The sequence below is a fragment of the Acomys minous genome, assembly GCF_964271855.1.
Source record: "Acomys minous genome assembly, chromosome: 14".
NCBI lineage: Eukaryota > Metazoa > Chordata > Mammalia > Rodentia > Muridae > Acomys > Acomys minous.
In genome coordinates, this window is record NC_140496.1 from 44,136,922 (window position 1) to 44,281,100 (window position 144,179).

A 144,179-nucleotide genomic window follows, 5' to 3' on the forward strand; every position below is an offset into this window, starting at 1 on the left:
CCCACGTGATAAGAGGGTGTGATGTCACATGCTTGTGATCTCAGTTTGGGAGAGCAGAGACAGGCTGAGTCCTAGGGTTCATGGCCGGGCAGTCTAGCCTACTCAGTGAGCTCCAGGCCAATGAAAGACCCTGTCTCAAAAAAAAAAAAACAAAAAACAAAACAAAACAAAAAAACAAGGAGGGTACCTTCTGGGGAATAACACCTAAGGTTGAGCTATTGCCTGCATATGCATGTGCGTGCAAAGTCACATACATCCATATATGAGCACTTGGACAGACACATGAGGTGGGGGGAGGGACGGAGGGAGGGAGGGAGGGAGAGAGAGAGAGACAGACAGACAGACAGACAGACAGACAGACAGAGACAGAGACAGAGACAGAGACAGAGACAGAGACAGAGACAGACTGTGGAAGGGCGTTGGTATCCTTTTCTCCTCCCAATGTTTCTGACATTTAGTTCACTGTTCTGTGCTGGGCTCATCTATATTTCTTCTCATATATATTGTCTCTATATTTCCAGATGAAAATGGCATCATTTTGCCTGCATTGGCATCATTTGTGAGCTTTCTGAGTGGAAGGCCCATCCTACCTGCCTTCTTTGAAAAGGATTAGGCTGCGTTTTGTTCAGAGTCATGCTCTTGAATTATTCTATGGCTTAAAAAAAATTTTTTTTAATTAGTCATCTCCCTCAGTTTCCCTTAGTCCTTAAGTATGTGTGTGTGTGTAAACCTGTGAAGGCACACATGACAGATACATATGAATACACGTGTACATGTGTGCTTGAGTGTGGAGGCCAAAGGACAACCTTGGTGTCTTTTCTCATAAGTTATTCAACTCTTTATTTTAAGACAGGGTCACTCATTGGCCTTTAACTGGCCAAGTAGGCTAGACTGGCTGGCTGGTGTGCCCCAGGGATGTGTGTGTGTGTGTGTGTGTGTGTGTGTGTGTGTGTGTGTGTGTGTGTCACTCCCCAGCACTGAAATTAAAAGCCCTCACTCACCTAGCTTTTTTTTTTTTTTTTAATTTAGGATCCAAATTCAGATCCCACACTGTCTAGCCAGCACTTTGCCAGGTGAATTGTCTACCGAGTTCTCCCCCTTAAGTTTTCAAAGAGCAGCAGTTGCCCACCTTTGAAGAGTAAACAAAGCGGGTCCTCAAACTTGGAGAGAGGTGCAAGATCCGTCAAAGGTCAAAGCGTGGCCTTCCTGGGTGATGCTTTTTTTTTTTTGCGCACGATTTCTGAACGTGTAGAGGAAAATTTGCCACAGCCTGCCACTGTGCTTCTCAGGGACCCAGCGGTTGTCAGGGAGGCCACCAGGGAATTGTCCTACTGAGTCCTGGCCAGGACATGGATGGGATAGGGTCAAATGTGCTGGCTGCAGAGGAGGACTCGGTGACCAACGTGGCTTGTTCTGGCAAGGTTGTGGCCTTGGCAGCATCCTGGGAGGAGGGTTGCCAGCTTAGAGGCATGAAGCTAAGCAGAAATAAAATCCTGTACCAAGAAGAGAAGGTCATCTGAGTTAATAGAGACATCTATTTCGATGACTCTTTGATTCTTGGTGGGTCCCAAACTGAAACAAAACAAAGCAAAAACAATCAAAAGCTTGTGGTACCCGTGGAGTCCGGCCTGGAGCAGAAACTGTGCCGAGCATCTTCCTAGCCATAGTCCCATCACTCTTGATTCAAAGCTCTGTCTGTCTCTCCTTCTGCCTAGGGGTCTGCAGCCTGAAGGGGTGGGGCACTCTTCAGTTAATTTTGACCCAAGAAGTAAAACTTCAGCTAGGATGTATTAAATGTGGGCTTCCAATCTATCTGCAGGGAACTGCCCTTAGCTCAACATTACATGTGCACAATGGAATTTTATTCAGTGTAATAAAGAAATGAAATTATGTAATTTTCAGGACGATGAATAGAACTGAAAAATATTAAATTAGGTAGTCCCAGCTCAGCAACATCACTTTTGGATCTTCTAGTTATGTGTTTGTATGTTTTATGTGGTGGCAAGCATGTCCTGGGCCGGAAACCAGCTAGGGACCATGAGAGGGAGGGGAGAGGCTTTGAGAGAGGGAGGGTGGGGACACATGTTGTAAAATGGAAGGCAAATGCTGGGGGTGGAAGGGTACAAGCCAGGCAGGGAACTAGGTTAAAAAAGAAAAATGGCGCGGGTCAACAAAAACTATGTATGAAAATGACATAAGAAAACCTGTTACTTTACACGCTGACTGAAAATAAAATGGAAACAACCCCTCAAGTACAATGGCAGATGGCTTATTGAGTAAAGGCACTTGCAGCACAGGCCTGGCAACCCGGATATGATCCCCAAAACCCACCATGGGAGGAGAGGGTTCACTCCCAAACATTTTCCTTCAACCTTCATACAGTCTACATGGCATTTGTGCACCCAGACTTAAACATACGCATCATATGCACACACACACACACACACACACACACACACACACACACACATGAATGATTGCGCACACATACGAATAGTAAAAAATAAGATAAGGTTGAAAGTTTGACTTATAAATATGTACACATGGGAGTAAAGGGGAGGTGTTTAATGTTATGAGTGTACTGACAACTGCTTGGGGCCATCAACAGGTGTGTAGATGACACTAAAGGGACAGTGGTTCTGGGGAAGATGAGAAGAAATAGACACTGGGCTCAGTAACTAGAGGTGGGCATCCTAGTTTCATTTCTGTCACTTTCATAAAAATATCCTGACCCAAAAACAACTTAGCGGGGAAAGGGTTTGTTTCAGCTCTATGGGGAAGCCAAGGTAGGAATGTGACGTGGTTAGTTACATCACATCCACAGTCATGAAGAGAGAGAAATGAACGCATGCTTGCTTACTAATCAATCCACATTCTCCATTCTCACGTAGTCCAGAACCCAGCCCAGGGAATGGTGCTGCCCACAGTGGGCTGTGTCTTCCCATATCAGTTAAAATAATAAAGACAAATTCCCAGGTCCACCTGATGTAGGCAGTCCCTCCCTGAGACTCTCTTCTCAGGTGATTCTAGATTTCACCAAGCTGATAAAACTACCATGGTGGGCCATGAGCCATCAAGAGGTATTAAGAATGGTGCCTGAAGCCGGGCATGGTGGCACACGCCTTTAATCCCAGCACTTGGGAGGCAGAGGCAGGCAGATCGCTGTGGGTTTGAGGCCAGCCTGGTGTACAAAGTGAGTCCAGGACAGCCAAGACTACATAGAGAAACCCTGTCTTGAAAAACCAAAAAAAAACCAAAACAAACAAAACAAAACAAAAAGAAGGGTGCCTGGCTTCAGATGCTAAATGGAGATTGTTGCTATTAATTAAGCAAAGAAGTAACTGGGAGAAACACTTTGTGGAGAGAAAGCAGTGAGAGCCTTGGGAGTACGTGTGATACAATTCAGACAACGAGAAGCAGATACTTTGTGTCTTTCGGTATTGTCACAGTGGTTAACAGTGACCGGGACAACCCAATGTCTCTGTCCCACTATTGAGAAGGGAGCCATTTTAGGAAGGGGGCGTGGCCTGAGAGTCATCGGAAGTCAGTGGTAGACAGATGGAGTTGTAAACATCAGAGTGGGTGAGCTCAGGGCCCAAGAGGAGAGATCAAGAAGATCACATGACACCATCCCAGGAGGGCAGGCGGAGAGACACAGCCTGTAGGGAGCACGCAGGTCTTTGCACTCACAGATAAGCACTAGGGGAGCCTAGTGTGTTAAGCACACGATTGTTCCTTCAAGAGAAGGACTGCAATGCCCATTAACTGCGCAGAAGGCTGACATCGAATTGGTTCCTAGCCTGGTGACCTTTTCACTGTGTGATCAGATCCGCCCCAGGACCCTTACTGTAAGCTTGCATCTCTCAGCCAGCCCACAAAACCTCATCTTCGTGGTCTTTACAAGACTTTTCAGTGCAGTCACACCTGATCTGCACCTAGCTTACTCTGGTCCTCAAGCAGATCTACGTGTGCTTTGTTGTGCACGTGGGACTGAGTCTGTCATCACCAGAACCGTGTCACCAAATTGTGCTGTGCTTAAACATGCCTAAAACCAACTATTTGGAGACAGACTTGCCAAGTTTGAACCAACACCAGTTACCGAGTCGTGTCGAGCCCAGCAGCCTTCTTGTTTCCCGTTAAGGTTCCCGAGACGCCTGGCAACAGCTCTCTGAAATGACCAAGCCATTCAGAGGCCAGCAGGGAAAGGGATCTCTCGGGTTGTTCTGACACACTGCATGTTCTGCTGAGATGGAGCCAGCTGCAGGGTCAGGGGATCCTGCAAGGGTAGCTTTTAGGACAAAATGTAACGACTATTACACAGCACAGTGCTGATGGGAGGAAAAACACCCTGATGTGTTGGAGATCAAATCCAGCCACACAGCAGAGCGTTCAGTCAGCAGAGGTGGGGCCCTCAGTGTCCAGCCACCTTGCTTTAGTCACCTCGCTCATACAGCTGCAGAGTCACTTAAATGCATCTGGAGTCCCTCCCCAAGCCCCTCAGCTGTGTTTGTCACGTGGGGGATCAGATCTGAGATGCTTTCCTGAGCTGTATTTAAAATGAGCTAGACATGTGAAAACACATGGGATAATGGGACAAGAACCTTTGAGTCAAGTCAAATACGGACTCAAAGTGATTCAAATAAATGTGTATCAAACACATGCTTCTCAGAGTGCACGGACAAGGACCAGACACAGGGATCTATTCAGTCTATATCATGTTACTTAGTGTGTGTATAGTTTCACGGCTGGCCACTTGGCGTTGATAACCAATCTGTGTGCTCCTCACAGAGGGAGAATATTTCTCTCACTCATCATTCCTTCCTTTGTCTTACAGGCCACTTCAGGCTGCCCGACATAGGTGCTGGGGACAGAATTCTGGTCCTCTGAAGGTGCAGAAGATGTTCTTAACTGCCAAACCATCTCTCCAGCTCCAAGCACTTCAAATTAGATAACTGATAACAATTATGTGGTGGCTTAAATAGCTTTGGTGTGGCCCCAAAGGCTCTTGTGTTTGAATGCTTGGCCCAAAGGGAGAGGGGCTAATAGGGGGTGTGGCCTTGTTAGAGGAAGTGTGTCACTGTGGAGGCGGGGCTTTGTGGTCTTAAATGCTCAAGCTATGCCCAGTGTGAAACACAGCCAGTCTCCTCCTGGCTGCCTTTGGACCAAGATGTAGAACTCTTGGCTCCTCCTCTGCCTGCATGCTGCCATGTTTCCTGCCATGCTGGTAGTAGACTAAACCTCTGAAACTGTAAGCCAGCCCCAGGTAAATGATTCCTTTATAAGGGTTGCTGTGGTCATGGTGTCTCTTCACGGCAGTGAAAAGCCTAAGACAAATTATCTTTTTTCATTTAAAACATTCTTGGAATGGTACATCGTATTTCATTTTTACAAACTCCCCCCACCCCCCACCTCTCTACCTCTGTACCTCTCTCCCTCTCTACCTCTCTCCCTCTCTCTCTGTGTATGTGTGTGTATTTTGATGTCTATGTGTAGATGTTTCCTGGGCGTGTTTCTTTGCATGAGCCCACATTCGCCACAGCTTGAACGTCAGAAATGGGGTCTCTTTGTTTTTTGCTGCTTATGGCTTAGATGATCCATGAATCTGGTGATTCCCCCATCTTCACCTCCCATCTCACTGTAGAGCACTGAGGTCCGAACACGCAAGTGCGACAAGCATTTCCCCACTCAGTCATCTTCTCAGTTCTACATAGCTTCTTACCTCCAAGTACTTGCCCATAAGAGTTCACTACTTAGTCAAAATGATTGACCGCTGCTAGCATCCCTACAAAATTGTGAGATAAACAGCATATGGCTTCAGGCAGAAACTCAAGCACAAAGACACAAGGCAATAATATCTGAAGGATTTTTTATTTGTTCACATTTATCCTAGTTGAGGGTCATACTATTTCATTGGACAGTTTAAAAATCATTCTGTAAACAAAATTAAAAAAAAATTACAGCTACAATAGCTAAACGAAGGCCGTGGTATGTAATAAAAGAAGAGGATGAGCAGAAAATGACATTGGAAGAAGCAATGGAAACGCGGCCCTGAATGTGAGGCCGAGGGAGGAGCGGAAAGTCTCCCGGTGTCTGTAACAAACAAAAGCAGAACGGATTTAAACAGAAAAAAGCATTCAAAGTGCAGGTGTGCCAGCTTTGCTCTCCACATCCCTTCAGGAGATAGAACATTCTAGTCTGTTATATAAAGTGACAAACTCTGTTTTAAACATCTAGTTACATTATTTTGAAGAATCCCTTTGCCGCGTAAATAACATCTACACCAACTTAACGGGAAGCTGGAGATACACGAACCATAATACAGCTTCTTGACTCTACAGAAAGTACGGAAATGGGAAGGATCATTGTCTTATGATTATTTTTTTTTATTTTGCTGTATTTTCCATGAGTAACAAGGATCTAAAAACCCAGTATGAGAAACATCAGGACTTCTAGTCCTTCAAAAACAAAAATTAAACCAAAAAGTCAGTCCAGTGTCCTGGGTCTTCTTTGCTGTCACATTCAGATGCTCGGATGGATCATGGATCATATATTTATTTATTTATTTTTTCTGGCCAGCTGACATAAGTAACTGGAGCAAGTTGTTGACATCCAAACTGATCAAATATGTCGCTCTCGCATCACGTAAACACCACTTACATTTTCATAACTGCCTGGAACCCAGATGTGTCCCCCTTGGAGGGGGACCAGTGTAGAATATGATTTTTGAATAGAGGGTTTTTTAGGAAATATATTTCAAATCTTAAAAAATATTAAGTCTCACTAAATTAGTTCAAGATTCACCCCAGCTGACAAGGCCTTTTCCTTCTAAAAATAGTCTTGTGTTTGCAACACTCCATTTTCCTCCTAAATCTAAATTTATTTCAGAGCCCAAATGCACAGAGCGTGGCTGTCTTAGCATCAAACAGAACTATTTTTCACAACGTGGAGACAGCTGAACAGCAAGAGCATTAAGTTATAATACACACATCACTGACAGTTCCGTCTTTTTGAGGGGATTCACTGAATAAACTAGATTCTGGTAGCCATGCCCCATAGGCAGGCTGTTAGTGCCTTGCTTTGGGGCTTTTATCTATTTCCCACCAGTTTTCATTGTATTACATTATGAAAACACTAGGCTTCAAGCCAGTACTAATAAATATTTAATTTAAAAGAAAAGAACACCCCTCCCCCCAACACAGAAGAACATTTAAACAAAACAAAACGAAACAAAAGAAACAAACCCTCCCTTCCCTTCCTGTATCAGCCCGAGAGGGCAGAGATTTCATAGTCACTGGCTGAGGTGAGGGGCTTGCCCATCATACGGATGTTCTTTGCACTGGTGACCCTGGCCATCATGCACACCGGCTTGTCAAAGTACTTCACTAGAGCAGGCTCCGTCAAGAGTGAGGCAAGGAACTGTTCAAAGGTGATGGCCCAGTCACGGTCCAGGCTGCTGCTCCTGGGCAGGGTGGCTCTGCCCTGGCTGCTACGCACCAGGACTGTGTCCTCCCCAATGTCCTCACAGTGCAGTTTGTCCTCCTCATGGGAGCCCGCGCTCAGCACTGAGTAGGACGACATGGAGCTGTCGTCCTTGGTCTCGTCGTCGGAGATCAGCATGGAGGAGCAAGCCCCGTTGTCCCTGGGTGAGGAGTCCTCCAGTTTAATGTCCTCCATCTGCCCTCCCAGGGAGTGCTCCTCACTGTCACCCACCAGGCTGGCTGGGAGCGGTTCTGCAGATTCTACCACATAGGGCTGGCCGGGTCCCTTCTTTGGGAAGAGCATGCCTGGGATGGCCTGGCCGCAGGGTGGTCCTGGAACCAAGTCCTCCTTGCCAGGCTGAGAGATGAAGAACTTGCCCACCTCTCCGATCTCCAGCAGGAGGCTGGTCACCGCAGCCGTGGCGTGGTATAGCTCTTGCTCATTGGGGTCTTCGCTGAACATGTTGTACATGGTCTTACAGAGTTCGATAAACTGCCCCTGGACAACGAGTGGGGAAGGTGAGGAGATACGAGCGAGGACTAAACAGGCATTTAAACCATGACTCTTAAAGATGCCGGGAAAGATGCTCTATGGAGAAGGGTGGACCTACTGTTATGGCCTCTTTATTGGCCTCTCTTTTTTTTAATTTGAGAGTTTGAGCCATTCACAAAAATAGCAAGAATGAAATGATAAAAAGCCTTTATAGCCTTGGCACCAAGAGTCAAGAATGACTGTGGCAGAGGCTGGGCATGTAGTCAGTAAAGTACTTCGCTTTCTGCCTCCCGAGGACCCATGTTTTAAGGGGGGAGGGAAAGCATGATGGCATGCACTTGCTTTCCCAGCATTGGGGGAGACAGAAACAGACAGGTCCTTGGGGTTCACTAGCCAGCCAACTTTGCCTTTTTGGTGAGCTCCAGGTCAATGAGAGACTATGTCTCAAAACACAAGGTGGGTGGCTCCTGAGCCGTGCTAGCTGAGGCTGTCCTTTGGCATCCATACATGCACCCACATGGTTGTACTTACGCACTTAAAAAACCTCCCTCACACACAATGAATGAGCTATATTTTGATCAATTTCTTTCTCCTTTTCTGCTGCCTCCCAACCCCCATTTTGCTGTTGTTGTTGTTGTTGTTGTTGTTTTTGTTTTTGAGACAGGATTTCACTATATAGCTCAGGCTGGCTTCAAACTCATTGTCCCCTTTCTTGTGCCTCCTCAGGGCCGGGACTACTGGCATGCACCACCATGTCTGTCGCCTTGGTGCTCGTACTACTGGTGTGGACCTCCATGCTAGACACTACATCCTCCCCTTTTTTAATTATCTTTTTCTCCTTGATGAAGGATCTTAGGGAAGCAGCAAACTCATCCCTTCTCACATCTCTGCAGTTTTGAAGACTTTCCCCTGAGGTTAGCTATGACGTGTCTCCCATGGCACAACACCTCACCTCCCTGAATAGATCAATGCCTTCACTTCTAACCTGGCCGCTTAGCTGGAAACTCAGCATTTCACTTATATAACTACTTATAACTCTTTATATTGCGTCCCTAACTATGCTTTAGCCTTTTGAGACATTTCCATTGTTGAGCACAGAGACATGAAAACAGCAGAACTTAACTTCAGGGTTCCTGAAGGTAATTCTGCCGACTGAGGTGGAGTGTCCATCACTCTCAAAGTTAAGTCCTTCATTGTCCAAATGCTCTTTTTCACAATTGAGCATAATTTTGATGCAAAAGAAATAAAACCAAACAGGACCAGATATGTAGCTCAATTGGTAGAGTGCTCGCCTGGCATGCACGAAGTCCTGGGTTCAACTCCCAGCACTACTTAAACTGGATGGGGTAGGAACATGCCTGCAAAATTAGCACTTGGGAGATAGGGGTCAAGAGGACCAGAGACTCAAGGTTATCTCAGCCACAGTGAGTTCGAGGCCAGTCTGGACCACAGGACTTAAAAAAATAAATCCACCACATAGTGGTGGCGGTGGCACACATCTTTAAACCCAGCACGTGGGAGGCAGAGGCAGGTGGATCTCTGTGAGTGTGAGGTCAGCCTGGTCTACAGAGCGAGTAGCAGGACAGCCAGGGCTACACAGAGAAATCCTGTCTAAGGAAACAAAAAAGCAAAACAAATCAAATCCAGTCAAGTAGCCCCACGTTGCCACTGTCTTCAGGGGTTATTTATTTTACATTTATACATGACAAGAAAGAATGGTCTCTCACCTGATTCAACTTGGGCAACTCCTTGGCATTTTTGGATTTAGACTTATTTTCCGCCGACCAGAGTTTCAGATAATTACGGTTTTCTTGAGAATTTGCTCTTTTCCCTACAACCCAAATGCCAAGAGATGAGAGGTCAAGAAACAAGAGCTCAGGCAGCAAACAGGTAAGCGGAGGGGGAAGAGAGCTGTACCTTTGTCCTGTTTCAGACTCACTGTGACGAAGCCATCTTCTGCGCTCTGCTTGTCTCTACTGTCCAAACCAACAACTACCGGAGAACAACCGGAAGGAAGAGAGAAAGATGATGCAGAGTAAATCACAGGCTTGGCGTATAGAAAATGGAGATTCTGCAGGCAGGGTAGCCTGATTCAGCAAAAGAAAGTTAAGCACTGGCTGGAGAGGCACAGTATGGAGCGCTTGCAGAGGCCCAGAGTTTGAGCCCATATCAGATGACTGAAAAACTGCCTGTCACTCCAACTCCAGGGGATCTGATGCCTTCTTCTAGCTTCTACACTCATGAGGCACACACGCACATACCATTAAAAATAAATCTTTAAACGTACATACATATACACATACATGCACACACACATACATAAAATACCAGTGTGTCAGATAACCTGTTGGTCTAAGCATATTTCTAACACCATATGATGTATGCTTATACTAAACAAGCTATTTTTTTTAGAAACTTGAATTTCACTGGACATATTTTATCTGATAACTCTACCTCTTGGTGAAGGATGGCCCCAGATTTATTTCTCACAGCTGGCGTTTATTGTACCATGAAAAATTAAAAGGTTGATGCCATGCAATCTTTAGAAGCTACTGGGAACGGTGGTCCTTCCTAGCACATCACTCTCGAGTCCTCCATCCTGTCTGTGATCTTAGACCCTCTCAAGTATCTATTGTGACTTGAAACAGGACCAAGAACTTATTCTTTTAGGGAAATGGAAATGCTAATAGAAGCGAGAATGCATCCTCCCCAAAATTTGGCAACTCTAAAATATGATTTTTTTTTTCCGAGACAGCGTTTCTCTGTGTAGCCTTGGCTGTCCTGGACTCACTTTGTCGACCAGGCTGGCCTCAGAACTCACAGAGATCCGCCTGCCTCTGCCTCCGAGTGCTGGGATTAAAGGTGTGGGCCACCATGTCCAACTTAAAATATGATTTTTGAAGAACCCTGTTACAACTTTGTTTTCCTCTTGAAATTGGACATCACAGGACACACAGAGACCTGGAGGATAAGAGGTGCAACACCCTCGACTCCGGGGAAATGGGATGGCTGTGAGAGTGTGCTCCTGTATCTCCTTGGGTAACCTAGAGGCTGCTGGGTTTCCAACTTGCCTTGGCAGCTTTTTAGCTGGAGGGACAGGGAAACCCTCCCCAACTTTATGAAAAAGCAATAGGAAACAAATATACACCTCAGTGCATGATAGGACCATGATGTGGTTACTGTGCAACCATTTATAAACTACATTTTCTATGAATGTGTTTTCCAGACTAGGTATGAGATCTTTTACTGAGCATGACATGAGGGGTATAGGACTTGGGATGGCACAGGCCCTCAGGAGCGCAGGAGACCACCACTGGTGATATGTTTGACCCCATAGCTATTAGGGATGGACCACTCCTTGGCTACCACATCATCAGATTCATCATTAAGCTTGGTGAAGCCTCACTCTTTGGAGATGTGGATCTTCTGGCAACCGGGAAACTTGATCTCAGTTCTGTGAAGGGCTGTCTCCTTTTGCTCCTAACTCTGCAGCTGGGTGCGGATGGACATGATAACCTGGCTATGTGAACCCTGGCCACTGTGCCCCGGGGCTTCTCAGTGGCACTCTGCTTGCCCTGTGGGGCCAGCACGTGCTGATGACGTGGAAAGGGTGGAGCCGCTCTTGAGTGCAGAAGCCATCTTTGCCACAGCTCTTCATCATGACTTTGTTGGCACAGTGGGCTTAGGGGAGAGTTACTCTCACTCGTTGACTTTTTCCTTCTTCCGGTCCAAAGTCAAAGACTCAGATTTTGGTATCGGTGACACCGGGACAGAGGAAGGACGTTGGGTACAGCTTAATTCTGTAACACTGTAACAACAGGTGGCAGGCAGGGCAGGGTAGCTCATAATAACAAGAGGGGTTTTTGGTGGGCGTCAGAGGAAATGAGATTATTTTCAGAGAAAATCCTAATGGCATCAACACTGTCACTGGGTTTTAAGGAAAAAGATAATTAATGAAGCACATACTTACACACATTTTTCAGAGACTGCCATTTAAAAGAGCAATAAAGATGGAGGCTGGCAATTTGAGCTCATGCCTGATGCTAACCGAATGACCTGACTTTACTCTCTGAGACCTACATGGCGCAAGGAGAGAAGAGACTCCTGCAAGTTGCCCTCTGACCTCCAAACATGCTCTGTGACGTACACACACACACACACACACACACACACACACACACACACACACACACACAAGAAGTGTAATAAAACTAAAAAGAAAATAGCAAGGGCTGGCAACAATGCACAGTGGAAGAGCCCTTCGGTGCGCAAGACCCTGACTTCTGTCCCCAGCATTTAAAACAAACAAACAAACAAACAAAAAACAAAACCAAAAACAAAAAAGCAAAACCCAAAACTGTAAGTAGCTTGATCCCAGTTTAGACAGGTATGTTGTGTGTGTGCATAGTCCCACATACACTATAGGAATGTATGGAAGAGCAAATTTTCAAGATACAAACAATTATTGTGTGAGAAAGATTTTTCAGCTTAATTTTTGTACTTTAATCTATATTTTGAAACAACTGAGCTTCTGGAATTAGAAAAGCACCCCCAGAAAGGCACCGTCTCAGGGCATTCCATGGTGTGGCACGTGACCCTTGCAGAAGCATTTGCACAGGAGTTGAATCCTTTCTGAAATGAGCATCTAAGAAGGTAAGGCCAATGTTTCACAGACCCGAGGCTGCCCACAGGAAGAGCAAATGGTGGGTGTGATCAGGACCATGTGAAAGGCCAATCTACAGGCTACAGGAGCCCACTGGGTCCCCAACACCCACACCTTGGCAGCTGTCATTCCCATGTAGTCACCTAGGTAACAGCAGGCAGAGTTAGCCCTCTGTCTATAGTATTTAAAAAAGATTATTATTATTATTATTATTATTATTATTATTATTATTATTATTATTATTAATTATTATATTCTGGCTTGCATGTACACCTGCATGCCAGAAGAGGACATCAAATCACATTATAGATGGTTGTGAGCTACCATGTGGTTTCTGGGAATTGAACTCAGGACCTCTGGAAGAGCAGGCAGTGCTCTTAACCCCTGAGCCACCTCTCCAGCCCCTGCCTACAGTCTTATCCTAAATTGTACTGCAAATCACATGATGACAGAACCTGTTCCCTTTGCTCCCTCTGACTCCTTTGTAGCCAAGGGTTAAAAGCAGGCCTGTATTACACTTATTCAGATAGCGGAGAGAATTAAGAGGCCCAAACTAACAAACCAGCCCAGAGGCAGCTTGTGTTTCTTGCTGGACTTGGGGGAGGTGCTGAGGCTAACACATGAGACAGAAGGGATCTCAGCAGCCGCCACCATGTTGCTTAGACTCCCAAGGCAAAAACTTCATGGCTTAACCCATGCATTTGGAGACAGGTGCAGTGAGCTACACTGCATGTTGAAGTCAAACAGCATCCCTGTAGGCCAAATTATTGCACGGATGAGGGCTTGGCAGACTTCTGAAATGGGCCAGCTGCTTAACACTCACCCCTGGGACTCTTTGGAGGATTGCTTCCGGACCCCCCATGTGGATACTCAACCCACCATCACTCAGATCTGCGGTGTACTTGCGCACAATCTACACACACCCTCCGCCATATTTTAAACCGTCTATCTCTAGGTTACAACGAATGTGATGTAAATGCTACGTAAATGGTTGCAGTGCTTCAATGTTTAATAAATATTGACAAGAAAAAAGGGGGGGCTTGCATACGTCCAATCTAGATGCCCTGCTTTTGTTGGAATATTTTTTCAACACACAACTGGCTGAATCGGTGATGGCGTGAATACAGAGGCTCGCCTGCGTTTCAGCCTTTGCAGGCCGGGTGGTTCCTGCTTTACATGTTTGCCACTGTTACCGATGCATGAAATAAATCAGGAAGCATGGCTGGGTGCTCCTTCAGCTTTATTTACCAGCCCTGGAGTTTACATTTTATATGTTCCTTGCATGGCAAGAAATAGGCTTACATTTTAAAATGTGAGCAGCTTTCTAAGTTCATGGGTTCGGAACAGGCAGTGGGTTCAGTCGATCCCATGAGCTGGCCCATGCCTTGGAGCTGCTACGTAGGGCACAGACAGATTATGACAATGTCTCTTTCAATTGTTTCAAGCCACCCCTCCTCCTGTGTGTGTGTGTTTGTGTGAATGTGGGCACACATGCTCGTGAAAGTCAAAGGACAAACTCAGGTGTTGTCCCTCAGGATCACCATTTCCTTGGTGTTCGCCTGGTGCTTGTCCATTAGGTCAGACTAGCTGGCCTTCTCAGAGCTCAGATTCCGAGTGCACGGCTACACACATCTCACTTGCTTTTAAACGTGGGCTTGGGGGTTAGAACTCAGGTCTTTGTGCTTGCATGGGAGGCACTTTGTAGGCTAAGTCATCCCCCGAGCCTGAGGATGCCATTGGTGACTGTGGGTAGCCATGTGGCAACTGGACAATGTTGTAGATAGAGTGACACCAGCTGGGGAAGGGGAGAAAAGTGTGTTGTGCTACAGGCCATGGCTCTGCGGACCCAGCAGGACGCAGTGGGTGTGGTACCCTGTGGGCGTGGTGAGCTGCCCAAGGTTGCTTACCCTAAGGTTTGTATTAGGCAACCTTTCTCATATATTTCTTTGACTAGCTTTGGAGGTTAAGTTCTCCTTCCCCCTCCCCCAATAACAAAACAGCAGCCCCTACAGAAGACAAACACTGTCCCCTGTGAGGAGAAATGTCACCTACCGTGTGTGCATTCTGGGGTGATGTCTTCAAAGAAGTACTGAGTCGCTTCAAAGGCGGAGTCCGGCTCATCTTGGTCGGAGGATGGTTCTGTGGGAGAGGGAACACATTCCGTGAGGTGTTGGGGGCTGTGGTGCAGCAGGAAGTTCCCTCAGTCAGGAAAATGACAGGGGAAGATGAAAATCTCAAGTCATCGAAGTGAGACGGAGGGCAGAGGTGCCTCGGTGGCCTCTGTGGGGCTCGCTGTTTCTAACTGCGTCTTCTTCCTAACCCCACGCCAGTGTCCCTTCACATGTCCTCTCTATTGGGACAATCTCCCAAAGACATTGAAACAATACTTTATGTGTCAATTGTAGGACACCATCTGCCCTTCATCTATCTGGGACGTGAGTGATGCTCTGCCTTTGGTTGGTTTTGTTTTTTAGTATTTGCTAGATCTGGCCCAGCGGAGCCCAGCCTTATTTAAAACTGAACTCTAAGCCTCAGCAGCATGCTCACTTGTTCCTTCCGATTGAGGGAGCCAGAGAGGTCAAGAACTCCACAAGAAAACCTACAGAATCAATTGTCCTGGGCCCACAGGGGCTCACAGAGACTGAACCGCCTACCAGAGCGCATGCATGGGATGGAACTAGTCTCTCTGCATATAGGTAGCAGATGCGCAGCTTGGTCCTTCTGTGGGACCTCTGACGGCAGGAGCAGGGGCCGTCTCTGACTCTGTTGCCTGCCTTTGGATCCCTGTCCCCTAACTGGGCTGCCTTGCCTACCCACAATAGGAGAAGATGCTCCCAGCCCTACTGCAACTTGATATAGCAAGGCTGGTCCGCTATCCATGGGAGGCCTCCCCATTTCTGAGGAAAAGGGGGGAGGCAGATGGGGGAGGGGAGGAGAGGAGGAAGGAGAAGCTTCCTTAGGGATGTAAAGTACATAAATACATCCCTTGGGTGTTGCTCTGGTGCTGCACGTATATAGATGCTAAATCTGTGCCTCAAGACCTGGTGGCAGGCAAATGCGTTCTCACACACACCAAGCGATGTCATGTACACTTTGCTCCCTAATTATCCCTGATTGGTTAATAAGGGATGAGCGGCCTGTAACTGAGCAGGTGGGTGGAGCTTTGGTTCCCAAGCTTGCGACCATAAGGAAAGAGGAGGAGCAGAAGGAAGTGGATGGGGGGCAGCATGCATCATGGGCAAGTGGCCATGAGCAGGAGCAGCCCAGAGAGCAAGAATATGGCCACTAATACTGGGGAACATGGCTGGAAAATAGCAAAAGAGCTTAGAGGGCGGATATATGCCCGGCTCTAGTGCTGTCAAGCTTATTAAAGATCTAATAAGTCTCTGGTTTTTTTTTTTTACTCGGGAGCTAAAGGGTCTTAAGTAGATAATTAAAAGTGAAAGGGGGTTGCAGCAGTTCCCTCACCCCAAAGAATTACACTTCATAAATTAATGAAAAACACAACAAAACCCTGCTGCTCAAGGCACAAGCCCTCGGCATCTCGTTTTCCCCATGCCGTGCTTGTGTCCCATATGCCACCAAAGGCTCTGTACCCTTTGTGGAGATGGCATGATGCTTCCTGTGAGCTCACTTCATTTCTGAGACAGGCAAGTGACAATCAAATCAAGGACAACATTTGGGGACTCGTGTGAAGATGAATAACAACTCGGCCTGGACTTTGGGGAAGGACGAATGATCTTACATCAAAATAGACAGACAGACAGAGAGACAGAGAGACAGACAGACCGATGTCACCAAAGGAAGAGATGTGGAGCCATGGCCAGTATAGCAGCGCGCATGCAGCTCTGTAGGACCCACTTACCAGGCAAGACATGCATTTTGTACAGGAGTTTAAGCTTCTCCGTGAGGTCCCCATGGCACGCGGCGCCTAGAAACCATGAAAGAACCAGTGTGTGAAATGTGTCCTGTGGGTTAGTGATGGCCCCCCAGGCTTAGCGGGCTCTTGAAAAGTTTACTTTTATGTGGTCAAACCAAGACATTGTGTGACAAAGGTCGGCCTGGGACCTACTCGAGAGTTAAGACTCTAGAAGCAGGAGGTTTGGCTTCAAATGCGTTGTACTCAGCTGTGCACTACAGAAGGGCCAACCTCTCTTTACCCTCAGTTTCCCCAATGTGAGGTGAGATAATGACAGAAAAATCTACCAGTGATCTCACCACTGGGACCCCATGACACCTTCAAGAACTACATATATTAGTACACAATGATTTTAAATAGATTAATAACTATATAACTGAATTATTTATTTATCTATTTATTTAATTTCTGAAACAGGGTTTCTCTGTGTAGCCTTGGCTATTCTGGACTCACTTTGTAGACCAGGCTGGCCTTGAACTCACAATGATCCACCCGCCTCTGCCTCCCCAAGTGCTGGCATTACAGGTGTGTGCTACTGTACCCAGCTTATAAGTGAATTATTAATAGGAAAGATCGTCAAACTGGGTCTTGACATTCTAAACAACTGTGAATCCAGAAATTAAAGAAGATCACATTTAAGGTTAACCCTAAACTCCTTATCTGACAAATTCTTTCTCAATGTTTTTTCAGTTCCCTGAAATATTTATTTAATTTGCTCTAACATTCACTTTAATTTATTCTGCCTTTATAAGGGTCAATCAAAAGAATTCCTGCTAATTTGACTTTAAACTCCGAGTTACTCCTGGAACCAGAAAATCTTCTGGAAATATTGCCTGAAGATGAGCCAGTTCAGGAAGAGCAAAGAGAGGACTCAGAACCCAGGTGGGACAGGACGCTATGGCTATTCTGTCCAACCTATCAGTGCCCCTTGCATTCTTACCTACAGCCATTGTCTATGCTGAGCCAGTGTCTCTGGGGATTGTTCTAGAAAAAAAAATGTCCTCTGCATGGGAAATGAAGGACAGGCTCTTGGGCCAGATAACCCTCATTGACACCCTGGCTCTGACCCGTGTAAGCTCCATTCACCTCGAAGGTTCTCGGCAAGTCACCTCACATCGCCTGGCTTTTGTTTCTTCAACAGCAGTGTTAACAGTAGACACGCAGATAATGCTGTGACCCGAAATGTGGGTGTCACTCCACACGTCCTACAGTGAACCCTAACCTCTAATGTGATGGTCCCACCGGCTTTTGAGGGGTGAGTGGCAATGCTGACAATGGAACGGTGTCCTTACTGAAGAGACTTAAGGGGGGCTGCTTGCTTTTCCACCACGCGTCAATGCACAGGAAGAACTGTTGCCCTCTAGGACTGGGGTTGGGGTGGGGGAATCCGTCACCTTCATGTAAAAATTACTCAGACTAAAAAGCATCTTGTTAGAACAGCCAGGACCGACTGAGACAGGCGGCCATTGTCCTTACTCAGAGTGACAGTAAGGGCACAAACTATGCCCAAAGGCTGCCGGAATTCAAACCTGAGCTTTGTAACTTCTGCCTTAGAGCAAATTAAATACATGCATAGAATCTGCTGGATCGGTGCCTGGCATGAAAAACACTGTAGGGATGTTAGCTGCCACCATTAGTTCAAAGGGCTGTTTGCATTCTGCATATGCTTCAAGATCCTCCATATAAGGCTACCCTAAGTATGTGCACAAGGCTTTGTGTAGTTATGATGACAGACTTAACAAGAAGATGTTCCCCAGGTGACACAGCTGCCTCTGGCCTTCTAGATACTGTTCCTATGGAGGGAGCGTGTTTTCTGGAGCCATCCTTAGCTTTGTGCCTGGTCTTTCATTTTGCCTGGGTATATCATTTAAACCCTATGGTGCAAAGCACAACTGGTTACTACAGATTGTCAGGCATCTATGAGGGAGTTTCCAGATTGAGCTCATGGAGGTTGGTGACAAATCCTAGACAGGAGTGTCACCATGACACGGGTTGGGGTCCCAGACTGGACAGAGATGAGCCTGGGAGCTGAGGCCCAGAATTTAGGACCCTGCTCCTGACTACAGGTGCAGTGTGACCACAGGTGCAGTGTGACCACAGGTGCAGTGTGACCACAGGTGCAGTGTGGCCACAGGTGCTGTGTGACCACAGGTGCAGTGTGACCACAGGTGTAGTGTGAACACAGGTATAGTGTGACCACAGGTGTAGTGTGAACACAGGTCTAGTGTGACCACGGGTGCAGTGTGAACACAGGTGCAGTGTGGCCACAGGTGCAGTGTGACCACGGGTGCAGTGTGATCACAGGTGCAGTGTGGCCACAGGTGCAATGTGAACACAGGTGCAGTGTGGCCACAGGTGCAGTGTGAACACAGGTGCAGTGTGGCTACAGGTATAGTGTGACCACAGGTGCAGTGTGGCTACAGGTATAGTGTGACCACAGGTACAGTGTAACCAGGCAGGTACCTCATGCTCACGCTGCTGTGCTTCCTCCGCTGTGATGGACTGAGCACTCAAACTGTGAGCCCAAAACAAACCCTCCCTTCTCAAGTTGCTTAAGTTGTTAGATGTTATGTGATGGGGGTGAGGTAACAGACTGGCACCGTCTGTTTTCCTCATAAAAATTCATTCTGACAGCAGCTAGACCCAAAGCTTGCCACACCCCCGACGTCACATCAAGTCTGCCAAGGTCTCTTACCACGCAACACTTTCTTCATCCGATTATGAATGGGGTAAGAGTCCAATAACAATATGGAGAAGTGAACAAGGCTGATAGGTAACACCCGGTGTCTTGCTGGTCAGGTGCATGGTGTGTGTGTGTGTGTGTGTGCATGCGTGCCTATATCCTAGCTATGGCAGTCTTTCAGCCAGGGGATGGACAGGAAAGACTTCCATTCAGACAGGGAGAGGCTACGGTTTTCCAGTCTCTTATTGAAATAGATTTAATATTACTTAGAAATATTATGGAATCACATATTAGAAAGGCTTACCTATATGTAGTTATTTTACATAAAATATGGTTTTAATTATTATATTCATTTTCTAGAACAGAAGCAATCCAATCTACCATCTAGATTATTCCTTTTTCTCTGGGAAATCTATCAGGGTTGCAAGCTTATGTTAGCATTTTTCCGGCATATGTATCATCCATATCTATGATATAAATATATTTATATAAGTATATATATTTAAAAGCCTACCTGTTAGCTACTTATGTCTGTGTGTGTGTGTGTGTGTGTGTGTGTGTGTGTGTGTGTGTGTAGGAGGTCAGAGGACACTCTGGGAGGTGGCCCTCCCCCTCCACCATGGGGGTTCAGGGACTGAACTCAGATCATCAGAGTTGGCACCTGCCAAGCCATCTTCCAGGCCATGTGATAACGTTTGGATCTCATGCTGATGTCTGTCTCATGCGGAAGGCTGTAGATTAACCACATAACACAGCTACTAACCAAACACAATCTTGCAGCTGGCGCGCAAACCTTGCATGTGTTCCTCCTTCCTCTAGGCCCAGTGTGGGGGCCCTGAGAGCAGTAGAGAGAACCCAGGTTTCTGCCCCACTGTCCCTCCCCAACTCATACAAGAACATCACATCCTTACTGAGCCCGGAGACGAACTCTCGGAAGTTAATCAGGGAGTCCCCGTTCTCATCTAATAGTTGGAACAGGCGGGAGGCCAGCACGTCAGAGTGGGTGCCACACGCCCAGGGAAAGAGGAGTACGAACATGCCCTTGAACTGCTCAAAGTCGATGCGGTACTGCTCCAGGTAAGGCAGGCTGGGGTCGTGCCGGTCCAGGGCGTTGCTGCTCCCGCCCCAGTAGCAGCTGGTTAGATGTTCAGCCTGGAAAAAACAAAACAAAACAAAACCGATACAGGGTGGTTACTGTCACTTATACAGCTCCAAATCACATGGTACTATTCTAGGCACGGTGTTCAGTCTGCAAGTATGTGGTCTTCCTACGACACGCAGGTGCACCTAGCTTGAGAAATTGCCAAGTCTAGGATATTAACCACGGTGACATTGAAGAGCTAGGCTCAGCGGTAGCTTCCTCGTGCTCTGTACAGAGTCGGGCTTCTCATTAGAAGAATGCAGGACCCACTACATTGACCAATTATTTATCAAGTCAACACACATTTGGGTTACCTTACTGGGGAAAGAGGAGGAAAAAAAGATATTGGCGCCATCTAGTGGCAAGAGTGAGCATTACAGACATCCCTACTTACCAAGCTCTGTTCCTTTAAAAGCTGTTTATAGGTAGTTGGTGGTGTTCTCTGTGTTTTTCTCTATGTTCTCTATGTCCTTGCATTGCCCAAAAGAACCACATTTTTATCTGTTGGTGGATTTTGCTTTTGAGATAGGTTTTTGTGCAAGCTGTGCAGGCCTCAGATTTGCGTCCTTGCGTGCAAGTTCCAAGGACTGGGATAAGAGGTCAGAGCCACCACATGTGGCTGAAGATTTAGTTCAGATTGTGGTACAATCTTTTCTTGCATGATGGGAGTCTTTTAAACCTTAAGACAAAACCTTCTAATAAATCTAATAAAGTATTAGATTTATATTTTTCTTATTAAGGATCAATACCAACAGTGGCTTAGTGAAAACATGAAGACCATAGAAACTGAACCCCCTGATGTTCTTCATTAGACACAGAGACACTTTTTGCTAGGGTCTGAGTATGAGCCATCCCCACGACAATGCCACATGTTGAAAACGTGGTCCCCAGAAGATGAATGCCATCTCTGAGCGGTGACTGAGTTGGTAGCGCCTGGCCTTTATCAATAGATTAATACTTGTTGGCTTCATTGGGGCATGATGGAAACTTCTGGAAGTGGGGCTCATTCGAGGAAGCGGCTCCTAGTCCAGAGGGCTACATCTTGTCTTGGACCCTCTCACTGTATTTCTGTTCCCTGGCTGCCATGATGTGCCGACTTTGCTCCCCCACTCCCCATGATGCTGACAGAGCTGGCCAACCAAGGGTCAGAAGACTTTAATATTCATATTTTGTTATTAATCAAATTAATAATTATCAATATATTTAATAATTTTATATATATAATTTTTCCCTAAGGGTGATTTGAAGCTTAGTAGGAGAAATTATTAGTTATTAAAATTTCAGGCAGAATTTGAACTTGACCACCACTGTTTTATGGAGGTTGAGAAATCAAGATCCGATCTTCTAAGATCCAAGAAAACTAACCTTATCATATGGCGAGGACGTGAACTAAAACATCAACTTAAATTAATGCTAATAATTGATTTACTTTTCTCGCTAAGTGTGGCGGCTCTGTCTTCCTTCTCACGCATGTTTGGAAGCCATGGAACCCTAAATCACCTTCCAGAAAGACCAAGAACTCACAGGCGGGGGCGGGGGGATTAAGGCAGGCGTCTGCCATCCCTTTGAGTGGGTACGAGCCTCCTTCGACACCCACCTTGAAGAGCGCGTACAGCTCTTCCAGCTCCTCGATGGTAAAGGAGGTCTCCGTCACAATTGTTCGCACCTGTGGAAGAGCGAGGACAATGAATCCCACAGACTTCACAATCTTGAAATATGCCGCACTAAGAAAACCTCTAAGCCTTTTTTTTTTCAAGTTCTGCCAAAGTGAAAGGCAGGAGACAGCAGGAGTGCGAGCAGGGAGGGGGGAGGTGAGGTAGCTGCGCCCCACCCCCACCCGAGGTAACCGCCCCGCCCCCACCACAAGCCCCTGCTGCCCTTCAAGGGGCATACCACGTTGCGTTTGGTGGTGTCCTCCAAGGTCTGGATGACCTTCAGCCTCTGCTTAAATCTCATCTGCTCAATCAGATCTGCTCGGATAGTCCCAAATTTCTGGAAAGGAAGGAACAATACTGGCATTTGGGGGGGGGGGGGGGATGTGCTGAAACACCCAGGGTGACACATGCAGACTGGCGGAAACTCTCACAGCATAGAACAAATGGCTCCCTCTGTGACAGTGGCCTTAGACTAGACTGTATGCTGGGAAGGCATTTAGGGACTGTAAACTAATAATAATCCAGAGAGCCTCCCAGAGGCAGAATTAAATTTCAGTCACGTGTGTCTTCTTTGAGTCAGTAGCCCATCACGGAGAAAGCTTGGGTCTGAGGCTGTGTGTGATTACACAGGCGGCATGGGACACTCTATGGCCGCAGGAGTGCCCATTGACCTCTGCGTTCCTAGAACAGCATGTCCTGTGGTGAGAAACCCACACAGGCACTCCGTGAGCTGGCCACCTCTTCAAACTGTAACGTGCCTAGCCCTGCCTTCATAGTTTCCAAACTCAGACAAGAAAGGAAGACTTAATATTTATTTCCACTAAACAGCCCAATTCAGGAGTTGGTAGGAACTGCCCCTGACGATGGACCGAGTCACTCTGGGGTTCACTGTGGCTGAGAGAGGAGAGCTTCCAGGCATGAAAGTCTCTGATCTGAACAGCAGCTCAGTGACTGTGGGGCTGGGCGACGGCTCAGCAAGTAAAGGGCTTGCTGCTCAGGGTTGAGGACCCGAGTTCTAGGCCCCAGAAGCCTTACCAAAATAAAATAAAATAAAATAAAATAAAATAAAATAAAAAAATTAAAAAAATGTAATATGAGTACTGGGAAGGCAGAGACTGGAAGATTTATAAGCTTTTCTGGAAAGGCAGCCAGACTGTGGGGCTCCATGTTCAGTAAGAAAAGCCTGTCTTAGAAAAGTAAGATGGAAAGCAACTGAGGAAGAAAACCGATGTGAGCCTCTCTCTGGCCTATACGTACATGATTGAGCAGGTGCACACGCACACACACTAATCACTGGGGCAGAAACTAGTGGCACAGGCTTTGCTAAGATTTTCTAGCTCTCAAGAGGCTGAGGTACGAGGGTTGACTTCTGGGACAAGGGCAAGGCAACGGTTCCTCCATCTTGTATTCTTGCTGAGGCCACTGCGCATTTGACTGGGATTTGCTCTCCTTGATGGAGGAGAAGCTCATGGAAAATTGCCTACCTCTATTCTAGGAAGCCAATGTCATGATGCCCCAGCTGATTTATCTAACTTTTCTTAGCCTGTTTGTGCTGAAATCTCCGCAGCTGTTTACCTTAGCTGCTTCTGCCGAAACTGCCAAGCGAGATACCCAATACTCTAGGCACTTGGGGCCACATCTAGCTCCCTGAATACCTGGGTGTGGTCCCAGTCAGCTGGAATAAAGACTTTCAGTTAGCTATAAACTGTACCTGAGAGGTCATCTCTAGTGGGATAACTGTCACACTTTAAGGACAGCCTAAGATGCATAACAGGACTTTCTCAGTAAAAAGGAAACAATATTAAACATAAGTAAATAATCATCACATTCAGGGGAGCTCTTACTGGTCAGTGTGAGGAATGACCGTTTATGAGGGGTTCCCATGGCTGTTCCTCAGTCCTGAGAGTCAAATCTGATGTGCTTCTAGATCGGGTGTCAGAGGGCCGCAGCAGCCCATGCCATTTACAACAAAAGTTAAGACCAGCGAGAAATCCCAGCATCCACTGAGCATCCATCTCTGAGACCAAAACTGTCAACTTACAGGCACTCACCTGCCTCAGACAACCAATCCTCAGAGTGTGAAAGGGGACAGGGTTTCTGTCCTTCCCCAAAGTCATATTGATACTTAACACCCAGTTGCTGCAGCGTGGGCAGGCAGCGGCCTTATTTGCCAGCGTTTAGGTTAGGAGAGCTGTCCCCTTGTGGACAGATGTTATCTATGGACAGGCCTTGCAGAAGCAGGCACTTTTTTCCCCTGAGTTTCTGTCCCATAAAGACATGGTTCCTCCCACTTGATGGTGTCCAAGGAAACAGAAAGGTGGGGCTCTAACTGGTAGCTGTCTGCCTTAGGCTTCCAAGACTCTATCTAGAACAGCAGTTTTCAGCCTGTGACTCATGACCCCTGCTGGGGGTCAAACAACCCTTTCCCAGCGGTCCAGGGTCAGGCATCCTGCATACCAGATATTATGAATCATATTTACATCATGATTCATAACTGGGGCACAATTACGTTATGAAGTAGCAACAAAATGGTTGGGGGTCACCAAGACATGAGGAACTGTGTTAAAGGGCCCCAGCATTAGGAAGGTTGAGAGCCACCGCTCCAGACCTCTGAGAAATCCATCTCTAATCTTTACATAACAGCCGGACTATCGCATTCTATGATGACAGCACACGTTGGTACGAAGCGGTGGGAAACTGGGCCACTGCGGCCACATGGCTGAGAGGCAAAGCTTACCTCGTAGGATGTTCGTATGAGCCGGAAGATGTCCACTGCAGGGTGGGGCCCCACATCGTCACTGAGCAGGGAGTGGAGATGAGGGATGGGAGGCAGGGTGCTGTCTTTGTTGGTCACGCTGTCTAAGTACCTACGACAAGATATGAACCAGTTGTCACTGGAAATGCACTGGACCGCCCCAGGCATAGATCTCAAATTGTGTGTGTGTGTGTGTGTGTGTGTGTGTGTGTGTGTGTGTGTATGTGTGTGTGTGTGTGTGTGTGTATGTGTGTGTGTGTATGTGTGTGTGTGTATGTGTGTGTGTATGTGTGTGTATGTGTGTGTGTGTATGTGTGTGTATGTGTGTGTATGTGTGTGTGTATGTGTGTGTATATGTGTGTGTGTGTGTGTGTGTGTGTGTGTGTGTGTGTGTGTATAGTTTGTTTAGTTTTTTTTTTTAGACAGTTTTTCTGTGTATCCCTGCCTGTCCTGGACTCACTTTGTAGACCAGGCTGGCCTCGAACTCACAATGATCCGCCTGCCTCAGCCTCCCAAGTGCTGGGATTAAAGGTGTGCGCCACCACGCCTGGTTCAAATTGTAGATATTAAGACAGAAATCTAAGATTTTTCTTGTTCCTTTTGTTTGTTTCTCTCTTTTTCCTCTTTGAAGTCCTGGGGATTGAACCTCGGACCTTGGGCATACTAAACAACTCTACAGCCCCAGCCCCCTTTTCACTATTTATTTTGAGGTGGGTTATCATTAAGTTGGCCAGGTTGGCTTGGAATATATGATTCTCCCACCTCAGCCTTCTGAGCAGCTGGGAGTGTGCAACACCAGGGCTCACTAAGATTTTCTTAAAAAAACAAACAAACAAACAAAAAAAAAAAACAAAGAAAACAACAGAAAGAAACTCTCTTTACTTTTAAAGAAAGGGAGTACTGGTCTGGAGAGCCGGTTAAAGGGTTACGGGCACTTGCTGTACAACCCTGAGGACAGGAGTTTGGATCCCAGCACACACACACACACACACACACACACACACACACACACACACACACACACGTCAGATGCCCAGCACACTCTAACTCCAGCTTCGAGGAGGCAAAGACAAGACAGGAGGAACTCTGGGGTTCACTGGCTTCCAACCTAGCCAAGGAAACGTGTGTCCCAGGTTTAGTGAGAGACTCGGCCTCAAAATACTAGACGGAGAGTGATGGACGAAGATGCCCAGTGACCTCTGCATTGTGCACAGGTGCATCTACCCGCACACGTATGCACATAAATATAGTATACATACAGATAATAAGTAATCATTAAAAGTGAAAATGAGGGCTGGAGAGATAGCTCAGAGGTTAAGAGCACTGCCTGCTCATCCAGCAGTCCTGAGTTCAATTCCCAGCAACCACATGGTGGCTCCCAACCATCTGTAATGAGACCTGATGTCCTCTTCTGGCCTGCAGCTGTACATGCAAGCAGAGCACTGTATACATAATAAATATATAAATAAATCTTTTTTTTTTAAAGTGAAAAAGAATATGGAAACAAGCCCTTGGCCACAGAGAGCAATAGGCCCTTTGGTCAGTTAAGTCAGACTCACGAGGTGGCCCCCAGGCCAGCCACAGTGCTGTACCTTCCCAAAACAGTCATGGCCTCTCCATCATCCTTGCAGGTTAGCAGTTTATCCACGTTGGCATCCAGCACGGCGAGTGCCAGCTGGAATATCACTTTGATTCCTTCGTAGAAGAAGCAGTCCACGACCACCACCGCACTCTCGAAGGGCATCACGCTGAGAAAGAGGGTTAGGAACCACGACAAGGAGATGGTAGAGATCACCCCCAGGTCCTGCATGCAGTCATACAACTGCGGGACGTAGTCCCGTGCCAGCTCCTCGAAGACTCCCTGGTCCACCAGGGCACCTGAGTGGGCGACACAAAGTGGCCAGTTGCTTGACACCTTCCTGGAGAGTCCAATCAAACAGATAGACCGCATTCTACTTTCATTTCTCTTGCCGCGGGGGGGGGGGGGGGGAATACCTTGAGAAAAAGCAACTTAGGCGAGAAAGGGTTTAATGTGGCTCACAGTCCCTGGGTACCGACCATCACTGCAGGGAAGTCAAGGCAGCGTGAGCCTGGAGCAGCTGTCGGTATCCACAGGCAAGAGTGGAGAGAGATGAACACAGTCATGCTCAGTGCTCAGCGAGCTTTCTCTAAGCTTATACAACCCGGGGGGCTCCCAAACAGGGGATGGTGCTGGGGCTCCTCACATCAGCCAAGGCAGTTAAGACAGTCCCCTACAGACAATTCCCACAGTCCCCTACAGACAATTCCCACAGGCCCACCTGACAATCTAGACAATAGAGACGCTCTTCCTAGGTGATTCTGGCTTGTAACAAGTTGACAATAAGAATTGACCATCACACTTGTTAAGCCCTTATTTATATAAATACTCCATAGTTATGGAGGTCCTAAGATATGAACTGTTTTTTTAAGCCTCCCCCCCCCCCCCTTTTTTTTAATTTAAAGAAATTCTAGCTGTACACACTCAGCACATTTTAAGCTGGTTTCACGCATGCGATGGCCAGTGTTCCTGGATTTAGAGTCACCTAGGAGACACACTTGACTATTCCCGTGGAGCTGTTACTGGAGCAGTTTAACTATGGTGGTAAGGACCACCTGGAATGTGAGCATCACTCTCCCAAGGGCTGAGGTCCCGGACTAAGTCAAAGAAATGGAAAAGCAGACTGAGCAAAAACCATCCACTTCTCTGTTTCTTGACCGGGACCCGATGTGACCAGTGGCCTCACGTTCCCGCTGCTGTGACTCGTGCTGTGTGGGCGAATTCCGAGCCATGATAAGCCCCTTCCTGCCCAACGTTGATTTTTGTCACAGCAACAATGCTAGTATCTGTCTCCTATTGAAGCAGGCCAAGGTGCTTAACCACAATCCCACGTACCCACAACTCTGGTGTTGTAGTAGTCGGGAAGCATGCGCTCGCACAAGGCCACCAGGAGCCAGAAGGCCTCCTCCTCTTTGGCATAAAGAAGCAGCACCGAAGTGACAATGTTCATTGCCTGGAGGGAGGAGAGACGTCGTGGTCGTCAAACACAATCTGAACACAGCAAAGGCATTTTTACCTAGAACAATCTTATAAGCTGTTTGAGGGAGGGGCCGTGCCCGCTCAGTGTTGACTAGCAGCTTCTACCTCCGTTTTGAGGATGAAGGGTGCACCCACAAGCAACAGCACCTGTTTGGTACCATCCACGCGGCACCAGGCTGGAAAGGAAAGAAAGAAAAAGCTATTCCTGCAAGAGTATGGGTGCCTCCCTGTGAGTTAGCTGGGCTGAATCGAGACTGTAGGGGCATAGGGCGGCATTAAAATTCTATCAGGAAATTCAGGCCCAAGAACTTATTGGACACAGCAGACAGAGGAAAGGGTTTAACATCTCACCTGGACCCCATAAAGAAAGGGCACCCAGGGACCACAACGGGGACAGGTGCCACAAGCTTGTCTTCTGACAATGACTGGGTGTAGGCAGGACCTACAGGCACAGAACCGCTGACTGTCACAGGGTTATCCCAGTGGCTGTGGGTTCCCACTGCTGACAAAGCGGAGCTACCTTGGCCTCCACCCATCCGCCCATCTTTGGCTTTCTTCTGCTCATGCGGGCCTGCCTGTTTGCCTCTGCAGCCAGGCTGAACAGTGTAGCTCTGTCAAGCCTGCGACCCCCTCAGCAACTGATGCTACTGCCTGCAGCTTCCTCCTGGGTCCCTCATAGTTGCAGCTCTATTGACATTTATGTCAGCCTGTGTCTGAATCCCGAGACTCTCCCACAGCCTCTTTAATCCTATCTATCCATTCTATATGACAGACAGATGACAGACAGACAGACTGTATCATGTTTGACACAAGAGTTAAGAGTAGTAATCAAGATTGGACTTAAAAACCTGTATTCAGCTGAGCAACATTGCCAAGGAAGTGGAAGCATCTGGCAAATTGCTGCCACTGAATCCCTGACATCTTGTGCACTTATTGCTGCTCAGAAGATTCTGGCATTATGAAAGGATATAAATGTGTTTCTCTATGTTTCTGACATAGTTCACTCACAACATAGACCAAAAAAAAAAAAAAAAAAAAAAAAAAAAAAAAAGAAAGAAAGAAAGAAAGAAAGACAAATAACAGTCATTCTTGTAAGTGCCAATACACTCCCAAGGAAAGCCAGATAAAAACAAGTTTAGGATTTCCAGGCCACAAAAGCTTGGTGAGTATTTTCTGAGTTCTGTTTGCTTATGACCTTTTAGAGTGGAGAAGCTGTTAGTCCCTTCAGCAGCTGCTAAGGGTCTTTCCTCACTGGCATCACTGCTCATCTGACTCAGGCGTGCACAGGCAAGCCCTTACTGCAGAGCCTCTGCCTGAGTCTGTTTGATGAAGCTTTCAGTCTGCTAATCCCCTTCATTATTCTTAATCTGTAACTCAGCGGAGGAAAATATTTCCCTTTATCCTCCTGTAAATAGCCCCTATCATCACGTACATAGGGCCCAGGCTGCCCTCAGAGAACAAGGAAGCCTTTCAGAGTCAGAGCCCTCCCCCCCCCCCCCCCCCCCCCCGTGCTCCTCCAGGAAAAGATGCTCAAGGTAAATACAGGTGATTTAAATTCTAAAGTCATTTCGTTTTATTAAAAAGATATTATCAGAAAGCTTATAACCGCTAAGCGGCTCAACGTGAACTGTCCCTTAATTAAAATATGAAGATCAAAAGATAAAAATGAGCCCTATTCTTCAGAGGCCAAGTAGCTCGTAGGTTCCTTTTGATCTAGAAAGCAGAGCCAGTTCACTGTGCAATATAAATCTCCTAAAAGGTGTCTGACTGAAAAGGTTCTTTCTTGTAAGCCTTGATACTCCAAGGGAAGTAGTTATTAAAATTCCACAGGAGAATAAGCCTGCCAGTCAGTTCTAGTCTAAGGTCACGGCCCAGGTCAGTTCCTCAGCCATTCTGGCGAGACAGGGTTCTAAGCGCGAGGTTCTACTTCATAACGGACTCTGGATGAAACAAGAGACCAGCAGGAAGCTGGGGTGACAAGCTTACCAGCTTTGCTGCTACCAGAGAGAAAAAACAAACTGTACAGTCAGGGAAGCAGTTTGGGGGAAATATTTAAATTAGGTGCTATCAAAAAGATAAATAGGGAAACAGTTGTGTGTGTGTGTGTGTGTGTGTGTGTGTGAGAGAGAGAGAGAGAGAGAGAGAGAGAGAGAGAGACAGAGACAGAGACAGAGACAGAGAGACAGAGATAGAGACAGAGAGAGAGAGAGAGAGAGACAGAGAGAGAGAGAGAGAGAGAGAGAGAGAGAGAGAGAGAGACTTGTGTTTGAGGAACTAGTACAAGACATTTTATTTATATGTGGGCAATATTTACTTTGGCATGTGTTAAAATACAACCCTAGGGTGTGAAAGCTCTGTGTTCGGTAACACGACTTGCTTGAAAAGAGCAGAGAAAATCCCAGCAGATGCCCTGGAGCTGGGGGCTCCAACCACAGGATAGAAGGACAGGCGGGTGGGGGACTGATCAGAAGACCTTTCCCGCCTGCCACTCAGCTAGATGAGAACTGGCACAGAGAAGCCGCTGTTGCCTTTGGCTCCCTTCTCAGGGCAGGAGTTAATCAGGGCAAGAAGCTCTCTCTGGAGACCTTGCAACATCTGGAGGGGATTTTACTCTTCAGTATGGGGGTTCCTGCTGTTACCTAGCGGCTAGGGGGACAGAGACATTGTTGAGCATGCAACACAGTACTGTGTAGCATCCCGGACAAAGTGTTCTCCTGCTATAGAAATAATATGCTCCTTCCACTTAAAGATGGAGGGAAAGAACTTTACTAAAGCATGTGCATGGCTGACTGGAGGCAACACCCAAAACCTCCAATAGGAGATTTTGCTAGTAGTGCACATGTCAGGGTTAGGCATTTCACACATATTGCCTTCCTTAAGTCGTCTTCTGGTCCTGGCTCCAGTTACCCTGTGAACAATTTAAACAGACCCAGGAGACTTGCAAGTGTGGCCGTTGGGTGGACAGGGACAGCGTCAGTTATTTATTTATTTATTTATTTATTTATTTATTTAAGTACACTGGTGTTGTCTTTAAATAGTTTTAACCCGGGGTATTCCGCCCATTTGGCTTTTCTCAAGAAGAGAGCTGGGGAGTTTTATGGCAGCTGAGGATTTAGCATCGGTGGTGACTCTCTGCTGCCCCCTGGAGCTGCCTGTTGGAAGCGTGTTCTTTGAGGGTGGGCCTTGATGGCTGCTCAATCCTGCTGAACAAACATTTTCATCCCAGCATGGTACATTTTGCTGGTCTCTAACAGGCCTGGTTCACACACTACTTATGTTTGGAGTGCCCGGGGGACAGACTTCCCTTAGCTGTGTGTGATTTAATGTCTCCCCAGCAAAACCTTCACAGCATTAGTTCCATCACTTTGCGTTTCTCCCGCATCACTCTAACCCACAACGCGGAGAGTGACCAGGTTGAGACACCCCGCCACAGCGGCTCCCATTAGCCATAGAGATTTCCTGTCCGTTCATTATCTGCCGGCAAACAGCACACAAAAAGAAAGCGTTTTTGTTGGTCTCAGCGTTAGCCTGGAGGTTTGCTCTGCAGAGGAATTGACCAGTTAGACCTCAAAGACTAGACGTGGTAAACAATGGGTGGGTGGGTGAGCTCACAGTGCCCCACACAGATGTAAGGGTCGACGGCTGACAGTGGTGCAGCCCAGCCAGGTGGGACTCCTTCAGGAGAGGAGGTGTTGCCATTTTCCTAGGTAAATGTTTCAACTTTGGGGGTACTGAAACCCGTATACACATTCTGCCTTCTTACGTGTCTACTCACAACAGACTGTGTAAAACGGTGTTTTTGAGAAAAGCAGCCCCTTTCCTCTAAGTGTGCACACTGAGGGCGCCATGATGGAGGGGCCAACTGGCACAAGTGAATTGTGAACCCGCCGCCTTCTGTGTGGCTTGCAGCCGTTGCTGCTTGGCTGGGCCAGGCCCTGGCTTCTCAGATTAAGCTCCCGGCTGGTTGGTCTGATGCTGAGTCTCATCTGAATTCTCCTCTTTTGGGATCATAAGAACTGAGGCTGCAGGCTGGGTTGAGATCAGAGGACACTTGGGGCCCTCCCCCAAACACAGACGCGTGGCAATTACCTGGCAGTACCCTATGTTGGGATTGCGAAAGGCGTAAGCCGTTAAGACCCTCCTCAGAGCCGCGATGCCCATTTCGTTCTGGAAAGCTGGGTGTTCTGGAAGGGAGCGGTGCAAGTCTCTCTCGATCTCCTCCGTGGCCAGATTGTACTTCCCCATAGACTTTTCGACGAGGTCCTCATAGTAGCCGGGGTGTGTGGCCTTTTCGTTGATGGCCCCTGGGAAGCACACAACAGATAGGGCGTCAAGAAAGCTGAAGTCCTGCCGGTCCAGCTATAGGTCGCGCTGATTGGCTGAAACCCCCTGCTTTCCCACCAATCAAAGGCCACCTTGCTGGGGCGTTTTCATTTACAACTAGACTGGAAGTGGACCCTTCCTCTTGCAGTGTCATGGCAAAGTGGCTACCCCAGCTCCCCGCACCGGGCTACAGGTTTACAAAACTGTGCTCCGAGCTTACACAGACGGTGCTGAGGGATGCTTAGGAACAGAAGAGGGAGGCCGGACAGAGTGAGCCAGCCATGCTTAATTCTTACTCTTGGCTTTTTGTTTGTTTTTGTTTTTGAGAGGATTTGTTAAAATTTCACTTGAGAAAGAGGAATGCCTCTCAAAATTACTCTTGGCCCTGGTATTTTTTTTAAAAAACGTTTGGTTGTTTGTTTGAGACAGGGTTTCTCTGTGGCTGTCCTGGACTTGCTTTGTAGACCAGGCTGGCCTTGAACTCACAGTGATCCGCCTGCCTTTGCCTCCCGAGTGCTGGAATTAAAGACGTGCGCCACCACGCCCCAGATCGTGGCTCTGTTTCTTAAAGATCAGCTGCAAACACAACAGTGGCGACGGGAGAGCACAAGTAACCCGCTGAAGAGCTGAGGGCGTCCTAAAGCTGCAGGCAGTGGTGAGGGTCCTACTAGTAACGAATCCCTGCTACGGATGGGGGGTGCGGGGGTTTGGGGTTACAGAAAGGGACCAGGGATTGCTGATTTGAGATATTTATGTTAAGATTATCAAGGACAGAAAACCCCTGTGTATGCCAATACCTAAAGCTGAATCTCACTGACTTTAGCCTGCCACTGGGAGATGGCATGCCATCCAGAAATGGAACTGGACCCTCACCACACACACATCCCCAATCAACACATGCATCAAGGACTAGAATGTAAGCCATAAAGCTGATAGGCTACCAGAGAAGAGCAGGGAGGACATTTCTTGTCAGAACAATTAGGTTTTGCATATGACACTAACCATATCCACAGGACCCAGGCAGGATAAGTAGAAACAGGTAAGATCATGTGAGTTCCAAGGCTTGGCTCAAGAAAGAGAGAGACCAACAGAGTCTAAAAGAAACTTGCAGGCTAGAAGAGGACATAAGTGAGCCCTCTAGTTGGTAAAGAGTAGTTATCCAAAATACAAAACTATACAAGGAACCTGGGTGTCTCAGTGAAGGCGCCTGCCACGCAAGACGGATCACCTGAGTTTGATCCTTGAGACCCAGAGTGGGAAGAGAGAATCAGTGCTAAATATATTGTTCTCTGACAGCCACATGTGCACTGTGGCACACACACATATACAACATATGCACATATTAATAATAAAATAAATTTAAAAGTTAGGGGCTAGAGAGATGGCCCAGCAGCTAAGCACACTTGCTGCTCTTACAAGGGACCACAATTCAGCCCCTGAAAATCAAGACAGACAGCTCTCAGTTGTCTAACTCCTGCTGCAGAGGACTTGATGACCGCAAGACTGGAACATATACACACAGACATAGGCAAAACCATAAATAATTAGTAATAATTTTTTAAAAATATAAGAAAGTAATATAAAACATTAGCAAAAAAAAAAGCACAAAACAATAACAAAGCAAGAAAATCCCAATTAAAAGTAGGCAAAGAAACATACATTATTCAAAAAGAGACATACCATGGGGCGACAAGTACATGAATCACTAGACGAATGTAAATAAAAACCAGAGTAGAGAAAAAAAATATTAAAGATGCAAATACAGAATAAATATACAAAAACAAACTACATGTGAACATGCCACCAACGAACAATTGCCAAAAGAAAACAATTCCATTTATAATAGGATTAAAAAAAATCAAAATATTTAGGAGTATAATGAAATAACTTCCAGACTTAATATACTACAAGCTTAAAAACATAGCTCAAAGAAATGAACAAAGGTTCCTCCCCCCCCCCAATCCTCTGTCTGCCACACATGGTAGTGTATACCTTTAATCTCAGCACTCGGGAGGCAGAGGCAGGTGGATTGCTGTGAGTTCGAGGCTGGCATGGTCTACAAAGCAAATCTAGGACAGTCAAGGCTACACAGAGAGACCCTGTCTCGAAAAAAAAAAATCCTCTGTCCATAGACTAGAAGCAGTACTGCTAAGACAGAAGAACCCCCTCCCGAACTGATCTACAGAGTTAACACAATGCCTGTCAAGGCCACAGGAGCCCTTTCTGCAGAGATTGATCAGCTGATCCTAAATTCTCTGGAAATATCAGTGACTCTGAAAGGCCAAAACAATCTTGAAAGAAAAAACAAACAAACAAACAAACAAACACAACAACAACAGCTATAAGAGGGCTCACATTCCTTCATCTCACATCTTACTACAAAGCTGCAGTAACCGAGGCTGTGTTAGCCAGATGCTGCCATAGACAGATATAGACATCAGTGGATTAAAACATGAAGTCGAGACATAAATCCCCATTATTTATGGTCTTCTCTGTTCCCGTTTGAAGACAAGTCAAGGCAGAGAAGCAGCGTCTTTTCAAGAAATGGTCCCAGGACAATGGGACATGCCTATGGAAAGACGTGAGGTTAGGCCATCCCTTCTACCACACAGAAAATTAACTCGAAAGGGACCAGTGAGTTACGTCTCAAGCACTGACTGCTAGAAAACACAGGTCTGAGCCTGTGGTTCTCTACTTTCCTGATGCTGCGACCCTTGAATACAGCTCCTCAAGCTGTGCTGACCCCCAGCCATACAGTTATCTCATTGCTACGTCATAACTGTAATTGTTACCATTATGAATCACACTGTAAGCGGCGGCGTCTTTCCAATGGCGTTCGATGACCTCTGTGAAAGGGTTGTTCAACCTCCCAAAGGGGTCTCGACCCACAGGTTGAGAATCGCTAGTCTAAGGTTTCATGTCTTAAAAGCAGAGTGGCAAGGAGAGAGAAGGCGGGGGAGGAGAAGAAGGTGGAGATGAAGCAGCCATGAGGAGGTCGCCATGAGGACAAAGATGGGGCAGGAGTAGCCAGGGCTGAGACTAGAGGGCAGGGCAGGCACCCTGAGGCTGCTGCAGACATGGAGAAACCCAGAAAGAGGACAAAATAGAACAAAAGGACCAGACACCAAAGAAGCCAAGACAGGCAGCCCAGCGAGATGTGTCCATTAGCCTGGCAGCGCCCCCACAGTGAGATGTGTCCATTAGCCTGGCAGCGCCCCCACAGTGAGATGTGTCCATTAGCCTGGCAGCGCCCCCACAGTGAGATGTGTCCATTAGCCTGGCAGCGCCCCCACTCTACTTGAGAGAAGATGACGGGGATGGAAGAACCTGCATTTGTAGTTTGCTTCAAGGGTGGCAAGAAACTGTCCTTGCTTCAACTGCAGACAGCATGTCGTTCAAACGGGGCGAACTGGCCCAGGGAAGTCGTCGACTGCCGAGCTTTGCCAAGACAAGGCAGTTCTTCATTGTCCGTGCTTCACAAAAAAACAAAAAAACAAAAACAAAAACAAAAACAAAAAAGTCTGCCATATACTGGGCCAGAAGGCCAAAGATGAGACCTCAGTGCCCCTGAGGAGTATTTGGTGACTGTCCAAGCAGCCCGTTGTCTCTGTCATTTCTGTAGTTTTGGAAGCTGCTTGCTTTTCACGCCGGGTCTACTCAGGTAACATTTATCCTTCTCAGGTCTCTGATGGGGTGGGAGACCAGACAGCTCTAGTCTCACCTAAAAGTTTAAGTTGTGAAGGATCTAAGAAAGTGTTTTAGGGTCCTAGGAGATGTTTAGGGATGATGGTAAATGCAAGTTATGAAGGTTGAAGGACGTGAAAGTTTAAGCTGCAAGGTGTTCCGAGGCTGGTAGATGCGGGTTGGAGGGTCTACGAAGGTGTTTTGTGAAGGCTGGAGGAAGTTGTAAACAGGTGTTTGAAGCTTGGTAATTGCAAGCCGTGGGAGCTAAGGAGATAAAGGTTTAGATGGTGATAGAAAATGACGTAGGTACAGAAGTTTGGACTCCGCCAAGATAGATGGTGGAATACTTCCTCCAAGATTGCCAAGTACAAATGGGCTGGACATTGTGAATGTAACTCTTACCTGGTCATTTTCGTAATTGTTCTTATTGTATACAGTTTATTGCTGTAAGAGAAAGAGCCTTTTATTGCACTAGCAAGGAGAGATGTTAAGGGACGGTCTTGAGCACCATGAATTCAGGTGCCCAGAGATCTGGTTGCAGTCCAGACATGGACATTATCACTTCTGTGAAGAATCTCCTGACTCAATGCCGTGTAAAAATTGTCCTCCATCATCTCTGATTGGTTAATAAAGAAGCTGATAGTATTGTTTTTAAATTATCTGTAGGCCAAGTTAGCAATCAATTAAGACACAGACACTTGTTATATTTTAAAATAGTCTTAGTTAACGTGGGGCAGGGCAGATATCAACCCTCTAAACTACCTCTCATAGTGGGGCAGGCATGGGATCCCTGTCTCAATCCCATGCCATCTGCTTCCAATAACTTCTATCAAGCTACCTCCCATCCATAATCCCAAATACTTGTTAATGTTCTTCATCTGGGCCGGATTCTCCATCCATGCCGGCCATGTGCTTCTCCTCCGTCTAACCCATGACAGCCTTCCTCTCCTCCCTCTCAGGACCCTCTCCTCTGGTCTCTCCTCCTCCCTCCCCGTGGTGATCTTTTTTTCTTCTTTCCAGGATTCCTCTCTAAACCCCACCTATCTCCTCTGCCCTGCCCAGGTGAGATGGCTTTTTATTAAGCAAAAGGGTCACAGACAGCAAGTAGTAATTAGCATCAAAACACATCAGACCATCCCCCAACAGATCAGCCTATAGCCTGGCAGAGAGGACGGGAGGCGGGACTTCCAGTCCCATGGAGGGGGTTCTAAGTGAGCGAGGAGGTGAAGGAGGAGAAGAAGATCAAGATGAAGGGGCCACGAGGATGCTACCATGAAGAAGTCTCCATGAGGACAACGATGGAGCAGGAGCAGCCAGGGCGAGACCAGATCGCAGGTGAAAGGGCATGTGGCTAAGAAGTAGCGAGGCTAGTATACACTGGTCAGAATAAATGAGTATCTGCCCAGCTTAATGCTTCAAAAGCTTATTAATAAACTTTTTTTTTAAGTACAGTGACAAAAGAAAAATCATACTCCTTCAAAATCTTAAAAACGGTGCTTCAAAGGTCAGCATTTAGTCCTAGGCAACAGAATGGAACAGTTTGAAAAATCTCGGAAGAACTTAGTATCCAAAACCAATTTTAAAACTCTTACAACCCAGTGATTGCAACGTCGCCTGATTAAACATGGGCAAAGGACCTCAGCAGATATTTCTACAGCAAGATCATACAAACAGCCAGTAATAAATGATTGAGGAAATTAATCAAAACTACGATTAGAGAACTCAGTGGAACTGCAGAGAACAAGTGGCTGCGGAATGCTCAGCTCTAAGCCTGTACCTGACGGACACCTTCACCCTCCGAGGCTCAGGGAACAACGCGGAACAAGGGGAGGAGAGACTGCACGGGCTTGGGGAGGCCGTGATGGGGGGGGCAGTGCACAGGCGCTCACCAAGCTGCTGCCCTAGCTGAGGATCCACAGTGGGTGGGGAAGGAGGAGTCAGCTTTCTTCAGGGGTGTGGCCTCTGGTAAGCTAACCACACTACGATGGCCAAACCATATGCATACAGCAACATCTATTGGTTTAAGTTGGTTATAGGAAGGAAGCAAGCAAGCAAGGAAGCAAGCAAGCAAGGAAGAAAGCAAGGAAAAGGAAGACATGAAGTTAAGAGTTGGGAGCATGCCGGTGGTGATAGGTCCAGAAGAGTAGGAGGGGAGTGTATAATAATATATATAATAATAAAGGTGAATATAATCAAAATGCAATATATACATGTATGAAATATTCAAAGAATAAATTCAAAATATTATATTCAGTTTAAAAAATAGCCAAACCAACGAAAACCACTTCCCTAAGCCCAAGCCACAACTCAGAAAGTACCTCACACCCACGGGAGCGTGATCACACACAGCAGTAAGTGCCCCTGGGGATGTGGAGAAATGGGAACCCTTGCTCACTAGTGGGGCTGTGAAAGGATGCAGTCGCTCTGGCTGACCTCCCAGGTGTTGCTTAAAAGATAAAGCATGGACTCACTAGAAGGGTCAGAAATCCCACTCTCATGTACACACAAAAAGTATCCAAAAGTCACATGTCAACACTCCCAGCAAGAGTACCCAGGGTAAGTAAGGGAACAGCTTAAACTATCCATCAAGGGATAAATGTATGAAGTGCAGACCTGGGCTCTGAAAAGGAGTGAAATGCTGATACAGGCTGCAGCATGCTTAAAACCCTGCAAATGTTATCCTATGTAGAAGTCAGCCATGAAATTCGGAATGCTGACTTCATCCACAGGAGATGTCCAGATAAAGGTGGACAATCTGTAGTAACAGAAGGTAGGTCACCTGCTGCCCACGGCTGGGAGGAGTCTTGAGGGGAAATGAAGAGTAACTGGCAGAAGTTATGAAACACTTGTTTGAGAATGGTGAGAGTGTTCTAACACTAACTGTGCTGACCACATTATGGTTCTGTGGATACTCTAGATCACTACGCTGCGTTTGATAAGTCCTGAGTTATAGCTCAAAAAAAGTGAGTGGTAAAATTTATAGAGGATGACAAAGTAAACATTTACACATCATTTTGGAAAACAGTGTCGCCAAAAATTAATGGCTGGCCCTGTCCTTGTGCCTGATATCCCAGGCAGACTGGTTGACAACATCGTGACGCTGGCTTCTGCTTTGCTGTCCCTGGGGACGGACTGAACTTGACTTTAGTGGGTCCACGGTCCGTCCCTGCAGCAGCTCTTAGGGTCATGCCAAGCAGAGAGATTTCAACAGGGCCTTCCCAGCCAGAAGCTGGACTACCTTTACGGGCAGGCTGGCTCCTACATCAACCCCACCGCGGGTATGTGGACATACACCCAACAAAGGGTAGTGTGTGGACATGCCTCCTTTTGGTCCGCCGAATAGAACCCTCTGCCTCTGTCTCTCTCTGCAGGCAGGCTAGGGGCTGCCGCCCTGTTACTGGCTTCATGGTGAACTCCTGTGAGTCTAAAATGTGGCTACAAATACATTCTAATTTGAAGAAAGGGTGAAACAAAGTTTTCCTGTACTCTGTGGATGCTTTGGGTCTGGTTGCCAAGGTGACCAGTTCACCCTATACAGGGAAGAGTAAGAGAAAGCTGTGTAAGGGAACCCTGCATAATAAAGATCTGCTCTGATGTCATTAGAGTATCAGGCTCAAATTTGAGCTTCTTTTTGCTTTTTCTGAAATCGCATCTTGGTAAGTAGCCCAGTGGTGTTACACTGGTGTTACATTCACTATGTAGCCCAGGCTGGCCTCACCCTAGTAGAGACTGTCCTGCTTCAACCTCCCCAGTCTTAGGAACATAAGTTTCCACCACTGTTGTCCAGCTTATATTTAACTTCTAAATGAGGATCCAATGAAATAGAGCAAAAAAATCAAACAAACCAACATTACACAAAATAGATAAAAACCATTTTTAATCTTTTTTATTTTTATTTTTTAGGATTTGATCCTCTTATTGTTAAGATATACCCCATAATAGACAATTTCACCACTTATATCTACTTTTAGGAAGATCTATAAGCATTTGTAAGGCTTTGTTGTAAGCCCAGTAACTTTATTTTTAAGTCTCAATATTTTTTTAAAAGTAAAAAAGATGGTATTTGGATCGTCCAAATAAAAAATATTCCCACCGGGCACAGGGGCTCCCATCCATAATCCCAGCACTCAGGGAGGCAGAGGTGGGTGGATCTCTGTGAGTTGGAGGCCAGCCTGGTCTACAAAGGAAGTCCAGAACAGCCAAGGCTACACAGAGAGACCATCTCAAAAACAAAAAACAAAAAACCAAAACCAAAAAATTCCCATGGGCCTTAGACTTAGAGCGGTGACATTTCCTGTTTCCATCCAGCTAAAGCACTTGCTCTATGACTGTGGTGAAGCGGATGATAACCAAATGTAGACTCTGGTGGTTGGGGTACAAAGACTCCTGGGGGTGCCCTAGGTGTTTCAAGATGGCAGAAAATACTGGTGGTTTATCCAAAAATACTAGCATTAAAATAAAATATTGAAGGGCCGGGTGTGGTGGCACGCACGCCTTTAATCCCGACACTCGGGAGGCAGAGGCAGGAGGATCTCTGTGAGTTCGAGGCCAGCCCAGTCTACAAAGTGAGTCCAGGATATCGAAGGATACACAGAGAAACCCTGTCTCCAAAAAAATATTGAGTGAAAAAATCACAGAAATCAGTTAATTTTAGATGGCCCATATTGGGATATACTGCTATAACAGCTTTATTTTATTATTGTTTATTAATATCTTACTTTGCCTAGTCAATAAGTTAACCTGTGTTATAAATATGTGTGTGTGTGTGTGTGTGTGTGTGTGTGTGTGTGTGTGTGTGTGTGTGTAAGGCTGTAGTTTATATGGCACTGAGTACTGCTGTGTTTGCAGGCACTGATTGGGGGTCTTGGAAAGCACTCCTGAGAACAAAGTACAATTAAGTGTCAGTCAGTCAGCACCTGGAGACCTTTCTTTAGTGGCTTAGATGCCAGTATGTGGCCAATGCTCCTGTAAGAACCCCCTCACTCACGCTCGACAGGTAAGCCTAGTTAAGCTCAGGCTCACTACCCAGACTTCAGTGAATTCTTTCCCTAGTCAGCCACCAGTGCCCCAGCTGGGGTGAGCAGATGTATGTTCACGCCCTCTCCAGGGAAAGTCCACTGAAATAGTCTCAGTGACGTCAACACTGCCAGAAGGGAATAGCACTTAGACTCACGAAGCATCATACTCCTGCTTCAGATCTGTCCCCTCCCCCTACACAGCCCCACTGGAGACACAGAAGAGACGACGGGAGCGGAGGACAGGAACTGCTGATCTTGGCCACTTCCCTGCGAAGGAAGAGTCACCACCGGCAGACTTCAGTGTCTGGCGATTTGGGGTCTCTTCGGTCGCCTGGTGGAGGCTGGAAGGGAGCCCTGTCACCCTGCTGCGCTGCTCTTAACCCTCCCTACCTGAAAGCAGCAGCCAGAGCTCCCCGCGCATGCTCTCTGGGATCCCCTTCAGCACCAGCTCCCGGGTCTTCTCTGTGCGGTACATGCAAATGCCCTGCCCATACTCAGCAAAGTGGATCTTCCAGGCTTGTTCTTTCAAAAACTCTTTGGCCTGAAAGACATAAAGGACCATTACTGATCCCCCCAGAAGGCTCTGATGGGAGGCCCTGAGGGGACCATAACGACAGACGATCAGGCCGTGTCGCCTGTTGAGTGGACAGTTGGCTGAGTAGAACTGCCAAGAAAATGTAGCACTCGGATGGAAAGCGCTCTCTCCCAATTTTCTCCACTCGTGGCCTGTTCTGTCACCAAGCTTTCTGCTCAGTAGCTACTTGACAGTAGATCAATCTTTAACCAGTAGAATGCTCTTCAGCCTTGTGGTTTCATGTGTGCAGGCCCATGTCAGTGTGAATTGGCGACTTTTAAATGCGGGCTGAGAAAGCGCATCCTTATTTGTTGTTTGGCTTACACAACAGTTAAAGACAAAACCAAAGAAAAAGAAAAGTCGCTGTGCAGGTACTGTAACCCCCAGTGCTTCCTTAAAGCACCCTGCCGTCTAATGACACGTGAGATAAAAACTGTTTTACTTGTTTATGAGAAAATATGCTAGAGAGATTTCTACAGACAAGTATAGCTTAATTACATTAAAATAGCTACGTGGGGTAGGAGCGATGGCTCAGTGGTCAAGAATATACAATCAGAATTCAGATCCTAGAGTCTGCATAACAGGCCAGGTATCTTGAAATCGCCTGTAGCTCCGCCTACACTTTCTCTGGCTTCCATTTACGCACGCACGCACGCACGCACGCACGCACGCACGCACGCACGCACGCACGCACGCACGCACGCACGCACGCACGCACGCCTAAAATACCTAAAATTAATCTTTTGTTTTATTTTGTTTTCTTCTGCTATGGCAAGTTTCAGGGGATAGGAAGAGGTACCTACCAATTTTGGGTTGAATTCTTCAGGAGACCGCCGACGGTACATGGTCATGAGGGTCTGGGTGGCCGTGGGGACGCTGTTGCCGTTGAGGTTAAAGGGGCGTTCTCCTTCAGCATCGGAGCTTGTGCTTCTCTGGGGACTGGAGGAAACAAGGCTGCTGGGCCGAGAATACACCTGTCAACGGAGAGGGACGTGCATGGATGGACCTGGCAGCACAATTTACTTCACGGGCCTTCTGTGCAGATACTAATAGCTAGGTTATGTTTTCTTTGTTGCTATGTGAAGGAACGAGAAAAGCCGACATGACAACACCTTTTCAGAAATTACAGTAGGGTAAAAAAAAAAAAATCAACCACAACATTTCAGTGCTCAAAATAGAGGCAGATCTGTAGAGCAGCTGGTAGGGTGTTTGCTTACTATGCTCAGGGCCCTAGGGCTGATCCCGAGGAACATATAAACTGCATGTAGTGGCACATGACTATAATCCTAGCTCTCAGGACGTGGAGCTAGGAGGATCAAAAATTCAAGGTCATTTTTCAGCTAACACATAACAAGTTCCAGACCAGCCTGGTCTGCATGAGATGTTGTCTCAAGAAAAGAAAAAGAAAAAAAGAAAGTAAGAAAGAAACAAACAAAAGAACAAAGTATTCAAAGATTTATGGTGCCTGTAGAGAAACTACTATTGTCAAGTAGCAAACTTAGACAATTAAAAAAAGTTCCATTGTATTCTTTCACAAAAGTGGTAGGCTCTCTGTTTCGCTGACTGGCCTCTATGCAAAGCTTGCAAAACCGACTGTTTTGCCTGCTGTCTGGTCTCTAGCATCTCCAGCATGCCACATAAGTGACGGGGTATCAAGGACAAGGAGGGTACGTCCACTCTGCCATCTTTAAAACACGCCTTAGCCAGCAGAGACTTCCTCCACCACTCTAGCTAAGCTGCATGTGTTCTCAGGGCTCCTGCTGCTGTGGATGGTGGTTTAATATGCATTTCATCACAGGGAATTCGCTAGAACGATGCTGTATTTCAGGTCTGACTTCTGCACCCTTCCTGCTGATGTCACCAATTAGAAGATGCACTTTCCATGTAATCAGAACAAATCAATGACACCTCCAACTTAAAAGAGGCGTAAGCCCAGCCTTGTGGTAAAAGCCTGTAATGCCAGTTGAGGCTGAGGTTAAAGAATTGCAAGGTCAAGGCCTATACAGGCTACAGAGTGAGTTCAAGGCCAGCCCGGAGGACTTAGTGAAGGCTGGGGTTATAATTCTGTAACAGAGTACCTGCCTAGTATGTGTGAACCCATAATTTCAGTCTTCAGTACCATAAAAAGAGAGGAGGGGTTGAACCATGCCATCTTGAAGGGTTCTTTAGAGCAGTGGTTTTCAACCTGTGGGTTGTGACCCTTTTAGGGGTCAAGTGACCCTTTCACAGAGTCATTTCCTAAGATCACTGGAAAACACAGGTGTTTATATTACAATTCATAACAGTATAGCGAAATTACAGTCATGAGTAGCAATGAAAATAATTTTATGGCTGGGGGTCAGCACAACAGGAGGAATTGTATTAAAGGCTCGCAGCGTCAAAAAGGTTGATAACTGCTGCTCTAGAGCTAATGATCAAATACTAATTCCTTATAACCAAGAATGATCTTGCTGAGTACAGAGCACTGGGGCAGGGTGCTTAGCACAGCTGTTAAATTTGACAGTCAAACAAACTGGACAAGGAGATGCACATTCCAGGGCTCAGCACAGGAGTAGCCCCACTATGCTCAGGTGAGCCTGGGAGTAGCCCCACTATGCTCAGGTGAGCCCGGGAATAGCCCCACTATGCTCAGGTAAGCACAGGAGTAGCCCCACTATGCTCAGGTGAGCCCAGGAATAGCCCCACTATGCTCAGGTGAGCCCAGGAATAGCCCCACTATGCTCAGGTGAGCACAGGAGTAGCCCCACTATGCTCAGGGGAGCACGGGAGTAGCCCCACTATGCTCAGGTGTCTCCCACCAACCTCATCGTCGGAACTGTTGCAGCTCCCCGAGAACTCTCTGTCTGAGTAGATTCTAGAAGTCGTTTGCTGCAAGAAATCTGAGATCCTTTGCACCAGGAAGTCTCTGTCTTTCAAGTTGGCGAACAGGAAGGTCATCCTGTTCCTGGTGCTGATGGACAGGGGGCTGGGGAGCACACTGCAGCTGTCTGCCTTCTCCACAATGGTTACCTGAGGAAACAGGAAGCAGCGACACTGTGTGAGGGGGACTGGAAAGGCAGCCCATGCTGAAGCAGCAAGGAGCTCGGATCTTGGTTCCCCGGGGAAGTCATGTGACAAACGAAGAACCTTCCAATTCTGCTCCACATAAACCACGAATCAAGCTGGAGTCTCTCTAACAGAAACTGGAATTGTTTTTTCCAGAGGCGTATTTGGTTGTCACTAGTAGAGAAGTGACAGCTGCCTAGTCAAGCATGCTACCACACACCCTGTGGGGGGCAGGTCTGCAGCAATAGTTGGCTCCGGAAGCCAACGGTGCCAAGACTGAGAACTGAAAAGGAATTCCTGCCTTTTCATTAACATTTTATGAAGCCAAAGGAGACAGAGCTAACTGATGCCTCATCAGTAATCCAGACAGCAGTTCCAATGCTGGCTCCGTCCACTAAGTGAAGGTTACGATGGCTTTCAAAACGCCACACGTCCATTGGGTGCATCACAGAGACTCCAGGCTCAGCAGCTAATGCTTTCACGGACTTGTGCCTGAGCAGACAGGATGCAAACAACTAGGCTGAAACCCTTTGTGTACCTGCAGATTCTGTGTGTGTGTGTGTGTGTGTGTGTGTGTGTGTGTGTGTGTGTGTGTGTGCTTGTGAAAGTGTGTTCACTCAAATCTAGTACAGTGTGAAAGAAAAGAGAAAGAGAAACATCTGTCTTGGAAGTGAAGACATGACTCTGCGGTTTTTTTGGTGTATGTTATATCTGTGGATATGTGTTTTTCCGTGTGTGTGTGTGTGGGGGGGTTTGTGCACATGTGCACACAGTCATGGGATGGCCAGAAGTGGATTCTGAGGAGTCTTCCCTTAATCACTTCCACCTTCCTTTCTGAGACAAGTTTGCTCACTGAGCTGGGAGTTCACTAGTTTGGCTTAGGTTGGCAGGCCAGGGAGTGCCGGGGGTCCTGCAGCCTTTGCCTCCCCAACAGGAGCAGACTGCCATGTCTGAATTGAAACAAAGGTCCCGAGGATGCCAAGTCAGACCTTTGTGCTTGCGCATCAAGTGCTTTAGTGAGAGCTAGCTCCCAAGCCCTATGCGGATGGTTTTTCACAGGGCTTTCATCAACCCCAAACAAACATGGATGCACTAAGACTATTTTCTTTAACACTTTAGGAAAACAACTCTTAAGGCAAACACTAACTGCCGTGTCTATCCTAGCTCCAACTTTCTGCCTGAAGCTAGCATCTCTCCTCTTCTTCGTTCTGGTCAGAGTTAACTCTCATCTGCACATCGGCATGACTATGTCTGTTCTTGATCCCACACTGCACATCCCTCGCCACTCCAGGGACCTGCTGTACCATGTCCAGGCAGAACCTGATGAAGGAAGTCATGAGAAGGGGCCAGCAAGATGGCTCAGCAGGCAAACAGCCTGCCATGCAGGCCTGCAGCCCCGCGGTCCACCCCAGCAACCAACCTACAGTTAGGAGAGACCCGCCTCCCGCCTGCACAAGATTGGCTCCGACCTTAACACTTGTGCTGTGGCGTTCATGCTCACAGCAGCATGCACGCACACACACACACACACACACACACACACACACACACACACACACACTCACACACACACACACACTCACACACACACACTCACACACACACTCACACATGTGCGAGCTCAAAAAAAAAAGAAAGAAAGAAAGAAAGAAAGAAAGAAAGAAAACTATGATCAGAACTAAGTGAAAAGTTTATCAACCAAGGTAAATTTGCAGGAAAAAAAATTATGAAGCCTGGAAAGACTCCGGCCTGCCTGAGTGTGGTGAGCGTGGCTCTGGCAGGGCCTTGCTCTTCTCCCCCATTCCCTCTGCCTTGCTAAAAACCATTAGATTACATTCCTGAAGCCAGCCTCCACGGTCTATTCCCTTATTTGGTCACTTCCTGCTCGTAAGGCTGACCACTAAGGTCCAGCTACCAAAGTCTTGAAGCCCAGCAATCCAAAGCCCCCTTCGGCTCACATATTTAACACGTCCAACTAAAATGTATCACCGCAACCTAGTCCACTCTACCACAGACTTCCTTAAAAATGACACCTGCCAGGTTGTTTGCTCCTGTTTTTCTGCCAGAAAGCAGCCACTTGAACTTGTCTTCCCTGCTTAATAAAGGCTCTCTCTGTGACAGCAGGTATTTGGGTGTGGTTTTGCCTTATCTGGGGTTTGGGGACTCCACTATGCAGGGGTCTCTTTCAAAGTCTGTTTATTATCAAGTGTAAACATATTGATCTTCTCAGTTCTGAAGCTCCCCCCCCCCCCAACTGCCCCAATAAATACGCGCTAAGACTCATTAGATAAACTTACAACAAAGTGAAGTGAATCTGCCAGTTGTTTGATATTTTGTGGGGTGTTTTTGGTTGACCAATTCAGCTTTGGAGAATTTGTAATCTTCAATTTAGAGAAGTCATACATATGACTGGGAAAAAATAGCAACAGAGAAAAGGTATAGCCTGAGATAAAGAGATGAATGCATTATGTATATACACTTAATGAAAAATGTATAGTCATTAAAATTATATCATAGAAGACTATTTAATGATTTGGGGAAGTAGCATAAGGTATAAAACGAACTTCTATGTTTATATTTAGATTATATGACATATACACAGGAAAGTTGGAAAGTCATCTGATGGTGTCAACTGGCTGTCTCTGAATTCTGGAGTTAGGTGGGAATTTTGCCTTCTTATGTGAACCTTTGCTAATTTGCTAAGACAATAACACATTACTCTTCAAATATTAAAAAAAAAAGGAAAATTTAATTATGCAAGCAGCACTTTAAAAACAGAGAAGAGCAGCACAGTGGAAGCTAAACCTTTGTACCAGGGGGCTCTTAGCAGGTGACAATGAAGGCTCCCAAAGCTCTGATCACCTTAAGGGAAAAGGGCCACCGCTCACAAGGGCTCCCAACTCCTACAGCGCCCACCCCAGGCACCGTCATCTCTCACTGATGGAAAAAAAAAGGCCCCAGAGAGGTGCTTGGTGTGAATAAAAACACTCGTGTAAACATAAGGACCGGAGTAAAAATGGCTCGAACCCACGTGAGGTTCCTCTTTACGTAAAGTTCTCTATTACGTGGTCGTATCTGTCTGTGACCTCAGCACTAGGTGTGGCGACAAGTGCATCTCAGGAACTGACTGGCAGGCAGCTTAGCTGAACTGAGGAGCTTCCGGTTCAGTGAGACCCTGCTCAGGCCAGTCAGGCAGAGGAGAGAGAGGAAGGCAACTGATAATGGCAACTTCTGGCCTCTACCTGTGGTGGTGCACACGCAAGCATACTCTTTTACATGCAACACACACACACACACACACACACACACACACACATGCACTAGACATAAGGAAAATAGAGCCCTGATTTACACACAAAAGCGTTATAAGTGGACGTCCTAAAACACGGATTTCCACTTGACACTTACTTCCCGGAGTGGAATTATGAGGCTGCAGAGGTTTTCCTCCTTGCTGGTGAAGCAGATGTAATTTGTGGAGACGAACATCTGACCCAAAATGTGCATTTTGTTAAACGGGGTCCAGAGGGTGCAGTCAGTGTGGCCATCCAGCTTTTCGTCTTTGGGCAGCCGGAAAATGGCCCGGTATCGCTCACTCTTTGCCCTGGCATCCAGGTCACTGCAAACCGAGAACTGCTGGTCAGGTCCCCAAGAAAGATGCGCCAGTGCCTTTTCAGTTTGGCCAGGGAGGGTCCTCAGCCCTTGCTTCTTAGTCTCTCCACACTCAGTCATCCCGTCCTTAGCTGTATATCGGTAGGACTCCAACCTCTAAGTACATAATTTTACCCCATCTAGCCATTTTACAATTAATAGCTGTAAATGTTTAAAAACATTGCACCAAAACCCAACCAACCAAACAAAAACATTGTGCCAAGTAGGACTAAAGAAGAAAGCTCATTCTCTTTCCAAATAACCCAAGACTTCTATCCGGAGTTATTCTTGGAGATTTCCCTTTTTTGTTTGTTTTGGATTTTTTGTTTGTTTTTGTTTTTTTGTTTTGTTTTGGTTTCTCTGTGTAGCCCTGAAAGACCTAATGGCGTTGTGAACAGCAAAGAGAATCTGCTGGGTGTCACTCTGCACCTTCAGCTACAGGGCCACATGAAGAGACCTGGGAACATGGTGCTTCTAGACACAAAGGTCCCAGATGTACCCTGAGGCCTCTGCTGACCACAGGATTGCCCCAGCTGACACTCTTTCTCCTGCTCAGAACTCTCCCCTCAGGCTTCCACATGAGCCCCACAGAGGGTGTAGTTTGCCTTTGACTTGGCTTCCCACAGAGAGCGAATGCAGAAGAGCCCTCAGCCTCCCTCTGCTGGTAAAGTCACCTCCATCTTTATCAGCACCAGAGCTACACACATCCGTATTCTTATCATGGCTTACGGAGATCTCATTTGAAAACCGCCTTCTTAAACTTTATCCTTAGGCTTTTTCCTTATGGTACCTACCCTCCCCAACCAAGTTTTCCCATTAGATTCTCCCATTCAGCCTGTTTCCTTATATAGCCATTTCCCCCTGAATGGCAGTATCCCTCCCAAAGGGAGGAGGGAGACACCTAAGACTCAGGAAGTAAACAGAACATACAGGACCCAGGAAGCAAACAAGACTTTCCAGGCTCAGCAACCTCCAGAGACACAGACTATTCGCCAGGCCCTTCCCAGGGTTAAAGGAGCTGGGAGAGGGCGCTGTCCATCAGGCTGAGCTGCCCTGGGTCACTGTGCAGTGGATACAAGCACCCTGGAGGGGTGCAGTCGCAGGAGTTGATGTCCATGCTGGGGTGGGTTTCCCAGTGACACACCCAAGCTCCTGTGAGGGACCCTAATAAACTCACTATCTCACTAAGCTAGATTTGGGTGAGCCATTTCTTTGGTTTGTCATTGGTGCCATATCCAGGATGAGTAGACATCTTTTTCTGTCTCTGGTAGAAAAGGTCACATGGCATCAAATATTTCCCGGACTTAAAACGAAACAAAACAAAAGCGTTTCTTCTCTGCCAATTGCCTTTGATGTTTCCTCTGCTAATTGCTTCAGACTTTTACTGGCTATATAGTTCATTGAGGTAATTAATAAACCTGTTGTTCACTAGGATGTCAGAGCCCAAAAGAACCCCCCAAAAGCATCTTCATCTTAAGCGCCCCTTTTCCCACTCCCACTCCCACTTGCATATCTGTGCTTTCCACTTTTCATGCACGAGATCTCCATCCTGATGTCCTGGAGGCAACTCCACTCAACATAATCAAAACTGACCTCTCGTGTGTTCTGGACACACTCTTCCTAGACTCATTTTTCCGTCTCTGGGATGGGCGATCAAAAGGTGTCATCGGCTTTCTCTCACCCCCTCCTGGTTCTCCTCCCACACCCACCTTTCCAGGCTTCCGTGCAGCTCCCCACCCCACGCCCTGGCTGCTGACCTCCTGCTCTGGGTCTTTCCCTCTTGGGCATCCTCTGTGTCCATCTGTCTGTCCCAAATGTGCATCTTTCTGTAACCGTGAGCCAAGCTCAGAGTGGCTCCAGTGAGAGGTCACTGGAGGTCAGTGTGGGCCCACTGCACTCCGTCTTTAGAACTAGCAGAGACCCCACTATGAGGCAGCGGAAGTGCTAAAGTCTACTTCTCTCACTGGCCTGGCATGGCTCAGGCAGCCTTTCCCTTCCCTGTCGTATCTACCCTCAGGAGAGTGATCACATGCTGGAAGTTGGTCAGAGCTCAGCGCCTGGGTGAACTGAAAAGTGTTCTGTCCCTGAGTTCTAAAGTTTTTCTCACCCACCGTTTCAGAGCAGAGACTTTCTTTGGAGATTTCTTCTTGAGCTTTGGCAGGGACCGGTCTTGTTCAAAGCCTTCATTGTCCAAGAGCTGCCTCATGGCTATGTTGGCAAGCTGCTCCATCAGCTTGAATGTCTCGTTGATGTTGAGGAACACGGAGAAGAAATGCTCACTGGACCGTGTGCTCACTTTGATCACATCTGGCAAAAGCAGCGTGGCGTTCTTCTCCAGCTGAGTGATGTCCACCCACCGGATCACTAGCTTGGCTGAACAGGGGCAACAAGATTGGGTCAACACTTACTTCATTGCTTTTCCAGCTACTGTAAGCTCGCAGCCCTGCTGCCCAACCTGCCCAACTCGTTTGAGCTCCCGATCTTTCTTTATTGTCTCATTTGTTAGGGGTTTATTTTTTCTTTTTCTTTCTTTCTTTATTATTTATTTATTTTTTGCTGTTGCTTTTGCTTTTTTGAGACAGGGTTTCTCTGTGTAGCCTTGGCTGTCCTGGACTCACTTTGTAGACCAGGCTGGCCTCGAACTCACAGCCATCTGCCAGCCTCTGCATCCCAAGTGCTGGTATTAAAGGCGTGCGCCACCACGCCTGGCTTAACTTCATTTGTTAGATGTAATTTGTGTTACATAAACCCTGGGATCAGAATTGTTAGACCAAAGTCATGCCTACTAAATCAACTACACCTTTAGTGATCCTTGAATACTCAATGAATAATTTGTTTGCACTTGTTGAATTGAAAATAGTTGAGTTCATCAGGATAAACAGTCTTGACTCACCCCTACATACATGTTTTTGGTATTCTGATTTGCTCTATGGGTTCGGGGGAAGCCTCGGTGGACTTTCCAAGAGTTCCCACTAAAACACTAGAGCACTCACCTTCCCTGCCCATTAGGAAGGAGGAAAAACACAGGTGGTTGATGCTGAGGTACATCCAGCCCTGCCGAGGGACCTTCCCCTTCCAGTAGCTGCAAGAATAATAGTTGACAAGTTTCTCTTCTTCAGGCATCCCAAACAGCCTATGGAACTTCACGATGGCCTCCTTAAACTTCTCCGTGTCATCATCTTCTTTCACATCGTTGATTTTGTTGTATTCGGCAATGATGCCCTAATCGGGGATAAAGCAAACAGATGGGATTATGACTGCAGATGGACATACTGGAATGAAACACTTCTTAAGACCAGATTTGTTTCAATGACCAATTCTCTTCAAAGGCAACCCATCAAATCCTAGGCTTCTGGAAAGTTCCAGGTTGGCCTGGAACTCACTGTGCAGTCCAGCCTGGCATTGAATTCGCTGTGATCCTCCTGTCTCAGCTTCCTGAAAGCCTCCATGCACGGCCAATTAACTAGTAGCACTTGTGTACTAAAAGACTGTCAAAGGATTTTATTGCATGTCCACTTGTGTTCATTAATTTCTTATGCTCACTAGAAACTAAGCTGTTTTATTTTAACATAAGGAAATCAAGCTTAATTTTTACTAAGTACATAATGACAGAGTCAATTTCTGGATTTTTATTTTAAACAAAACCAAAATTCACCATAGAAGGAGACACTGACTATAAGTCACTAATGGGCATCTGTCCAGAGACCCACTGCCTCAGGAGTCATTTGAGCTGAAGACAAGTGGATATGAGAACAGAAATTAACAGGACACTAGATTCTTTGACAGCTGAACAGAAGATATAATGTCTGCATAGCAAGTAACTGGTCTGATTAAATCCTATACTGAAAATTTTTGGTAACCAGATGTCTGTACTTCCATGAAGACTGTCCCTGTACACCTTTAGAGGAGGAGCTCCCAGGGCTGGAGAGATGGCTCGGTGGCTAAACGCACTTGCTGCCAAGTCTGAAGATCTGAGTTCAATTCCTAGGACCCACACGGTGGAAGGAGAGACAGGCTCCTGAAAGTTGTCCTCTTAGCTCCACAGGGGCGCTGTCACACAGAGGACAACACACACACACACACACACACACACACACACACACACACACACACACACACACGTTGATTTCAGAAACTGGAGCAATGGCTCAGCTGATAAGAGCACTTGTATTGCAGAGGACTGGGCTCAACTCCCAGCACCCACATGGCAGTTTACAATTGTTCGTAACTACAGTTGCCTGGGACCCAGCTTCCCCTTCTGGTCTCCACAGGCACCAGGCACATACGTGACACACAGGACAGTCTTTCATATGCAAAACACTCATATAAAAACAATAAAACCAATTAAAAAATAATTTGACTACACAATTCTTATTATCCGTAACCTAAGCAGTTTGCCACTTTTGTCACACTAAAAATCCTGGGCCATGTTCATTTTGAATCTAACCAACACTGTAACTTTTTCCCTTGGTTGTACAGTATCTGAATAGTTTCCCATGAGAACTCTGCCTCAGTCAGATAGAGGTGCCCTTGGGGCCTACATGTAACGTTTAAAACTCTCTCACCTCCTCTGTGGTCACGTCATCCTGATAGTCCCTCTGTGTGTGTCTCAGTCACCTTACCAACCTCCAAGTCTGGCTTAATTAATTCCTATTTCCCAACTAGGGTTCCTCCCCTCACACTAGCACTGGTGGGTCTCTGCTCTGTATACTGAAAGCATTCCCTGGATTTTATGGCCATTGCTACACCTTCCCCGCTGTGGCCTGCTGAGGTGGCAATGAGGGACCCCAGCAGAAGGGAAGGCTTCTGTCTTCCGGAAAGTATCCTCACCACTCAAGTGACTGAAAATCTTGGACACATAGCCAACGGCAAACAGACTCTCGACACAGGCCAGAATTATTACAGTGGTTTCCTGTCAAGATTCCCCACTCAGGTTTTTACAGTCATGTTCTAAAACGGAGACTTGACAACAACATTCCTACTGAGGCCAGAGCCAAATCCATGCCATAAGGTCACTCCCTGACCATCAGCCTCCCAAGTCAACATTTCCTCCCTGTGAAACCAAGAGACACTTAATTCCACCTAAAGGTCCTCAGCTCTATACTCTTTCAACTCACATTGGTGGAAAGATTCTGTTTGTATTTTCCTCAACCATTAAATATGAGTTCTAACACGAACAAGAGTGTCTTGAACATTTTACTGAGACCTAACACCTGGAAGGTATTCAGTGCAATACTCTTAGAGGAGGATATGTTGTGTCCCCAAGTTAGAATACATCTTAAAGAGCCATTCTTAGCTTTTTATTGTCTGATTCCAGCTGTGGATTGTGCAGCTACATTGTTCCAGAGTGAGCCGTACTTTTAAGTGTCTAGCTGTGAACTCCGTCTGTCATCACCAAGGCCAGCAGTCTGGCTGGCGTCAGAAGTGGCAACTCTTTTCCTGGAGAATATCTCAGATATGATCATTTTCCTTTAATTAGTTCTGCTACTTACCCCGCCCCCCCTCCCCAAGGAACAGCTCAACAGAGATGCTGAGTTCCATGGAGGCCAAGGGGGCAGGCCTAGGTTACTCGAGGCATGAGCAGCCTTCACTAGAGAGTTGCATGAAGAACACCAGACAACCAGAGACAGCGTGAGGCCATTTCATCCCTGCGTGGGAAGACTTCAGAAGGCGCTTGATGAGTTTGGAGCCAGCCTGGGCTACATAGTAACAGTCTGGGCTACAGCCTTAGACCATTTCCAACAACAACAACAATAGAAGAAGAAGAAGAAGAAGAAGAAGAAGAAGAAGAAGAAGAAGAAGAAGAAGAAGAAGAAGAAGAAGAAGAAGAAGGAACAAAAGAGAGAGCACACACAACTAAGAGAAGGAAGATCCAGTAATAGGAAGATAGGAAGCGGCATCAGCGTTTCCTAGGCAACCCCAGTGGCCTAGAATCATCTGGGAAACCTCAAGTGGGCTTTTATGTCTTGGTCTGGACCAACACGGGCAGGTCTCTTTCCAAAGTCAGAATAGGAAGAACGTTACAACTCTAAGTGATGCACACCAGACCACATGTATGGCCCTGTATTTTTGGGTACGAAAACACTGTGTTAAATATCAACATCTAGAATGTTCGCTTAAACTTAAAAATGTTTTTAAGCATGAACAGATTTATGAATATATAAAGCTAAGAAATGGTAGCTTGAAGCACGATGGCGCTTAGTGTGCATTCATCAACAGACCAACCGAGAGTTCCCACTTCCAACTTCCCCACCTTTAGAAAAGAGAGTCTGGAATGCCAGAGCTTTCCTTGGCTTTCCCGTGTGTGTTCAGCTGGGAGGCCAGGTTGATGGAAAATGGGGACAGAATATTTCTTTCCTTTAAATTCTGTGTGTTGTACTCCATCTAAAACAAGTCACTCAGGCTCTAGGCAACAGCTCCTCACAATGTCAGAAATTGCATGTATCTAAGAGGTCAGATGCCCAATGTTAATTTAAATATGTAAAAGTGTATTAAAAGAGTGAAATTAACTTGGTAAACCAGAGGCTGGCCAAGCAGCCTCTGTGTTGTATGCTTTAATCTCAGCACTTGGGAGGCAGAGGTATAAAGAGCTCTCTGTGAGTTCAAGACCACCCTAATCTACACAGTAAGTCCCAGACATGCTCAGACTACATAGTGAGACCTTGTCTCAAAACAAAGCAAAACAAAACAAACAAAAAAAAAACACAATAAAATGCTTAGCTTCATAATTAAGGACAAAAAATTAAAACATTAAGACATTAAACTTCAAGGCCATTTCAACAATGCTCAGGTTAAGAACAAACACTACAGGGCCGGAGAGATGGCTCAGAGGTTATGAGCACTGGCTGTTCTTCTAGAGGTTCTGAGTTCAATTCCCAGCAACCACATGGTGGCTCCCAGCCATCTATAATGCAATCTGATGCCCTCTTCTGGGCTGTAGGTATACACATATGCATAACAATAAATAAATACATCTTTAAAAAGAGAAGAAAAGAAAACAGGGGTTTTTTTTGTTTTTGTTTTTTTCTTAGAGAGCAAGTACCACTCTTTCAGAGGACCCAAGTTCAGCTCCCAGCACACATATCAGGTGGCTCACAACTCCCTGTCACTCCAGCTCTGCAGACACCTGCACTTGTGCACACATACCCCACACTCAGACACAAGCACATACACATAATTAGAATAATAAAAATAAGTCTTTAAAAATTGTAAGCGTGAAAGCAAGCATACGAGGATTCTGACATAATAACATATACTTAAGGTCTATTAAAATCCTTTGCCTTATTAAAGTATTTTAATTACTTCATCTTATTAATCTCCATCCCAAAGGAGCCTGGAGAAATATAGTTTGTGGCAAATGCCATGTGAACTAAAGTGATAAATCTACTTTTATTTGTGTCTGCTTATCCCTGCTGGTTTAGAAGCAGAGGTAATTTCTAGGAAGACAAAGTAAAGTTAATAATGGAGTTGTGTTCTGTTATTAAAACAACTGTGGTTGTATAAATATGGTAGATACTGGTCAAGGCAACCAAGAGCAGAGTCCAAAGTCACAGGAGCATGGAATACCACCGTTAGGATCAACGTGGTGAAACATCCAGAAGCAAGTATAAAAAAAATGCTATGTGTGGCTCTCGAATTCCTGTTGCCTGTATAGTCAACGATTGCATTTATAATGCATAACAGTTAATTAGATCTCATAAAAGAAGAAGCCTGCTAGCTCCCTTAATTATCGGACAACCCGTGAACCAGTAAGGCACCCGTTCGCGCATGAATGGTATTCTTTCACGCATAATTGCATTAATGGGAACTCCCTCCTCATGAATGGCTTCAGGGAAACAAACTCCACATAGTTAATGTAGTGAGAAGAGAAACCACTTGGCATAAATTGTCCTTCCTTCATTTGTCATCTAACTATTGTCCCTTGGAAGCTCTGGTTTCTTCCTCTGCCTCTTTCTTTATGCATTAGCCAGAGATGACAGTATTAGAGGCAGGACTGTGGGGGCCCCTGGTCAGGACTGTGGGGGGCCCCTGGTTCAGGACTGTGGTGAGCCCCTGGGTCAGGACTGGGGGGCCGCTAGTCAGGACTGTGGGGGGCCCTGGTTCAGGACCGTGGGGGGCCCCTGGTCAGGACTGTGGGGGCCCCTGGTCAGGACTGTGGGGGCCCCTGGTTCAGGACTGTGGGGGCCCCTGGTTCAGGACTGGGGGGGGGCTGGTTACCTATGTTGCTCCGTGTCTGTGAGTCTTCTCCACCCCAGCTGGCTGCTCTCTTTCATGCAGCTCCTCATACATGATATAACTAGAAATTCTCCTGCTCTCTAGAGTCACACACATGAATTGCACATAGAATCAGACTTTCATCAACACTACTCTCGATTATTACACGTGGTGCGCACAAACACACGCATATGCACACACACACACACACACACACACACACACACACACACACACACACGATCACAAAGTTGCCTCTAACTGGCCTTTGCCAGCGTGCTACCCCGTCCCTTTTCTTAGGTCTCTTCCGGTCTCTAATAGGGAATCCGCAACAGACACTGCGCATTCACTCTGAGGGAAGGCTGGGCGTGAGAATCAGGCTGGGGTCACGGTGTGTGTTCTTCTGTTGTTTAGTTTCAGGGTTGTACAAGGCCTATTTCAACTTCAGCTCCCTCCTGCAAACACAGCAGACCCTAAAGACAACGAACTTCCTGCTTCCGTTACTTCGTGCTCACGGAAGGGTTTAGTCAAGAAGAAGAAAGACGAAGTGGACCTTTCTACTGGAGTTTATGAGCAGCTTGCTGTGAGATCACTTCCTAGGATCCCCCTTACTTACTAAATAAGTTTTTTTTCACAATGTTGCAGCTGGGCGTGGTGGCGCACGCCTTTAATCCCAGCACTCGGGAGGCAGAGGAAGGAGGATTGCTGTGAGTTCAAGGCCAGCCTGGTCTACAAAGTGAGCTCAGGACAGCCAAGGCTACACAGAGAAACCCTGTCTCGAAAACAACAACAACAACGATTTCCTGTTTTACTAAAACCATCATTTGCAAGCTATCACACTGAAGAACAAGTCAAAATTTTAAGTCATTAATGGATACTACACCACCATGGAGAAGATGATCCCAGGATGGGGTATTTATGATCTAAAATGGCTTCCTGCAGAAATAGCATTATTTGTAAACATAAACTATGAATTCTGCATACATTTGGACAATGCTTTGAATGTGTTTGTAACACCAGTGAGTGGCAGATGAGTTACCGAGTGCCTCAGGACACAATAGCCTGAGCTTATGTAGCCCTCCATCCATGACGGTAAAACTTGAATTCAATCGTAGAGAGAGCCTGACAGAACCCCAGATGAAACATCCTCTTATGAAAACCAGAAGAGCACACTTTAACAACATTAATGTCATGAGACATAAGGAAAAGCTGTGGAAATGCTCCAGACTGAAGGAGATTAAAGGGATGCAAACTAAATTCAATTCCCTCACAGACTGAAAAAACAGAGCCATCAAGGGTTTGACCAACCCCACTTAGATCAGAATACACGGGACCAGGGAAATGGCTCAGTAGTTAAGAGCAACGGCCGCTTTTGCAGCAGACAAGATTTAGTTCTTAGCTCCCCTGGGGGCGTCCAGGAGCATCTGTAGCTCCAGTTCCTGGGCCTCCAATGTCCTCTTTTGACCTTGGAGAGCACCAGGCTACACATGGCACACATACATTCATGCAAGCAAAACACTTCTGCATGTAAAATAAATACATCTATTTTAAAATTAGAATATATGTTAAATATTAAAGTGATGTAATAATGACACATTTATATACATTGCTAAACAATGTTTAGTTTATTATTATTATTTTTTTATATATATCACTATTGGAAAACACACACTGAGGGATTTTAGAGGACGCTCCTCTCAAATTGTTAGTCAGTCTTAAGAATCCTAAGCCAGTGGGCTGGAATGGTATCAGCTAAGCCTCAGTGAAGGGTACACAAGTTGGTTATATACACTTCTTATTTTTTTCAGTATTTCTGGAAATTCTAGATTTTTCCAATAAAAAGGCTTTGGTTTATTTTTTTAAAATTTTTTTTTATCCTTTGATAGTTTTATACACTCATACTACATATTTCTTTTTCTTTTTCTTTTTCCTTTTCTTTCTTCTTTTTGCTTTGTTTCATGTTTTTTGAGACAGCGTTTCTCTGTGTAGCCTTGGCTATCCTGGAACTCACTCTGTAGACCAGGCTGGCCATGAACTCACGGAGATCCACCTGCCTCCGCCTCTGCCTCTGCCTCTGCCTCTGCCTCCCAAGTACTGGGCATTAAAGGCATGCACCACCACCGCCAGGCTGCACGCTACGTATTTCAATACCATCCATCCAAAAGGAAAGGGAAATGCTACTACCTGTATTTTTCCTCTTACAAATGTGGTGACGTCATTCTCGTTCTCGAAGATGGAGAGCGTCTGCAAAAGATTCTGTTCCAGCCATTCCCAGTGCTCAGTGACCTCTTTCCTGGAACCACCTGCACAAATGCAGAGAAGACAGCAAACAGATGTCACGTTTCAGCTTACGTCACCAGCATTCAACTCCGGCTAAGGAGACTGTTTGCCATTCCCAGAATTCTGACATTTAACCCTCAGAGAAGAGACACACGAGACAACAGGTACAAGGATACCCAAGAGCAAGTTCTGTGCTCCAGACCATTCGAACTACGTCAGTCCAGAAGGTGAGACTGGTTCAGAGTTGACGAAGCCACATACACTGCATGGATCTTTATGAACTGGGAGTTTAGCTCTTTCTTCTCCCTTCTAGAATATGTACTTTACAGGGCCACATAGATCTTGCTGTGGTGTGAGAGCTTTCTGTGGCTAAGCTCCAACACTGGGGGAGCTGCGGTGTGCCCGTGGAGATATTATGGAGTCATCTCACACACTAGGCAAAAATGAGCCTTGTTCAATTACGAATGACACATGAAAATGGCCCGTCGCAGACGATGGTGGCCACCCCTCCTTAGCACAGCTGCCTTGAAACACAGAGGTGAGGGCCATACTTGAAGCCTCCAACCACGTCACTACATTCCTGTCAGCTGCTAAGAAACACATGTCACCTCACTCGGAAACCTCCAGGTAAGCCGTGTAGCCTTGCAATATGTGTAACTACCCTGCAGGGCATAACAGGATGAGCGTCAGGATGAGGTTAGATGCTGCTGGAACAGATCTCCTCCATCACGATCTTATGGGAGGAAAAACAGCTTTACAGATGGTCTGCCCGGTTACACATCTCCACTGCATGCGCTTCCTGTCCCCACACTGAGGAGCGAGCTTGTGGTCTCCTCAGTTCTTTGGGTGTTGCCTAAGATTCTAAAGTTATCTCTTAATGGAGATCTCAAGGATGCGCATCTTCTCCATTCTTTGTCACAAGTCATTCGAGATAGCACAAGTTGGTTTCCAACGAAGGAAGAAAGGTGAGAGATGCGAATGTTATCTGCAGTTGTACTCAGATCTCTGGTCTCTGAATTAAAACATCACTAGCACTGACAGGCGTGCTTAAGGGACTTCAGGGCCGCTGTCGGAGGAAAGACAAAACGAAAAGAGGAACCCACGTTCACATTCCTTTACTTTAGGACTAGACACTGACATGGCTGACAATGGAGGCTATGCGGGGCTGCTGCGGGTGCTCAGCTAACATGTGCAAGGCCCGTGTGTTCAATCCCAAGGATTTCCACAAACGATGAAATTGTAAAAATGATGCTCTCATAAAGGATAGTGAAAAGGTTTCCCAGTGCAGCCGTTGTGTGAGCCCTAAAGACCAGGTCTTCTGCACCCTAGGCATCTTCCGTGGCTCTGGGCCAAGGGCAAACACGTGAGAAAGCAGTGTGAGGGCCACACAATGTTGTGGCAATACCTGGAACTCAAGCTAACCTGGGGCCCTCCACTTGGCGAGCATTACTTGGCCATCTTCAGACAGTTTTTAATATCCATCTCAAATTCTCTACAGGTAAAATGAACACATATAAACAACAATGCATGCTGTTTCTCTCCTTCCCACCTCAGACCAGCCTCGTGGAGACTATCAGGGAGGGTGTCTGTAGACACAGCTTAGAAAGCAGGGAATTCCTTCTAATGCAGTGTAATGATTGTTTGGAATATTTGGGAAACTAGCCAACTTGAGGAGTTTGACAGAGGTTTTTTTTTTTAACTCTTTGAGTAATAAGTTTAAATAATAATTGGAAATTTTTCTTTAAAAATTTTCAAACAAAAACAATCAAACAAAAAAACAGACCCCTGGGCCTCCCATACTCTGGTTATCTTTTTGAACTGTGAATTTCTCACTGAAAACCCGAACCCTTCTTTGTCAAGGTCACTAACACCATGGGCTGTGAGATGCTACAGTATCAAGGGCACCTTGCAGAGTGAACACCAACTAAGTGTCCTCCATCCTGCAGTACCATCTGCGCCTGTTGACATGGCCAGATGTACTGATCCTTAGAAAAGAGGCTCTCTGAGAGATGCCCAGGACTGCAAGTCCTGTACAGCTCCCAGCCTCTGCTTCTGCCTCTTATGTGCTTCATTGTATGCCCATCACAAATGTGTCAGAAGCTGGGTGTGGCTAAGCAATGGAGGGCTGCTTCTTGAATGGCATCTTACCACGCTTTGTCATTTACAAGAAATCACACTATGACATTTACACACACACACTCTCTCTGTTTCTGTGTCTCTGCCTGTCTGTCTGTCTCTGTCTCTGTCTCTGTCTCTGTCTCTGTCTCTGTCTCTCTCTGTCTCTCTGTCTCTCTGTGTCTCTCTATCTCTCTGTCTCTCTCTCTGTCTCTGTCTCTGTCTCTGTCTCTGTCTCTCTCTCTCTCTCTCTCTCTCTCTCTCTCTCTCTGTGTGTGTGTGTGTGTGTGTGTGTGTGTGTGTGTGAAGTCAGCCTTGGGCATCACACCTCTGGCACCATCTACATTAGTTTTCAGATAGGCTCTCTCTTTGGCCTGGAAAACACTTTCTTAGTTTCTCTTCCTATTGCCGTGACACTATTCTGACAAAAGCAACCTAAGGGAGAGAGGCTTATTCTAGCTCACAGTCAAGGGTTCAGTGAGGCATGGCAGAGAAGCAAGCTGACGTAGGTCTCACCAACGGTCTAAACCGGAGGGTGATGGATGTGATGCTGTGGCTCGGTTCCCTTTCCCTATTTACATGGTCCAGAACCTCAGCTAGGGAATGGTGCCACCCACAGTGGGCAGGCGCTCTCCCCTCAACATAATCAAGAGAATCCCACACAAGCATACCCACAGGCCCATCTCCCAGGTAACTCTAGAGCTGTCACGTTGACAGTAAACACTACATATGGGACTAATCAATGAGGCTAGGCTGGGGTTCTCCTCTTCCCCATGCCTGGATTACAGGTCCAATTCCACCACACATACATCCATCACACGAATGCTGGGGGACTAAGTCCATGTCATCAGGCTTGTACTGTCATCCAGTTTATTGACTGGACTATCTCTTCAGCCCAATATTTAGATTCCCTGTTACACCTATGTGGTCCAAGCCATTGGCTCTGCCCAACCTGAGCTTTCCTTGCTTGTCATGGGTTGAGAACTTTTATCTGCTTTAAGGTTTAGGGCAGAACAGATGTGTCGTAGCTTTGCACAGCTTCAGACTGCTTTCAATATTTACTTTACCCAGGGGTCCTTATGTACAGCTCTATCACACCCATGTCCGCAGTAGGAATAGTGTGCGGATGTACACATTGACTTGACAAAGCATCTACCCATAATCCCAACATGTAAAAGGCTCAGGCAGGAGGATTGTTGTGAGTTTGAGGCCAGCCAGTACTACACGGAAAGATGGTCTCAGAAATTGTGAATGGGTGTACATGTGCGATGGATCAGCAGTTAATGTCACTTGCTGCCAAACCCGGTGACCTAAGTTCACTCCCCAGGACCCACAAGGTGTTGCTCTCTGACCTCCATATATACCTACGCCACTCTCACGCCCAGTCATAACACCATAATTGCTGTTTGAAGTGGCCTGACAGGAAGCTCTTTTGCCATGATTGACAGGCTCTGGTCTGCTCATGGAGCAGTTTGTGTAAAATGCGTTTGAACTCAAGAGTGACAGAAAGGGCTTGGCTGCTAATTTTCTGGAAAGATCCCATTTAATCAAACAGAGCAAGAAAAATAAGCTGAGCTGTCTGGACTAAGCTAGAAAAAAAAAAAAAGACAAGAGTTCAGGGGGCAGGTCACCCAGACAAAGCTCTGCTGAGAAAAACTAAGGCCCACACCTGATGTCCTTCAGGTTGTGTAGACATTAATTTCTAAAAGATGGCACGGGCTCATAAACTGTCACCGGTGGGTCTCACACCTGTGCCTGGGCAAATGTTCAATGCTCTGTGTGTGAGATGACGGAGAGCATTTAACCACTCTGGTCTGACTCCTCACCCAGTGGAAAAATGTGTCTGCGCGTCCACGGCACGCTCTTGAGACAGACCCACAGAGCAACTTTATCCTGCGTGACTTAAATGTTTATAAAAAGGCATTGGTGGCTTCGGACCTCTGCCACGTCACACTCCTGTGTTAGGATGCTGTGTGCTGTAAGCTTCTTGCTGCTTCAGGTCCCTTCTCTGCGCTATGTAGGTAATGACACTTGCTATGTTGGTCCGTGCAGGGGATTAAGTATGACGGCATGTGGCACATCTTTAGCATGGACCTAGGGCACAGAAAGCCCTGGGGGAGCTGCTTTGCTGTGATCACCACGCACAGCAGCAGAGCACCACGCCTTGCCTTGAGACAGGACTCTGAAAAGGTTTCTACCTTCTCACACGCGGACATAAAGAAATCAGCAGCTGCAGGACTGCCGAGTAGCATGTCCTCTGCAGGTCTCTGCTGCCCTTGGCACCCTGCTGTCTGGCTTGCAGAGTGCCCAGATCACCACAGGAAAGCATGCCTGTGCAACGCCTTGCGCGCACGGACCGTGAGCTGCTTACGTAACTGCTTCTAATCTCTCACGGCTCCTAACAATATGCTTGTCATCCTGTAATCACTTTGAGAGAAGAGAGCTCTGGGAACTCCATGTCTGAGTTTGGCCATAAGGTGGCTGGCATTCTTTACTACGTGCTAGGTCACCCCCATGGTGGGAATGTAAGGTCTTATCTTTCTGGATGGCAATTGGCAGGAGATGTTAAACATGCACATTCTTTCTTGAATACCCTTTCTCTTTGTGTGTGTGTGTGTGTGTGTGTGTGTGTGTGTGTGTGTGTGTGTGTGTGTGTGTTGGAGGTGTCACGAGTGGGCGTTGGTTCTTTCCTTCCATTACGTGCATCCTGGCAATCTAAGTGAGGTCACCTGCTCAGCAGAAAGCGTGTTTACCCACTGAGCCACCTCACTGAGCCAACCTGCATGTTCTTTGGCTCCCAGTACCTATTCCTATACTTTTATCCTGAGGTGATATAAAAGTCTGGCCAGAGACTGAGCTAAGACAACCATTACTGATAGTAGGCTGCTCAAAATACAGCAGCAAAGTAAACAAGCTTAGAGTTTTAAGAAAAGCATATTGACAAGTTAAATTATGTCATATGTTCAATAAGTCAGTACCTATTGATATCAGCGTTGCAAAAAATACATCTTATTTATATAGAAAAATATTTTCAATACTGTACTTTTCATTTGCTTTAGAATACTTATGTGTATACATTATATATTTATATAATACATTCATAGCATACACCCATATAAATGTATATAGTAAACACACATCATACACATAAATATTTACCTATAAATGTTAATGTACAAAGTATTTAAAGTATGTGTCTATATTCTTGGGTCTGAAATTTTTGATGGCTTCTGATATGCTAGTACAGCTTTCTCCTTTTTAATTTTTTAAATCTATATTTTATTAGTTTTGTAATGAACATATATTACTTGAAGAAAAAAAAAGCAAAAAAATATTTCTTTCAAGCTTTTGTATTCCCAAAGATATAAGCACAGCCCTTGAGGACTGGGATGGTCATACTTTTGCCTTGTTTTGAGGCGTGAGGATTTCAGCTCAGTCTCCCAGAACTCACAGGACCGAAGCTGGGCATGGAGGTACAAGTCTGGAATCCCTGCACTGGGGAGACGGAAACAGGTGGATTCGTGGGGCTCACTAGCCAGCCAGCGTAAGTTACCCTGGGGAGCCTCAGGCTAATGAGAAACAAGGCCACAGAAAGCAAGGTTGAAAACGCTTGAGGAGTGACAACCTCACATTCATGCCTACATATGTGTGCACACACTCACACACCTGCACCTGCACACACATGAAAATTCACATACATGCACACATACAAGAATAGTCTCTTTGAACTACACAGGGTGAAACAATGATTTTACAAATGCCTGTTAATGCCCATATTGTCTCTCTCATGTGGAAGGAAAATTAATAACCTGATTTTTTTTGTCTACTGTACCAAATAACAGGAACAGAACCATTAGCAATGTTTAATTACTCTCTGGGTCTTACAGCTACAGACTAAAAGAATGTTTAATCATGAAGCCAGCGTGGTGCTGCTTACATGGTGCTAGAACAGAGCACAGGGATGTGAAGATGAGGCTGGAGCTCCACAAAGCCAGTTATAATTGGGAATGTGACACTGTACCTTCTTTCCCTCTTAAAACATGATGGGTGACGGAGTGATGTCTGACGGACCTGTCAGTTCTGAAACCAAATGCCTGAAAAAAACCCTGATGAGATTCTGGGTTGGCAAAGAAAAGTTAGACTGAATCAATGGGCAACCAACCTAAAGCTCTGTCCAGGGCTGTGTGATAGGTGAGGTGGTCCATCAAACAGTACAGTTAACACTGCTCCACGTCATGTGGTCACCACTTTAGCAGTAAGCTATAGTTATACAGACCCAGAACATTCTACTTGTTTCATTTTCTGTCTCAAATGCAAGGCAAGTCATATACCCAGGATTTACAGCTCAGAGCCCTGCTGATCTGCAGAGAGTGGTCCATGTCAAGGCTCAGCATCTTGTTGGTCTACAGAGAGTGGTCCATGTCAAGGCATGGATGGCAGACATGGATGGTTGATGGATCTCTTAACTCAACTCACTCTCATAAGTAACTTAAGTGCCACATAGGACAGGGCTTTGTGATCTTTTGGCTTAACAAGGAAGTGACTCTGTTTTAGGGCTTTATTTCTATGAAGAGACACCATGTCCACAACAACTCTTATAAAGGAAAACATTTAGCTGGGGCTGGCTTACTTGGGTTTAGTCCGTTGTCATCTTGGTAACAAACATGGCAGCATGCAAGCAGACATGGTGCTAGAGAAGGAGCCAAGAGTTCCACAGGCAGCAAAGGAGACTGTGTGTCGCACTGGCCATAGCTTGAGCATAGGAGACTCCAAAGCCCTCCCTCACAGTGACACACTTCTTCCAACAAGGCCACAGCTCCTAATTGTGCCACTCTCTCTGGACCAAGCATTCAAACACATGAGACTATGGGAGCCATTCCTATTCAAAACACCACAGAACCCAATTTTCTCTTGAAGTTTCTCTTACAGTAATTCATGAAATACATGTACATTTAAAAGCCTTTGACATATTTCCCTACCAAATACCAACTCTGCAGTTTAACATTAAAATTACAAAGCAGAAAGGTCAGCATATTGGAGAAATGTTTGTGAAGTAGGAGCTTCTGTTTTTTTTAAAACTAGTAGCTCAGATTTCAAACACAAGTTGGAACACATTGAAGAATCACTTAAGAAAGAGTAATCAGTGGGTGTAATGGCTGCCACTTCCTTGGAGTCTTTTGTAAGGAATCTGGGCTACCTCTATGGGTAATCAATATACATAAAAGATGAAACCATCCTGTGTTTATTACAATGAGTTTGTGCACTTGTGATAGGCACTACTTACTAGAAAAGTGAGGGTGCATCTTTTGGGGGGTGTAAATTATGCCATGGGCAATTTCAGCCTGCTGTTCCTCAGCCTCGGCTCAGCAAATAATTATGGAGCAACTCAGCTTTGTAGATCGAGGTTCCTCCCATGAGTTCATGGAAGAGCTGCTTTGTGGAACGGCCGTGGTCCAGGGTCCAGAAGCCAACTGAGAGCCCTGATGTCAGGCAGTGAGCAGGAAAGGGCAAGAAAATCTGAGGCACAAGGCAGCTCTCATAGCGCTGAAACCTGCCCTGGGGGACCAGATGCCCTGAAGCCTGCAAAGGGATCCAAGTCCTTGAGAACTTCTGCCTCTATGGGGTCCCTAAAGCACCTGGGAGGCAAGAAATGAACTGGCGGGGGTGTGGGGTGGTAAATGAGGAGGCAGCCAGGGTGTCACATCCTCAAAGTCAAGAGCTCTAATGGCTCCCCATGATCTTTAATGTCTTGTGTGTGTGTGTGTGTGTGTGTGTGTGTGTGTGTGTGTGTGTGTGTGTACATATGAGCATACTCATGAATATGCAAATGCATGTACAGGTACATGTGCATGCCTGTGAGGCCAGGGGACAACATCAGGGATTGTTCCTCGGGTCCTGTCCAGCAGGGTCTCTCTCACTGGTCTTGTGCAGCCAAGGAGTGAACCCCAGGGACCGGCCTGCCTCTTCGTCCCTATTACTAGCATTACAAGTGTGTACGTCACTGCGGTTCTCTTATGTGGATTCTAGGAAAATCCATTTCTGGGGCTTTTACTAAGCATTTTATCTATTAGTCATCTCCTCAGCCCTGTCTTGTTTTTTTTTTAATTTTTATTTTATTAATTTATTCATATTACATCTCAACTGTTATCCCCTCCCTTGTATCCTCCCATTCCTCCCTCCCTCCCATTCTCCCCTTACTCCCCTCCCCTATAACTATGACTGAGGGGGACTTCCTCCCCCTGTATATGCTCATAGGGTATCAAGTCTCTTCTTGGTAGCCTGCTATCCTTCCTCTGAGTGCCCCCAGGCCTCCCCATCCAGGGGACGTGGTAACCTACAAGAAGAACATTATGATAGGCAGATTTGGGCCCAGAGGTCCTGCTCAAACTATGGCACCAGCCAAGGACAATACAGGCCATAAACTTCAAACCCCTACCCAGATCTATCCAATGGACAGGACATTCTCCACAGCTGAGTGGAGAGTGGGGTCTGACTTTCACATGTACTCTGGTGCCTCATATTTGACCTGTCTTGGTTTTAAATTCTACTCTCTAGGCTCCAGTGGCAGTTTTAACTTTATTCTAGACTGCTTCCCAACTTTCCCCATCAACCACCAACGCAGCCTACAAGACACTTCCCTGAGCTTCCTACTGGAATACTGGTAAGGATGAAGTCTAGGTCCAGTCCCCAGGAGTGCAATAGATAAAGAAATAGCACAACAAAGGAGCAATCCCACAATGCACCACTAAACTATATCCTTCAAGAATGGCAAGGGCATCACAAGCAAGATAGCCTAGGAAACTTCTACAGCCACGACACACCTAAGAGGCAATGGCACAGTATGGTTTACTGGTGTCATCTCAGGACAAAAAGAAAAAAAAAGCAGTGGGAAGATCTACAGAATTCTTAACAAACGGTGGCCTTTTCTTTTATATTATATTAGTCTGTTTTATATTACTACTGACTGTAGTGGGATATTAATAACAAATGGGAGCGATGGGTAGGAGCTGTACGCAGTGGAAGGTGTTTGAACTACCTGTCTGATTTTCCTACAAATGCAAAAATATCCTAAATAGAGCCTATTGGACCGGAGAGATGGCTCAGTAGTTAAGAGCACTGGTTGTTCTTATAGAAGTCCTGAGTTCAGTTCCTAGCAACCACATGGTGGCTCACAACCATCTATAATGTGATCTGGTGCCCTCTTCCGGTGTGCAAGTGTACATGCAGATAGAGCACTCATCTATATATGTAAATAAATCTTAAAAAAAAAAAAACCTGAGCCTATTAATGTAAAATATTAAAAGGGGGCAAAATAAAAGAATACAAACAAAACAGTGAACTGACACTCTTGCTGTTTTTAGTGGCCACAAGTAAACAGTGACTGTAAATGCCTTAGCCACTCTGACAGATTCAACACTAGCAGGGCTGCTTGCTCCTGTTTTAAGCACAGGGCACCACAGAGACTATCAAGAGAGAAACAATCTCACTTATACAAGCCAATGTGATGATACACCAAGAGTCACTGAGTAAGCACATCTAAGGACCCCCCAGCTTCCTCTTCTCTCCCCGCTCCCTTGCAGCATTCACGAGCAGTTCTAGCCATGCGATGTGCCACTCGTGGCTGGGCTGGACCTTTCACTCCTCCCTGGTCAGCTGACTGTGTGCTCCCTCATGCCAGATGGAGGCTGCAGACTTCAGAGCCAGAAACTTTACCGTGGCAGGCCCCCAACAATTTGGTGCTAAGTGACCAACGTTCATTGCCCTAAACTGTCAAGAGATCGCACTCAGCAAGCACATTCCTTGCAAAGCCGCAGCTACTTGGAAGTTTTGTTTTTGTTTTTTGTTTTTCTGCAAACATGTGCATCACAGATTACTGGGACTTACCGCAGGCGATGGTCCAGTAGACTAGAGAGTCTGGAGTCTGGTAAAGGATCCGGTACGGTGCGACACGGGCACTGGAGTCCAATACTACGTCAAGGGTACCCACCAGAAGGCCTGAAGAAAGAGAAATGGGAAACAAATAAGTCAGGATTTCCACAGCATAAGCCCAGATCATCAGTGTGAGCATGGCCCTCCAGCTGGATCTCCTGATGGCCGTCTCCCACGGCAGGGCACCTGGACAGAGCTTTCATCTTACAGGACGCTGGCTCTACAGTACTTGTTTTAGTGATCTCCAAGAGGAACAGGAGCAGGGAAATGGAAGGTTCCAGAAGCGCATGCAGCTAGCATCCTAGCACAGTCCCCGGCAGAGCGTGCTTCTCATGGATGCCTGTTAATAGGAAAAGCCCTCAGGACTCACACGCTGAGGTCTTTGCTCTAGCTGTCTTTATGCCTGATCCATGCTATGTGTCCCTCAGGGCTCTGAAAGACTTCTCTGCCTGAGCAACTGGACAAAGCCATGGGTGTCAGGCATGAGTGTCTACCTTGGTGTGTCAGGATATATTTTAACCTGGAGGACTTTTCTTTTGTATTGAGAACTTTATTTTATATATATTTTTCCAAGACAGGGTTTCTCTATGTTATCTTGGTTTGTACACCAGGCTGGCCTCGAACTCACAGTGGTCCACCTGTTTCTGCCTCCCGAGTGCTGGGATTAAAGGCGTGCGCCACCACGCCTAGCTTGTATTGAGAACTTTAACACAGCTCAGCTCAAACTACTAACTTCCTACGGTGTGCAAGACAAGCCCTGAGGGTCTAAGGGTCTGCCAGGCACCTTCAATGGAGGAAAGTCATGCCGACATTAAGGGTGTTAAAGAGTGAGCTGGTGTGAGGCAGAGTCTCACATGTAGTGGCCCTTGGCCATCTGTGACATCCTCGCTATAGCCACAGGTCATGGGAGCCTGCTCAGAACTCATTAAGGCTGAGGACCAGGTCACATATTCCTGGTAGGACAAAGCTAACTTTTGGGTGTGGCTATCCTCATGGAGAGACTGGCACAGAGCCAACCCCAACCTCAGGGAAACCTGCTAACATGGACCAAGTCCAGAGGAGTGTGACCACACAATAAGGGGTCTTAGTCATCTGCTGGCACAAAGAGAAATGTCTGCAAGGCACACGCTCTCTTAAGAAGCAGCTGGGAGGTGTCCCATAAGGAGACACTGTCCTGGTGACCTGGTTCAAGACCAGTCAGTGCTGGGCGGACACATACTCTTTTTGGTCTGTCAGCACATCTCAGAATTCTAAGCCAAGTTGTCAGGTGTGGGGATGACAAAGTGAGAGCCTGCTGTGAGCGCATATGCCTTTCAACCACTTTTCATCCAATGCCCCCTTTATCTACTCCAGACCAGCATCACACACCACAGGTTTCCTACCCTAGTCTACAACAAACAAACAACAACAACAAACAACCCAAGAATGGGCAGATGGGGACCCACACCCACAAAGTCTACAAGGTTTCATAAATTACGCTTTACGTTTAGAATACATTCGAAACATGCCTGCTATCGTGTGGACAAGTGTCCTCCACGGATCCACTGGAGGCCAGCGATATACGCAGCAAGTCTCTTTCCTGAGAATGAGTAACTAAGTCGAGAACAGAGGTTGTATGCCTTGGTTGGGTGTCACCCAAAGTCTGTGTCAAAAGCTTGGTCCTCAGGGTAGCACTCTCGGAAGATGCTGGAGCCTTTAGATGATGGGTCCTAAGAGATGTCTAGGCTACCAGGGCCTTTAAAGGACTGTGAGGGCCCTTGTCCCTCACTTCCTTACCTCTCCCTGACTGTGAGGTAAACATTTTCTCTATGATGTGCTCTTACAGTTGTCAGTCTGTTCATCTGCCAAAAAAGAAATGGTCTGGTCTGGTCGACCTTTTGTTTTATAAGTTAAATGACCTCTGGCATTTCATTATAGTGACTGAAGTTGACGCAAGCGATTCCCACCATTTACATGTCTCGAATTAGCCCAAAGTTACCTAGGATCCAACATACAGTAGAGCTTGTCCTCAGAAGGGGCAATTAAAACTCAGAAGAGTAGCCGGGCGTAGTGGCGCACGCCTTTAATTCCAGCACTCGGGAGGCAGAGGCAGGCGGATCTCTGTGAGTTCAAGGCCAGCATGGTCTACAGAGTGAGTCCAGGACAGCCAAGGTTACGTAGAGAAACCCTGTCTCAAGAAGAGAAAACAAACAAACAAACAAACAAAAAGACTCAGAAGAGTAAAGTAATCTTACAGTATGACACTTTGGTGACACGGTTTCTCTGTGGAGCTCTGGCTGTCCTGGACTCGCTTTGTAGAGCAGGCTGGCCTCGAACTCACAGAGATCCAGCTGCCTCTGTCGCCCCAAGTGCTGGGATTACAGGCATGTGTCACTGTGCCCAGTGGGGCATGGCACTTTTTATTTAACTTTAATTTGTCTATTGTGTGTGGAAAAAGGGTATTCAGATGAGGCGTCCAGATGCAGCTCCAGCTGGCCTCAAACTCAAACTGAAAAGCGAGACTGGCCTTGCACCAGAGGTGGCCATCTTGCCTCTGCTTCTCCTGTTGTGCAGCTTCCGGTGTCTACTTGACTGAGTTTTCAGTGAAGCTCCCAGGAAGCTCTGTAGAGGTAGAACTTGTGTGTTCTGCAGAAAATACCACCACGAGGCTCTCTTGATACGACACTTTCCAACAGTGTCTTGTGCTGTGGTTCTGAGCACACCAAGCAGCACCTTGGCGCACACAGCACCCCACAGACCATCTCTGCTTGGCTCTGGCAGCCCGAGGGCTAGAGAGAGCTATGGAGTAGTCAACTCGTGCAGAAAAGCTCAGTGCCAGGTCCCACTGGTCTCATTTCCTCAGTCGTAAAATGACCGCCGCAGCACATGGCTTCCTGAACTAGAATTATTCATCAAGGCGGCCGAGTGAGTGAGGGAGACCACAGGGAAGGCCTACGCCTGTCCTTGGTCACCATCCAAGGGCAAAGCACCCATTTAGACTCCCTGCAAACCACACTCGTCATCAGCTGATCTGAATATATAGGGGGAGGGGAGAGGGAGGGAAGAATATAAAAAAATACAACTTTTTTAAAAATGGAAATTAGTTTTCTCTGAACTAGATGAAATATGTTAAAAACTCTTTAAAAATAAAAAATAAAATTTATGAGCCAGGTGGTGGTGGTGCGCGCCTTTAATCCCAGCACTGGGAGGCAGAGGCAGGTGGATCTCTGTCAGTTCGAGGCCAGCCTGTACTACAGAGAGAGTTCCAGAACAGCGAGAGCTGTTATACAGAGAAACCCTGTCTTGAAAAACCAATAAAACAAAATTTATGGATCCTTCAAAGTTTGGGTAAGGTTTCTACACAATGCCATTGACAAATGCATTTTTGCTTGCTGTACTGTGACTCGAATTTTCTGGAGACAGCTAGTTATTTTTACTATCCACAGGTGGCCAAGTACAGCAACAGGAGGGGCGAAAAGCAAAGCTGGCTGAGAAAAGCGGTTCTCTCCCCGCGCTAGCCGGAAATCCCGCACGGGGTCAGGAGAGCTGTTGATGAGGAGTCCAGCTGTGCCACTAATAACTGTATGCTGGAGTCCAAACAGGAGGTGGTGCCCAGCCTCCTGCAACTCTCTCGTGTCTGTTTTCAGACCCACAGACTTCAGGTTGAGATCAGAGAGCTGGAGGCAGGGGACCAGCCACTGAGTCTAAGGAGCGTCGTTATAGACAGATGCCCTCCCATGGGCAAGCCAAGTCCATGGAACATTATAGACAGATGCCCTCCCATGGGCAAGCCAAGTCCATGGAGAGCAGTGCTTGCTGGCAGCCCTGGGCCTGGAGGCTTTCACTCCCTACCCCCAGGACTCAGTTTCTCCATCCTTATCGGGTCACTAAAGCTTTGTGCTCTGTAGCACAAAAGAAAGGCGTCTAGAAAAGCCAAACTCATATCTTGATCACCCCAAAGGCACCAATTAAAATCCATTCCCAGTATCACAAGTTTAATTACAGCACAAGGTGTCAATCAGAGATACAGAAAATGCCTGAAGTAGAACACAGAGTGAGGGCTGACTAGATTTATCAGCTCATCGACTTCAAGTCGGCCTTCACACCAGCACCGCCACCTTCCACTAAGAATTAGATAAAAACTAACAAATACTTAACATATAAAAATACACCAATATAGCCGGGCAGTGTATTCTTACTGCAGGATCCATGTTGCAATATTTTATATAAGCAGTATAATACTGGAATATCTCACTAAGTTAGAAATTTTAAATCAGGTTTTTTTTTGTTTTGTTTTGTTTTTGTTTTGTTTTGCTTTTGCTTTAAGAAATTAAAAGCAGGGGCTGGAGAGATGGCTCAGAGGTCAAGGGCACTGACTGCTCCTCCTGAGGTCCTGAGTTCAATTCCCAGCAACCACATGGTGGCTCACAACCATCTGTAATGTGATCTGATGCTCTCTTCTGGCTAGAGCACTGCATACATAATAATAAATAAAAATAAAAAAATAAATTCAAAGCAAGCTGGGTGTTGGTGGTGCACTCCTTTAATCCCAGCATTTGGGAGGCAGAGGCAGGTGGATTGCTGTGAGTTCAAGGCCAGACTGGCCTACAAAGTGAATCCAGTACAGCCAAGGCTAACACAGAGAGACCCTGTGTCAAAAAACCAAAAAAGAAAAAGAAAGAAAGAAAAAAAGAAAGAAAGAAAGAAAGAAAGGAAAATATCTGTGCACCTAGCCTTGCACATCTCCATCCTCCTCACAGGCAGTTCCCTGGCAGATGGGCCCAATTGATTCTGCAGGGCCCACAGGTTCAAGCACTTTGATTGGAAGCCAGGAAATCCCGAGCATGTGTTTGATAGAAAAATAAGGTAGGTAATTTCTTTAAAGTCTAAGTAAATTATACTAATGTTGTCTAAGCTTGATTGATGCAGGTCAAGGCTCCTATATCCACCTCCTGTTCCTTTAAAATATTAGAAGATGGATACTCTGGTTTAGGGGGAAAAAAAAAGCCAAAAGAGACGGGAAGTTGGGGAGGAAAGGAAGAGAGGGATAGAAGAAAAGGAAAGAGAGAGGGGGTAGGAGAAGTAGGAAGAGGAGGAGGAAGAGGAGGAGAGGAAAGAGGAGGGGAGGAAGAAGAGGAGGAAGAAGAGAAGAAGAGGCAGAGGCAGCAGCAATTGGACTTTTCTTAGAAATCCTCTTACTCAGACTCGGGAGTGGCTGTCAAACCCTGCACCGTCATCATCTCCCACACAAAGCACTGTTTGAACAGCTGCTCTGGTCTGCTATTTCTGCTGTTAAACAATCTTTAATCGCCTGAGATAACAAAACCAAATTATGGCCCTCAAAATAACTACTGTCTGCGTCTTCCTTCTCCTTGGGCTCAGAAGCATCTTACTGAACAGAAGACTCAGAAAACACCGGGAAGTGATGCTCTTAACCTTTCTTTCCCTTGGCTGAGGTCACTGGAGGGTGTGTGTCCCCTTCCACCTCTGGAGCACTGGCTGGGACTTGTGCGTGGTGGCTGGACTATGGTCCTCCCACAGTGTGTGTGTGGGGTGCAGGGATGTGTCAGGAGAGTGTGCGTGTCACAGGAAGGTGCTGGTGACATCCATCACTCTATGGATGATCTCAGGCAGCTTTACACAAGGCTGGGGAGGATCTGAGGCTCCCTCAGCCCCCTCCCCCTCCGCTCTTTCTTCTGAGACGAGGTTGTGACAGTGAGAAGGGACGGGAGTGGGCTCAGCCTTGGCTCATGTCCTGGCCACGTATTTCCTTCATGTCTGTGTGCCTACTTCTGAACCCAGAAAGAAAAATAGCTCCTACCCTAGAGAGAGGCTGAAGGTGTGACAAACTATTGTTTAATAAAATATTATGAGCCATAAAAAGATTAAGAACTTGGAAACCACATGGAGCACTCTGGTCCTTTCAATATTCTTTCTCATCTGCTGTGGTTTGTATCTTCAAAGGAAGACAGTGTAACACACACAGTAAGGTGCTTTTGGGGTCCTACATGCCTAGTTCCTTCTTTCTCCAGACCCTATATAACTTTCATTGGACAGTGTGTGTGTGTGTGTGTGTGTGTGTGTGTGTGTGTGTGTGTACATGTGTTAACACTGATGTGTTTTGTAACGTATATTTAAGATTAAAAAAAAAAAAAGAGTAGATAACCTATGGCCGGGAATGTAGTTCAGTTGATAAGTGTGCCTCCATAACTGCATAAGCAAGGATGGTGGCACACATCTGTAATCTCAGGCACTGGGAGGGGGAGACAAGAGGATGGAAAATTCAAGGTCATCCTTGATTACATAGTGGGTTCGAGGCCAATGCACTGCCAGCCACAAGGAAGGTAGATACTGCTCAACTTACTTATACAATAATTTGTAAAGCTTCCAATAAATTTGATTAATTTACCTTAGCTGTGCAATATTTCCCTACATAACTATGCCGTGGCATTCATTTTCCTAGTAAAGGGCGTTTGGATTTATCCCCCACTCCCTTCCTCTTTTAAAGAAATAATAGCCATGCAACTAGACTCTGGATAATAAAGCCTTGAGCACATGAGCACATTTCTTTGGGATGGATTTGCTGGGTGCCAGAGTGAGTGCATCCCCAACCCTTATTAGATACTACAGAACTACTCTTAAAGGTGACACAATGATTTTAGTCTATCCAAGAACCTGATGGTGTGTTTCTCCAAGACACCCCCAACAAGATTGATTGATTGATTTAGGTTTTTGGCTTTGGGGATTTTTTTTTCTCCCTGAAACAGGGTTTCCCTGTAGCCTTGGCTGTTCTAGATTCATTTTGTAGACGAAGCTGACCTCAAATTCATAGAGATCTGATTGCCTCTGCCTCCCTGAGTGCTGGGATCACAGGCGTGCACCACCACACCTGGTGCAGATTTATTTTTTAGCCAATCCAAAAGGTAATTAATGGTAGGTACCAAATTGTATCTACACTGTGTTTATTTCTATTTGCATTTCTCTGATCACTCAGCAGCCACATACATTGGCCTGTTCCTTCAGGGTGTGTGACCTGCTGTTCCTCCCTGTGTTAACATATGTCGAAGGGCATCAAGGTGGGGCATTCTGGACCTCTTCACTTGTCGGGGCCTTGACTGCCACACGCAGTCAGTTTCTGTTTGTGTCAACAAGTGTTCGTTGGTCATTCTAAAGCTGGAGAGGCAGCATGCTCAGGCTTACTTCACGAATCTTCCATACAAACCCAACATTTTGGATTAGTGGATGCAGCCCCAAGCACCAAGTTCACGTGTCCATCTTATCTGAGGCAATGGAAGGTTTCAGGAGGCCAGCAGCTTGCACCTTATTCTGGCTGCCCCTCCCTACATGGAAATGATCCCTCCCAGGACATCTTAGCACTTATACAAGCAACATGGCACAGGTACAGAAAGTCAGTAAAGAAATGTGTGGAGAGCCCACTCCTGACAGATGTCCCACGTGGTCAATTGTACATTCCTTTCAGCAAGGGTCCTGTGTTTTCTGATTTGCTTTTATGTCTTTAAGCCAGTCCACAGTGTGGCGTGTGAGCTGAAATGTCCTTTCTTTGATTTATTTTCTCCTTCCTGGTATCTCTCTCTCTCTCTCTCTCTCTCTCTCTCTCTCTCTCTCTCTCTCTTATTTTTCTTCCAAGACAGGGGTCTCTCTATGTAGTCTTGGCTGTCCTGGACTCACTTTGTAGACCAGGCTGGCCTCGAACTCACAGTGATCCACTTGCCTCTGCCTCCCAAGTGCTGGGATTAAAGGCGTGCGCCACTATGCCTGGCTCTTCTTGGTATATTTCTACACCTTCCACTATCTACAAGGTATACCCAGCTCATGGATACTAGTGTTTTCCAGTAGTCTTCCCTGGTGTGACCCATCCCCAAGTGTCCTGGCAACTAACTGATCCCTTTTCTGGGCCCTGCCAACCCACTTTTCACTTTGTACTACTACAGGATTTAGCACATTATTTGTCAATTCGACAAATGCCCAAATCACATTCGGACCATGATGCCGGCTGGTAGCTTGGTGTCCAAAACAAAAGAAGAGCCATGAAGCTTTCTGACAGACGTTAACAGAAGCCAAGAGTTGCTTCCAAACCGGCCCATCTTCACGGTAGTTCTCAGCAGAAGGCACTTGAACAAGTCTGCCTTAAATAATTAAACATGAAAGACTGCACAGCCAAAGGAGACCGGGGCCATAGGAAGGCCTGAAACTCCATTTCAAAGAGAGGGTATCCAAACGCATCGGAAGAAATCAATTTCCCTAATTTCAGCATTAGGTTTTGTTGTTTGCTTTTTGTTTTTCTTTTACTGGATCAAAAGCAGAGTGTTTTAGGGAAAAGAAAATCTTCCTGGCCTAACTCTGCAGCTTAGTCTGGTGGTGAACAGCTGGTGCGAAAAGTAAAGGAACAAGAAAAAGCCTCGAGACTTTAACTAGCCACCTGACCTGCTTGCGCTCCACACACAGACACTGTCTGCACAGCTTCCTGGCCACCAGTGAGATCAGGGCAAAGGTGGGGTGTTCAGCTGCCAGGAACACTGTTTGCCAGATGAGCCCCTAACTATGCATGCAACTGGGCTCCCGGAACCATGAACAACATGCTGGCTCCGTTGGTCAAGGTGGCCAGGGACATTGTTGTGCACCATGGAAAGGGATCACAGGCTGTGGCTGTCCGCGTTCAGCCACAGATTCAGATGGAGGCCTGCGACAGAAAGCAAGTCCCCAGCTGGTTGAACTCTTTGGGAAGGATTGGGAGGTGTGGCCTTGTTGGAGAAAGCATGCCATTGTGGGTGGCCTGGGAGGTTTCAAAAGCCCACACCATTCCCATCTGGCTCTCTGCACTTTGTGGTTGTGTCTCAAGCTGTGAGAGCCACTGTCCTAGCGCCATGTTCCCTGCCTGCCGCCACATTTCTTGCTACGAGGGTCACAGACACCCTCTGAAACCGTAAGCTCCCAATTACCTCTCTTCTATAAGTTGTCTCAGTCGTGGAGTACATGTTGCCACAGCAATAAAAAAGTAACTAAGACACTCTCCAATCTACTGTAGACTTTTACAAAATGCAACAGTAAAAAGTGCATCACAGAAAAAGGCAACCGTGTTTTATTGTCAAATTCAACAGATAAATTGCTCTAATTTTCCATATGCTTAATCTCAGGTTTCTATTCATAACTGGGAGTAAAACATTAAGAAACAGCCCAAAGGCCTGTCTTTTTAAGTTACACCAACCTAGCCAAGTGTGGTGGTGCGCTCCTCCAGTCCTGCCTGCAGAAGGCTGGCGGGGGAGGAGCCTCAGTGTGAGGTAAAGCCTTGGCCACACAGTCAGATACTATCTCAAAATAATGACAATAAACTAAACAAGAAGCAGGGGGGAAAAAAAAGGAAAGGAAGGTTCTAGATCAGCAGTTCTCAGCCTTCCTAATGCTGCAGCACTTTTATATAGTTCCTCATGCTGTGCTGACCCCCAACCATAAAAGTGTTTTGTTGCTACTTCATAACTGTAATTTTGTTAATGTTATGATTTATAATGTAACTATCTGATATGCAGGATATTCGATATGTGACCCCCTGTGAGAGAGTCATTTGACTCCCTCCCCACCCCTCTTCCCCCCCCACACCTGCTAGGGGGTCGGGACCCATGGGTTGAGAACCACTGCTCTAACAGGATCATTTTTTTTCCCGGGAGTCTGTTTGTTAGAATCATACGTTCAGATTTTAGAAATAGCCTTCAGTTCTATAACTCAGCTTTCGGTGTGAGAAAATACACTGCTCCCAAAATGCAAAGGAAAAGAAAAAAAACCAATGTCATTTCTCAGTGGAAGGCCAGGGTACGTGGATGGAGGAGAAAGGGAGTTCTCTTTCCTGGGCACTGAGTTCGCGGGCACGGTTTTCTGTTCAGAAACCTGATCTAATGTATCAGGTGATCCCTGGAGACCCTTACCTCATCTTGCACAGAGGGAAGCGGGCTTAAAGAGGCAGGTGGAGCACGGATGTGTGGTTTTGAAAGAACGCAGCAGCAAGTGAACACCCAGTAGAGAGCTGGCTGAAGCTTTCCTGCTTCCTCCCTTAAAAGGGAAAGCACAGGCTGGCTTCTATCTAAACAAACAGAGCAGGAGGCATTTTATCCGCGGAGCCTTTAGAGACAGCCAATTATGCTGTGCTGCTCCGGGCTCCCAGGAACCACCTTGAAGGCCAAGTCTTCCCAGAGCTGTCCCAGGCGGCCCAGAGGGACATGCTTTTAAAGGCACACATGCTACTTTTTCTAGCATAAAGGGACAGCATCTGGAATGAACTTTGGCCTTCCCTTTGGGGCAGCAGCTTAAAGCAATCACTCAGAACCAATAAGGCCTGCCCAGCGCTATCCTGAATTCAGCCAAGGACAGCTATGAGATTGACCCAACACAAAATCATAAGCTTCCTTAAAACATTATGAGATCTGTCCTTATCTTTTGTTGTAACAACTGTACTCTTCGTGAACTTCCCGGAGGACAATGTTGTCACATTGTCATATGGTTGGACGTGCCTGGGTGCTATGTAATGTGCAGGATACAGCACACAAACACAAGTGTTGTTTTCGCACTGAGGGATGGCCCGTCAATACGGTGCTCAGTGCGAGCATGGGGACCTGAGTTTAGATCTGAAGCACCTGTGTAAATAGTCAGCGAGCGCCTGTAACAGCCGAGCTGCAGAATCAGAGACAGAAAGATGCCAAGGGCCTGCTGGTCAGCCAGGCTCGCCAAACCAGCTAGATCCAGATTCAGTAAGAGACTTTGTCTCAAAACCTACAGTAGAGAGCTATGGAGGAATACACTGGCATTGAGTCCTGGCAGCGCAACACACACACACACACACACACACACACACACACACACACACACACACACAGGAGACAGACAGACAGACAGAGACAAAGAGACAGAGAGACACAACACACACACACAGAGACAGACAGACAGAGACCGAGAGACAGACAGAGAAAGAGACACAACACACACACACACACACACACACAGAGAGACAGAGAGACAGAGACAGACAGAGACTGAGAGACAGACAGAGAAAGAGACACAACACACACAGAGACAGGCAGACAGACAGACAGAGACAGAGAGACAGACAGAGACACAACACACACACATACACACACAGAGACAGGCAGGCAAGGATGTAGGTCTTTTGTTAGAAAAAGTTTCAAGATGGTACCATCAGGACAATAAAACAACTTACAGGTACCACTGCCCAGACAGTTCCCTAGGAAGCAGCCCTAATCCCAACTGATGATCTCACCCCACAAACAACCTTGCTGTCCTCAGCCGTCCATCTGCGATCACTTCTCCTCCAATACAGACCAATGGGATGATGGGACTGAAATCAGACGAAAGGCGCCACAGGCACCAGCTGGCAGCAGTGCAGGACAGATGTTGTTTGGTTAGATTTACATCATGCTGCCATTTGCACAGTAGGAGGGCGTGCCCATTCTAATCTTGTTTACAGGTAAGGTCTGAAAACCTGAAACTGATCCCGGGGGCGGGGCAGCCAAGGCCAGCGCTCGAATGGCACGGAGGGGCTTCTGGTACTGAGGGTCACCCTCAGTTTAAGGGCTGAGAACAACTCCTCCTGGATGCCTCCAGGGTTGATGCTGCTCAGACTCTCACAGGGGTGACATGTAAAAGAGTACCAAACTTTCTCCTGACTCAGTTGAGCTTTGGTCTCTGAACACCTGAAAGAGTCCAGCAGCTGTGGAACACAGCCACAATGAAATGTAAGGGTTTCTCTATGTAGCCCTGGCTGTCCTTGAACTCATTCTGTAGACCAGGCTGGCGTTGAACTCAGATCTGCCTGCCTCTGGCTCCCAAGTGCGCACCACCATGTCAGGCATAATGAAATGTTATGAAGCTGAGTAGTGCTAAATTGGAAATTACATGTCTATGGTGACCTAAAATGTCCAAATCAGCAGTTCTCAACCTGTGGGTGGTGACCCCTTTAGGAGTTGAATGACCCTGTCATAGGAGTCGCCTAAGACAATCAGAAAACACAGGTGTTTACATCAATTCATAACAGTAGCAAAATTACAGTTATGAAGTAGCAATGAAAATCATTAGTTGGGCATCACCACAACATAACAACTGTATTAAAGGGGCCCAGCATTAGGCAGGTTGAAAATCACTGGAAATAAACCATGGTATATCTACATAACAATACTGAGACATTAAAAATCGCATCTCCAAACAACTGTTTAATGGCACGGTGAAATGTACCTACTATCGTATATGGAAAAAAAAAAAAGCCTAAAACTAACATTTGTTTTGTGTGACCTAATTTGTCAAGAAATATTTTTTGTGTTGAAAAGCATAAAGTTCATATCAGTTAAAGATTACCAAAAAAAAAAAAGACCTAAATATTAACATTAGGGGATGAAATAAAAATTTTCAAGTTTTCTCAAATCTGTTTTTTTTTTAAACATTTTTCTGAGGCAGGAGAGGTGGCAGAGAACCAAGTTTTGTTTCCAGCACCCACACTGGGCAGCTCATGACTGCCTCTGACTCAAACACTAAGGGAGTCAATTCTTTCTTCGGCCCTCCCCAGGGAACTGCACTCATGTGTGCACACACACACTAAAACATCAAATAAACTGAGAAAAAAAAACCCCTCATATGTTCACTTAGTACTTTTAGAATGAGAATATGAATAATTAAAAAAATATTAGCTCCGCCACATAGGTTACACTGTCCACTCAAAGGAAGATCACCCCCAAGTGAACATGCAGCGGCTGCATTTATGACTGCGTCACCATCGATTAGTTATCTTCTTACCAGGAAGCTGGGGATGGAATTCAGACCCTATAGCATGTTTGCCTAGCATCCAGGGAGCCCTGAATTCAATGCCAGCATTGCATAAACTGAGCACCTGATGTTGTATGCTGCACATGCCTGTAATCCTAGCATGAGGGCGGGGGCGGGGAGGGCAAGACACACGCCTGTGATCCTAGCATGGGTGGGGGGCAGCAAGAGTGGATCAGACTCAAGGTTAGCCTTAGCTACGTAGCTTTGAGCGTATCCTGGGCTATATGTAACGTGAAAACACTGATAAATACCAGAACATCGTCCCCAAAGTACGCTTGAGTGGAAAAGGAGCTGGCCTTGCATTCTGGAACAGTCTCTGTTCACCTCCCCTGGTGTGTGCAGCTCCGAGGAAATATCCATCTGTGTAGTCGTGTGCTGCTCCCAGTTGTGGGAGCTGGGCGTTTCTGGCTTGTTCATCTAAGCTTTAAAAGCTACAGAAATTAAATCAAGCAAATTGCAACATTCCCACCTCCGTGTATTCATTAAGTGTGTAGTCTTTGGGCTTCTGCACATACGCCCTGTGCTAACATCAGCTCAGGAAGCTTCCAGAAGGATGCACACCAAACTCTGACTAATGGCTGCCTTAACTGCTGTGAGAGAACAAGTCTTCTAGTTTGTGTGTGTGTGTGTGTGTGTGTATGTGTGTGTGCATGTGTGAGTGTGTGTGTGTGTGTGTGTGCACACATGTGGATGGCTGTTGGCGTCTTCCTCCATCACTGCCCACTACAGCTCTTTGAGACAGCGTCCTCCACTGTGTGTGAAGCCCCTAACTCCTGCTTGATAGGATGGTAAGCCCAGGCATCCTCCTGTCTCTGCTCCTAGCACTGGGGTTACAGGCATGCACCTATTTCCCCAGCTTCTTATGTGTTGTGGGGGATTTGAGCTCAGGTCCTGACTTGACCAACTAAGTAACCTCCTCACCCCAAAATCATACTCTTGACATTGGAGTGATGGATGTTTTTATGCATATGTGTGTGAATATTTGTTTGGTGTGTGTGTGTGTGTGTGTGTGTGTGTGTGTGTGTGTGTAGTCTAGGTATACATGCACGTATATGTACGCATGTTTGTAGAAGCCAGAGGACAACTTCGAGTGTCATCCTCAAGGCCAGCAGCCATCTCCTTTGAGGCGGAGTCTCTCCCTGGTCTGGGTTTCAGCAGCGCTGCCTGTCAAGTGAGGCCCAGGCATCCTCCTGTCTCTGCTTCCCCCAGCTCAGGGTATGCATACATGCTCCCACACTTAGCATCGATGAGGGTGTGTAGGACAGAGTGCACCCATCATGTACACCTCAGCGATGTGAGCTGAGAAACCAGAAGAGAAAAGCCGTGTAGCTGTAGGAAGCAGAAGTGGAAAAGATGGCATGGGAACAGAATGCAGGAAGTAAGCCAGGTAATACAGATACAAATGCCGAAGACAGACAGCTGGCGCTGAGGAAGAGAACAGAAATGAGGCGAGACATCAGCCATGAAGGGGATCAGGTGGCAACCTGGAAACCAAAGAGACAGAGAAGACAGCCACTTCCGCCCTTCGGTGTTCCAGGTCTGGCTCCCACGCCAGGTATCCTAGCAACCAAACCCAGGTAATTGGATTCAAGATAATGTGAATGAGTTTCTGTTTAGTGCCACTCGAAGCCCAAATAAACCCCAAGTAGCCCTCATGGTCCCATGGGTCTTTTTTACACTACGATGAGCCGAGTGTCACTCAAGGGGCCCTGCATTAACCACAATTTAATAAGATGCTTTCCAGCTTCGCATCCAAATATTCTAAAAGAGATCAAAAGTATGGCTACAAAAGGGTAATTAAACCAATCATGCTGTTTACTGGGGACAGATAAAGTAGCAGCTTGCTTTGATGATGCGGAGTCTTGTGTGACCTCAGCACACTGCACCTATGTTCTCTCTGAGGAAGAAGTCCAGCTCCGGGGAGCCTCAAAACAAGAGATGCTTCACCGAGAAATCTGTCTGTGTTGGGAAAGTGAGAGCAACCACAGAAAATAGGAACTGGAAGACTGTGGCACCGACTAACAGGGTAAGCAGAGCAAGAAAACCTGCAAGGGCGCAGAACTGGGGGTGGGGGTGGGGGAGCTGTAACCAGCATCCACTCTTATCTTCTCAAGGGTGTCTAGGCTAACATCGATACTTTCAGTACCTGAAAGTGACTGTGCATGCAGTTGGATTCCTTACGGAACACACTGGACCCAAGTGAGATTTCCTAAGACGTTCTCCAGACTTGCAGAAAAACACTGTGTAAATTATTCTGAAATATACCCTCAGTTTCCATAACTCAGGATCACTGGGAACAGCAAAAGTTGTGTGCCAGGGTGGAGAAGCACTTCTTTCTTTAAAAAAAAAAAAATTTTTTTTTAGATTTATTTATTTATTTATTTAGTATGTATAGGTGTTGTATCTGCATGTACACCTGCCGGCCAGAAGAGGGCATCAGATCACATTATAGATGGTTGTGAGCCACCATGTGGTTGCTGGGAATCGAAACTCAGGACCTCTGGAAGAGCAGTCAGTCCTCTTAACCTCTGAGCCATCTCTGCAGCCCAGCATTTCTTTTCAGTCATTTCAAAAATCACTTCCACTAAAGTACTGTCTGCCTGGATCTGGGTTACCTCACTCAGGATGATCTTTTCTAGTTCCATCCATTGGCCTGCAAATTTCAAGATTTCCATGTTTTTAATAGTTGAGTGGTATTGTGTAAATGTACCACAGTTTCTTTATCCATTCTTCAGTTGAGGGACATGTAGGTTGTTTCCAGATTCTGGCTATTATGAATAAAGCTGCTAGAAACATAGCTGAGCAAATGTCCTTGTATGGTGGAGCATCTTTCGGGCATATGCCCAGGAGTAGTGTAGCTGGGTCTTGCGGTAGCAGTATTCCCAATTTTCTGAGGATATTCACTTATAAGTGGATATTAGCCCAACATAGATGTCCCCTGAGAAACTCCACCCAGCGGGGGATTGGGACAGATTGGGACTTACAGCCTGACTCTGGGCTAAGTGCTGAGAGTTGTATGGAAAAGGTGGGGGATGGAAGGGCTCGAAGGGGTCAGGAGCTCCACAAGGAGACCATCATAGAAGGTGGATGTGGACACAGCGGGTCCTGCACAAACTGTTGCACCAACCAAGGACAATGTATTCAGAGAACCTAGACTCCCTGTTCAGATGTAGCTGATGGACAGCTCATCCTCCACTGGGGAGTTGGGGTAGGGTGGGGGGGGTGGGGAGGGGGTGAGAGGAAAGCAGGGACTGCCCCTGACATGAACTCTGGTGCTCATGATTTGATCACTGCCCCTTGGCGGGATGGCCTTGCAGGCACACAGAGGAATGGGATGTAGGCTATCCTGACGAGACCTGATAGGCTGAGGTCAGATAGTGGGGGAGGAGGTAACACCCACCCCCAGAGATCTAGGGGAGGGGAAGAAGTCGGGGGAGAGAGTATAGAATTGGGAAGATAAGAGTGAGGGGATAACAATCAAAATGTAATGAGAATAAATTATAATAAATAAAAAAATTGGGGGGAGGCTGGAGGAATGGCTCAGTGGTTAAGAGAACCACCTGCTCCTCCAAAGGTCCTGAGTTCAATTCCCAGCAACCACATGGTGGCTCACAACCATCTATAATATAACCTGGTGCCCTCTTCTGGCCTGCAGGTAAACAAGCAGACAACACTGTATACATAATACTAAAATAAATCTTTTTAAAAAATATTTTAAAGAATTGTTTTTGAAAAAATAAAGAAGAAAGTGCTGTCCGCCTGTGCTGCTTGCTGTAAACTTGTCACACTGACATACAGCAGTTTAGCAGCAATGGTTGGGACAGTGCTGTCTGCCTGTGCTGCTTGCTGTAAACCTGTCACGCTGACATACGGCAGTTCAGCAGCAATGGTTGCGACAGCTCCAATTGTCACCCCTCACATTTATCTTCAGCTAGGAAATGGTGAGCAAGAAGGAAAGGTGGGGGAATTATTTTTTGTATTGTTGTCTTGTTTATGGATGGGAAGTTTTAAAGTAGTGAAGGACTTGTTAAGTTGTATTCGAACCTCAAATTACATTTTCAATACTAAGCTTATTAATTGTTTTTCCCAAGACAGGGTTTCTCTGTATAGCTTTGGCTGTCCTGGAACTCACACTGTAGACCAGGCAGGCCTCAAACTCAGAGGTCCTCCTGCCTCTCTCTCTGGACTGCTGGGACTAAAGGCATGCACCACCACCATCCAAAAGCTGATTACTCTTATGGAGAAAACTGCACAGAAACATACACACATACATCTAGAACTTCCTCAGGGTGCCAAAAGCCAACAGTGCTCAGGGTGCAGTGTACCACAGCACCTAGGAACCTCCTCCCACATAGTGTCTTAACGTGTCTGCTTTTCTAATACCTAATGTGGTGCAAAGTTACGACAGTAGCTGTTCTACAGTATTGGTTAGGTAATGCTTCTAAGAGGAAATGTATGATGCATTTTGCACAGATATGATTTTTTCGAGGCTAGAGAGATGGCTCAGTGGTTAAGAGCACTGGTTGCTCTTCTAGAGGCCCTGAGTTCAATTCCCAGCAACCACACGGTGGCTCACAATCATCTATAATGACATCTGGTGCCCTCTTCTGGTATGCAGATGTACATGCAGGCAGAACACTGTATACATAATGATAAATAAATATTTAAAAACAAAACAAAAAACCCAAAACAAACCCCACAGAGATGATCTTTTCCTCAGCACTTTCCATGCAAAGTCCCATGGTTGTTTGGGGTCCATGAGTGCTGAGGGCCAGTTGTACTACTTTTCTCATTAAAAGATTTTCACAAAAACTAGGTCTGGAGGCTGGATGTGGTGGCTCACGCCTTTAATCCAGGCACTTAGGGAAGCAGAGCCAGGTGGATTGCTGTGAGTTATAGGACAGCCTGGTCTACAAAGCAAGTCCAGGACAGCCAAGGCAACACAGAGAAACTCTTTCTTGAAAAACAAAAACAAAAACAAACAAAAAACCAACTAACCAACCAACCAACCAGCAATAACAAAAACCCCCAAAAAACTAGGTCTGGAGAAGGATGGGCCTTTAACACTTGGTCTCAGTCTACTTTGGGATTTAATGAAACCCAACAATGCAATGAAGATAGAATCTCATAAAAAGAAATGCTGCGGAACATTTAAAAAAGACAATCGCATGCCAGAATTCCTTCTATGCTGATGGTTTCCAACCAGTGTCCTCACGGGATGAAGAGGTCAGGACTGTACAGAGTCAGACGGTGAAGGCAGAAGTGTTAGCAACTTTCTGTCATATTGAAAGGAGAAATGAAGAGGGGAAAGAAAAACTCAAATGGCTCCCTTTGCTGTTGTCTGCTTTGCGTTGCTGAGAGAAGACCTCCTTGTGCAGCCCAAGCTCACCTCGGACTCCCCTGGCTCGCGCCTCCACACTCTCAGGACCAGGATTACAGGCCTGTGCCACCACACACTGCTTTCTCCCTCCCTCCCTCTCTCTCTCTCTCTCTCTCTCTCTCTCTCTCTCTCTCTCTCTGTGTGTGTGTGTTTTCCCCGGTTCAAGGTTCTTCAAACTGGGTGGGCCTGCTTGGTTGACAGCTGCTACACAGAGGACTAAGGAAGGCCATGTCCTTTCAAACATGACTCCACTTGGCTCTTGTGACAATATTTCACTTGTTTCCAGCACGGTGGTTCTCAGCCTTCCTAATGCTTCCACCCTTTAATACAGTTCCTCACACAGTGGTGACCCCCAACCATACAATTCTTTTCATTGCTACCTCATGATAGTAATTTTGCTACTATTATGAATCATAATGTAAATACCTGTGTTTTCCCATTGCCTGTGAGAGGGCCGTTTTGTCCTCTGAGGGGTCACAACTCACAGGTTGAGGACCATTGGTTTGGCATGTTAAAGCATGCAGTGGTCATGATAAGCGCTGGACTTCAGCTGAGCACGGGCCACGTTGGCACCGTACCCCATCACTTGCTCACTTCCAAACTATCCCACGGCTTGGTGAGGGACATCGCCTCTGGAATCTAGAGGAGCGATCTGGAAGTGAAACTCTTCCCACAGGTCATGGTGGCCTGCAGACGATGTGACTGGGACAGGGGTGTGCCAGACTGGCCAGACAGGAAAGCTGTTGTGCTCTGTGTTCAGGTCTTCATTCCTTAAGTCCGTTTGTCACAGCTTCCCAGTGCTGCTCTGGGAAACATTGACAAGCACACCTGTTGCCTCAACCTCTGTAGCAGCTTCAATCTCTGTGGCAGGAGCTTTGGGGTGTGCTGAAATAGTTGGGGTGCTATAATGTGGAGCCGGTGCTGGGGGCTCTGCTGTGGGCCCCAAGAAAATACATGAAAGCCATTTAGTCACTACTGCTTTAGACACTATTCCTTTTTTTTTTTTTTTTTTTTTTTGAGACAGTGTTTCTCTGTGTATCCTTGGCTGTCCTGGACTCATTTTGTAGACCAGGCTGGTGTCGAACTCACAACATCTGCCTGCCTCTGCCGCCCAAGTGCTGGGATTAAAGGCGTGTGCCACCACACCCAGCTTAGACACTATTTCTATACCTTTAATTTTAGTGCATAGACTACAAGTTCTGGAACTGATAGAATATTATTTCCCAATGTTAGTGTATATATATATATATATATATATATATATATATATATATATATATTTACATACAATATGGATTTTCATTAGCATGAGCATCAAAATGACTCAAAGACATCTTCCTGATCTTTGCTTTTCATGCTGTGAGTCCCTGAAAAGTTTGCATAAGGGAGGAGCGGACGGTTCCCATTTGTGAAAGTGTTGGGCTGCCTGGTTTTCTATGATCACCCTTTGAGTCAACCCTGAGAAAACTTGGCCAGAGTCCCATATGCCATCGATACCAGCATCCCTCAGTCATCCTTGACACTCTCCAGGGTGGTTCAGAGAAGAAGTGTCAACAGTCATGGCTGAACACTTTTACAATGAGCAAGCCAAAAATACCCTCAAAATAATAATAATTTGAAATAATTTCCAAGAAGATCATTAGGGAAATTCTCAAAACAACCACTAACCTGTTTATCCTAAATCTAGGAGAGTACCCAGCAGTCCAAAGAAGATGTTCAGATGGTTGTATCGGTCTATTTCCCTGTGGAAAATTATGTACAGTGTGACTACAAAGACCCCTTTCAGAGGGCAAAGAAATCAGAGGAGGCGGGTGTAAAGCTAACCTTTGCCTCGAACTCTGGTTTAGCGATAGGTCTGGGTCACCGTGGTCCTCAGAACCTTTAGTAAGGTGCAGCTCATTAGGAAACCAATGTTACCATTCTACACTAAGAAACCTGAGAAGTGCACCCTTCCAGGCTTCCCTCTCAGCCTTGGGCGGTTACCAAGGCACCAGGCTATAAAGAATGGTCCTGTCGATGCCATCTCCCTTTCCATCTTTTCCTGGGCCCCGAGGTACAGGAACCTATGATCCTGGGATGTAGAATGCAAGTAGATTGCATCCAGGCTCACATTGGTTTGGATTCTCTGAGGAGGGCTCATGTTTTTAATGATCTTACAGCAGGGTCATCTTGCTTGCTGGTGTTTAGAACTATTTCCCAGTGCATGAAAACGCCTATTCTGGTAACTGTCCAACATCTGTTTCTCCTGACTCAGAGTCTTGGTAGTAACTGCTTGTCTCCATCTATGTCTTTCTTAATTTGCTATGAGGCCCAAGGCCTCCTTTCTAGCTTTATTCTCCTGGATCCAGTCTCCTATGACCAAGCCAGAAACGTATCACCTTCCATATTCTAGAGTTCCTACAAGGCTCGGGTCTGTTTGTTGATCTTTGGAAATAATAACTGACGTTCAAGGTTTACTGACAGGAACTTCTGGGAAGTGGCATGGAGAAGCTACGGAGGAACATTCTGAGAAGCTCCGGTGACCACTGTCACTTTCCCAATCTATTTGCAGTCTCAAAAAAAAAAAAAAAAAAAAAGAGGGGAACACCAGAGAAACACAGAAGGAACGAGGCACTGCAAACCACGTTCCTGAGTCTCGCGTGAATTCCTCCCCCTCGCTCTTTGCATTTGATCCCATGGACACAGTAAGTGACCAGATGACGAAGGGACGGCAGACATGCTTATTCCGCATCCCACCCCCAAAGCTTGGGTCAGAGGTCTGCACACACCGCAGATAACTCATCTATTGCTCTTTCTTCTGTTTGCCCGCTAACACTGAGTGGCACGCCATGTCGCTGGATGGGTCTGGGTCACTGCTGGACCTCAGAACCCTTTGGTTTAGTAAGGTGCAGCTCATTAGGAAACCAACACTACCATTCTACTCTATTGAAGCCTCAGAAGTGCATCCTTCTAGGCTTCCTTCTCAGCCTTGGGCGGTGGCCAAAGCACCTTTTCCTGCTCTGCCGTGGTGCTCTGCGGTGGCGCTCTGCGGTGGCGCTCTGCGGTGGCGCTCTGCCGTGGCTCTCTGTGATGGCGCTCTGCCGTGGCTCTCTGCAGTGGCACTCTGCTGTGGTTCTCTGTGGTGCGCTCTGCCTTGGCACTGTTTTTTATTTTACTCTGGAAGGATTTCCATCACCTCTTCATCTGAAACCGTCACCCTGGTCCCCTCATGAGCATGCCTCTGTCCTCTCTCCTTTCCTCTTCCGAATTTTCCGCCATGCTCACCAAGTGGTTAGCTCAAGACTCTTTGGAGTTTATAATCTCTTACTCCTTCTTATTTTCCTCACTTATCTTGCCCTCTCTTTGAAGAGGTGCTTTAACCTCCTTCGTCAGCGGTTGAAGTGAACCTTTTCTCAGGCTGTTGAATTATACCATATTTCATAAATTGTCACAGTGCCTCTGACGACAAAGGCCTCACTGTGTCTGTAGGTTATGATATCCTCAGTTAGAAACAGTAATAGCTTCCAGCAATTGCCCTGTGTGCTGTGTGCGCTTTCAGAAATCAAAGAAATGTCCTTCCCACAGCTTATCACCATCTGGCCTCTCCTTGGCTTATCTCACTGCCATTGTCTCAGAGTTTAGAAGAAGATAACATACTTAAAAGAATTGGCATATTTTATTTTATTGTTTCCCAATCTTGGTTATAGCTTCCTTTCAAAGTGGGAAGACTCTTAGAATTTCCTTAATAAGATAACCTGGGTATACTGGTGCCAAAAAAGATGCAGTTGAAAAGACAAAGTGCGATTTCTCCCATTATTGAGATGGTAATGCTTTTCAAATAAGTTTAAAATATTAAAAATCACAGCTGGGGGGTGGTCGTGCATGCCTTTAATCCCAGCAGCAGAGGTAGGTGGATTGCAGTGAGTTCGAGGCCAGCCTGGTCTACAAAGTGAGTCCAGAACAGCCAGGGCTACACAGGGAAACCTTATCTCGAAAGAGCAAAAACAAAAACAAAGCAAAATATTAAAAGTCCCAAAAGCCAAACACATGGTGGTAGTCTCCTTGTGAAACAGGACCAAACAGGTTGTGTTAATTTAAGGTCTCTAATTTCTCAGGTAGGATGGCTGGCCGCTCTCATGCTCTCTTATAATACTCAAAGCCTCACAATGACCAAGAAAAAGAAACTGGCTGAGCGTAAAGCTTAGGAAGCAACCAGAAGCTCGTGTCTGGTGTTAGTGCCCTAGTGCTGCTCCCCAGTCTCAATGCTGAGATTTAGAGCAGGTTGACCCCATCTCCCAGCGACAACCTCATCAGCGAAGGGCAGGAAACGCTCATAACATTTTTCAAAACTCTCTCATGGCTGGGCCAGTGTGGCATGGACGGACAAGTGCTTGAGGTCACACTGCACCATCGCTCAGGAAGGGAGGCGGAGGCTGACGTTCAGTTTGCTTTCTCCACTCTATTTGGTCTACAACCTCAAGGAATGGTGCCTTCTCACTTCAGCTAACCAGATGAACGTAGAAATCCCTCAGATGTTGTAGAGACTCTAGAGCTGCCACGCTGACGACATTACTCACCACGGGGTGTCAGTAAGCATTCATGAGGTGGCCATTTTGATTCTCCAGAATAAACTCGCATTAAGGTTACCTTATTATTAATAATGTCACCATGATAAAAGTATCAAAAAAAAAAAAACCATAGAGAGAGCTCACTCATGTGGTTCAGATCCTCAGCCGCACATGACATGTGTGGTAGTGTACATTTGTGCTTCCAGAGCCTGCAGGCTTACGGACCAGCTTGGTCTAGCCAGAACGACAAGGTCAAAGTTCAGAGCATGACCCTGTCTCAAAAACTAAGGTGGAGGGCTTGGAAGATGACTCAGTGGGGGAGAGTGCTTGCTGTGACCGTGGGAGGAACTGAGTTGGGGTCCCAGGCACACACTTAGAAAGCTAGGCATGGCTGCAGTGCCTGGAACCCTAGGGCATCTGGGGCAGAGACAGGAGGGTCCCTGGGCCCATCAGTCTAGCTTTCACTGAGAGACCCTATCTCAATAAAATAAGACAGGGAGCGACAGGGTGGAGCCATGGTGTCCTCTTTTTGCCGCTAGGTACACACACACACATGCACACACACGAGCATGCACACACAAATGCATATTCACCATGTGCAATCCCATACCAACATATAAAAATAAATAAGGTGTAGAACAATAGAAGAAAACACTGGTGCCAACCTCTGAGTTTCACATGTGTGCACACAGGTAAGCACACCCAGAGAAACACAGAGAGAGAGAAAGAGCGACAGACAGACAGACAGACAGACAGACAGACAGAGACATACAACACAAACACCCTGAAAAAAAATAAATTCCTGGGAGATCTTGAGACTGATCATATACCTTGTATATGAAACAGGCTCCTACGTAACTGGATATAACTGGTTCAATGGGATGTGAGCATCTCTATTCACTGCCCCAGAGGAGGCTTTTGCCAGGGACCTGACTTTCTGGTCCCCGAGAGCTCAGACATTTTGGCTCCTGAGTTGAACTTCACTTTCTTCCTCTTGTGTCACTGCCCATGGTTGGAGGCAGGGTGGGCCAGGCAGTATCCCTGCCCCTGTTCCTCACTCTCAAGTCCTTGCCTGGGACCATCCGAAGCTGTCGATTGCTGGGAGGGCCCGTAGACGATCCGTGATGATGTCATCTATCTCTCCACGGAGCACCTGTTTCAGTGTGCACTTTGAAACCGCCCCCTCTCTCTCATTAACAAAATCCTTGAGAGAACCAGAGAAGCTGATTCCAGCATCTAACATCTGCAGAGTCTTGTTGAGTCGAGTCTCTGCAGCACAGAACACGCATATAATTTTGCACCCTCAGTGATGAGCATCCAACATCTGTCTGTCTTTGGGTGAGTGTGTGCGTGAATGGTTGCGTGCTGAATCTGTCAAAACGCAGAACCAGCAGCTTTTAAAGTCCTGGAGAGTTCAAGGGCAGCTGGTACGTAAGACTAGGCCTCATAACAATAAAAAACTAAATTAAATTAAAAACAATTTTAAAAGGGGGGGAGGGGTTTCAACATTTGTCTCATTAACAAAGCTCTCGCCTGACCTACAAAAGTCTTTGGGGTGGTCACAATCCTCAGCCGAAAAGATCAAAGCAACAACCAAATACTAGCTGACCATGAAAATACGAATTTAGTTTCTGGACTGGAGAGATGGCACAGTGGCTAAGAGGACATGCTGTTCATGTGAAGGACCCGAGTTCAGTTCCCAGCACCCACATCAGGTGCCTCAGAGCCAAGTGCGAATGACAACTCCAGGAAACTATGATGCCTCTGGCCTCCATGCGACCTGCACTCATGGGAACATACCCATACAATATACATAACTACAGATAAAATAATTTGTAAAAAAAAAAGTTTGGTTTCCATGCAGTTATTTTTATTTACTTACTTAGTTAATTTTGTAAAGCATTTGGACGTGTGATGCAGGGAGTGATTCTGAAATCTGGCCTATTGCCAAGGCAAAGGCTAAAGTAAGAGGTTCCCACTAGCCTAACGCTGCCAGGAATGTAACCCTGTCAACACTGTACAGGCACAGTCGTGATACAGCAGTCACGGTAAAGGGCGCTGGCTGCAGCCTTCACACGCATTCCTTAGCCTGTGCTCAGCATCCCCAGGAGTGCCAGGCTGGCCACAGCCCAACAGAACTGAAGAAACACCGTTCTCCCTTGTTCAAGCAATGCTCCAGTGGTGACAACAAAGCTTTCAATTCATTTCTCACAGATATTTGAGAAAATGTAGAAAGGTACTTCCTGTTATGAAAATTACATGGACTGTAAAAACATTCTCGGTGGTTCTGGGGAGAAGGGAGACCTTTCTGGAAGAATTTAGTTCCTTTTTCTATCCCTTAATGCTTCCTGTTTTAGGACTTTATCTACTGTGTAAACTTCATCACCATGGCTACATAGTTACCATTAACTGCTTAATCTCTCTCACAGCTGACCTGGCTTTTTGTTGTTGTGGTGGTTTGGTTTGGTTAGTGTTTTACCAGACAGTGTTTCCCTGTCTAGCTTTGGTTGTTCTGGACTCACTTTGTAGACCACATTGGCCTCGAACTCACAGAGATCCACCTGCCTCTACCTCCCAAGTGCTGGGATTACAGGCATGTGCCAGCCCTGACTCCTCCACCCCCTCACCCCTGCCAACACAGTAGACATTTAAGATTTTGCCTAACCAACAGAATAAAGCCACCTCATGGGGCTTCAGAGTGCAAAGCTCTCTTGAAAACAGTGTGTGAGGAAGAATGTGCTGGCCAACATGGCTGAGAGACAATCTCCTCACCAGGCTGAACTCTCCTTCCTCTTGGTTTTCAAAATAGAACAAAAAATAATGATGCAACAGCGCAGCCTTCCTCTGTAGAATTCCCCCTGTGATCTGCTATCTCTTGGAGCTGAGTAAGCATTCTTTCTGCCTTGTAGGGTTGCCATGACCAGTTTACCAGATGCTATGCTGGGGTTCCCAAGAGCCCAAGACTAAAATATTAGGAAAGGGTCGAGGTAAGTTAGCAGCATATGGGTAGCAGCTAATTAGGCAGAAAAAAAAAAAAGCTTAACCCAAGTGTTACTCAGCTTTCCATCTCTATGACAGAACAACTGAAAAATCAGCTTATAAGGGAGGGAGAGAGTGCTTGCTCGCATGAGTACATGTACTAGATCCCAGTATAATTCAAGGGCATACCTCCAATGGCCGAACTTCCTTCCACTAAACCCTACTTCTTTTCTAAAGACCTGTATTAGGACATTAATTATGCATGTATGTACTGTACCTTGATTGTATGTACCCACTTTCTCACTCATGTCCCCCCTTGCCTTCACCAGCCGATTGGTCCTCTTCCCAAATAATCCTCCTTCTGCTGCTTTTAGTCTGTCTTTTGTTCTTGTTTTGTTTTTGATTTTTCCATCTCTGTGTGTGAACCAATGGTCTTAATTTGAATTACTTACAAAAGCAAGAGAGGTGTTTCATGGGAGCATGGTAAGTCCCATGTCTTAAAAGGCTCTGCTACATCCCAGTGGCACCACAGGCTGGCAAAGAAGCCTTCAGCACATAGGCCTTTGGAGGACACTTAACAGCAAGGCTGAAACCACCCCCCCATTATTTCTTTCTCCCCAGAACTTCACCGAGCTTTAGCCCAGGCCCTACCCTCACTCAAGGCACTGAAAAGCTTTCGTCTGATATAATTACTAAGTCCTGCATTTCCTCATTGTCCACACTGACAACTGAGACCTCTACCATATATAGCCTGATGTGTGTATATGGCGACTCTTGAAAACAAAGGCACCTGGCCAAGAAAAAGCCATCCACGGCCAGGCAGGACAAATAAGGAATCATTTAAAACTTCCAGAGGCAAATAACAAGTCCGGCAACAATGTTTAGTGAGACATCAGGAAGATGTACACCAACCAAAGCCACAATACGCAAAACAAGGCGTGGGGTTATCTGAACACCAGAGGCAACAGATAGGAGTTACAGATACCCCTGTGCCCCAAGCAGGACCAGTGCAGGCAGACCTTCCCATGACTGGAACCACTGGGGTCCTCTTAGGACAGGCATGCTTGGAACCTCTATTCTAAGCATGTCCGTTGATGAACTCGATTTAAACTGTGTCTGTCTTTTTAGGGTGATCAGACACACACGGTTACTAAGGTCACGGAGCCCTTTACACTACTTTTGAAGTTCTGGAACCCCAAAAGGGATAACAGAGGGCTGATGAGGACTCAGGGCAGACTATCTCGGTTCATAGAACAACCACTTCAACGCTCATGGGCACAGGCTCCGTCCCATCCTGTACCACACAGGGATAACGGCCAACGTTTCTCACTGAGATCGCTGTGTCGATCAAACGACAGCATGTGTTCTAAGGCTCTGGGCACGGCACAGGGCTTTCGGGAGCCATAGCCATAGCCAGTTGCTATTAGCACCAATACGGGATGTTACTGTTACAAATTGTTATGGGGAAATCTTAGTCAAAATCCAGAAATCATCTGGTTATTTACTACGAAAAGAAAAGAGAGTTCTGAAACCCCCCGAACGACTGACTCACAAGGGGCAAACCATTTTCAAGCTGCTGCTTCTCTTGGTGAATGAAAGACCGCTGGGCTAAAATCCTGCGCAACTGCTTAGTGACAAAACACGTACCCAAAGGTGGAAGATCCCCCCGGGAGGTCTGCAGAGTACATGGTAAAATGCCCAGGGAACAGAGAGTCTTCACCTTCTACCTGTCACAAACAGTTGGAGCTGGTGGAGTCTGGTCCCAAAGCCAGGTTTTCCCCAAATCCTCTTTTCCCTATAACCCACCTTAGCTGGTGCACAGGGGAAATCCACTAATGCTTCAAAGGGATAAAGGTCACAACACAAGGAGTGTCGGGGAGCTGGGGCTGCGCTTCCCTATGGTGCGCACTCTCTTTAGTTTAAGTCCTCATAGTAACGAGACTGTCCGGAACACTTTGCATTTTATGAATGTAAATAGCGCCAATGTACAGGCCCTAGGTAATTGGCATTTTACAGATGCCAAGCTGGAAGCTGGGAACCTGAGCCATCCCACCACCCCTGAGCGCTGAAGGCTCTCAGGAAGCCAGCTGGACAGGAGTCAGGGGGGGCGTAAAACCTACCTCCAGAGTCTCTTGGGTGTCTGCCACTGCCTGGTGGCACAATTCAGCAAGGACGCCTTTCTGGAAGCCCAGGAGTGGACTTGCTTAGGCCGTACTCACCATACTGCTGTCCCTGGAGGCAACGCCAGCAGAAACTATAAGTTCAGCAGAACTCTGATAAGCATATGAATAATGTATACGATGTAATGGGCTCTGAGTTATTAGAGGGAAATGAGGTTAGGACGAGAAGACTAGACCTTCATATTGGCAGCTGACTTCCAGGACACAAGTCTCCATGGGCAGTTGCCCCCTCCTTGTCAAAGAGCTGTCACAGGCTCCCTCTGGACACTAGCAGCTGTCTCTGCACTGTTGCAGACATGTTTATGTCGGAAGACGCATTGTCCCTGAATAGCAGGACACCGAGATATCTCAGCCTACTGGAAGACTTTTGAGAAATCAGGACACCTTTCCCAATTAGGACACTTCCCCGCCGGCTCGCCCCTGCTCCTCCAGTCCTAAATAAAGCCTGAGCTGTTCTCATTTGAGGCCTTACTTAATTAGATAAAATAAAACCAGGATTTGGTGCTGCCCCCATCAGTTACACTACACCAGCTAAAACCTCATCCAAGTAGCTCTGTAGACGCAATTCTGATCACGGGGGCACTGTACCACTGCTAGTGGCAATGACAAGACAGCTACCTCCATCGGACACAGACTCCCCTCCTTACCCTGGGTCCTGATCAGCCTTCATTATTCGCTACTGATGGAGGTACATGTCACATTTCTCCTATCACCTCATAGTCTTAGAGACACTAAAAGCACTGCTCATAATGGAAAAATATACTTCTGTAATAACAACAACAACAACAACAATAATAATAATAATAATAATCAAAAGAGTATATAGAAAGGTGGGATAATTATGTGGCCCTTCAGAATATCCGGGGAGAGAAGTTTTGCTGTGCAATAAAGAAATCTTGCTAAGCACTTAACGCTTTAGAAAAGTGACCTTTACAGGGCATCCCTCTCTTCCCCTCCCCTCCTCTCTTCCTTGTTCTCCATTAATTATTTGATTTTTAGATGCCAGGAGTTAATAATACCTACCGAGGGACTAATCCTTCCTTTACTTATCTGCTGTCAAGACCAAACCTGCCCAAGAAAAACAAGTCTTTCCAGAAAAATCTCTATGGGGGATAGTTTCTGGAGAGGCCCGAACTAAATGGATGTCTATTAATTTCAGAAGCTACCTTGCGACAGGAAACCAGCAATGTTAAATCCTTATTGCCTGTGTTTACACACGCATTTCCCTCAAGCCGTATCATCCTGTCTGTGCCTCTGCAGGCGAGACAAACGGCCTCCAGATAACAGCTGGTGGCTTTCTCTCCACTTCCTGCCTTAACAAGGAACTCAGGATCTAAAAGACCACAGTACTGTCGAGGTGCCCGGAGCTACCTGTGCCTCTCTCTCGGTCTCTGTGTGACTTAAAAATTATGCTACTCTACAAACACAACAGTCCCTCTGCCTCATGGAGATTAAGGACAAAAGCCACTTCCCATCCCGGATGGTCATCATAACCAATGCTTTTCTGTCTCCTTTTTCTGTCCTTCTGAACCTAAGGTTCAGGAATCCGCCCCTGATGATGACCTAGGCCGCTTCCTTTGCGCACTGATCAATCACATCAGCTCCATGCCGTCACAGAGCTTATGGCTGCTTGGGTGAATTAGGAGACTCCATTGTTTCTTGTGTTGTGGAATATGGAAGAGAGAAAGTATGGAAGGATGTGGAACTAGAAGACGCTATGGTAAGAAAGAAGCTTTGTGTGAGAACACAGGATTCCGGCACCATTTCCAACACCACAGGTGCTTTTGCTCCGAGGACATTCCCAAGGTCCTTTCAAAGATGGGTGTCCTCTTAAGAGACTATTTTCCTAAGCTTTTTTTTCCCCTGAGTGTGTGTGTGTGTGTGTGTGTGTGTGCTGTATGAGCAGGCACGTATGTGCATGGATGCATGTTCCTGTGTACACCCAGAGGCCAGAGGAAAACATTCTCATCCACTCTGTGTAAGAACTACGGAACCTCTAAAAAAAAGATCTAGTTCATAAGAGTAAGGTGTAAAAAGAAAAGATACCGCGCTCCTCCACCCAAGGACTTTCCAATAGTTGCTGCTCTAAATCCTGTTCTGCCTCTGCTTTGTCTTGTTTTGTTGCTATTGTGAGTGGGATTGTCCCCCGACTCCTTTTCTTTGTCAGCAGTGCTGGGGTTTGAACCCAAGTCTTTGCTCTTGCTGGGCAGATGCTGCACCGCTGAGCTCTACATGCGAGTTGATCACAACCCTAAGAACAGTAAAGACTTGCAAGAGGCCTTTACAAGCACGCATGCTCAAGTGGACTACAGAAAAAACAAGGGACTCGGGACAGTCCCTGTGAAAAATGAGGGCGTGAGACGTGTCCTTTGTTGGTCACCCAAAGTTTTAGTTTTGTTTTTTTTTAACTTGCTTTAAAGTGTGTGTGTGAGTGTGTGTGTGTGTGTGTGTGTGTGTGTGTGTGTGTGTATGTGTGTGTGTGTGTGTGTGTGTGTGTGTGTGTGTGTGTGTGTGTATGTGTGTGTGTGTGTGTGTGTGTGTGTGTCTGTGCACGGTATGTGCACATGCTCCTGAAGGCCAGAAAAGGATGTTGGATGCCTTGGAGGGGTCAAGTCCCCAGGAGGTTGTAAGCCACTGATGAGGGAGCTAGGAGCCCAACTCCAATCTGTTAAGTACAGTGAGAGTTCTTAACTGCTGAGCTGCCTCTCCAGAAACTTCAACCAGAGTTTTTACTGGCACAAAGAGGAATGGGTCACAAGCCATTATAAACATGCTGATGAAACATGCAAACCAAGGTCCTGAACTTGAAAGAGTTCATATGGGCCGACACCCACTCTGCAGCTGGGTTGATAATGACCAGGCTATGGGGCTCTGAGAAGAATGGGCCATAGATTGATCGATTTATCAAAACAAAACAGCCATCCAGTGTGATACATTTTATTTTTTAGTTCAGGTATTAGTCTATGCATTTTCTATTTTAAATACTTATTTGGTGACTTTTATTTTTCTGTTAATAAACATTTTTATTATTTGTAACTTTCAAAACAAAAAACAAAACAGCCGTTCTCTCCCCAGTGACTGACCCACCCTCCAAGAATTTAAGGAGAGAATGTGGGATCTAACCACAGCCACCCCATCTAGCCACAGAAGTGACGGAGTAGCCGCTCAAGGCAGTTGCTGGCACAGCCCCAGTTAACTAACCTGCCTCCCAATTTGCATCCGCAGGCTCCATTTCTGATCCTGGACTGACTTGGCTCCCTCCCTGGCTTTCAAACAGGCTGCCTTCCCCACTCCTCTTCCCTCCCTCCCCGTTTAGTCTCTTCACTTCTAATCTCAGTCAAAACTAAGCTGGAATGATAATCCAATTAGTGCTTGCTCCTGGCAGCGTCTCCCCCGGGAAAGAGATGTACTTTCTTTGAGCACTGAGCTTCCTTAGTGGACACAGAAGGGAGTAGCAGCTTACAGGATTGTTGCAAAACTGAAATTAGTGGATCTATGGAAAGGTCTCAGCAGAAGGCCTGAACCACAGGACGTATATAAACGTTATATCTGTTGGGATGCAGACCGGGGACAAGTGGCGGAAATGCTGTTTAACCAAAGTGGACCTCAGCCCCTCAGTCCCCACCTGACCTTTCCAGCCCAGGGGCAGGACCTCCCCTCCCGCAGAGCTCTTCACTATATATAATCCAGACATTTTGGTCCCCCCACCCCCTTCCCCTCCAATTCTTCTCTCTCTGCCTCACCTCCCCAATTCTGTCTCCCTCTGCATGGTGACTTCACTGACCCCTTCCTTCAAGGTCAGTGAACCCGAACCCACTCTGAGAGCCTCAGAGCTGCCCCCCCCCCAATAAACCTGCATTTATATGCTCCAATTTGGCTTGAATTGGCTATTTCGTCAGGCAAGAGAATGCCTCTCAATAGCCTCAGCTGTTAAGCTTTTTGTGTGATAGTTGTTAATCAAGGACCGCTGGCCATGGGTGGGGCACACCTTTAATCCCAGCACTCAGGAGGCAGAGGCTGAAGGAAATGAGGTAGATTTAAGGCCAGCCTGATCTACAGAATTCAGGACAGCCAAGGCTACACAGAGAAACCTTGTTTCAAACAACCAAAAGGAAGGCCGGGCATGGTGGCGCTAGCCTTTAATCCCAGCACTCGGGAGGCAGAGGCAGGTGGACAGCTGTGAGTTCGAGGCCAGCCTGGTCTACAAAGTGAGTCCGGGACAGACAAGGCTACACAGAGACCCTGGCTCGAGAAAAACAAAGAAACAAAAAGAGTCAAGGACCAAGTGAGACAGCTCAGTGGGTAAAGGTACTGACTGCAATAGCCTGCATACACACGCACACATGCACGCACTCATCCACCCCCCCCCCATGACTTAAATCGAATATATTAAAAACGTTATAGGAGAGTTACAGAAGAAGCCTAAGCTTAAGTTGTAATGTTACTAATCATCACGGAATCACGAAATCTGGGGGCAGGGCAAAGTCCCCCTTTCCTGTCTGAAGTGTAAATCAGAGCGTAAATCAGAGCTCAGTCCTTCATGCTGCGTTTGACCTTCAGTCAAACACCTGCCGGGCTGAGTAGCAGAGTAAGGAGACTGAGAGAGTAAGCGAGTTCTGCGGAATAATGAGACTGAGGGAGGAAGCGAGTTCCGGTTTACATTTCCTGGCCTGGCGTCGCTCCAAGGACTGATCACCTGACTTTGTGCTCCTTGCTCCCAAATCAAAATCAGGAGAGTCGGTTTCACCCAAATGGAGGTTTCTCATCACAGGCTGCGGTGGAGATTTAAGGGAGCCTTGTGGCTCTGAGAGTTAATGCGTCTTCAAATGAACGGGGTCACATAGGACAGAGGCAAAGAGACATAAAACAGCTCACAGCCACCTTCAAAGGCTATGTGGTCACCAAGCCCGCTGGGAAAGAGAACACAGAGAAAAGCAAAGAGAAAGAGGCAAAACCAAGTCGTGGCCCCAGCAAACGATGGCTTTGAAGTCGTTCAGCCCTTCTGCAAATCTACTATGGCGTTAAATTAACTCAGCTTTACTGTAAGACAACGTTAGCCCTTTCTCCACCAGAAACACACACACGCTTGGGCTATCATTAGGGGGCTAGCCTTTACCTCATGATAATAGTGAGGGCCGCACCACAGGTAGGGGATGTGCCATCATAGTGAGGTACGTCATGCATGAAGAACCATGACACAGGGGGACAAGGCTCGTTTGCACACTCGATAACTTTGGCAAGTCAGACTCCTGCTTACCTGAGAAACGGCTGTCCCTCTTTGCCTCATTTGGGCTAGCCTGGGATTCTCTCTCCTCACATGCTGTAAGAGGTCTGCTCCTGTGACCTGTGCCCCTGACTAATCAAGAGAGAGGAACCCATGCTCCACTGACAGATCTGCTGAGTGGATGCCACAGCTCAGAAACCCAGCAACCTCACGCTTGCTGAAAAGATGTGTCGATAACCCAAGGCAAAACTGAAATGCCATTTAAAGCAAGCTAGAGGTAGAGGCGATGGGGGGACAGGGAAAAGCCAATTAACAACTTCCAGAGCTACTAGGGGAGGTCTGAAAATTGTTTTGCTAACTATACAGTGGGGTGGGGGTGGGGATGAGGGTAGGCTGGAGATGTGGCTCAGTGGTGAAGAGCACTGACTCCTCTTTCTGAGGACCCAGGTTCGATTCCTAGCACCACAACCATCCATGGCTCCAGTTCCAGGGGATCTGACTCCTTCCTTCTTGACTCTGAGGACACCGGGCATGTAGGCAGTATGTCTGATGCAGGCAAGCCATATAAAATACATAAGGGCTGGAGAGATGGCTCAGAGGTTAAAAGTACTGACTGCTCTTCCAGAGGTCCTGAGTTCAATTCCCAGCAACCGCTTTGTGGCTCACAACCATCTATAATGTGATCTGATGCCTTCTTCTGGTGGGCAGGCACATGTGCAGGCAGAACACACTGTATACATAGTAAATAAATACATAAATCTTAAAATAAATAAATAAATAAATTGTGTGTGTGTGTGTGTGTGTGTTACTGTGTCCTCTTCCTTCCCTGGTCATCAGTGGTAGAGGAAATCATTTGTGTGAAAAGGAGGGAGGAAAGAAAAGAGGCGCAGAAGGCGAGGGGGACCGGCTGTGCGCTGTTCACTGACAGAGCTGTTGAGATGTGCATAGAAGGAAGAGGTGGAGAACAGGGAGTAGAAACAGTGAAGTGGGCACACGCCCGTTAATCCCAGCACTCAGGGAGGAGAGGCAGGTGGATCTCTGTGAGTCCTCTGGGAGTTCGAGGACAGCCAAGGCTACACAGGGAAACACCATCTTGAAAAACTAAAACCAAAAGAGTACAAACATGAAGTGGTTGAGTTCAAATTATCTTCCCTGCAAAACCTATATATCTGACATAACGGTGATGTGGCAGTAGTGACACAGAGAGCCATTTACTCTAATAGGGTGCTAATGACACCCCCTTTCTCTACCCACCCTGCCCCCATCGCTCCCGCCCCCTTCCACACACCGCCCCCTCCCGGCCCCGCAGTGCAGAGCTCCTCAGTCACTCACAGGCTCAGCTTGTGAATTACAGCAATCACTCACTCCTCTGCATCTCCCTGAGACTATGGACCAGGGGAGGAATACAATAAGCTGACAGCCATCAAGGCTCCTTTTTACAAATACATTGCTACACTTAATTCAGACCAGTTGTACATATTAGTGGGTTTTGCTGCAGCACGCCCATACGTTTATAAGCTGCACTTTGGTTCGACCCATTTTTCCCAAGCACCCTTTCCGAGGTTCCTCTACCTCTGATCTTCCCCTACCGTCCCTAGCTGTCCCCTCTACAGCTTTCAGGCCTTTTTTTTTTTTAAATCATTCTGATTCCACATTTGATGGATGAGAGAAAAGCAGCAGTGCTTGGCTCTCTGTATCTGAGTTAATTTTGTTTAACACCACAACCTACAACTAGATTTATTGTCCCTCAAAGGACATGACCTCAGTCTTCTCCGTACTGAGCAATACTCTGTGGTGTCCGTGAGCCATGTGTCCTTTATCCATTTATCTGCTGATGGGCACTTAGGCTGATTCTACTGCTTGGCTATTATGAGTAAGTCCATAAAAAGCACAGGTGGGAGGGTCTCTGTCGCATCCTGACTCCACGGCTTGCAAATAACACCCAGCAGTACACATACAGCTGCGTCGCACAGCCAGCTTCCTTATAATGTCCCAGAGACTCTTCGAAGCTGGTGCTAAAAGCCTAGTTAGCTGCATGGCAGATAAATAAATAAACAAAGCAAAAGCTAAACTCATACTGGAAGAGAAACGCTGCAACGCACATTGGCCACAGCAGGGGTGACATGTTGTCTAGTTTGTAAACAAAGTGTGGCAAAAAAAAAAGAGCCTGGAAAGCTATGCCAAGATGAGCATATGAAGAAAGGCAGCCCGAGAGAAAGACTGGAAAGCTTCGGGGAAACAAATGGCGCATGCTCAGGCCAGCCTGCGGAGAAAGACTGCAAGCCTTCCTTCCCTGGGCTTCATGTTGCGGCTGGAGCTTGTGCCAGAAAAGGCAGTGAAGGCAATGTGGGAGCAGGCGCGATGTAAACGTACTATAAAGGGACTAGACACCTCCTGCCCCAGTATTTTGGGGTTTCCCCTCAGCTCGCCAGTCCATTCCGGTTCACAGGAGTGCTTTCCCTTTATTAATAACTGTGTCTATTCCTGGCGGTGCGTCTGTGGTCCCGTTCTTTGTCATAGGATACAAGAACCCATCTGCTTCAGCAGGGACTCGGATCTGCTCCTATAGCAGAGCCCAGAGATGCAGACAACCTGGAGAGCCACCTAGGGCTTTTCTGCCTGGCCCCGCACCATGTTCTGCACTCTATGCCATGGAGATGCCTGGCCTTCAGCCTCCAAGCTCTGGCCGGGACCTCCAGCTCAGGATGTTACTCAGTATAGCTGGAAGGAAAAATGGCCCAGCTCCACATCCCTTCCCACAGACGGCTATGGGAACCCTGGCCTTTTTACAGTGGGTCCTGTCTGAATCGACCGGCCTGGACAGTGCACCCAGATGTTCTAGGGCCAGAAAGGGGGTCACCCTCTCAACTTCCTCATATATCCGCAGGGACGCTTCCAGCTGTTTGTCTCTTGACTAGTTTTTGTTTGTTTTTTATTTATTTATTTATTTAACGTAAGTTTGCAAGCACCTAAGTGAGGTCAAAAATCCTGTCAAATTCTCTGACTCTTTGAGAGGATTGTTTCCAGGCAGATTTACATGGATGACCAAGTGGAGAAAAAGGAGAGGAGGAAGTAACAGGCGAGCAGAGGAGATCTGCTTGGGGCAAAGAATGCTTCTTGTTAGTAGCACTTACTCATTATGAAATTTTTATGAGCCAAATGTCACATAGCCACGGACTATTATATACAGAGGTTATGAAATCGTTGCATTCCATTAGGAGCTAAGGCAAAATTTAACTGATATAGACATGTATAAATGTATGCATATGTGTGTATATAGTGTACACACACTATATAAATATCTGCATGTTTAAGAAAAAAACAACAACAGTGAGTTGCTGTGTTCCTGAAAGTGGCAACTTTGATAAGATTTAAGTGGTAAAATGAAAGCATTTATTTAGCATCTAAACCAACCAAGGCGGCCGGTCGGTGGTGGCACACACCTTTAATCCCAGCACTCGGGAGGCAGAGACAGGCGGATGGCTGTGAGTTCGAGGCCAGCCTGGCCTACAAAGCAAGTCTAGGACAGCCAAGGCTACACAGAGAAACCCTGTCTCGAAAAACAAAACAAAACAAAACAAAAAAAACACCACCACCAACAACAAAAACAAACAAACAAACAAAAAACCACACACAAAAAAAACCAACCAAGGCTTTAAGAACATCTGCTGCTGCTGCTGCTGCTACTGTTGCTGCTCGCCCAGCCCTGGGACATCTTTGATTGACAGTTTAACAAAGGAAGACTTTCCAGTCATTTGGTGCAAACGGTGGTAATCCCAGGAAAGCGGGTGAACACTCAGGAGGGGATGAAGCCAACTGATACAGCAACAATGAGCAAGAAAACCACCGGTCTTGGTTATAACAAAAGCAAACCAGGAAAACAAGGGCAAAGAAAAAGAAAACCTTAAAGGAAGCAGAGAAAACATGACGTAGGGACAACAAAGTGACAAATTCTGCTTTTCAAGAGAAACAATCAACTCAGAAGACAATGAACAACATCTAGACTATTCTAAAAAGTCTGCGTGAACAGGTCCCACCAGCATGTTCCCAGAGAGATGAAAGGGGACTTTTGGGGAAATAGAAAATGATTCTAGATGGAATAATATTAATTTTTTAAAAATGTGGGTGACAATAACCAAATACTTTTTTTGTCTTTTTCTTCTCTTTGGTTTTTGAGACAGAGTTTCTCTGTGTAGCCTTGGCTGTCCTGGACTCACTTTATAGGCCAGGCTGGCCTCGAACTCACGGAGATCCGCTCGCCTCTGCCTCCCAAGTGCTGAGATTAAAGGTGTGTGCCTCCACGCCCCACTCATAACTGAATACGTCTAAAGATAGCACTAATAGGCTGGAGGTGTCTCACCAGCCATGAGCACTGGCTGCTCTTACAGAGGACTTGGTAGTCAGCTCCCAGCACTCACACAGTGGTTCACCACTATTCTTAACTGCAGTTCCAGGGGGTCCAATGCCTTCTTCTGACCTTGTGGGAGCCATGTACACATGTGCTGCACTTACACACAAGCAGACAAAAACCCATACACATAAAATAAATACTAAAAAAAAATTTTTTTTTTTGAGACAGGGTTTCTCTCTGTTATCTTGGCTGTCCTGGACTGCCTTTGTAGACCAGGCTGTCCTTGAACTCAGTGATCCGCCTGCCTCTGCCTCCCAGGGGTGGGATTAAAGGCGTGTGCCACTACATCCAGCTCTTAAAATAATTTTTAAGTAACAGTAATTATAAACTCTTGGGATGAGAATACACTAAGAAATTAAAATGTGTTACAATAATTTGAGGACTGGGGTCAAAGGAGTTAAAGTATTCTAGGATATTTATTTTAAAGAAAAAGATTAAAAGAAAAAAAAAAAGGTCAGTATGCCTATTGTGCTAGATACAGTGGTTCTAACCCAGAACTTGGATTGAGTAGGATGATGTCAAGTTCAAAAGCCCCAACAAAAAGTTAAAATCAGGAGCTGGGTGTGGTGGCGCATGCCTGTAATTCCAGCACCTGGGAGGCAGAGGCATGTGGATAGTTGTGAGTTCAAGGCCAGCCTGGTCTACAAAGCTAATCCAGGACAGCCAGGGCTGCACAGAGAAGCCTTATGGGGGAGGAGGGAGTTAAAATTAGGGCTAGTGAGATAGCTCAGTGGATAAAAGCACTTGCCACACAGGCCTGACAACCTAAATTCAATCTCCAAATGCCACGTGGTGGAAGGAAAACTGACTCCCCAGAACTATTCTGTACACATGCACTACAGCATGGTAGTCACCACCTCACCACCCCACCCAAGACACACAGACAGACAGACAGACACCACAGAGCTGGAGAGGGGAGGCGCTCCATATGCACAATGATAATAATAATAATAAATAAGATTTGGGAAAAATTTTTAAATAATAAAATAAATATAGCTGACGGTGTACAAATAGTCAAAAATTCTTTTGTAATTTCCCTTTATCTTTCCACTAAAGGAATGCTGGAGTACGTACAAAAGTTTTAGCTAAAATTTACCTTTAGCAAACATAACACACACACACACAAAATAGCTCTCACGACTCACCACAGGGCAGGGAAGATAAATAAAAGGAAGAGAACAGGTAGAAGAAACGAGGAAGCATTCAATATAATGGAATGTTTACGCTCAGTCCTGCGTGCACTGACTAAACAAGCCCTTGAGGATCAAAAGGCTTCAGAATGGATTAGGAAAAGCAGCAGCATTTGCTAGTGATAAGAGGAAAGCCCAAAAGTTAAAGCAAGAGTTCAGTTTGGTTTTTAATCTCAGCAGTCAGAAGGCTGAATCCAAGTTCAAGGTCAGCCTCGACGCCACAGTGAGTGCCAGGCCAGCCGGGGCTCCAGACTCTCAGAGGGTTAAAGGTGCTTGCTCTGCAAGCATGACAACCCGAATGCAATGCACTTGAAGCGGTCCCCAGAGCCCAAGGGAGAAGACACAGTGGAGGGTGAAACCAGAGAGGCTCCCTCAGAAGCTCAGAGGTCAGCCAGCAGCCGAGAAAATCAGAAGTGAAGCAGAGAGAGAAAACCAACCCCCAACAAGCTGTTCTCTGACCTCCATTCACACACAGCGGCACATGCACACACCCACACATGTGACAATGACAATAATAATAATAATAATAATAATAATAATAATAATAATAATAATAATAATAGTAAATTTTAAGAAGGTGAATTTTCAAAAAAATAAATCCTTGTAATTATAATAATGAAGAGTTTGGCAAGATAGGAGACAAAGGTGAGTTTTTCAGAGTGAAGAATTCAATTTCCAAGGGACATTGTACAGTTATGAGTATATAAACACATCTACTAAGTCTGCCTCAAGGTGCAAAAAATAAAAAGTCGAGGGAGAATAATCCAAACTCTAACTATGATGAGAACTCATACAAACTCTCTGTAGTTACAGAACTCAATTTTTAAAATTTTATTTGTTTGGTTTCTTTTTCAAGACAGGGTGTCTCTGTGTGGCTCTGGCTGTCTTGGAACTCACTCTGTAGACCAGACTAGCTTTGAACTCAAAGATCAGCCTGCCTCTGCCTCTGCCTCTGCCTCTTGAGTGCTGGGATTAAAGCATGTGCCACCACACCCAGCTGGGTTTCAGTTTTAAAAAGGAGTTAAGCTATGAAATACTTGATCACTGAAGACACAGAGCCTCACCAAATGAGAACACGGAGCTGCTTGCTCAACAGCTGTAGGTCTCATGGTCCTTCTCAAGCACGTATGCATATGCAGAAGGCATGCGCACCCACAGGGAGGGCACCCGTGGGGCCTCGTGCCCTGTGAAACACGTATGACTGCCATCCCAACCTCATTAGGAAAGCCCAGGATGTCTGAAAATAAGGAACTACACATCTAAGGAACTTGAGATTTCACAAGATGAGAACGGAAAATAAAAGCAGTTTTGAACGAGCCACCAAAATACTGCAAATAAAAATAGAGAGGTGGAATACAGGTGTGTACAATCACCGCATCATTCATAGTTGTTTAAGATTTATAAAACCTAAACTGGGTGTGGTGGCGCACGCCTTTAATCCCAGCACTCAGGAGGCAGAGGCAGGTGGATCTCAGTGAGTTCAAGGCCAGCCTGGTCTACAGAGTGAGTCCAGGACAGCCAAGGCTCCACAGAGAAACCCTGTCTCGAAAAAACAAACAAACAAAAAAAACCCCAAACCAAAACAACAACAATAAAACCTGCTTTCATTAAGGAACCGAGAAAGTAAAACAGGAAATGAAGATTCCCTCCCACTTACAAAAACAATGGCCTCATCTTAAAAAAAAAAAAAAACTCCTACACATCCATAAGAAAAGGACAAAACAACTCAGTTGAAAACGGCTAAATATTTGAGCAGCCCTTTCACATGGCATTACGAAAAGGCTGCTGAGGATGTGGGAAAGGTATCAACTTCCTAGGTTACGTGCGACGGTGGTTGTTACCACAAACATAGAGAAGGACTGTGGGCCACTGGTACCATGGAACAGCCACAGGACGCAGACCCATAAGACCTCAACAAAGGCCCACGGTTTCACCAACAACCTGACAGGCAATCGGTGATAAATGAACTGTAATACACTCCTAAGTGCTTCTTACACACTGCAGAAAGCAAACAGCTACAGCCACAGGCGGCGAGCGGTATTTATGAGTATCACCAGGCAACACGGAGAAGGATCCACGGTTCCATCTCTCCCCTTTCTCAAAAGAGCAGAAACGAAGACATTAGAGAATCAAAATATGATGGTTTGGGAGAGTGTTCTTTGTTGGAAAACAGAAGAAAAGCAAAGCCGTGTTTACCAGGAAGCCTGAGACAGCTTTTAGCTTTCCCGGAAGGTGGGGAAAGAGGCGCAGCTGTGCGATGGTAAAGATCCCCTCTTTTTGTCCTGGTGTTGGTTGCAAAGTATCGACTTTGCGGTGAACTCTCTTACTCTGCATCTTATTTTGTGTGATTTTTTTTTTCTGGATACTTAAGAATTTTCAGTTAAAAGTGCCTAAATAAATAATTCAAATGCATGCACAATGAACACTTCATCAGTAACTATGCACGGTGAAGCTGTGGCGCACACCTTTATAATCCTGGTACTTGAGGGGCAGGGGCAGGTGAATCTCTGAGTTTAAGACCAGCCTGGTCTACAAAGTGAGTCCAAGGACAGCTAGGGCTACACAGAGAAACCTTGTCTTGAAAAAAAACAAAACAAAACAAAACAAATAAAAACCAATGCATATGCTGGGCGTGGTGGCACATGCCTTTAATCCTAGCACTCGGGAGGCAGAGCCAGGCATATCCTTGTGAGTTTGAGGCCAGCCTGGTCTACGAAGTGAGTCCAGGACAGTCAAGGCTACACAGAGAAACCCTGTCTCAAAAAAAAAAAAAAAAAAAAAAAGAAAGAAAGAAAGAAAGAAAAGAAAAAGAACAAAAAAGAAAGAAAGAAAGAAAAGAAATCAAACCAAACAAACAAACAGAACCCAAACCCCATGCATAGTATCCCCAATGGATAAGAGCTTACTTCTTCCTTTTAAATTGGCAAATGACCTCACATTAGCCCATTGTTTTTGTAGCTTTCAGTGGTTTTTTGTTTATTTTCTGTTTTTGTCAGTCTATGTAGCCTAGGCTGAAACTATATAATCAAGGACAATTTAAACTTGTTTTAAAGATTTTTTTTTAGCATATGTGCCTTTGTTGGGTATATGCCATATGTGTTTGGGTGCCTACGAGGCCAGATAGGACATCAGATCCCTTAGATCTGGAGTTACAGGTAGTTAGTTGTAAATTATATAACATGGGTGCTGGGCAATAAACTCAGGTCCTCAGGAAGAACAGTATGTGATGGGCCTGTTGACTTGCATGTGTGTGTGTGTGTGTGTGTGTGTGTGTGAGAGAGAGAGAGAGAGAGAGAGAGAGAGAGAGAGAGAGAGAGAGAGAGAGACAGAGACAGAGAGACAGAGACAGAGACAGAGACAGAGACAGAGACAGAGACAGAGACAGAGACAGAGAGAGAGAGGCTCTCAGGCTTGGTCATGAACAGCCTTATCCGCTGAGCCATCTCACCACCGGACCCTGAATTCCTCCTCTCTTTTTGCCTGCACTTCTAACGCGCTGGGATTATAGAGCCTGCCCTCATACCCATCCTATATGGTGCTTGGGACCAAACCCAGGGCTTTGTGCTTGCTAGGTAAGCAGCCTAGAGCTGAGCTACAGCGCCAGCCCTAACTTCTTACCGGTTACCACGGGGCCCGGGCATGGAGCATTCCTGGCCAGCTCTAACTGGACAGGGTTTCCTCCCATCTCAATACTCCCTGTATAAAAAGCCCTAACATCTTCCAGAAAGTCGCCCAGACTGACACTCAACAAAGCTTCCTCCTCCGCTTGCCCATCCTTCCTTCCGCAGGCCTCAGGTTAAGTGCCACTTACTCAGGGACTTTTTCTTTTCCCCCCACTGCTACCCTAGCCCTAGTGGCCTAGACTTGCTAGTAGCACATTTCTCTCATTACAAATGTTGGCCATTTTCAGTGCCCTGTCCTCCCCACCCCACCCCACCCCCACCCCGCCTGCATCTTCCCAGTCCATCCCTGGGATGCTGATCTTAGGGGGCCACATCACTAGGCCTCCCGGTCCAGTTGGCTTCTGTTGCCCTCCACTGGGTTTTTACAACAGTAGAAGCTGGAGGGAGGGGAAGGAAGAAAGAGGGCATGCCCATTCTTCTTGCTGTGATCTGTACTTCTGGCAGGTGGAGGCTTTCCTCCCGGATGGGCTGCCTCCTCCCAGGCTCCAGCATCTATTTCCCTGGTGAAATCACTGCTTTGTATCTCCTGGGCCTAAGATACTAACAGCCTTCCTTGCTTAGCTTCCACTGATTGAGATAACCAACCCAGCCTAGGGTCTTCCCAAGTGTTCAGTAAAGCCTCCTCACTCAATGGAAGCTGGACTCTGCACACGAGTAACTTCAAACGGATTTATATCTTTGTTTTGTCATCTGTCATTTACTAGGCTGCAAGCATTATGACATCGGCACTCCCGACGTTGCCAATAAACACTTGCTAATGAATTAACAATATAATGAATGAACCACACAATATTACATTCGAGACATAGTACAATTCCTTCCAATCCCGGTCCTGCTCTGTTTGAGAGAGTACCTATTTATCAGGCCAGACATTTTACCACCGTTGGTTGAACATAGCATTTGTTGGCAGGAATGTCTGTACTCTCCAAGATAATTTCAGTTGTCCCAGAAAACGTCGTCTGCAAAAGCAGTGAGTTCTCAGCTTAAAAAGATAGAGTTTTATCTTCCCAGACTAAGTCATCAGCGTCAGATTCTGAGCTGCTAAGGCGAGATACCAATGGACTCCCAACTGGAATACCAAGTATCAGAATACAATAAAAGGAAATAGAAGACATCACACCCCTGACTAATTTTTCATACCCCAGTACAAATGCCTGGGAAAGACGGATTCTCTGGGAACGGTGGTACAGAGTGTCAGATTCAACAGGAAAGGATGTGTTAGCACGGAGCTTTGTTGTCCTAAGTTTAAAGGGAGGTGCCTAGGTACATCCCAAAGCTACAGTGTAACTAACATATTAAGATGCCCAGTTCAAGACTCGATACAATATGAGCTGGAACATTCTGAGACCAATTCGTTTGCTAGTCAGAATTTTCACAGCAAGGCCTGCAACTCCAAAGATTTTCTGTATCGTGGTTAAAAAAAAAAAAAGGTGCAAAGCCCATCAGGTGCAAAGCCATTGCTTGCGCTAGCCAAATATTTCAAACATATGCTAGCATATACTCTACCGGAAAACATCTGAATTTTAAAGTGGAGGAAACCAGTTTGTAAACATCACAGTCGTGTACACACTCCAACCAGAACTTTCATTTCACAGCAGGCCATTGTAGGAGCAATTTACCTAACCCTCAACTCCAAGGCTGTCAGCAGTCCACGCCATTTCTACAGTCTCTTTCCTAGCAAGCCATGGCAAGCCATCTACTTTCACTAACTTTGGCTGTAATAAACATTGTAGTAACACGAAGGGAAGGTCACTCTCTTCAGAGCACTGCAAGCGTTCAGTGTTAGCTGTAACCTCCCCCTATGCAAACCCGCTACCTAATGAAGCAAGATCTTTCTAATATTACCTTGATAGCATCTTGGTGAAGTAGTTTGATAAATAACCGAACTAACTAGTTAAAACTCAACTATACAGCTATCTCTTTTGACGACCAGAACCAGGTAACTTGCTTTGTTTTATGTCTTACCCCATGCAACAAAAGAATTCCATTTCCCTTATTCATCATCCCAGGTCATATGAATATAGGAAGTGACCACATCAACCCCCTTAACAGATTGCTTCCCTGGTAACAAAAGGGAATTTTGCACCTGACTGCTGTGATTGCCCATAAAGACAGCCGAGCCCAAGCTAACCGTCTTCCATCCCTCTTCTTAACACATTCAGCAATATGTTAAAAGGCGGGGGGGGGGGGATATGCAGTACGGCATTCGATTCTATATGATAACAATCCACTTACGGGTTACCCAGGACTCGAAGACCCCATCGCCTGACAGGGTCAGGAAAGAGCAGTTCTCTCTGCTAGTCTGCAGGAGGTGTACGGGAGAAAAATCTCAACTCCAGATGCCTACCAAGCACCCAGGCGGGGCTGGCGGCCCAGCCCGGGAGACCGGGCGGCGTTCCGGGTGTTCGCAGCCATGGCCCCGGGCGGAGCCTCCCGCAGTGCCCGGTTCTTACCCGCCAATCCGCCGCCGCCGCCTCCGTCGCCCCCGTGGCCCTTCCTCCGTTGAAGGATGAAGTAGGGGTTGGCCCGCTCGGTGATCCACAGCGCGTTGGCCAGCAGCACCTCCTCTGGATTCACCCACATGGTCCCGGTGGCCGCGGGGCAGTCGCACAAAGGGGCCCCGCACACTGCTGCCCACTCCCCGGGCACACGCTGGCCCGCCGGGCCGTGAGCGAGGCGGCCGCGATGGCCTTCAGCAGGCTGCGGCCCGCGGCTCCCGGCCCGCGACAAAAACCCAGCGGGCAGCCGGGAACGACGACGGGGATCGGGACCCAGCAAGTAGCATCCTTCCTGCGGCGCCGCACTTGCCAGGCGCGCAGCCTCGCAGCCTGGCCCGGCCCACGGCGGCGCGAGCAAGCGGCAGGGCTAGGTCTTGGGGCGAGGCTGCGCTCAAGGGCGAGCTGGTGCGGGGACCCGAGACCCCAGGCCGCCTTGATTCCCCCAGCTGCCGAGCCCGAGATCACCGCTCCCGGACACCGTGCGTCGGTGCAGCGAACTGGAAGGACGCTCCGGACGCTGCGAATGAATGACGACAGCTCGGCTCACTCGCCGCGAGCCCGGGTGACCGCGGGTGGCTCCGCGCGAGCCCGGTGAAGACCGTGTGAAGAGCGCAGGGCCCCACGCCCATCCCAGCAGGGAGGACGCTGCCCGCTCGCAGAGCCTGCGTGTAGCGTGTGTGTTCTAGGCTGACGCTCAGCGGGACAGCGCCACCCCTGCCCCGGAAACCTGTGCTCCCAGGTTCCAGACCTGGAGCTGGGGACCCGAGCCCGAGGTGGACGCAACCAATGGTTGGTAATGTTTTTGTTTCCTGCATCCCAGGATCAAGTCACGCGCTAAACTTGTCACCGCCGACGGCCCCTCCCCCTCCATTCCATTGTAATTAAAGTGGCCCCGGCTAAATGCATTACATCATTTCTTTCCTTGACCTACAGGACGTGAGCTATAGCGAAGTTGGAAGCGGCCCAAAAGCTTAAATCAACTAATTCTCACCACAGCTGTTCCTACATGGGGCATTAGGAGCTTTGAGGAGGGCTAGGATGGCAGAATTCAGAGGTTTATTCAAACTAAATGGATAGATACTTTTTTTTTAAAGAAAATTAAACCGGAGACACACAGACCTTAACAGTTTCTCTTTTTCAGTATGTTTGGGAAATCCCGGTGGTCTCAGTGCATCTACTGGTATATCTGATGAGACTGAGCGCATTCACCCAGGAGATCAGAGAAAGGATCTCAGCAAGAGATTTCTCTTAGGTGATGGGAATTTACTAGATTCTGCAATGGCCCAAACATTGGCCAATCATGGGAACTTCACTCCTCTTCGAGTAACCAAACCAATCAAACACATTGTGTGTGTGTGTGTGTGTGTGTGTGTGTGTGTGTGTGTGTGTGTAACTACTGTTCAAATCTATCCCTGAGGCCAGGCATGGTGGCGCACACCTGCTTTAATCTCAGCACTCGGAAGGCAGAGGCAGGTGGATCTCTGTGAGTTGAGGGCCAGCCTGGTCTACAGAGTGAGTCCAGGATAGTCAACGCTACACAGAGAAACCCTGTCTCCAAAAACAAAACAAAACAACGAGAGAGAGAGAGAGAGAGAGAGAGAGAGAGAGAGAGAGAGAGAGAGAGAGAGAGGCATTGCCCAGTCTCAAGTCTTTGGCTATAGCAGCACAGAGGGATTAAGACAGGTTTTTGATGTTTTTGATGTGTTTCTGACTCAGGTAGCCGAGTGAGAGCGAGCACAGTGCCAACTATCCCAGTAAGTCTTTGTTCTCAGCCCTTGGAGTGCTAAAGGAATGCCAGGCTCTCTTCTTAAGACCACATAGATCTCCCTGGCTCGTTTGCTTCTCATCATACTTAATCAATTGAAAGGGCTCCACTGTGCAGCCAGCAGTGGCCTTTAACTCAACTTAACTTCCTGGCTCCACCTCTCAGGAAGCATAAATGGACCTGCTGGTTGGTCTGCATTGCCAATTTGCCTGACTCCTCACCTTCAGTCTCCTTAGGAAACACTACACCTTCAGGCCTTTGAGATGCTTAGTATATTCTACAGACTCAAATATGTCAGTTTGCAGCACTATAATTACTAAAAATACAATAACCCCTCCAAGCTGAGGATGGAGACAGTGGGGATCACCTGGGGTCAAGTCTCCCCACCCTGAGAAAAATATGCATTAAACTCAGTTAAATCAATAGGTTTTCTTTCTTCCTTCCTTCCTTCTTTCCTTCCTTCCTTCCTTTCTTTCTTTTTTCTTTTCAAGACAGGGTTTCTCTGTGTAGCCTTGGCTGTCTTGGACTCACTTTGTAGACCAGGCTGACCTTGAACTCACAGCGATCCACCTGCCTCTGCCTCTCGAGTGCTGGGATTAAAGGCGTGCGCCACCATGCCCGGCTTTAGTCCTTATTTCTTGGCTTGTTATAAACATAGGCACAGTGGAGAGGAGTTTGGTTCCTCCTCTCTTGGTTAGGAAAACCACAATAAAGATATTTTCCATTATCAATTTCTATCTCTTACAGAGAAACAAAGGTGTTGGGTTGTGGACCTGAATATTTCATAATAATTTTGCATCTTCAGTAATAAAACAGGTGGACAAAAAAAACCACATGTGTGTAAAAACCGTATTTACATTTTATATGACTTCCATGTGTTTCTATAAATGTATTTTTCATTTTCTGTAACTACTATTTCTTTCTTTCTTTCTTTCTTTCTTTCTTTCTTTCTTTCTTTCTTTCTTTGAAACAATGTTTCTCTGTGTAGGTCTGGCTGTCCTGGAACTTACTCTGTAGACCAGGCTGGCCTCAAACTCAGACATCTGCCTGCCTCTGCCTCTCCAGTGCTGGAATTAAAGGTGTGTGCCATCACTGGCCAACTTGTAACTAACTTTTCCCCCAAAGACTCTATGAAGTCCCCTGATAGCAGTATTTGTTGCACCCTTATCCTGAACAGACATGTGGCTTTCCAGGTGTGGTGGTGCACACCTTTAATCTGAGCACTCTGGAGGCAGAGGCAGGAGGATCTCTGTGAGTTTCAGATCAGCCTGGTCTACAGAGTTCCAGGGCAGCCAGAGCCCACCACCCCCCTTCTCTCTCTCTCTCTCTCTCTCTCTCAAAAAAAAAAATCAAACAAACATAACAAAAGAAAACCCCAAAAAGCAAACAAAACCCGTGTAGTTTGACACCAAAACTTCTATTAATGCCCTTAAGTGCAAACTTAGGCTAGCTTTTTTTTTTTTTTTTTAGTCTCTTGGCACCAAAATACTATTTTCTTGTGCAATACATACATTCAAGCACCCACTCATGTATTCAACAGAGTGTCTACTATGCCTATTGTCTAGGGAGAGAAATTTAACAAAACAGAAAAATCTCTGTGTTGAGGCCTGCTCTTTGACATGCCTGCAGTCACTGCTGTCTGTATTCAGCTTCCAATTTGTTCATAAGGTGAAATTAAGTTCAATTTTTAAAAACTGTTTACTTTTGCTTCCTAGAAGTGGGTATTCATAGCTGGCACTAACATTCCCTGTCAGAGGGTCAAGTTAACCTACGCTAGATGATTCAATGGTGTAGTAATTCATACTTTGCTATCTACACACTTCCCTGCCCTCTGGCTGCACTCTGGTTGCACTTTTGATATCTACACATTGGATGTACTCTCAAAGACCCTAACTACTGCCTCACCTGGGACCAATCAGCTTAAAGGGTAGCTGATAAGGCTTTATCTAGTTAGCCAAAAATGTAATACTGCTTTGTATGGTTACTGCCTCCCCCACCTTGTTTTCTCCTCTGGGTTTTCCTATAAAAGATTGTCCTAAGAACAGATTGATGTCACAGTTAGGCTCCTGAGTCCTTGCTGGGGCCGGATTGATCAGCTTGGAAAGGGCGTGTTCAAATGCCGGGTGTGGTGGCGCACACCTTTAATCCCAGCATTCTGAAGGCAAAGGCAGGCAGATCACTGTGAGGTCGAGGCCAGCCTGGTCTACAAAGTGAGTCCAGGACAGCCAAGGCTACCCAGAGAAACCCTGTCTCGGGAAAAAAAAAAAAAAGAAGGAAGAAAGAAAGAAAAGGAAAAAAGGAAAAGAAGGAGGTGTTCAAATCAACCATCTGTAGCCCACTTAGACTGCTGCTCGAGTGGTTTGTGTGGCAATTCTTTTACCCCAACACTCTGCCTGTATGAAGATTAAAACATAACATTAATAATAATAACACGCTGGGCGTGGTGGCGCATGCCTTTAATCCCAAAGTGAGACCAGGACAGCCAAGGCTACATAGAGAAACCCTGTCTCAAAAAACCAAAATAAATAAATAAATAAATAAATAAATTAATTAATTAATTAATAATGATGATAACATAAATTTGCCACACACACAAAAAAATGCTCAGAGAACAAAGTTGGGCTCTGAGTGGAATGAGGATGCACACATAGACCAACAACCATCAACCGACCAACAGACCTTTAGCTATTTTCTAGTTTCCTGAAAGAAGTAAGGCACAGTTCACAGACCGCCAGCTAACCTACAGAAGGGCGTTGCCCCAAATCGAGACATTACAAGGACTCTGTGGTGACTTGCTGGTGCCAGGCTTCTAACAGGTTTGTGAGGGGGCAGAGCCAGGGTCCTAAGATCCCTAACAAGCTAAGCTTAACCACCTCTCCTCGTAGGCCAGTTAAACAGACAAGTAGCAGCAAAAATAAGGGAAAGGAGATTACTTGATACAGCCACATCGGGAACCAGAACAAAATTGTTTGGTGATTGGTCCTCCTGCCCCCTGGGTCATCTCCAGGGCTGATGTTCAGGGAGGCTTAGGGTTAAGTGAGGGAGAGGAGGGATGCTTAGCTAAGGAGCCCCAGGCCAGGGCATGGTTCTGCCGGTCATCTCTCTCTCTGCCCCTGTCTACCCTGCAAGGTGGCCTGACAAGTTATTAAACTTTATAAAATCCATTCCTTGGGCACAGGTTCCATGTCAGCCTGTCCCTTCCAGCATGAGATGTTGGGGGGAAATTCTAATTTCTTGGGAACCGTTATTTCAAGAGTATGACATTAAGGGGGAGGGGCACACAAAGTGTCTGTTTAGACTACCTTCATTCTGGTATTACTGAGGTGGTTATAATTCTGCTATCTGCACCTCTATTATAATGGGGCTTTGTAGCAAACACGTAATCAAATAAATCTCATTTAGGAATGATCCATGGAGGCCCTAACTATTCTAACAGTTCTGTTGAGATAAACGAACATCTTTAATTTTCTGTTCATTCTGTCTTAAAGCCCAAAGATGACTTTATTTCATAGAAAGAAAAAAAAAAAACCAGGCAATAGTTGCTCAGATTGGGGGGGTCAATGATTCCAGTGTGTGTGTGTGTGTGTGTGTGTGTGTGTGTGTGTGTGTGTCCATGTGTCTGTGTGTCTGTGTTGTCCTGAGCTCTAGCACTTCTGCCCCAGATGGGAAGAAGCAACCAATACTCAAAGACCTCTGAATAATCAGTTGGTTTACTGATCAGTACCAAGTTTGAGCCAAGAGACCTTGTGAGTGTCATGAACTTGTCTTTGGCAATTCTTACCCCATCTCTATATGGTTGCCTAATTTCCTCCTAATCCTCTCTTTTCCTAGTAAGTTTTCTGCATCATCTTCTTGGGATTTTCCCACTCTTGGAAATACCATAGACTCATAGGCAGCATTCGTGTCTACATATCCTTCCCCCGAAATGTACTCGTCCCTTAAGACCTGGGTCTCCCAGAGGCAAAGGGAACATGACTGCAGAAAATTAGTCTTACTAGCCCTTTGCCCCAGCAATTCCTGGTATGTTTGGTCAGTAGAGAATTCAGTTCTAGCTGAGTGTGGTGGTGTATGCCTCTAATACCTGCACTCGGGAAGCAGAGGCAGGTGGATCGCTGTGAGTTCGAGGCCAACCTGGTCTACAAAACGAGTCTAGGATGGCCAAGATAACATAGAGAAACCCTGTCTCAAAAACCCGAGAGAGAGAGAGAGAGAGAGAGAGAGAGAGAGAGAGAGAGAGAGAGAGAAGGAATTCAGTTCTACTTACAGAAGAGGAGGACTCATCAGGCAGAGTGCTAAAAGGTTACCACTTCCCACAAGAAGCCCACTGCTCCCCACCAAAGACAATTTCTTTATAACGACCACGTGTTTTAAATGCCCCCATCGTCCTTGGCCAACCTGGAAGGATGGTAGCTTTGGCAGGGTCCTTGGCATTTTTCCTGTGTAGAGGTAGCAGAAAGCTGGCCACTTGGTATAGAAAAGGCTGGTCCAGTGGAGATCTGAGCTTTTGCAGTATCTTTGATGTTGGCTATAAGGTTCTTCACAGTGGGGCCAAGATGCTAAAACATCTGGAAAAACCAGGTAGACCAGACAGCTCACTCGTGAGATAAAAGACTTTTTCTTCCACTTTTAAGCAGTTGAACAGACAGATCTACAGTCAGGGCCGGCCTCATAGAGAGGACTGAAGGAGCAAGGACAGTCCTCAAACTCACTCTGATGTGTAACTGTGCTACCTTCCATACCTTCCATCCATCCATCCATCCATCCATCCATCCATCCATCCATTCATTCTCAGATTCTCTTGTGTACTGTATGCAAGCATCTCCTGTCAATAAAAAGCCGATGGCCAAGCCGGGCGTGGTGGTGCACATCTTTAATCCCAGCACCGCCCCCCCCTCCCCCTGGCAAAAAAAGAAAAAGCTGATGGCCTATTAGCTGAGGCAGGAAATAGGAGATCTGAGGAGAGGTAGCCAGCTATGTGGCACACATAGAATAGAATAAATGGCTGAAATAAGTTATGAGCTAGTCAGGGAGTGAGCCAAAGTGTATGGCCTAGGCATTTATTCATAAATAATAGTCTTAGAGTAGTTATTTCAGGACGTGGGGCTCTGGAGGGAAACCTGTGGTTACATTCATTCATTCTGCTTTTGAATTTTTGGGGGGCGTTGTTTTGTTTTGTTTTGTTTTGTTTGAGACAGGGTTTCTCTGTGTAGCCTTGAGTACCCTGGACTCACTTTTTAGACCAGGCTGGCCTTGAACTCACAAGGATCCACCTGCTTCTGTCTCCCAAGACCTGGGATTAAAGGTGTGCACCACCACCGTCCGGCCCTGCTTTTGAATTCTAAGACATTCTGGGGGGGGGGGAAGAAAATGAATGAAGCATTTAACTCTTTCCATCACAATCATGTGGGGCAGATCTTCACGGAAGGAAGGGAAGATGTTCCTTCAGGGGGTATATGAAGTTCAGAACGGACGAGGATGTGTTTCTGCTTTGGTATTCGTCATTAAAGAGAGCAAGCGTTCATGCGTGGGAAAGAGTGAGAAAGTGACGCTTTTATATGAGCAGAATAAGGGGACAGTCTACCTCAAAATGACGTACCATGAGTATTCTAAAAGCAGATAGCAAACATTTCCCCCAGGCTTCGCATTTGTGAACTTATAGGTGGCCAACCAAGATGTATTTACATAACTAGTGGGTTTCTAAACTTCAACTTGTTTGCTGGATTTAGAGAGAAAAAGACCCTAGGAAACCCTGGTTACCGAGTGTCCCAGTTAGCTCTTATTGTCAATCAAAACATACCTTGGAAGAGGGAACCTCCACTGAAGAGTTGCCCAGATGGGCTTGGTCTGTGGTCCTGTATGTAAGAGATTGGTTCTACAGATGGTTGACGTGGGTGGGCCCAGCCCACTGTGGGCGGCAACATCCCTAAGCAGGCAGGTCTGTGCCATGTAAGAAAACTAGAAAACTGTCAGAGCATAAACAGAGAGCAGGCCAGTCAGCAGGTATCCCTTAGGGTTCATGCTCGAGTTCCTGTCTCAGTTCTGCCCCGACTTCCTTCACTGGCAGACGGTTACCTCGAAGCATAAGACGGAACAAACCATCGTGCTTGTCACAGCAACAGAAAAGTAACCAGAACACCAAATTCTTCATTTGATATGCAAGGATATTAAGGCCCGGGGAAGCAGAGAGACTTAACGTGATCACTTGATGCACTACTGGCTACTTTTGTCTTATTATGACAAAATACCAGACACCATCAACTTAGTGATTTATTTTGCTGGGTTTTCAGTCCGCGGCTGCTTGGCTCCATCTAACTGGATACACTGTGGCAGCAGAAGCCTGTGCTCATATTTTTTCTTAAAGACCAGCATGTCCTATTTATATACATTAGTGGCCTTGACCAATCATTGTGGTCTATATGTTACCATCCATGTATTGGTCGATCATGGCTGAATCACATGCCTGCCCTGGTGAGGATGACGTCAGAGGCTTGGAGTCAGTGTGGAGGACAACTGTGAGTCTCAAAGATCCGAGGAGAAAGACCACCAACCCAAATCATCATCACCAAATTAATAAAAGTGAAGTTTTAAAAAATATATTTTATTAATTAATTCATATTACATCTCAATGGTTATCCCATTCCTTGTATCTTCCCATTCCTCCCTCCCTCCCATTTCCCCCTTACTCCCCTCCCCTATGACTGTGACTGAGGGGGAACTCCTCCCCTGTATATGCTCATAGGGTATCAAGTCTCTTCTTGGTAGCCTGCTATCCGTCCTCTGAGTGCCATCAGGCCTCCCCATCCAGGGGACGTGGTCAAATATGGGGCACCAGAGTTCTTTTTTTTTTTTTAAAGATTTATTTATTATCATGTATACAGTGTTCTGCCTACATGTACACCTGTGTACCAGAAGAGGGCACCAGATCCCATTATAGATGGTTGTGAGCCACCATGTGGTTGCTGGAGAATTGAACTCAGGAACCTTTGGATGAGCAGACAGTGTTCTTAATTTCTGAGCCATCTCTTCAGCCTCCTAAAGTGAAGTTTTTGTTTTTTGTTTTTATCCCTGCACACAGGCATTCTCCTCCTAAAGGTGGGGTTCAAGAGAGCAGCATTGGATGTGAGGAAGACGAGGCTTTTCTAGCTCAGGCATAGGGAGTTTCTAAGTGAGGCATTCGGCAGGCACACTAGGCAGGAGCAAAGCATAAACTTAACAAGTTGGTCATGATGACCTCCTGAAACAAAGACGTGACTGCAAGGTGGTCATAACAAGGTAGTTATGTTTAAAAAAAAAAAGGTAGTCAAAACAAGCTTTTGGAACAAAGATAGCATTGCAAGATGGTTATAGCAAGTTTTTAAACAAAAACATGGCTGCCATTTCCTGGAATAGGCATTACAGAACCACTTGTAGTTAAGGTTACAGGTTGGGCACTGCCAGATCCTTGAGAAACAGAGGTTTAATCATAAACAGGAATGAGCCTATTTTGTGTTTACTATAAGATGGCTTTCAAACCCAAGATGGAGTCAGGCTGGGTCACCACAGTTCCCCAAGGTAAATCAGAGTTAATGAAAGGAAGGGTCTTTACCACCTGCAGGCAGGTTCTCTGTAAGTTCGAGGCCAGTCTGGTCTTCAAAGCTGGTCCAGGAGAGCCAGGGCTGCATACAGAAACACTATCTTGAAAAACAAAACAAAACACCAAAGAAGAAGAAGAAGGAGGAGGAGGAGGAGGAGGAGGAGGAGAAGAAGAAGAAAAAGAAACATAGTGACATCCTTCCTGTTTCAGGGGAGAAAGAAAAAAATCTTCCAAACTAACTTTTTAAAAAAGAAGTAACATTTTTATTGATCTTTTTGACATAAAATACTTTTATCCATATATATGTGTGTGTGTGTGTGTGTGTGTGTGTGTGTGTGTGTGTGTGTCTTTATAAAAGAAGATGGCAAGTTTTATATAGGCATCTAGATCCTAATGAAGTCGGTGTGGAGGAAATCAGTTTAATTTTCTCTCTGGAATGAGATAACTTGGATATAATTTTTTTGTTTGTTTGTTTTGTTTTGTTTGTTCTTTGAGACAGGGTTTCTCTGTGTAGCCTTGGCTGTCCTAGACTCACTTTGTAGACCAGGCTGGCCTCAAACTCACAGCGACCCACCTACCTCTGCCTCAGAGTGCTGGGATTAAAGGCGTTTGCCACCATGCCTGGCCTTGGCTATTTTTTTTTTAACTTAAAAATCATACTGAGAACATTCTCAATACATAAATCTTGTATTCTTCTTGAATCTCAACTCTTCTAAACATTTTTATGGTATGTTTCACTAAAAAGGAAAACAATTTTTTGTTTGTATTTGTTGCTTATGTTTTTCATAAGGGTTTCTTTGTGTGTCCCTGCCTGTCCTGGAACTCACTCGTAGACCATGATGGCCTCAAACTCACAGAGATCCACTTGACTCTGCCTTCTTGAGTTCTGGGATTAAAGGGGTGACTTGAAAAACAAAGTGACAAGCAAACTGAAAACATCCCCCCAAACAGTAAACAACAAAACTAGGTATGGTGGCACACACATTTAATCCTAACACTCAGGAAGCAGAGGCATGTGGCTCTCTGTGAGTTGGAGGCCAGCCTGATCAATTATACTGAGTCTCAGGATAGCCAGGGCTACATAATGAGACCCTATCTCAACAAACAAACATAAAAGCAAGCAAGGAAAAAAAAAAGTAAAACAACAGCTGAGCATGGTGGTGCATGCCTTTAATCCCAGCACTCGGGAGGCAGAGCCAGGCAGATCTCTGTGAGTTCGAGGCCAGCCTGGTCTACAAAGCAAGTCTAGCACAACCAAGGCTACACAGAGAAACCCTGTCTTGAGAAGCAAAACAAAACCAACCCCCCCCCAAAAAAAACACGGACAAAAACAAAACAAAAATCCCCAACAACCCCCACACCATATAGCAACAATAAAACAGAACTAAAACCCAAACAAAAATTAATTTTTTTTAGTCATCAACAATATCATAAAAAATGATGCTTCTGGCCAACTCCTTTAATTTACGAGCTACCTGATTTATAAAATAAACAAAATTCTGCATTTCTAACTTTTTAGAATGTTCAGACAAGATTACAAATCATAGCTTGGCTCTCGAGTCTTTGAAGAAACTTCAGATATAATATGTAAAGAAGAGGAACTCAGAAACCTCCCGGAGGAGGAACTCACCCAGGCCAGGCGTTGGCTGTTGGGCGGTCTTTCTCGGGGTCATGGAAAAGCCAAAGAAGAAGCCAAAAGAGGACAGAGCTGCTGTTAGTCCCGAGATCCACTGCGCTGGCTCGAAGCAAGTCCCCACTGAGATTCCTTTTGCTTTTGTAAAGTATGGACTCAAATAGACACTTTCATCATAAAATGGGGGCTGTTGAGGCTGTTACTTTTCTTGTCACTTGCAATCTCCTTACAGGCGGTGAAATGTAATCTTCCATAAAAAGGGGATGTGTTAAATCACACTGATTTCTCTTTCAGCGAAAATTACAGTTCACTTCTAATGCGAGTGACTCAGTCCGAGCGACTGACGTTCTATCTCCGAATCAAACTTGTTTAAACATATTTTCCTCTTTCTCAACCCTTGTAGAGAGCCAAACCCCACTCATCTATCTGACGTCCATCAGGAAATTCCCCTTCCCAAAAGCCAGCATTCTGCTGGGGCTTAAAGAAAGTTTCTACTTGCTAAACGGAGCTATTCCCCCTATCTCTGGCAAGAGGGACTGTGGCTCTCAATTAATAGCCTGTGGGGCTATTAGCGTGTCAGGGTCACTGCTACCCTCTAGGCTCCCTCGGTCTCTACTTACAAGCTTCTATCCTAGCTCACAGGCTGCTTTTTAACAAGCACCCATTTCCATAGGATCCGGATTTTCTCCCCCCAAGCCTTGGCAGTTTGGAGTAACCATTTCCTATTTCACCCACGGAGCGGCTATTTTGGTTTCTTTACTGCTCCCATTTTTTTTCTCCATCCAATCTAGAGAACACCGAAGAGGAAGCCATATACAGAGCCTGGAAATAGAACCCACAGCCTGAAGCATTGCCGCAGACTGCGACCGACCGTCGGATTCTTTCAGAAGTCTCAATGAAGAAGCATACTGAGCCGGGCGTGGTGGTGCACCCCTGTAATCCCAGCACTCAGGAGGCAGAGGCAGGCAGATCTCTGTGAGTTCGAGGCCAGCCTGGTCTACAAAGTGAGCTCCTGGACAGGTAGGCCTACACAGACAGACCCTGTCAAGAAAGAAAGACTGGGGGGGGGGGCAGGAAATGAAAATATCTTGTTCAAATGTTTCAATTGACCACGGAGTTTGAGATTGAGATGGCTGAATAGATTTTTTATTTTGAGTTTTGATTTTGTTGTTGTTTTGTTTTGTTTTATTTTTTCCTAGACCAAGTTTCTATCTATAACAGCCCTGGCTGTCCTGAAACTCACTCTCTAGACCAGCCTGTCTCTGCCTCCTGAATGCATGGACCACCATATCCAGCTATGTGAGTGTCTTGTTTTTGAGACAGGGTTTCTCTGTGTAGCCTTGCCTGTCCTGGACTCCCTTTGTAGACCAGGCTGGCCTCGAACTCACAGTGATCCACCTGCCTCTGCCTCCTGAGTGCTGGGATTAAAGGCACACACTACCATGCCTGGCTCATGAGTAGATTTTACTGGTACCCAGAACAATTAATCCCAAGATGATAAGAACTACATGTGTGTGTTCATGTGCGTCTCATACAAACTATTTTATAAAATGTGCATCTCTAGTCGATATTTACGTTAAAATTTAATTTTAAATCACACAAGCAAGTCATGTTAACGGTCAGTTCGAAATACAGATAAGCAAAAAGAAAAGAATTTAAAGGTGTGTGGGCATGACGTTTTTCTCTTCAAAGAGAAATGAAAAGAGTCTGAGGCAGAGGATTGCTACAAGTTCAATGTTAGCCTAAGTACCCTGTCCAAAAGACAAAACAATGAAATATTTCCCATAAAATACTGTAACACCTTAATTTCATAGCATGTTCAATCACATGATGTTGATGTGCCTTTGTTGTGGGGTACTGAACCATAGTTACGCCATCTCAGGAACACACTCCTAAGAACAAGTGATAAAGCTATCTTGGTGAAACCCATCTCTGGACCAGTCCTAAATTCCCAAGATAAACCATTCTCTGTTCCTGTACAATGTAACCCTGACCTAAAGGTTAACTAACTAGTCATTTAGCTGTCACCTCCCCACTTTTGTAAAGAACCCCCATTTGTCTCAGCTCTCTAGAGCTGCTTTTTTGTCTGCATCACAATTCTGTGTTTTTTTTCTCCCCCCCTCCTAAAAACTCTAACCAACTGGAGGTCGAGGCTGCTTCCCTTCCCATTAATGTGCTTGAGACAGTCTTGCCAGTGGTTAATAAAGACCCTACTCTACTTATTCAGGCAGCTTGTGAGTTTTTTCTCTTCAGGTACAACATAATACTTTTTGGGCTTTTTTGTTTTTCTTTTTCTTTTTTTTTTTTTTTAGTTTTAAAAAATAATTTATGGGCTGGGCATAGTGGCACACAGCTTTAATCCCAACACTTGGGAGGCAGAGGCAGGCGGATCACTGTGAATTCAAGGCCAGCCTGGTCTCCAAAGGGAGTCCAGGACAGCCAAGGATACACAGAGAAACTCTGTCTTGAAAAACTAATAATAATAATAATAATAATAATAATAATAATAATAATAATAATAATAATAATAAAAAATTCAGATTTATCCCTCACTTGTATCTCCCCATTCTCCTCTTCCCTCTTTCAACTTATTCACTTCCCCAGACCTCTGATAGAAGGGACCTCCTCCCCCACCATATGACCACAGCTTATCAGGTCTCATCAAGATAGCCTGCTTCCCCTTCCTCTGAGTGCTACCAGGCCTCCCCACCAAGGCTAAGTGGTCAAATAGGGGGCACCAGGGTTTATGTCAGAGGCAGTCCCTGCTCTTCCCACAACCATAGAGAATGAGCTGTCCATTGGTTAGATCTGAATAGGGGGTCTAGTTTACCGCATGCATTGTCCTCGGTTGGTACAACAGTTGATACAGAGCCTCCACCCCCTCTGGGTCCAGATTCATCAGCATTGATGGTTTCCTTGTGGGGTTCCTGAAACCTCTGGCATCTTCTATCTCCCCACTCTTCCATACTACTCTCACCTGGAGTCCAATATTGAGTCCCAGCATCTGGTCCTGATTCTCCCACTAAGTGAAGACTCTCAGAGGACATCCGTATTGGGCTAATATCTACTTATAAATGAGTATATACCATGTGTGTCTTTCTGGGTCTGGGTTACCTCACTCAGGATGATCATTTCTAGTTCCATCCATTTGCCTGCAATTTCAAGATTTCCTTGTTTTTAATAGCTGAGTAGTATTCTATAGTGTAAATGTACCACAAATTCTTTATTCATTCTTCAGTTGAGGGACATCTAGGTTGTCCAGATTCTGAGTATTATGAAGAAGGCTTCTATGAGCATAGTTGAACAAATGTCCTGTTATATGGTGGAGCATCTTTTGGGTATATGCCAAGGAGTAGAATAGCTGGGTCTTGAGGTAGCACTATTCCCAATTTTCTGAGAAAGTACCAGATTGATTTCCAAAGTGCTTGTACAAGTTTGCACTCCCACCAGCAATGGAGGAATGTTTCCCTTTCTCCACACGCTCACCAGCATGTGGTGTCACTTGAGTTTTTTATCTTAGCCATTCTGATGGGTGTAAGATGGAATCTCAGAGTCTTTTGGATTTGCATTTCTCTGATGACTAAGGACGTTGAACATTTATTTAAGTGTTTCTCAGCCGCCATTTGATATCCCCCATTTCTTAATTTGTCTTTTTGGCTTGGTGGTGTTTAATTTCTTGAGTTCTTTATATATTTTGGATATTAGCTCTTTGTCAGATTTGGAGTTGGTGAAGATCTTTTCCCAGTTGGTAGGCTGTTGTTTTGTTCTGTTGACAGTGTCCTTTGTCTTACAGAAGCATTTCAGTTTCATGAGGTCCCATTTATTAATTGTTGACCTTAGAGCCTGAGATGCCAGTGTTCTGTTCAGGAAGTTGTCTCCTGTACCAATGAGCTGAAGCTCTTCCCTACTTTTTCTTCTAACAGATTTAGTGTGTCTGGTTTTATAGGGAGGTTTCTAACCCACTTGGACTTGAGTTTTGTACAAGGTGATAAATATGGATCTATTCACATTTTTCTACATGTAGACATCCAGTTAGACCAGCACCATTTGTTGAAGATGCTATCTTTTTTTTTTCCATTGTATGGATTTGGCTTCTTTGTCAAAAATCAAGTGTTCATAGGTGTATGGATTTATGTCTGGGTCTTTGACTCAATTCCATCAATCAACCAGCCTATTTCTTTTTTCTTTCTTTCTTTCTTTCTTCTTCTTCTTCTTCTTCTTCTTCTTCTTCTTCTTCTTCTTCTTCTTCTTCTTCTTCTCTTCCTCCTCCTCCTCCTCCTCCTTCTTTTTCTTAGGTTTTTTGAGACACAGTTTTTCTGTGTAACATTCCTGGCTATTCTGGACTTGCTTATATAGACCAGGCTGGCCTCGAACTCACGGTGATCTGCCTGCCTCTGCCTCCTGAGTGCTGCAAGGCACTTGACATTTAAAAAAAAAAAACTTATTTATTTTTATACAGTGCTCTGCCTGCATGTATGCCTGCAAGCCAGAAGAGGGCATCAGATTATGTTATAGATGGTTGTGAGACACCATGTGGTTGCTGGGAATTGAACTCAGGACCTCTGGAAGAGCAGTCAGTGCTCTTAACCTGTGAGCCATCTCTCCAGCCCTAACCAGCCTATTTCTATGCCAGTACCATGCTGTTTTAATTACTGCTGCTCTATAGTACAGCTTGAGATCAGGAATGGAAATTCCTCCTGAAGATCTTTTATTTCTTTTGGTTTTTTAAGACAAGAGTTTCTCTGTGTAACCCTGGCTGTCCTGGACTCCCTTTGTAGACCAGGCCGGCCTTGAGCTCACAGAGATCCACTGCCTCTGCCTCCCAAGTGCCAGGATTTATTTACCTCCTCTGCCATAATTACTTGTAACTTTACAATATTAAAGACCAAAATTAAGATGAACATGTTAAAATGCAGGTTTTTGCACACATACTTCTTTTCTTTGTATACATTGGAAAAAGCCAAACTGCAAAAGACCATTTAGAATGTATTTTTTCAGTACCCTGATACCCACTGACAATGAATTTCCAGAAAGATTTGAATGCTGTGCTTTCCAGAAAGAGGTCCCAGCACCTAATCACCTGCAGCCTCACGTGTTTCTGTCTTTTGAGCTGAGGTTCATTATATGACTCAGCATTTTTGTCACATTTTTCTAACTTTTGATGGATCTCGTGCTTTTTCTAAAGCTAGTTTTATTTTTCATATTATAAAAATATGTTTATGTTGTTCCATGGTAGAAATGTATAGCAGAAAGCCATGTTCCAAAATATCACACAAAACAGTGCCCTTTTGAAGGCCTTTGAAATAGCAGCCTGTGCATTTTAAGAGAGGTAGATGAAGAGAGATGCATCATTCCTGTGTGAAATGCTTTGATGTAGCACAGTTTCACATCTGTTTTCTTAGGGTGTTTCTGGTGCTTATTCTAGACCATTTAAACTAAAGATCAAGACCATAGTTCTGGACACGCATGTGTCAATAGCTTCTGGAGATGGGAGATCATTTATACATCACTTTAAAAAATATTTATTTATTCATTATGTATTAAGTGTTCTGTCTGCATGTAACAACTGCAGGCCAGAAGAGGATACCAGATTTCATAATAGATGGTTGTGAGCCACCATGTGGTTGCTGGGAATTGAACTCATGACCTTTGGAAGAGCAGCCAGTGCTTTTAGCCTCTGAGCTATCTCTCCAGCCCTATACTCCACTTTCTTATGTCTGTGTAGACTAGACCCTGAAGAGATTAATGGCAATGAACGAAAATGCCAGGCAGGCTCCCTAGAACGTTGCTGCAACTGGAAAGGGCATCAGGGGACAATGCAAATGACTTTCCTTTCCTCCTCAAAGTCTACATAAATTGTCCTCTGCAGCTGCCAAGCAGGGGGCGGAGCTTCCTTCTGCAGAAAGCTAAATGGAAAAAAGAAATAAAAAAGGAAGGACATGACTGCTCCTGGGTATGGTGGAGGAGAAAGTCTATTGCAGATGAAAAGGAGAGCACAGCCAGAGGCAGAGACATCTGGGAGAAGCTAGGGTGAAGATGGCCCTGAGCCATGTGACAAGAGAGGAAAGCCAGGAGACAGGAGGCCAAGAGGGTAAAGGATAGAGCAAAGGGGCCAGGTCACCAAAACATCTGGACTATATAGGGAAGGGCACCTCAGCTGGGCTGGAGAAGTTTAGAGATAGGGTGTGGGGTGAGCCATCCATACCCTGTAACTGGTAGGGACTGAGAGCCACTGGGAGAACCTGGTGGGCCTGATCCTCTTTGCTATACTAAACAGGCACCTCAGTCAGCCCTTTATCCTGGGTTTGAGGCTGACAGAAACTTATCTGCTAAGAGATATTCCCTAGGATATTTATCTCACGTCTTAATTCAAAAACAAGTTAAAAGATAATTCCAGCAGGAGTAGAAATGCCTGTGTTACCAAAGGCCCAGGGAGCGCCTGTGAATTGTTGGGCACACTAGACTGGATGTCATTTGAGTCCTTTGTGGATCTGTGCTCTGGGTTCCCAAATCAAATGTCCAATAGCTGCAAATGTCATATATCATCAGGTGTAGATGAAGACACTGGACTGTTGTTTTTCTTTTGTTTTGTTCTTTGAGACAGGGTTTCCCTGTATAGCCTTGGCTGCCCTGGACTTGCTTTATATAAGAGGCTGGCCTCGAACTCACAGCGATCCACCTTCTTCCCCAAGTGCTGGTATTAAAGGTAGACCCTGGTGGACTGTTTTTTGTTTGTTTGTTTGTTTTGTTTTGCTTGTTTGTGTTTTGAGGCAGGGTTTCTCTGTGTAATAGCCTTAGCTGTCCTGGACTCACTTTGTAGGCCAGGTTGGCCTTGAACTCAAAAGGATCTGCCTGCCTCTGCCTCGAAAGTGCTGGCATAAAAGGCATTTGCCACCAGTAAGTAGTCTCTTCCAAGATTTTTTTTTTGTTGTTGTTCGTTTGTTTTTGAGACAGGGTTTCCCTGTGTAACCTTGGCTGTCCTGGACTCTCTTGGTAGACCAGGCTGGCCTCGAACTCACAGAGATCCTCTGCCTCTGCCTTTCTGTTCCTCAAGATTCTATCAAAAGCACCTAAACACATTTGCTAGTGGTCTGCTAGTAAGACACAGTCCTTTATTCTCTTCGACTTGGAGAAAACTAAGAAGAATCTGGAAAGTTGAGCCAAACTTCCCAGGGCAGTAGAGCAAATATAAAGGATCCCAAGGCCCCATGAAATAACAGAGGAAGGACATTTGATCACCGTGTGAGGTGACATCTCTGGTGATCTGACACTGGAGGGTCATCCCTCTGTCAGGTGAGCATGATTCAGGAGGTGTGACATGAGACACTTGCAGGTTCTTTGGGAGTGTTGGGGAAATGGTAACCAGGAGGATACTTACACAATATCTAAAAATGAAAGTATCTTGCTCTTAAGAATTTATCTTGGGGGGTGAGGGGTATAGAGATGACTCAGCAGTTAAGAGCATTGGCTGCTCTTCCAGAGGACCCAGATTCAGTTCCCAGCACCCACATGGCAGCTCACAAATGTCTGTAACTCCAATTCCAGGGGATCCAACACCTTCACACAGACACACATACAGGAAAAACACAGATACATAGAAAACAAATAAATCCCTTTTTTTAAAGAAAAGAATTTACCTTTCACATTTGTGCCAAACATGAGTATCTACCCTCCTCACTGTGGCACCCGTCAGACTGGAGCAGGAATGCCCTGTCAACGGAGTTGGGTTGTAGACAGTGTGCTGTACCATTGGAGGTGACAAAAATCACAACTTTAAAACCATGAGGCTGCTCCTCACGGACATCTATACAAGCGGTGGTGGCACACGCATTTAATCCCAGCACTCGGGGGTGGGGGTGGGGTGGGGGTGAGGATGGGGGGAGGGGGGAGGCAGAGGCAGGTGGATTGCTGTGAGTTCGAGGTCAGCCTGGTCTCCAAAGCTAGACCAGGACAGCCAAGACTACACAGAGAAACCCTGTCTTGAAAAACAAAAACAAACATCTGTACAGAAAGCTGACAAATAAAAAGGCAAAGTTAATACATATGTAGATTGTCGTCCTTCACAAAAACAGTGGGCTGTCTCCCTTTGTCCTTTTGGAATGGCTCTGATCCATCTCATCAATTATAATGCCTTCCATCTGAGACTACTGCTGCATCCCAAGAAGAAAACGGGTCAGTTGTCAGTCAGACTGGCGGGGTGGAACTGGGGAAACACTTGGCTTAAGGCTCTGGGTCGTTCCCCTATTTAGACTGACTCCTCATGCCAGGCAGAGCAGGCAGCCTCCTCTCCAGTGGCGTGCCTTGCTCTAAACAGAGCTTTGTAAGTGTGTCAGCAGCTGAGTAAATAAAGCTAAAAAACGATGCTTTCATCCATAAAACAGGTGTCTTGACCTACTGCTTTAGAGGGACTTAATAGAAGTATTTAAAGTACTGGGTCTTAGAAGCCTTCCACCAGGAAGCTTATGAATGCATGGCACACAGTAGTATTTATAATATATAACTAGCACATTAACTATTGAATTTGAGTTGTGCACATTTGGGAAATCTTACACAAGTTGTGTGAGTTGGGTTTTTTCCCATTTGATGAATGTGATTTGCATGTGGTGAGAACGTCTCAGAGCCCATAGGATTTTTGTGTGGGTAGACACCTTGGCACACTTGGTTATAGACTAAGAAAGGACAGTGGCAATTCTGACAAATTTCCCTTAATTAAGTCAGTGGTAGCTAGTTTTGTCCTAGAACATCCCATAAACTTGAATAGTACTGAGTTCATGCTATCACAATCTTTGGGCTTAAAAACAAAACAAAACAAAACAAAACAAAACAAAACTCCCTTGATAGTAACTGCACTCCACAAAGTTCAAGGGTTAGGTTGGCCGAATAAAAGGAAGCCAGGGTAGTCCAGGCAAGAAAGACCTGAAATGGTAAGCCTTTCAAACAAGTTAACACTTCACAAAAGGAAACTTTGTTCTGTAGCAGGTAAAGCCAATGTGGTACTTTTAGGGCAGCTCCATATGTATTGCTAGCAACCCCCATAACATGCTAACAACTTTTTTTTAAATGAGGTTATTTCTTTTCTTTTTTTTTTTTTTTTTTTTTTTTTTTGGTTTTTCGAGACAGAGTCTCTCTGTGTAGCCTTGGCTGTCCTGGACTCACTTTGTAGACCAGGCTGGCCTCGAACTCACAGCGATCCGCCTGCCTCTGCCTCCCGAGTGCTGGGATTAAAGGCGTGCGCCACCACGCCCGGCCTAGGTTATTTCTTTTCATTTGTTTGCTTTTTGATTTTCAAGAGAGGGTTTCTCTGTGTGGCCTTGGCTGTTCTGGACTCACATGTAGACAAGGCTGGCCTTGAACTCACAGAGATCGACCTGCCTCTGCCTCCCTGAGTGCTGGGATTAAAGGTGTGTGCCACCGCACCCAAGGTTATCTCTTTGAACTACTTTGCATGTCTGCATGTTCCTGGGTGGGTAGCACACATGAGTGTGCACGAGTGTGGAAGCCAGAGCAGTTTTCTTGCACATCATTTCTTTGTTTGTTTTGTTTTCTTAGACAGGGTGTCTCTGTGCTCTGTGTAGCACTGGCTGTTCTGGAATTCACTTAGACCAGGCTGGTCTCGACTCAGATCCACCTGCTTCTGCTTCCTAGGTGCCAGGATTAAAGGCACACACCATCACCACCTGGATCTTATTTCCTTTCTCACTTAACCTGGGGCTCACCGGTATGGACCATGTTCTCCAGGTTCGTACTTGGCTGGTGGGGATCAGAACTTGGGTCTTCAAGCTTGCATGCCAAGCAGTTTACCCAGTAAACTGTGTCCCCAGCACCCAGACACTTTTGAAGTTTTAGTGGATGAGCTATTTGACTGATGAACTCATTATTGCCAGTCTGCCAAAATATTGTCCCCAATGAGGAACTGCCAACTGACATTTTTTTTCGTTGAGTTGACTGATAGCTTAATGCATTTGGACAAACTGATTTATTGTTCCTGTATGTAGTAATCACGGGTAAATTAGCTCATTAAAGATGCCACAGTTTTAATGCTATTTGCTGACTTTCTATTTGTGGAGTCATTTTTATCAGTCAGCTCAGTTGGTTTGACTAATAACTTTATAACATTTTCTCCCAGTGGTACAGAAAAACAGCTACCTTTACTGGGATGGATCTGGTACTTTTCTGCTGCTGTGATAAAAGTACTATTACCAAGGCAGCTCTGGTAGTTTGAATAGGAATGGCCCCAATAGACCCATATATTTGGATGTTTAGCCCTTAGGCAGTAGCACTTTTAGGAAGTGTAGCCTTGTTGGAGTAGGCGTGGCCTTGTTGGAGGAAGTACGTCACCTCAGGGGTGGGCTCTGAGGTCTCCTATGCTCAAGCCAAGCCCAGCGTGGCACACAGTTCCCTTCTGTTGCCTGCGGATCAAGATGTAGAACTCTCAGCTCCTGCTCCAGCACCGTGTCTGCCTGCATGCTACCATGCTGCCATGGTTCCCACCAGGATGATAATGGACTAAACCTCTGAAACTGTAAGACAGCAACTTAAGGAAGAAAGGATTTAGTTGGACTTAGGGTTCCATAGGGAGAGGATTTCATCACAGCCAGGAGGCATGGCAGCAAGTGGCAGGCATGGTTGCAGGAGCCAGAGGCTGAGAGCACACATCTGAAAACGTATGTATGCAGCCAAGAGGGCAAACGGCTCGTGGCAGAGACTATGAACTCCCTTAGACTCCCCACCCCAAATACCCGAGCCCATGGAGGGCATTCTCATTCAGATCATGACATTGATCTCTCCTACTTTCAACACTGTGATTCTATTTCAAAGGGAGGATGATTCATGTGGGGATGGCTTAACCAGTAGAAGAGGACCCACCCAGCACTCAGGAGAGCAGAGTACATTCTCCATGCAGGTGGGTAGGCGTAGTGTGCCATAGCACAACATGGAGGGAAAATTCCAGGCAAGAATTCAAGAAACAAGCCGGGCGTGGTGGCGCACGCCTTTAATCCCAGCACTCGGGAGGCAGAGGCAGGCGGATCGCTGTGAGTTCGAGGCCAGCCTGGTCTACAAAGTGAGCCCAGGATGGCCAAGGCTACACAGAGAAACCCTGTCTCGAAAAACCAAAAAAAAAAAAAAAAAAAAAAGAATTCAAGAAACAGCCTGGCCGTGGTGGTGCATGCCATTAGTCCCAGCACTTCAGCACTTGGGGGGGCGGGCAGAGGCAGGAGGATCTCTGTGAGTTCGAGGCCAGCCTGGTCTACAAAACAACTCCAGGACAGTCAGGCACACACACACACACACACACAAGCGCACACAAAGAATTCAAAAAATATGTATTGATCATTAACCATAACAGGCATAAATAGAAAACACAGTCTTCAGGAAAGAGCTGCTGAGGAGGACTTAGGACGGGTTTCTTCTCCCTAGAGAATTACATAACAGACATGTGTATCAGTAAAAATGTGGGTAGAATCATGTGTTTGATATTGTTTTTCTCTCATGGCCTAACACACACTGAGCAAGAGCACTATCACAGAGAGACACAGCCGAACCCGAGTGGCCTATGTGAAGCTATCAAATGTAGCCACTTAATTGATGATTAACATTTTTATTATAATTGTTATGGGCTATATCATGAAGTAGGAATAATTAAGTATTTTCCTTCATTCCCAGGATGCTAATAGAGTGTTATTTTCAACCTAGTCTTCCCTGCTTTCTTTATAACCCCAAAGCAAATGCATTCCCATAATAAATTGCTAAGGAAACAACAGCCACAGGAAGGAAGGAAGGAAAGGTCCTGCTTTGAAGGTCAAGTACCTTGCTGTGGAAGGAGGGGCCTGCAAGGCAGCTGTGAGGATGAACAAATGTGAAGAATGGAAAGAGCGGTATGGAGTTTTGCTATAGATTGCTTGCATTTCTTTTAATGCTCTATTAAATATTACGGCACAAGTATGTGCCAGGCGTGGTGGCACATACTTGGAATCAGTTGGTAGGCTGAGGCAGGAGGATTATATAAAGGTCAAGGCTAATCTAGGTCACACAGCCAAACAACACACAAACAACAAAACCAAACAATGCAATTTAAAAAACCCTGCTTCTGTCAATTGAGGTGTGTAAGGGCCGGGCATTGTAGCACACGCCTTTAATCCTAGCACTTGAGAGGCAGAGGCAGTCGAATCCCTGTGAGTTTGAGGCCAGCCTGATCTACAAAAGAGAGTCCCGGACAGCCAAGGCTACACAGAGAAACCCTGTCTTGGAAAAAAAAAAAGAAAAGAAAAGAAGAGAAAAAAAATTGAGGTGTGGCCGGGTGTGATGGCACATGTCTTTAATCTCAGCACTCGGGAAGCAGAGGCAGGGGGAGCTCTGTGAGTTCAAAGCCAGTTTGATCTACAAAGTGAGTCCAGGACAACCAAGGCTACACAGAGAAACCCTGACTCAAAAAACCAAAATAAAAATAAATAAATAAATGAATAAATAAATTGAGGCGTGTAGAGGAATTTTAATTCAGCAGTATGGCTGCTTTGGCAAGGGATCACATCTAAAGACCTTCTAGGTGTATGTGATCCATCTGGAATGCAGACACATTCTGGAATACCGTATGATCTGGCTGGGCTACAGTCATGAGTTTAGTACACACCTTTAATCCCTACAATGAAGCTAAAGTTAGTTTATAAGAGGAAGGAGCCAGGTTTGAAAGTGACATCTAATTAAGGGGCAGACAAAATGATGAATCAGAGAAAGATTTGACAGAATGAGTCAGAGATAGGGTATGGCCAACTCTCATGAGAAGAGGACAGGAAAGGGAGGCTACTTAAGAGTAGGAGAGAGAGAGAGAGAGAGAGAGAGAGAGAGAGAGAGAGAGAGAGTTTTTGACTAGAGTAGGTTGCAGAGAGAGCAAGCTAGACACAGGTGGGGACAGGATCCAGAGAGTGAGAAGGAGCCAGAAGGTTAAACCATATTGCCAGAATTAGTTTGAGGCCAGGCAGAGCATTTCAGTCAGAAGCCAAGAGAAGAAAGTTTGAATCAGTTAGGTTGGAAAGGTGTTTACGCCAGAACAGCTGAGTTGAACCAGCCAGCCAGACTCCAGAAAGAACTAGAAAGTCTTGGGAAGGGCTCTGATCTCATCTCCTCATCCCCTCATCTGAGGAAATAAAAACAGTATTTACAGAGGTGTCTGATTTAAAGGTCATATTTATTATTATCAGTATGAAGCTACACAGGCTCTGGGCCTATGATTTATCCAGTCGTATTTCATAGCTGTTGATCATGTGATAGGGCAGTGTGCTAGCTGACTTTTTTTCACCATGACAAGGTGACTGGGATAATGAGCTTCTAAGAAGGAAGATTTATTTTGACTCACAGTTTCCAAGGCTTTATGTCAGTTGCTTGACTACACTGTGTTTGGGCTTTTGTGGCAAGGGAGAATTTCACAACCAGGAACAAGTAGAGGCAAGTTTCTCACTTCAAGACTGCCAGAAGCAAAGGGGACTGAGAAGGATCTGGGGTCCCAGCAACCCTTCCAAAGGCATGCTCCCAGTGGGCTAACTTCCTCCCAGTAGGCTCTACCTCCTGAAGACTCTACCCCCTGTGAGCACCATGGGCTGGTGACCAAGCTGTTATCACATGAACCTTTGTCAATCATTTCACACTCAAATTATAGCAGCCTGTCCAGGAGCTGAGCATAGAAAGAAGAATAGGATGATTCTTACTCTCAGTGAGTAAAAATGTGCAGTAGAAGTGGATGTGTGTGTCAGGAAGCAACAGTGTTTCAGGCACTGACATATATGTATGTCATTACTGCCTACCACCTAGCTGGCCCATAGCTCCATAGCTGCTTTCTTCCTCCTCCTCCTTTTCTTCCTCTTCCTCTTCTTCTTCTTCTTCTTCTTCTTCTTCTTCTTCTTCTTCTTCTTCTTCTTCTTCTTCTTCTGTTTTTTTTGAGATAGGGTTTCTCTGTGTAGCCTTGGCTGTCCTGGTCTCACTTTGTAGCCCAGGCTGGCCTCGAACTCACAGTGATCTGCCTGCCTCTGCCTCCCAAGTGCTAGGATTAAAGGCATGCGCCACCACGCCTGGCTTCTTCTTGTTCTTCTTGTTCTTGTTCTCATTCTCGTTCTCCTCCTCCTCTTCCTCCTTTTTTTTTTTTTGGATGCAGACAAGGTTGCTTTGTGTACCCTTGGCTGTTCTGGACTTGCTTTGTAGACTAGGCTGGCCTCAAACTCACAGAGATCCACTTGCCTCTGCCTCCCTGAGTGCTGGGATTGCAGGCGTGCGCCACTGTACCTGGCTCCCATGGCTGCTTTCAAATGTATGTGCTGGGAATTGAACTCAGGACCTCATGCTTGTGCAGTAAGCACTTTAGTAACTCACTGCTAAGTATGGCAGGAGGCATATTCATCATGGCTTGGGGTAGCATGGAATTCACTAGGCTCCAGACAAGTTTGTTTGCCTTTTGGGTTTTTGAGACAAGGTTTCTCTGTGTATCCTTAGCTATACTGGACTTACTTTGTAGACCAGGCTGGCCTTGAACTCACAGTGATCTGCCTGCCTCTGCCTCCTGAGTGCTGGGATTAAAGGCATGCACCACCATGCCTGGCTTCCCAGACAAGTTTTATGGCCTTCTGAGAAGACAGTAGTGGAAAAGGAAGAAAGATACAAAATCATTGAGGAAGTGAGTCATGTGCTGTTTCCTCCTGGAAAGACTGAGCTGTTAGGAGTTTTCTTTGAATATAGTTAAGGTTTGATTTGTGATCCAAACTAAGGCCAAAGGGATTTCCTCATGGTTGTGAAGATGGCTCCAAGAGCCGAGGACAAAGTCAGGCATTTTTCATAGTGTGTACAGTAGAAGAGGTTTCAAGGAGAAAGAGCTAGAAACAGTATATCTCAAGACACAGCAAGTGACGGCCAGGTTTCCTCAGAACTGAAACTGGAAAGATGGAACTGGGCCACTCAGCTCCCAGCAAATGTTGGCTTTGCACAGCAAAAAAATGTGCCCCATGCACAGCAAAATGTGCCCCGTGCCCAGCGTGCCTGGCTGGGCTGTGTGAATAATGAAGCCGTGTGTTTGACATGAGGCGGATGCTGCACCATGATTAACGAGGGACCCCTTCCATCCTGACAGCTCTAACGTGGAAGAGAACAAGCTGACAATGAGGAAGATAAGGCCAAGATGACGGCAAAGTTATTATTTTTTTTAAATGTGTCTTGGATTTCACATATTTTTACATTTTAACTTGTGGGTAGGCCTGAGAAAGGAAGTGTGGGGGAAGCTGAGTCAGACGTCTCTCTTTTCTAAGCAGGACACTACACTAGAGGGGTAAGTGTTCCTGTGTCTGGGTTTGTCCCTTAGGATGGAGAGGATTGAAAAGGCTATATTTCCTGGGTGCTGATTCTGGGCTGGGCAGATTCTGTGTGGTGCCCACGCTGCCTGCCATGGCTCGGGCTGGGAGGAGGGAATGCTGTCAGTGAAGACACAATGGGCGGGTGTCAGGTTGGGAGCCCTGGGTCAGCTGCTCACTACTGTGGCTTCTTTGTGAAAGTTACCAGCCATTTACAGCACCGGTCTCCTTGGGTTCTAGGCTTCAACCTGGGTATGTGGCTGAAGATGACCTTGAACTTGTGTTTTGTTTTTTTTGTTGTTGTTGTTGAGACAGGGTTTCTCTGTGTATCCTTGGCTGTCCTGGACTCGCTTTGTAGACCAGGCTGGCCTCGAACTCACATTAATTCGCCTGCCTCTGCCTCCCAAGTACTGAGATTAAAGGTGTGCGCCACCATGCCCAGCGACCTTGAACTTCTGATCCTCCTGCCTCTAGCTCCTGAATGCTGGGGTTGCACTAGATATAAGACTCAGTACCAAACATTTGATTGTTTCTTTTACTCCCCCACAGTACCCTTATAATTAAAGTACTATTATCGCTTCTATTTTAAAGGAACAGAGGCAAAGACAAATTAAGGCAGAGAGAACTATACAAGTATTAAGACATCTGGGTCCTTGAGGAATGTTGCGTCCCAGCTGGACTTCCTAGCTGTGTGTGCCGCAGGCAAATGACTAAAGTACTCTTGAGGCACTTGGCACACAAGGAAGATATTGGTGGTTGCAGCTATTAGTGTAAGTCAGTGAAATGGCAGGTGTCCTGTCTGAAAAGGATGTCAAGTGCTCACTGTGAAACGACCAGGCCAGGAGCAGAGGCTGGGCCTCAGGAGACTGAGGAGAGGAGGTTGTGTGCAGCTCACAGTGGTATCTGGAGGTGATCTTAGGACAGTGCGTGTGCTCACTGACCACCTCTATACCACCAGGGTTATGGGTTCCTCTTTTGGTTCCCCTTAGGGGCAGGGTAAGACTGAACTTGAAACAGAAGCATGCCTTCCTGATTTCTCGGAAGGTAAATTAAAGCTGCCAGCAATGGTATTCTAACGGGGCGGGGATATACTCACATCAAAAGACCACCAGTGTGTTGATGAGGGTACCATCTGTGGCGTGTGGCACGTGTAGTAGAAATATATTATTTAGACTTTGTTTGGGAGACTGTTTGCATGCTAGAATGCTGAATCTTACTGGACAAACCAAGTTTTGTTATACTGCTTTTTGGAGGTTGAAATTAAGTTTTATTAACATACATAGCAAAGCCCAAAATAGGAAGATGAGATTTACACAAGTAATGAAAAAAAAAAAAAAAGAAGAATTTACTAATAAAGTGACGAACTGGTGGAGGTACTTATGTTGATTTTCGATACTGTTTCAGTATTGCCTGTAATTGTCCAGCCACTGAAGGCTCAGGGAAGACAGTGGGTGATAAAATCTGGTCACCTGGTGTTTGGATGGGACAGTGACTGATAGCAATAGTGCACCCCACCCCCCTCCTGACTCTTCCAGGAAGAAGGGAGACAGACTCAGGAGACTCAAGAAGTAAATAAACCTCATAGGTGTCGGGAAAACAGAAATCAACAAGGATATAGAAGCAGTAAAGAGGGGCTCTGACTAGTCCAGCTGTTTGCAGCTCCAGCTGAGAGCTTGGTGTTTGCAGCCTCTGGGAGCTGTCACCCATGCTGTGCGCTTCTCTGCCATGAAGCTCCTTGGCACTCTCTGTCTCTGTTCCCATGAGCCACCTCTCACCCATACTCCTGGAAGTAACCCCAGTATACTGGTTGATTCCAACTTAGACTTTGGTGGCACAGTTTCTTTTGCCTCTTATTTGTACTTTGCCCTTCTACAGCGAGGAGACGTTTGTGTCATCATCTTTGCAGGAAAAGAATCACACAACAGGCCTAGAGAGATGGTCCAGAGGTTAAGAGCACTGGCTGTTCTTCTAAAGGTCCTGAGTTCAATTTCCAGCAACCACATGGTGGCTCACAAACATCTACAATGAGATCTGGTGCTCTCTCTGGCTTGAAGGCAGAGCACTATATACATAATAAATAAATATTTTTTAAAAAGAATCACACAACAGACACAAAGAAATGAGAGACAGAGAGACAGACAAAGAGAGAGAGAGAGAGAGAGGAGAGGGAGAGAGAGAGAGAGAGAGAGAGAGAGAGAGAGAGAGAGAGAGAGAGAGAGAGAGAGAGAGAGAGATCTGTGTTAGGGAATTGGTAACCCCCCATTTCTCTTTGGACACTGTTGCTCTCACCTCCCTTTTCTTCCTCTTCTCTGAGTCTGCTATTATTATCCATTCCTAGTGATCTCGGGACCAAAATAACATCACTGGGCTGGTTTCCATGGATTTCTCCAGGGATATCTGATCTGAGCATCTCCTCTGTAACCTAAGCAGTTTGAGATGCAGCAGTCCCTGCTTCCGCTCTGACTACAGTTAGGTCTTAATTGAGATCGCCATGGTAATTGGTTTTGAAGTTTCAGAAGGTCTCTGATTAAGGTCCAGTAGTGCAGTGAAGGCACAGGCTCAGGGATGGAGCATATGCTGATGTCTGCTCCTTCATAAAGATAACACTTTCTGTTTCCCGTGTGAAAATAAATGAGGCCAAATTATAAAGGAGCTGACAGGAACAATCAAACAATACATCAAAAGTGTAAAGGATGACTATTACCCAATACCCAATAAATTAAACTGTAAATAACACTTATGGTCATCAATACTTTCCTACAAAAAGCATCCTGAAGATTTTATAAATAAAAATAATAATAAAACAAAATTTATATAAGATCGAATTATTCCTTACTGATAAGAAATACATATATTTATATGAAAATTAAAGATAGATGCTCTCTCTCTATATGTATACTTAATAGATAGATGATTATAGATGGATGGATAGATAGATAGATAGATAGATACATTGCTGTTGAAAGCTAGTTTCTTTTTAGTGTACAGACATGAGTGTCCTGGCGAGGGTTGGAATCCCAGTCTCAGATTTTCACCAGACATCTTCAGTATTCCCTCAGCACAGGCAGAAAGGAGTGGAGACTTGAGAAGCAGAGATGGGGCAGGAGGCCATCTTTCTTCCATCCAGGATCGAGGTGTGCTATGTGTATGTGTTGTTTTCCCATGGTGCTCTGCTCCTTCTCATACCTTTCCCTCTGGGTCTAGTTGGCTGATAGGACCCGGCGGCAGCTGAATTCTGCACCAAAGGCCAGCACTTGCACAATCTCTGTGGCCTTGGGCATCAAGGCAGCTGCCATCCTATCATCGACAACATAGATCATCAAAATGTCATGGCGAAAAAGAATGGGAGTGCTTTCATAACTCACTTCCTCAGCCCTGTAAGCTGCTGAGGGTCTCTCGGGCAGACGGAAGGGCCAAAAGATCCAGTCTTCATGTAAAGTCATGGTATAGATAAGGAAGGAAGGGAGGAGGGAAGGAAGGAGGGAAGGGAGGAGGGAAAGAAGGAGGGAAGGAAGGAAGGGAGGAAGGCTCTTAGAAGTTGAAAGCACAACAGTGATTACCCAGTTTTGTGAGGAGGCAGGAGGTAAGGACAGGGAGAGGTAGATTAGAGAGGAGGAAATGCTGGGGTGCTGTTCCACAGTCAGGGGGGACCACAAATAATGACAAAGTGTTGTGCATTTGAAAAAAAAATCTAGCAAAGAGGGTCTTGGACTATTTCTACCACAAAAGAATCAGAAGACACTAGGAGATAGGTATGTTGATCCCGACTCAGCCACTGCGCAGTGCATACGCATCCCCGAGCCCCACACAGAGCCGCATCAGTGTGCGTTGTTATTATGCACAAGCTAAAAAGAGAAATTGACCCTATAAAAAACACAGAAGAGAACTCCAAGAAAGAAGTGTCGCTTGCAGGAAACAAGGCAAAAGCAAAGAGGAATTTGACCTCTCAGAGCCTTTCTGCTTCCTCATCCACCAAGATGTGAGGCGCTCTCACCTGCCATGGCAGGCTCCCCAGACCGTGAGCCAAAACAACCTTCCTTCCTTAACTGCTCAGTCAGGCGACTGGTCCCAGTGACATAGAAAGCAACTAGTGTGTGTGCATGAGTGTGTGAGAATGTGTATGTGTGTGTAGAGCTGTGTGTCCCTGAGTGTGTGTGCTTGTATATGAGTGCATGTATGACTATGTTACATGTGTGTGTATGCATACGTGCACATACATGTACCATCTGCTTCTCAGTGAGGATTTTTGACTCATTTCTAGCTAAAAAGTGCAAGAAACACTGTCTCGCTTGTTGC

The 144,179-nt window shown here is 46.0% G+C and overlaps 1 protein-coding gene and 1 long non-coding RNA gene across 2 annotated transcripts; both read right to left on the minus strand.

The window, feature by feature from the left end:
- Positions 1-5,849: 5,849 nt before the first annotated feature.
- TBC1D9 (TBC1 domain family member 9) lies at positions 5,850-114,184 on the minus strand. The gene is made up of 21 exons (XM_084756184.1): positions 113,542-114,184; positions 68,631-68,741; positions 58,536-58,654; positions 51,131-51,359; positions 50,249-50,510; positions 47,898-48,105; positions 44,247-44,453; positions 42,248-42,418; positions 41,261-41,411; positions 31,935-32,149; positions 27,702-27,819; positions 26,380-26,665; positions 24,770-24,899; positions 22,271-22,369; positions 21,975-22,043; positions 20,148-20,388; positions 16,500-16,565; positions 14,687-14,773; positions 9,889-9,963; positions 9,699-9,802; positions 5,850-7,977 (listed from the first exon to the last, which is right to left on the minus strand). The coding sequence occupies exons 1-21, from the start codon at positions 113,669-113,671 to the stop codon at positions 7,261-7,263; spliced, it is 3,795 nt and encodes a 1,264-aa protein (XP_084612310.1). The 5' UTR covers positions 113,672-114,184; the 3' UTR covers positions 5,850-7,260.
- Positions 87,321-89,427, minus strand: LOC311582893. Its single transcript, XR_014774301.1, has 2 exons — positions 88,543-89,427; positions 87,321-87,807 (listed from the first exon to the last, which is right to left on the minus strand). It is a non-coding gene; the product is annotated as an uncharacterized lncRNA (long non-coding RNA).
- Positions 114,185-144,179: the final 29,995 nt, after the last annotated feature.

What these genes read in the sequence shown, in the direction of transcription:
- TBC1D9 (XM_084756184.1), bottom strand. Translation starts at nt 113,671, where the DNA reads ATGTGGGTGAATCCAGAGGAGGTGCTGCTGGCCAACGCGCTGTGGATC. An exon ending in CCAACATAGGGTACTGCCAG is followed by an intron (nt 27,820 to 31,934) that starts GTAATTGCCACG and finishes TCCTCCCTCCAG; the next exon opens with GCAATGAACATTGTCACTTC. An exon ending in TCATACGAACATCCTACGAG is followed by an intron (nt 22,370 to 24,769) that starts GTAAGCTTTGCC and finishes CTTCCTTTCCAG; the next exon opens with AAATTTGGGACTATCCGAGC.